The sequence below is a fragment of the Anomaloglossus baeobatrachus genome, chromosome 1 (genome assembly GCF_048569485.1).
Source record: "Anomaloglossus baeobatrachus isolate aAnoBae1 chromosome 1, aAnoBae1.hap1, whole genome shotgun sequence".
Classification (NCBI taxonomy): domain Eukaryota; kingdom Metazoa; phylum Chordata; class Amphibia; order Anura; family Aromobatidae; genus Anomaloglossus; species Anomaloglossus baeobatrachus.
The window spans coordinates 359,570,686-359,714,864 of record NC_134353.1 but is presented as its reverse complement, the minus strand read 5'-3'; the positions used below and the strand labels follow the sequence as shown (position 1 = coordinate 359,714,864).

General features: G+C 46.2%; 2 protein-coding genes across 2 annotated transcripts; one reads left to right on the top strand and one right to left on the bottom strand.

Moving 5' to 3' along the window:
* Positions 1–53,692: 53,692 nt before the first annotated feature.
* On the bottom strand, positions 53,693–111,104 carry APTX (aprataxin). Its single transcript, XM_075352447.1, has 8 exons — positions 110,638–111,104; positions 96,990–97,157; positions 94,571–94,617; positions 87,300–87,602; positions 79,172–79,234; positions 75,806–76,032; positions 65,671–65,774; positions 53,693–59,907 (listed from the first exon to the last, which is right to left on the bottom strand). Exons 2-8 carry the CDS (start codon positions 97,117–97,119, stop codon positions 59,756–59,758), a joined length of 1,026 nt encoding a protein of 341 aa, XP_075208562.1. The 5' UTR covers positions 97,120–97,157; positions 110,638–111,104; the 3' UTR covers positions 53,693–59,755.
* DNAJA1 (DnaJ heat shock protein family (Hsp40) member A1) lies at positions 110,799–133,514 on the top strand. Its single transcript, XM_075352446.1, has 9 exons — positions 110,799–110,907; positions 125,985–126,137; positions 126,752–126,932; positions 127,022–127,126; positions 129,026–129,253; positions 131,545–131,659; positions 131,744–131,859; positions 131,943–132,043; positions 132,476–133,514. Exons 2-9 carry the CDS (start codon positions 126,006–126,008, stop codon positions 132,695–132,697), a joined length of 1,200 nt encoding a protein of 399 aa, XP_075208561.1. The 5' UTR covers positions 110,799–110,907; positions 125,985–126,005; the 3' UTR covers positions 132,698–133,514.
* Positions 133,515–144,179: the final 10,665 nt, after the last annotated feature.

Sequence of the window (144,179 nt, the reverse complement as noted above, 5' to 3'; positions counted from 1 at the left end):
TGGGACAAGATTGAAATCACCCAAGAGTATAAGATCGCCTTGTTTGACCTCCTGGACCAACTCGAATAGTTTATCCAGAAAGCCAATTTGGGCGTGGTTAGGAGCATACACATTAACTATAGTACAGGGATGATTATTTACTAAACAGGTAATGACAATATACCTACCTTCCTTGTCTTTGTTCTCAGTAAGAAGCTTAAAGGACACTGTATCTTTAACCAATATCATTACTCCTGCTCTTTTTCCAACACTTAGTGAGGAGAGAATGTGTGGAAAGTTTTTATTAACGAATTTTGGATGATCATCTCTAGTGAATTTCACCTCTTGTAGGCATGCTATATCTGCTTTAGAGTTTCTTAGTTCTTTCCAGGTCAGATATCGTTTTCTAGGGGAGTTTAGACCATGGACGTTATAAGAAATGAACTTAACAGTCATGTTTAGTGATGGAAGTAAGGAAGAGGAGGGAAAGGAAAGAAAGGAGAGAAAGGAAAAGAGAAGAGAGTAGAGAAGAAAAAAGAAAAAAAAAAAAGAAAAAAAATAATAATATGCACTAAAGGAAACTTACTTCAAAACTACCATTATAATATGTTATTATAAGATCTGTAAATAACTACAGTGCTTCCAATGAACAATATAACTTTCCCTCAACTGGTTAAAATTACTAAGGATGTAAGGAAATAATTTCTAATATATTTTAACTGAACGAAAAAACTTCTAGGTTGGATCAAGAGGGAGTCCAATATGGGTGGCAAGCAAACTTTTAATGACAAATGCAAAAAAGTTCTCCCTGAAGGTATCTCCACTAAACGGGTAAGATAAAACCTTCAAATAGAGGTCAAAGTTTGTGGAAGAGAAAGGAGACTAAATAATACTTGTCTCCTTTCCCCGTCAAGAAAGAAGTGTTGTCTCTATTAATACTGAAGTAAAACGTGGACAGAGAAAAAATTAAAAAAAATAGTTTAATCCGAATAATAACAGCAACGTGTCCTCCTGTAGATTCTCTGAGTTCAATTCTAGGTGGAAAAGCTCCCAGGGAATAGACTATTTCAAAATCTAGATTTAAGAAAAGATGGTGTAATCCAATGGGATGGTCACCCTTTTTCAGTTCTCCTGAAATTATATACATATTAGGTTCTTCATATGAAAAATAGTATTTGAACAGAGAGGTCATTAGCGTTGACTTCTCGGGTCCCCTTCATTATTTAATGAAGATATAAGTTTTAAGCCATCCTCTGGGGTTTTAATGAGGGTTGTTTTACCATTTAACCAGACAAGAAGTTTAGTGGGGAACCCCCACCTGTAAAGAATACCCCATTCTCGCAGTTGTTTGGTGATGTCATTAAATCTTCTTCTTGATTCCATTGTCTCCTTGGAGAAGTCGGCAAAGACCTTGATATGATGATAAGGATCCGGTAGTGTCCTGTTCTCTCGTATAAATTTTAGTAAAATCTCCTTTGTGGTAAAGAAATGGAGACGTAGGATAACATCCCTGGGGATGTCTGAAGGAAGAGATTTGGGTTTTGGCAGACGATGTATCCGGTCAATCATAATCTCTAACTCCGATAATGATGGTATAACAGATTTAAGAAGTCCCTTAGTGTAGGTTGCCAGGTTATTATTTGTTACTGACTCCGGAACGCCTCTAAGTTTGATGTTATTTCTACGACCACGATCCTCCAAGTCAGCCACTTTGCCCTTTAAAAATTGAACCTGAAGTTGTAGTTCACACTGGTCCTTTGAGAGTGTGTCCGCTTTTTCCTCTACTTGGGATATTCTAGCTTCATTAGCATCCAATCTGTTTTTGACTTGTAAAATGTCTTCGCGTAGGATCTTTGTTTGATTTTCGAATGCTAAGACCATATCTTTATTGAATGCTTTAATAAGGTTTACTAAATAGGAGTCAGAGTCATTTTTCACAAGATTTGGATGAGTTTCACTGCTGTTTAGGATCTTTGATTCAGCAGAAAGTAATGAAGGTGAATTGTAATCGAGTCTAGGCCTCTGTTTATCGGGACTTAGCGAGTCAAATTCTTCACTAGCGGATGAAGAAGAGTTGTTAAAGTCTCCTATTAGCGCATCATTGCTTATAGTCTGGCCTTTTCTTTTATTTGAACTGGAAGATGATGTTTCCATGTCTGAGATGTTGGATTGTTCTACCTTATTATGAGAAGCTAGATTGAGTGGTGCTTGAGTGCTTTTCATCCCCTGCTCCACACAATCTCTATGGTTTAATCTTGATTGATGTTTAGTCTCTATACCTCCTCCTACATGTTGGACTGTGGCTGCTGAAGCTTCTATTTTAGGGGTGATGGATTTTAGGTTATAGGCAAGATTATCTTTATCCAGAGTGGTTTTATGTGCCGCCTTCAAGGAGATTTTTTTGGTCATTTTTTATGGTTGGGTTTATCTTCTGCCTTGCTCCTTTATCCATTGCAAAAAAAATTTTTGAAATCAGAGCTATCCCTTTAAATCCGAAATTTGACGTTTTTAATTAAATCAATTTTGCTGGTACTTCTGCTATGCTGCTTTATTGTGACAGTGCAGCCTCCAGGGAAGAGTACAGAGCAATAGGACTTTTCCAGTAAGGTTTATAACCACTATTTAGGGTGATTATAGGTGGCTATAAGGGAATATTATAGCCAGGACTTATAAAATGGCCGCACCTCACTGACTCCAACTGTCACTTTCACTTTGTGGTCAGAAGATGGCCGCTGTTCGGATCCCAACTCGGGATCTAGTTGGTTAATATATGTGTCACAGAAGGGGGATTTTAAGATTTCTGTGGGTTTTTCCACATCTCCCCAAGGTCTACAATAAAATTTAGGAGAGGGGGGGGCGCATAAAATTTTACAGGGAACAGGGTTCAGTGTGATCAGTGTAAATGGTCTGGGGATAGCGCTGATCGCTTGTACTCACTAAAATCTGCCGCAGTTTTTTCCTTATATCTCTGGTGTGCCACCTCCGATTTTCATGGGGGTGGTATCAAAATTTTCTGCACCTTCATCTGAGTCCGGAAATCCTGAATGTGGGATGTGAAAATGCTGTCGCAGTACAGGGTCCACAGAGATTAATTCTTCATAGCCTTATTAATGGCTTTGCGCAGAGCCAACAGAACTGACACCGTCGAAGATTTTTGGCTATATCTTCTAAGAGCCTTCACCGATTTTGATGGATATGGTCTTGAAATTCTCCAGATGACCTACTCTGCCTTCCTTGTTACTTTTTTTCCATAAATCCACCAAGAAGTTTAATAAAAAAAAGTTGCTTTGGAGTAAGACATTGCTGGTGATTTTTCTACATGTCACCTCCTTGACGTCGCCCCGGCAACCCCGATAGAATTCATTTTTATTCCACTCATGGGGTCATTGATACGAAATTAGCTAGCTATTTGAACAAAGTGAATCCAGTTATACCGGTGTTTTACACCTTACCAAAGGTGCATAAAAACTTATGGCAACCACCTGGACGACCGATAGTGGCTTCAATAGATTAAATCTTGTCCCCATTGGCTATTACACTAGATCGTATCTTGACTCCATTAGTATCTAAAGGCCCCGTCACACTAAGCAACATCGCTAGCAACATCGCTGCTAACGAACAACTTTTGTGACGTTGCTAGCGATGTTGCTGTGTGTGACATCCAGCAACAACCTGGCCCCTGCTGTGAGGTTGTTGGTTGTTGCTGAATGTCCTGGGCCATTTTTTAGTTGTTGCTGTCCTGCTGTGAAGCACAGATCGCTGTGTGTGACAGCGAGACAGCAACAACTAAATGTGCAGGCAGCAGGAGCCGGCTTCTGCAGAGGCTGGTAACCAATGTAAACATCGGGTAACCAAGAAGCCCTGTCCTTGGTTACCCGATATTTACCTTTGATACCAGCCTCAGCCGCTCTCACTGTCAGTGCCGGCTCCTGCTCTGTAAACATGTAGCTGCAGGACACATCGGGTTAATTAACCCGATGTGTGCTGTAGCTAGGAGAGCAAGGAGCCAGCGCTAAGCAGTGTGCGCTGCTCCCTGCTCTGTGCACATTTAGCTGCAGCACACATCGGGTAATTAACCCCATGTGTGCTGTAACTAGGAGAGCAGGGAGCCAGCGCTCAGTGTGCGCTGCTCCCTGCTCTCTGCACGTGTGGCTGGACACTGGTTGCTGGTGAGCTCACCAGCAACTCGTGTAGCCACGCTCCAGCGATCCCTGCCAGGTCAGGTTGCTGGTGGGATCGCTGGAGCGTCGCAGTGTGACAGCTCACCAGCAACCTCCTAGCAACTTACCAGCGATCCCTATCGTTGTTGGGATCGCTGGTAAGTTGCTTAGTGTGACTGGACCTTAAGACTCCTTCATATCTAAGAGATACAGATGACTTTCTACAGCAATTGAAATCCTTGGGCCCACTTCCTCCAGATACACTCCTCGCCACTCTTGATGTTAATTCCTTGTATACTAGTATACAACATGATCTTGGTATACAAGCAATGTCGTGGTTTTTGGAACATCACAGTGACTTTTCTCCATTACAAACACAATTTTGTCTTGACTTGCTGGATATTGTTTTACTTAAAAAAATTTTTCTATTTCAAGATCAATTTTATTTTCAAACCAAAGGAACAGCTATGGGTTCAAATGTTGCACCACCTTATGCGAATATTTATATGACGCATTTTGAATCCCAATTTGTATATAATCATCCCATATTTCATAACCATATTTTAATGTACAAAAGGTACATTGACGATATATTTATTGTCTTCTCTGGTTCCCAATTACTCTTTGATGAGTTTTTATGTCATCTAAACTCTAGAGTCGATGGCTTATCCTTCACCAAACACGTTGATTCATCTACTATCAATTTTCTTGATACACGTGTACATTTGAACTCACAGGGTATTATTACATCGGATATTTATGTGAAACCAACAGACCGTAATAGCCTTTTACATTATACCAGTAGTCACCCACGACATCTGAAGAATGCATTACCAATATCTCAGCACAAAAGAGTGGCCAGGAATGTCTCTTCCCAGGATCAACAACTTGAACGACATAAGGAAATGTTCAACAAATTTCTACAACGTGGCTATCCTTTGCCCATAGTAGATTCTGCATATCATTCAAGTTATAGTTCAATCACTAGACCAAAAAGGATAGGACCATTTATAACTTGTGTTAACACTTTTCATACTTTTCATCCTATTATAAAAGGTATCATTCTCCGACATTGGCAGATACTACGTAATTCTTATCCACAGATAACAGAATTCTCCTCTTCTCCTCTTTTTAGCTACAAACGCTCTCCCAATCTTAGAGACATGTTGGTAAGGGCGGACATAGGATCTAAAATTGTTAAATCTAGACAAACTTTCTTAGCTACACCCAAACAGGGTAATTATCCCTGTTTACATTGTCCCCATTGCTCCAATATCATTAAAGGTAATCAATGTACACACCCTCGCACTGGTAAGGTTTTCTATTTGAAGGACTTTTTCACCTGTGACACATCATACGTGGTATATTTGATAAAGTGCCCATGCGGTCTCGGATATGTTGGGGAGACTACCCAGCATGTCCGGGACCGCATTGGGAAACATAAGTCCACTATTCGTTGCAAATTACTCATGTTGCCCATACCATATCATTTTATCCAATATGGACATACAATTTCTCAGATGAGATTTCAGGTTTTGGAGCATATTCCACCTTTGAGACGTGGGGGTGATAGGATTAAGAAATTAAAAGAAAGAGAGTCTTATTGGATTCATACTCTGAATACCCTTTTCCCGTCTGGTCTCAATAGGGAGTATGAGAATTATTGATGAGGGGTCCGTCCTATCTGTTCTCTATTCCCCCCCCTTTTTTGTTAAGGTTCTCTCATAAGTATGAGAAGCTTCTGTAATGTTTATTGTGAATCCTGTTAGATAATTTTTAATATGTGATAAGAGTTATGGGTGCACATATGGGTGTGCGGACGCACATAGCGTTTGCACACTCATATGTGCACATATTATAGCTAGAATTCCTTATAATAATGTCTGTTGGGGTTTTAAAGTTATATCCCCCTATTATTATGTATATTACGTATTTTTATATCACATTATAATGTATGTATGCATATTGGCTATACGTATTCAGTCACATAAGTATATTTCTTATGATTATGCAAATTACTATATAACTATACAAATTGTCTCTCCAGTAAAGGAGACAAACTCTAGCACAGCGCCACCTATTGGAAGTAGCGATCCTAAAAGTCACAAGTGGATTTTCAACAATCCTTTGCAATATGACTCAGGATATATAAGCCAGATCAGAATCCCAATTTGCAGACACGGTGTTTCGGGGTGCTTGCCCCTCGTCAGTGCAAAGTATGGGGGTGTCTGATCTGGCTCATGAGAAAGCTATGTGGGGACCACGGGGGAACACTATTCTCCTTAAGGAGACTTTGCAAGCCAGTCTGGCTGCCAGGTAAGGGGACTTATAGCTGCAATGCCCCTCTGGGAAATATTCAAATTGTCTCTCCAGTAAAGGAGACAAACTCTAGCACAGCGCCACCTATTGGAAGTAGCGATCCTAAAAGTCACAAGTGGATTTTCAACAATCCTTTGCAATATGACTCAGGATATATAAGCCAGATCAGAATCCCAATTTGCAGACACGGTGTTTCGGGGTGCTTGCCCCTCGTCAGTGCAAAGTATGGGGGTGTCTGATCTGGCTCATGAGAAAGCTATGTGGGGACCACGGGGGAACACTATTCTCCTTAAGGAGACTTTGCAAGCCAGTCTGGCTGCCAGGTAAGGGGACTTATAGCTGCAATGCCCCTCTGGGAAATATTCAAATTGTCTCTCCAGTAAAGGAGACAAACTCTAGCACAGCGCCACCTATTGGAAGTAGCGATCCTAAAAGTCACAAGTGGATTTTCAACAATCCTTTGCAATATGACTCAGGATATATAAGCCAGATCAGAATCCCAATTTGCAGACACGGTGTTTCGGGGTGCTTGCCCCTCGTCAGGGCAAAGTATGGGGGTGTCTGATCTGGCTCATGAGAAAGCTATGTGGGGACCACGGGGGAACACTATTCTCCTTAAGGAGACTTTGCAAGCCAGTCTGGCTGCCAGGTAAGGGGACTTATAGCTGCAATGCCCCTCTGGGAAATATTCAAATTGTCTCTCCAGTAAAGGAGACAAACTCTAGCACAGCGCCACCTATTGGAAGTAGCGATCCTAAAAGTCACAAGTGGATTTTCAACAATCCTTTGCAATATGACTCAGGATATATAAGCCAGATCAGAATCCCAATTTGCAGACACGGTGTTTCGGGGTGCTTGCCCCTCGTCAGTGCAAAGTATGGGGGTGTCTGATCTGGCTCATGAGAAAGCTATGTGGGGACCACGGGGGAACACTATTCTCCTTAAGGAGACTTTGCAAGCCAGTCTGGCTGCCAGGTAAGGGGACTTATAGCTACAATGCCCCTCTGGGAAATATTCAAATTGTCTCTCCAGTAAAGGAGACAAACTCTAGCACAGCGCCACCTATTGGAAGTAGCGATCCTAAAAGTCACAAGTGGATTTTCAACAATCCTTTGCAATATGACTCAGGATATATAAGCCAGATCAGAATCCCAATTTGCAGACACGGTGTTTCGGGGTGCTTGCCCCTCGTCAGTGCAAAGTATGGGGGTGTCTGATCTGGCTCATGAGAAAGCTATGTGGGGACCACGGGGGAACACTATTCTCCTTAAGGAGACTTTGCAAGCCAGTCTGGCTGCCAGGTAAGGGGACTTATAGCTGCAATGCCCCTCTGGGAAATATTCAAATTGTCTCTCCAGTAAAGGAGACAAACTCTAGCACAGCGCCACCTATTGGAAGTAGCGATCCTAAAAGTCACAAGTGGATTTTCAACAATCCTTTGCAATATGACTCAGGATATATAAGCCAGATCAGAATCCCAATTTGCAGACACGGTGTTTCGGGGTGCTTGCCCCTCGTCAGTGCAAAGTATGGGGGTGTCTGATCTGGCTCATGAGAAAGCTATGTGGGGACCACGGGGGAACACTATTCTCCTTAAGGAGACTTTGCAAGCCAGTCTGGCTGCCAGGTAAGGGGACTTATAGCTGCAATGCCCCTCTGGGAAATATTCAAATTGTCTCTCCAGTAAAGGAGACAAACTCTAGCACAGCGCCACCTATTGGAAGTAGCGATTCTAAAAGTCACAAGTGGATTTTCAACAATCCTTTGCAATATGACTCAGGATATATAAGCCAGATCAGAATCCCAATTTGCAGACACGGTGTTTCGGGGTGCTTGCCCCTCGTCAGTGCAAAGTATGGGGGTGTCTGATCTGGCTCATGAGAAAGCTATGTGGGGACCACGGGGGAACACTATTCTCCTTAAGGAGACTTTGCAAGCCAGTCTGGCTGCCAGGTAAGGGGACTTATAGCTGCAATGCCCCTCTGGGAAATATTCAAATTGTCTCTCCAGTAAAGGAGACAAACTCTAGCACAGCGCCACCTATTGGAAGTAGCGATCCTAAAAGTCACAAGTGGATTTTCAACAATCCTTTGCAATATGACTCAGGATATATAAGCCAGATCAGAATCCCAATTTGCAGACACAGTGTTTCGGGGTGCTTGCCCCTCGTCAGTGCAAAGTATGGGGGTGTCTGATCTGGCTCATGAGAAAGCTATGTGGGGACCACGGGGGAACACTATTCTCCTTAAGGAGACTTTGCAAGCCAGTCTGGCTGCCAGGTAAGGGGACTTATAGCTGCAATGCCCCTCTGGGAAATATTCAAATTGTCTCTCCAGTAAAGGAGACAAACTCTAGCACAGCGCCACCTATTGGAAGTAGCGATCCTAAAAGTCACAAGTGGATTTTCAACAATCCTTTGCAATATGACTCAGGATATATAAGCCAGATCAGAATCCCAATTTGCAGACACGGTGTTTCGGGGTGCTTGCCCCTCGTCAGTGCAAAGTATGGGGGTGTCTGATCTGGCTCATGAGAAAGCTATGTGGGGACCACGGGGGAACACTATTCTCCTTAAGGAGACTTTGCAAGCCAGTCTGGCTGCCAGGTAAGGGGACTTATAGCTGCAATGCCCCTCTGGGAAATATTCAAATTGTCTCTCCAGTAAAGGAGACAAACTCTAGCACAGCGCCACCTATTGGAAGTAGCGATCCTAAAAGTCACAAGTGGATTTTCAACAATCCTTTGCAATATGACTCAGGATATATAAGCCAGATCAGAATCCCAATTTGCAGACACGGTGTTTCGGGGTGCTTGCCCCTCGTCAGTGCAAAGTATGGGGGTGTCTGATCTGGCTCATGAGAAAGCTATGTGGGGACCACGGGGGAACACTATTCTCCTTAAGGAGACTTTGCAAGCCAGTCTGGCTGCCAGGTAAGGGGACTTATAGCTGCAATGCCCCTCTGGGAAATATTCAAATTGTCTCTCCAGTAAAGGAGACAAACTCTAGCACAGCGCCACCTATTGGAAGTAGCGATCCTAAAAGTCACAAGTGGATTTTCAACAATCCTTTGCAATATGACTCAGGATATATAAGCCAGATCAGAATCCCAATTTGCAGACACGGTGTTTCGGGGTGCTTGCCCCTCGTCAGTGCAAAGTATGGGGGTGTCTGATCTGGCTCATGAGAAAGCTATGTGGGGACCACGGGGGAACACTATTCTCCTTAAGGAGACTTTGCAAGCCAGTCTGGCTGCCAGGTAAGGGGACTTATAGCTGCAATGCCCCTCTGGGAAATATTCAAATTGTCTCTCCAGTAAAGGAGACAAACTCTAGCACAGCGCCACCTATTGGAAGTAGCGATCCTAAAAGTCACAAGTGGATTTTCAACAATCCTTTGCAATATGACTCAGGATATATAAGCCAGATCAGAATCCCAATTTGCAGACACTGTGTTTCGGGGTGCTTGCCCCTCGTCAGTGCAAAGTATGGGGGTGTCTGATCTGGCTCATGAGAAAGCTATGTGGGGACCACGGGGGAACACTATTCTCCTTAAGGAGACTTTGCAAGCCAGTCTGGCTGCCCGGTAAGGGGACTTATAGCTGCAATGCCCCTCTGGGAAATATTCAAATTGTCTCTCCAGTAAAGGAGACAAACTCTAGCACAGCGCCACCTATTGGAAGTAGCGATCCTAAAAGTCACAAGTGGATTTTCAACAATCCTTTGCAATATGACTCAGGATATATAAGCCAGACCAGAATCCCAATTTGCAGACACGGTGTTTCGGGGTGCTTGCCCCTCGTCAGTGCAAAGTATGGGGGTGTCTGATCTGGCTCATGAGAAAGCTATGTGGGGACCACGGGGGAACACTATTCTCCTTAAGGAGACTTTGCAAGCCAGTCTGGCTGCCAGGTAAGGGGACTTATAGCTGCAATGCCCCTCTGGGAAATATTCAAATTGTCTCTCCAGTAAAGGAGACAAACTCTAGCACAGCGCCACCTATTGGAAGTAGCGATCCTAAAAGTCACAAGTGGATTTTCAACAATCCTTTGCAATATGACTCAGGATATATAAGCCAGATCAGAATCCCAATTTGCAGACACGGTGTTTCGGGGTGCTTGCCCCTCGTCAGTGCAAAGTATGGGGGTGTCTGATCTGGCTCATGAGAAAGCTATGTGGGGACCACGGGGGAACACTATTCTCCTTAAGGAGACTTTGCAAGCCAGTCTGGCTGCCAGGTAAGGTGACTTATAGCTGCAATGCCCCTCTGGGAAATATTCAAATTGTCTCTCCAGTAAAGGAGACAAACTCTAGCACAGCGCCACCTATTGGAAGTAGCGATCCTAAAAGTCACAAGTGGATTTTCAACAATCCTTTGCAATATGACTCAGGATATATAAGCCAGATCAGAATCCCAATTTGCAGACACGGTGTTTCGGGGTGCTTGCCCCTCGTCAGTGCAAAGTATGGGGGTGTCTGATCTGGCTCATGAGAAAGCTATGTGGGGACCACGGGGGAACACTATTCTCCTTAAGGAGACTTTGCAAGCCAGTCTGGCTGCCAGGTAAGGGGACTTATAGCTGCAATGCCCCTCTGGGAAATATTCAAATTGTCTCTCCAGTAAAGGAGACAAACTCTAGCACAGCGCCACCTATTGGAAGTAGCGATCCTAAAAGTCACAAGTGGATTTTCAACAATCCTTTGCAATATGACTCAGGATATATAAGCCAGATCAGAATCCCAATTTGCAGACACGGTGTTTCGGGGTGCTTGCCCCTCGTCAGTGCAAAGTATGGGGGTGTCTGATCTGGCTCATGAGAAAGCTATGTGGGGACCACGGGGGAACACTATTCTCCTTAAGGAGACTTTGCAAGCCAGTCTGGCTGCCAGGTAAGGGGACTTATAGCTGCAATGCCCCTCTGGGAAATATTCAAATTGTCTCTCCAGTAAAGGAGACAAACTCTAGCACAGCGCCACCTATTGGAAGTAGCGATCCTAAAAGTCACAAGTGGATTTTCAACAATCCTTTGCAATATGACTCAGGATATATAAGCCAGATCAGAATCCCAATTTGCAGACACGGTGTTTCGGGGTGCTTGCCCCTCGTCAGTGCAAAGTATGGGGGTGTCTGATCTGGCTCATGAGAAAGCTATGTGGGGACCACGGGGGAACACTATTCTCCTTAAGGAGACTTTGCAAGCCAGTCTGGCTGCCAGGTAAGGGGACTTATAGCTGCAATGCCCCTCTGGGAAATATTCAAATTGTCTCTCCAGTAAAGGAGACAAACTCTAGCACAGCGCCACCTATTGGAAGTAGCGATCCTAAAAGTCACAAGTGGATTTTCAACAATCCTTTGCAATATGACTCAGGATATATAAGCCAGATCAGAATCCCAATTTGCAGACACGGTGTTTCGGGGTGCTTGCCCCTCGTCAGTGCAAAGTATGGGGGTGTCTGATCTGGCTCATGAGAAAGCTATGTGGGGACCACGGGGGAACACTATTCTCCTTAAGGAGACTTTGCAAGCCAGTCTGGCTGCCAGGTAAGGGGACTTATAGCTGCAATGCCCCTCTGGGAAATATTCAAATTGTCTCTCCAGTAAAGGAGACAAACTCTAGCACAGCGCCACCTATTGGAAGTAGCGATCCTAAAAGTCACAAGTGGATTTTCAACAATCCTTTGCAATATGACTCAGGATATATAAGTCAGATCAGAATCCCAATTTGCAGACACGGTGTTTCGGGGTGCTTGCCCCTCGTCAGTGCAAAGTATGGGGGTGTCTGATCTGGCTCATGAGAAAGCTATGTGGGGACCACGGGGGAACACTATTCTCCTTAAGGAGACTTTGCAAGCCAGTCTGGCTGCCAGGTAAGGGGACTTATAGCTGCAATGCCCCTCTGGGAAATATTCAAATTGTCTCTCCAGTAAAGGAGACAAACTCTAGCACAGCGCCACCTATTGGAAGTAGCGATCCTAAAAGTCACAAGTGGATTTTCAACAATCCTTTGCAATATGACTCAGGATATATAAGCCAGATCAGAATCCCAATTTGCAGACACGGTGTTTCGGGGTGCTTGCCCCTCGTCAGTGCAAAGTATGGGGGTGTCTGATCTGGCTCATGAGAAAGCTATGTGGGGACCACGGGGGAACACTATTCTCCTTAAGGAGACTTTGCAAGCCAGTCTGGCTGCCAGGTAAGGGGACTTATAGCTGCAATGCCCCTCTGGGAAATATTCAAATTGTCTCTCCAGTAAAGGAGACAAACTCTAGCACAGCGCCACCTATTGGAAGTAGCGATCCTAAAAGTCACAAGTGGATTTTCAACAATCCTTTGCAATATGACTCAGGATATATAAGCCAGATCAGAATCCCAATTTGCAGACACGGTGTTTCGGGGTGCTTGCCCCTCGTCAGTGCAAAGTATGGGGGTGTCTGATCTGGCTCATGAGAAAGCTATGTGGGGACCACGGGGGAACACTATTCTCCTTAAGGAGACTTTGCAAGCCAGTCTGGCTGCCAGGTAAGGGGACTTATAGCTGCAATGCCCCTCTGGGAAATATTCAAATTGTCTCTCCAGTAAAGGAGACAAACTCTAGCACAGCGCCACCTATTGGAAGTAGCGATCCTAAAAGTCACAAGTGGATTTTCAACAATCCTTTGCAATATGACTCAGGATATATAAGCCAGATCAGAATCCCAATTTGCAGACACGGTGTTTCGGGGTGCTTGCCCCTCGTCAGTGCAAAGTATGGGGGTGTCTGATCTGGCTCATGAGAAAGCTATGTGGGGACCACGGGGGAACACTATTCTCCTTAAGGAGACTTTGCAAGCCAGTCTGGCTGCCAGGTAAGGGGACTTATAGCTGCAATGCCCCTCTGGGAAATATTCAAATTGTCTCTCCAGTAAAGGAGACAAACTCTAGCACAGCGCCACCTATTGGAAGTAGCGATCCTAAAAGTCACAAGTGGATTTTCAACAATCCTTTGCAATATGACTCAGGATATATAAGCCAGATCAGAATGCCAATTTGCAGACACGGTGTTTCGGGGTGCTTGCCCCTCGTCAGTGCAAAGTATGGGGGTGTCTGATCTGGCTCATGAGAAAGCTATGTGGGGACCACGGGGGAACACTATTCTCCTTAAGGAGACTTTGCAAGCCAGTCTGGCTGCCAGGTAAGGGGACTTATAGCTGCAATGCCCCTCTGGGAAATATTCAAATTGTCTCTCCAGTAAAGGAGACAAACTCTAGCACAGCGCCACCTATTGGAAGTAGCGATCCTAAAAGTCACAAGTGGATTTTCAACAATCCTTTGCAATATGACTCAGGATATATAAGCCAGATCAGAATCCCAATTTGCAGACACGGTGTTTCGGGGTGCTTGCCCCTCGTCAGTGCAAAGTATGGGGGTGTCTGATCTGGCTCATGAGAAAGCTATGTGGGGACCACGGGGGAACACTATTCTCCTTAAGGAGACTTTGCAAGCCAGTCTGGCTGCCAGGTAAGGGGACTTATAGCTGCAATGCCCCTCTGGGAAATATTCAAATTGTCTCTCCAGTAAAGGAGACAAACTCTAGCACAGCGCCACCTATTGGAAGTAGCGATCCTAAAAGTCACAAGTGGATTTTCAACAATCCTTTGCAATATGACTCAGGATATATAAGCCAGATCAGAATCCCAATTTGCAGACACGGTGTTTCGGGGTGCTTGCCCCTCGTCAGTGCAAAGTATGGGGGTGTCTGATCTGGCTCATGAGAAAGCTATGTGGGGACCACGGGGGAACACTATTCTCCTTAAGGAGACTTTGCAAGCCAGTCTGGCTGCCAGGTAAGGGGACTTATAGCTGCAATGCCCCTCTGGGAAATATTCAAATTGTCTCTCCAGTAAAGGAGACAAACTCTAGCACAGCGCCACCTATTGGAAGTAGCGATCCTAAAAGTCACAAGTGGATTTTCAACAATCCTTTGCAATATGACTCAGGATATATAAGCCAGATCAGAATCCCAATTTGCAGACACGGTGTTTCGGGGTGCTTGCCCCTCGTCAGTGCAAAGTATGGGGGTGTCTGATCTGGCTCATGAGAAAGCTATGTGGGGACCACGGGGGAACACTATTCTCCTTAAGGAGACTTTGCAAGCCAGTCTGGCTGCCAGGTAAGGGGACTTATAGCTGCAATGCCCCTCTGGGAAATATTCAAATTGTCTCTCCAGTAAAGGAGACAAACTCTAGCACAGCGCCACCTATTGGAAGTAGCGATCCTAAAAGTCACAAGTGGATTTTCAACAATCCTTTGCAATATGACTCAGGATATATAAGCCAGATCAGAATCCCAATTTGCAGACACGGTGTTTCGGGGTGCTTGCCCCTCGTCAGTGCAAAGTATGGGGGTGTCTGATCTGGCTCATGAGAAAGCTATGTGGGGACCACGGGGGAACACTATTCTCCTTAAGGAGACTTTGCAAGCCAGTCTGGCTGCCAGGTAAGGGGACTTATAGCTGCAATGCCCCTCTGGGAAATATTCAAATTGTCTCTCCAGTAAAGGAGACAAACTCTAGCACAGCGCCACCTATTGGAAGTAGCGATCCTAAAAGTCACAAGTGGATTTTCAACAATCCTTTGCAATATGACTCAGGATATATAAGCCAGATCAGAATCCCAATTTGCAGACACGGTGTTTCGGGGTGCTTGCCCCTCGTCAGTGCAAAGTATGGGGGTGTCTGATCTGGCTCATGAGAAAGCTATGTGGGGACCACGGGGGAACACTATTCTCCTTAAGGAGACTTTGCAAGCCAGTCTGGCTGCCAGGTAAGGGGACTTATAGCTGCAATGCCCCTCTGGGAAATATTCAAATTGTCTCTCCAGTAAAGGAGACAAACTCTAGCACAGCGCCACCTATTGGAAGTAGCGATCCTAAAAGTCACAAGTGGATTTTCAACAATCCTTTGCAATATGACTCAGGATATATAAGCCAGATCAGAATCCCAATTTGCAGACACGGTGTTTCGGGGTGCTTGCCCCTCGTCAGTGCAAAGTATGGGGGTGTCTGATCTGGCTCATGAGAAAGCTATGTGGGGACCACGGGGGAACACTATTCTCCTTAAGGAGACTTTGCAAGCCAGTCTGGCTGCCAGGTAAGGGGACTTATAGCTGCAATGCCCCTCTGGGAAATATTCAAATTGTCTCTCCAGTAAAGGAGACAAACTCTAGCACAGCGCCACCTATTGGAAGTAGCGATCCTAAAAGTCACAAGTGGATTTTCAACAATCCTTTGCAATATGACTCAGGATATATAAGCCAGATCAGAATCCCAATTTGCAGACACGGTGTTTCGGGGTGCTTGCCCCTCGTCAGTGCAAAGTATGGGGGTGTCTGATCTGGCTCATGAGAAAGCTATGTGGGGACCACGGGGGGAACACTATTCTCCTTAAGGAGACTTTGCAAGCCAGTCTGGCTGCCAGGTAAGGGGACTTATAGCTGCAATGCCCCTCTGGGAAATATTCAAATTGTCTCTCCAGTAAAGGAGACAAACTCTAGCACAGCGCCACCTATTGGAAGTAGCGATCCTAAAAGTCACAAGTGGATTTTCAACAATCCTTTGCAATATGACTCAGGATATATAAGCCAGATCAGAATCCCAATTTGCAGACACGGTGTTTCGGGGTGCTTGCCCCTCGTCAGTGCAAAGTATGGGGGTGTCTGATCTGGCTCATGAGAAAGCTATGTGGGGACCACGGGGGAACACTATTCTCCTTAAGGAGACTTTGCAAGCCAGTCTGGCTGCCAGGTAAGGGGACTTATAGCTGCAATGCCCCTCTGGGAAATATTCAAATTGTCTCTCCAGTAAAGGAGACAAACTCTATATACACAGAGGATTAATTGCGGTTATAAAGAGTCCTATCCTTTATCTCTTCTCTTTTTCAGATGCGTACTTGATAAATTTCGCTTTATAATGAGATTCCGGGAGCCGTGATTCACTTTCATTTGTTTTGCACTTCTGCGCATGCGCGCACTTCCGGGTACACTGCGCACGCGCGGCTTGCGTGCCATTCACTTTCAAGCGTTCCACACACAGGAAATTAATTAATTATGCCCGCCCCTCAGCACATTTAAACCCCAGCGCGGCCACTTCACCTCGCACTTCACCGCTGATCCCCAGCTAAACAGGTATGTCATGTTTACTCTCCTTGTTAACCCTTTGTTGAGCGGCACTCTGTCACTCTGGATCCTATTCTCATAAGATCTGCTGCGGTTTTCTTTGTAATTATTTGATTCTTTTACACTGATAGTATCTTTTTCACTTTACCTCTCCAGCTCCATAGCGGTTCATCATTTCCTCTTTGAGAACTATAAGCATGTATTATTTGTCATAATGAAGGTAATGACGCTTTTTCATCTTTTATTCTGATTATCCATTGGTTCACAAACAATGTTTCTGTGGGGGTTCACGGATTGACATTGGTGATACGCTCTTTGAGATATATAATATATATGAATTTTTCCTAATATATTTATTAGGATATTTCTCTTGATGCTTATGATTCCTAAAATGTGGGCATTATTATTATTTTTCCAGATACAAATGGTTTCATGCGTCTGATGTTCTTCAGATATTATTCAAATACATTAATTAGGTAAAATGATTTTTTGTAATGTTGTATGCTACTTGATTGATATCAATATGAAATGAATGAATATTGGTACAGATTTTTTCCATTATGTCTTGTTATGTAAATTTCAGTTGTGAAGAAGGCAAGAGCCGAAACGTTATTTATAGCTGAATTATCAATTTATGAAAATAAAATACAATTGATACATCATAGTGTGCCGGAGTTTCTTCAATATATACACCCCTATATACACCTGTAATATACTACATCACTATATACTACACCTGTAATAAACTGCACCACTACATCACTATATACTACACTTGTATTATACTACACCCCTATATACACCTGTATTATACTACACCACTACACCTCTATATACACCTGTATTATACTACACCACTACACCACCAAATACACATTGTATTGTATTATATTACACCACTATATACACCTGTATTATACTACACCCCTATATACACCTGTATTATACTACACCCCTATATACACCTGTATTATACTACACCACTACAACCCTATATACACCTGTATTATACTACACCCCTATATACTACACCTGTATTATACTACACCCCTATATACACCTGTATTATACTACACCCCTGAGTGTGTGGGCGGCGTGGCCGAGCGGGCAGAGTGTGGGGGGCGTGGCCGAGCAGGCAGTGGGGGGGCGTAGCCGAGCGGGCAGAGTGTGTGGGAGGCGTGGCCGAGCGGGCAGAGTGTGTGGGGGGCGTGGCCGAGCAGGCAGAGTGTCTGGGGGGCGTGGCCGAGCGGGCAAAGTGTGTGGGGGCGTGGCCAAGCAGGCAACTATGCAAAGCGGTTTCCATAGTTACCCAATGTGTATCATGGTTAACAGTGTACGCCGGCTCCGGGACACATGTGTCGGGAGCCGGGGTAAGCTAGTAAGCATGGTACACATCAGGTAACTATTCAAAGCGACAGTGCTGGTTCACTTTTTGTTTGTTGGTCTCCTGCTGTGCAACCCCAGCAACGCGAAGGTATGTCTCGGCTGGGTTGCCGATGTGGGCTTCCGGGGGTGCAGCACTCACCTGGGAGTCGGGGCTCCGTGTGGGTTCGGGGAATGCGTGCAGGGGGTGGGGCCAGGCCGAGCGTCCAATGCATGAGGGGGCGGGGCCTGGCCAAGCGGCCAATTCTTGCGGGGGGGCGGGGCCAGGCCAAGCCGAGCGGCCAATCCGTGCGGGGGGGCGGGCCAAGGCCGAGCCCAGCGGCCAATGAGACGGTTGGTCATAGCGGTCATAACTAGTGCACACAAAAACACACAACACACTCATTTAGCAACTCGCCCTTAGTCATGGTTGGGGTCTGGTGCCACTAGGCTATCGTATAGCTGTCCTTCTGTGATGGTGCCATCCCCTAGGCCAGCTGGGGGTGGAGTCTAGTTGGTGGGAGGAGTCGGTGGAACATTAGTCATTCGAGAAGTAGCAGTGAAGCAGCTCGGCCCGTGGTCTGGAGCTGGAGCAGCTCGGCCCAGGCACTAGAGAGAAGGGGTCCTAGAGCCACGGTAAGTGCGCCATACACCCGTGGACTCGTTCCACATACGACATATTGGAGTGGAGGTACTTGGCCGCAGACGGCGACCTGGTCCCTACACTAGAAGAGAATAACCAACATGCTCAACTAGTAAAACCAGAGACTGAGGATTCTGCACGTACCAAAGCCAACTCCGCACATGAATCTGCTGGAAGGTGACTATAGAGGGCCAAGGGACAAAGCTTCAAGCCGCCTGACAGGGTCCGCGGACACCGGCTATGGGAACTGTGTGCGTAGGTGCAGGACAGGCAGGGTAGGTCAGCGCAGGACGTCGACCAGGGAAGGAACATAGCGGGGTGCATCGGTCTAGGCCTCTGAACTACCTCGAACCCATCACAGCGAAGGTCTGCATTCCAAAGGTGGTCACGTACTAGTCGTGTTAACCTGTAGCCTGCTACAGTGAGTAAACAACTTTGAGACTGCATCCCTGTGTCACTCCGTTATTTGTCTGTGCCTCCAGCCCTGCACCCAGTCATTGCAGCTCCCCACTATAGACTGCCATCATTCATAAAGACTACTATTCCCAACCGCCTTGGAGCTCAGCTCTACCTGTGGAGAGCTATACCAACTCAGCTGTGTCACCATCTGCCCCAGCGGTCACTTCCTGCAGTGTCAGCTATTTGTGGCCGAATACCACAGGTGGCTTCACAAACTATTATCCCCTGTAAATAAATCCCTACATTATAACGACACCGCAAGGTTCACGGAACCGGGCCTTGCTGCTGTGACATCCTCCCAACAGGACTGGCCCGATAACGAGTGCCCCTCGGCCCTGGTGGGCGCATCACACTGCCATGCTCAGATACTCTGTACTTGTAACAAGTAGTGATGAGCGAGCACAACCATGCTCAGGTACTCTGTATCCATGATGAGTGAGCACTGCCATGCTCAGGTGCTCTGTACTTGTAACGAGTAGTGACGTACAAGCTCTACAATAGTCAGGTGCTTTGTACTCATAATGAGTAGTGATGATGAAGCACTGCCATGCCATGGTATTTGTGACAACTAGTGATGAGCGAGCAATTCCATGCTCTGGTGCTCAGTACTTGTAGCAACTAGACATGATCAAACACGTGGAAGTTCGGTTCAGCAGGTACAGCCAGATTTTACATAAAGTTCAGTTTGAGACTCGAACTTGACCTGAACCCAAATGGAAGTCACTAATTGGGCAGCTTGGTTCTCCACCCACATTCAGCCAGGCATAAAAAGATCGCTTCTGGGGAAGGCAGGGCATGGCAGGGTTTTTACTTTTTTTTTTTTCCTTTTGTTGCATACTACATCTGATCACACTGTTGTTACCCCAGTGCAAGACGTTCACTGGGCTGAGCACCGAGCGTACCCAAGCATAGTGATGCTTGCGCTAGTGGTGTTCATGCACCCCTGAACTCTATTTTTGTAAAGTCTGCTTTTGGTATGGATACCGAACCTTAGGTTCGCTCATTTCTAGTAACAACAGTAATGATGAGGGAGCATTACCATGCTCAGTTGCTCGCTACTCATAACGAGCAGTAATGAACGAGCACTATCATGCTCATGTGCTCTGTACTCGTAACGAGCAGTGATGAGCGAGCACTTTCATGCTCATGTGCTCTGTACTCGTAACGAGCAGTGATGAGCGAGCACTACCATGCTCAGGTGCTTGGTGTCACGCCTCCAGGACCTGCTGCGGTGACGTCTGCCCTGGTCACCAGGCGCCGCTCTACTGTCACGTCTCCACCAGGGCATTCTTCCGTGATGTTCACGTCTGCCTCGGTCACCATCCGCCGCTTTACTGGCCTGTTTTCCGGACATTCCTCCTGCTTGCTGTTTTGTACCTCGCCTGACATCTCTGTTTGACCTCGGCTTCTCGACTATCCCCATCTCTGGACTGCAGCCTACCATAGGCAGTGAACCCCTGGACCCTGCAGTAATTCCAAATCCCTGTATAGGGGTTAAAGGGTTTCGGGGTACCTCAAGGTTCTGCTTAGTGGGTGGCTTGCCATTACATTTGGCACTCGTAACGACTAGTGATGAATGAGCACTACCATGCTTAGGTGCTCGGTACTCATAACGAGCAGTTAATGCTTGGGTGGGTGCTAGTTAAATACCCAAGTATCACTGAAAGCAACTCAAGCAAACTTTTTAGTACTGTTGTACTGGGGTCCTTTGATTTGTTGGCACCAACAGATCTGCTGTTTGCAGAGACTGCGATCTTCAGCAAGCATCAGGCATTGTTACTTTGGCCGCTGGATTGGACTTTTCTAAGAGGTTGCTGAAGGTGTTACAGCATTGTAACACTGATGTGAATAGAATAATGCTGTAACACCTGCAGCAACCTCAATATACTATGTTTCCCCAAAAATAAGACACTCTCATATTTTTATATTTGCCCCAAAAAATGCGTTAAGGGTTATTTTCAGGGTAGGGCTTATTTTCGGGGAAACACAGTTTGAGGTTATCTGCCCCAAAAAATGCGTTAAGGGTTATTTTCAGGGTAGGGCTTATTTTTGGGGAAACACAGTTTGAGGTTATCTTTACCACCAAAAATTAGACTCTTCCCCCAGGAGAATCATACTTACCTGACCCCGGAGAAATGTGTTGCTCCCAGGTGCTCAGCGCATGCTCCCTGCAGGTCTTCTCCACAGCAGTTGTCCCCTGCTTCCAGCCAGCCAGCACTCGGCGGTCTTTCTTCTTTCTTTTGGGGTGTCTGCTTTCTGTAATGAAATGTCCTGCAGTATTCTTTAACTTTTTATCTACATGGAAACTTCATTATTCAACCGCATCTAGGGCTTATTTCCAGGGTAGGGCTTATATTTAAGTCTTACTCCAAAAAGACCAAAAATACCTGCCAGGGCTTATTTTCGGGGAAACACGGAAGTCAGCCAGTAGATGGATCCACTCTGTGATGGTGTGATATGAGGGGTTGTGTATCATTTTGTGTATGTTCATATTTTAGGAGCATTGCTCCATTTTTTTCTGTGTATTCCTTGTCTTGTCTGCAGGTTAATTAACTTAGCTCAGTTAAAGGGAACCAGACATCAGGATTTTCATGTATAAGGTGCAGCCAGTGCAGTACTGGCACTATCATGCACAGTGTTTACATACCATTAGGGTGCAGCTCGGGTGTTTAGTCAGTGAAATCCATCTTTATAAAGTTTGAAAATTCGTGCACAGTTTGATTGACGTGTGCACCTCTCTCCTAATGTCCGGGCGTGTTATGGACGTTTATCCCCGCTCCCCTGCCGCCTGTTCCTCCCTGTCACTGGCCGTATGTAAATTTCTCTCTTCAGAAACATGGTGCCGGAATTGGCACCTGCGCATAGCGCTTATCTCCGGCGCCATGTTTCTGAAGCCCGCTGTACTTAGTATTTTGCAGGAGAGGGCAGCGCATGCGCCCTTGCTGCTATAGATCCCGTTGTGACCGCGGGAGCGTGCGTGGTCACAACAGGACTGCAGAACAGCTGATGAGAGGATGCGATTGCAGCTAATCGCGTCCTCTCATCAGCTGTTCTGCAGTCCTGTTGTGACCACGCGCGCTTGTGGTCTCATGCTCCCCGGGTCCACAGCAAGCCAGTGTGAGCCTGCAGTAAGCTGTGTCCCTGCGTGCAGAGAGCTGGCTGACAGCTGCTGTCTGCACATTCGGCCAGCATTTCTGCTGAAGACAAGGAGGAGGAGCACAGGGACTGATGCTGCAGAAGGTAACGGGGAGACCGGAGCAGGACTGGAGGGTGAAAGCCTGACAGGGGTGACCTGGGAGGACCTTTCTGTCCATCTGTCAGGTCAGATGGCACAGAAATCAAAGAAGAAGGATTAAAGCGGCGGGAACACAACTCGTGCGGCGTTGTCCATTTTAGATAGTGGAAGGGGAACGGGGACCGGGGGAGGGGGTGAGGAGACTTTGGCCACAACGGGAATCGGGGGAGGACTTTTATCTCCCATCTGACATGTTTGATCATGCCAGATTGGAGATAAATCATTCATTTACCAGCGCTGCATTAACTTTCACGTCGTCACTGTTACATGGTTTGTAACGGTGATCACGTGACCGGGAACCGGAACAACTGACCCGCGTTGTGATCTCCAGGGTCACAGCTACCCCCAGTAGCTGAAATCCCACAGATTTTCCGACCCTGGGGGCGCTATACACCTTTTCCTGGGCGTCATGAAAAAGCAGAGCAAAGAAATAAGTACCCTCTTCTGCTGCCATTACAAGGCGTATCGGAGGTCGTTAAGGGGTTAAGTATGATGTATGTTATATTCTTGTGACACGGTGCATTCCTACCATGTTGGTGTCTTATGTTGTAGATATGCTTTTGTCGCGGGCGGAGGAGGGGATGCCGCGCTCTCCCACTGCTCGGGTCCGGCTGCCGCTGCGGCTGCTGCGGCCTGCTGCTGCTGCTGCTCGGTGGCTCGGGCGATGGACCGGATCCCGGGGACTCGAGCGGCGCTCCTCGCCCGTGAGTGAAAGGGGATTGGGTTTTGGGATAGTTTATTGTCCGTGACGCCACCCACGGTTGTGGTGATTAAGTGGACACCACCGCTGCTCTGTCTGGGGAGCCCGGGAGTGATGGTATGGAGCAGCCAGTTGTTGATTTGCCCCTCCGTGGGTAGGGGGTTTGGTGGTCCCGGGGCCCAGTGATGGGGTTGGTATGGTGGACAGGTGGGTATGGGGCCTGTGGAGGAGCAGGGGCGCAGGGGCAGCGCTGTGCCGCACGGCACAGAGGTACTCACTCAGCCAGTAAACACGACACAGTTCTCGGTAAACAAACGGCTGGTTGGACGGGTCCCTCGGACGGTTACGGTGCTGATGTTCCCTGCAGTTAGCGGTGACGGTCTCTTCCCTGCACCTATGTAAAGTCTTTTTGGTAGCGATGGGTTCCCACCGGTTACCCGCTTCCCGACCTGGACATGAGCCGGAGGAGCCCCTCTCTTGCCCGCAGGCGCTGACCCTGGGAAACTGGTGCCTTGGCGGTGTCTCCCCTTAACGGTCGGACTGTTGCCTTCAATCGGGACTTGGTTGTTAGGAGACAGAGGTCCCCTTCACTGACGGATTTGGCAAATTATGGCGACTCCTAGCCTTGCCGGTATCCGAAAGGCCCCTGCCCTGGTGCTGACTGTTCTTCGTAGACCGCTCCGGTACCGCCGGGTCACCACCCGTCCGCGGTCCTTCCGGCAACCTCCAAGCAGTCCCCCTGCAGACTATCACCGCCGTCTGCTGACCTTGCTGTCTCAGTCCGGGGCACACACCCGGACCCACTTCAGGCTTTCTTTACTGTTCCTTTTCTGTCACCACTCTTACTTAGTCTTCCACTTTAACTCCTCTCTCAAGCTCCTCTACCACTTCCTTCTCCTTCACACTCCTAAACTCATCTGCCTGGTTCTTCCCGCCTCCAGGGCTGTGAACTCCTCGGTGGGCGGAGCCAACCGCCTGGCCCACCCCCTGGTGTGGACATCAGCCCCTGGAGGAAGGCAACAAGGATTTTGGTTAGCCTTGGTGTTCCTGCAGGGAATGTGGGGTGTATGTGATGTTGTGACCTGTGACCCCTGGCTTGCCCAGGGCGTCACACTTTTAGCCCCCTCTAGCACTAGGACCTAGTGAGACTGCTACGTATAAGCTATTGCTATGTGTGTCTTTCTTATTATGATATGCTCCTTACATTATATTCCAAAGTTATATATAAAAAGTAACAATCGGACTAAAAGATAGAGAATGGTATTTATTTATTAGAATTATTCTGATAATGGATGGAATATGTAGCAACATCCTGTCTGGAGCTGACGTTCTCATATCACTGCATATGGTGGAATCGGGGTCCTTATTAAACAGATGCGGTATCTGTGCATCATCTGGGAAATCTCCTGAAAAGATGAAGAATAAGTTTATTATACCTCATCTATAGATACATGTTAAAAAGTAAATACAAATACACTGGAAACTGAAAGAAAGCAAATTTCAATACATTCTTACATAAACTGTTGGTCATCCTGATCCCATCCCATTTTAAAGGAATTTAGGATGGTCTCTTCTCTTGTCTGCCCCAGTTATGGGGTCACCAGGTCAGGTGAATTCTTGAACCCATCCGTTCATTTTGAAGACTTATTAGAAGCAATTTTTACGACATAGGGGGCAACTAGGGCTCGAGTGCAGCCAAGTTAAGATGCAGCCCTGGTGGAATCTGTGTTTGCATGGGAGGACTGCAATATTCTCTCCCATCTCGTACTGGGTCATACAAATTACACAAGATTCAGCCTCCTCCTGCGCTGGTGTAAACTTTGCAGGGAAAGTTTCAATTTGTAGTGTTCTGCTGGCCTGGGAATGCAATCTTTCCTCCATAGGTGGATTTTGTGGTGCTGGTGCGGGTGGCTGCCCCTGTGGCATCATCTCTCCCATTTCCTGCAGCGGAATGAGGTTGTTCCATAGACTGTTTTCAGGATGAGGATATGCAGGGAATCTATCATCTGCAATCTCCCTGAATCTCCCTGAATCCCAAATAGCCACAGGGCTAGCTGGGAATAGATCTGGTGGTCGGAATGTAAATTCTGTGGTGGTGGCTACAGATCCACTTCCTTGATAGCCATCATCACTATCATCACTATCATCATCACTATCTTGAACAAGAAACTGAATGGGTCTGTGGCTAGTTATAATGAAATTTGATGGTCGAAAATCAAATACAGTAGTGCCTACAGATCCACTTGATTGATAGTCATCATCCCTACTGGTTTCTCCTGTTGTTATGCTGGGAGATGGCACCCCCATGGTTCTGTAGCTCTGTGGGGTGGGATTTGGGGTCCGAAATGAAAATTCAGGAATGGCCGCTGTAGATCCACTTGCAAGGTGGCCATCATCCCTGCTGCTGTCTTCCGCTGTTCTGGAGGGTTCGACAGGAACAAGCCTTAGTGGAGATCTGCTTCTATCATTGCGTTCTTGTCCCATGTGCCGACTAGGAGCTCTGGCCCGTCTCTCTCTCCTAGCAGTGACAGCATTGGTAGAAGGTCTACTCTGAGCTCTCTGAGAAGAACTCAGTCTATGGGCAATTATTTCTTGGCCTGTAAAGACATAATTTAGTTAAAACAATACTTTTAGGACAGTGGGGTGAACCATGCTGCTAATATGAGCTTTACAGGTTCAGAAACTCTAGCAAACATGGTGTCAATTTTGTCCTCAGTAAAACTGTTCAGTATATCACTTTTCTTTGGACATCACAAGACAGACTTGGAACCATGCAAATGGTAAAACTACCCCCAGCCTTTCTTGTCCCCAATGCTGCAGAGGAGCTTTGGCCCATGTCCCCTTTTCAGCAAAGATAGCATTGCTATCTCCTTGATGTCCAATGCTAGAAAAAGGTCTTCCCTGATATTTTCATGGAAACCTCAGTCTATAGTTTCAAAAAATGTCATATGCTTCACAATAGATATATAGATACAGCCAAGCACTAGTATAAAATTGTGGTAACAATTAAAATATAACCTTTATTGGTTAATGGTTAAAAATATCAAACCACACAACAAATACGGTTGTAAAAGACAACCAAGCAAAATGGAGCACATGTAAAGCTCCTAGTATCACCATGGAAGGACAAGCCTCACACGGGGGGGGGTGGAAAAACTTCCCACCGCGGTGATAAAGAGACAAACAATCCTAACCAGGTTGTCAAATACACAAACTGAGTTATATACACAAGACAGTATAGTCGTATAGACAAAAACTCGAAGGATATACAAAGAAAACTATTAGTTGTCCAATATATAGAGGGGGGGCCAAATATAACAGCCTCACAGTACCCCTCAATTGGCAACCATCTGACCTGATATGCTCTTAGACCTCCCAACGCGTTTCATAATATGCTTATTCCTCAGGGGACTGTGGTCAAAAGAGAGCTGCAATAATAAACAAAAGGGTCAGGTTGCTATTCAAGTACAATTGTAGCAAAAGAGAACGTATATTGCAAAAATATCCACATGTTTTTACCTTCAGTAAAGCAGACCTCCAGCATGTTGTGTCTGGGCCTTGGCATACAGCACCAGACTTTCAAAACTCCCACCCTTAAATATCCTGTGGGTGTGCAGAGGAACGCCCTCCTAATCGCAATAGGGCTAATGATAATTATCCACCACATGTAGGGAGGCGTTCCTATGCTCAGGAAATAAACACCCCAGGAGTGTGTGGGCGGAGATATACTCCTATCGTTACTCCCATTCACAGCTCCCAAATACAAAGAAATAGGGCTTTCCCCGCGATTACGTCACGGGAGCACCGCCCACCTCGGACACACGCCGAAGGGGGCGTGGCCAAGGTTCCATCCCACTTACTATTGCCCCAGCCAGCCACTTGTCACTAAACGGCGTAAATATAAAGCGACCCATATCCGGTCGCACAGTAATTGCCTTACCATGATGCTGGTTTTCCACCCCCCCCGTGTGAGGCTTGTCTTTCCATGGTGATACTAGGAGCTTTACATCTGCTCCATTTTGCTTGGTTGTCTTTTACAACCGTATTTGTTGTGTGGTTTGATATTTTTAACCATTAACCAATAAAGGTTATATTTTAATTGTTACCACAATTTTATACTAGTGCTTGGCTGTATCTATATATCTATTGTGAAGCATATGACATTTTTTGAAACTATCTATTATTATTATTGGAATAGCAGGTTTCCTCACGACTGGCCTTGACACTGGCAGTTGGGCTCAGGAAGCTAAGGAAATATTTTCTGAAAAAAGCTTTTCACAACCTAAATACACTCCCACATATACGGCTGCATTTAAGGAACTCACTAGAGTCTATAAAAACCAGATCACCTCCTGGTGGGAGGTTCAAAGCTTTGAAAGCTATATTAAAGCCGACATTGTTCCCCGCCATCTTCGAATTTCTCTTCTCCCTGGCCTGAGATACAAGAATTCTACCCTCCTCGATAAATGGGAAAGGGAAGCGACCAATAGTTCCATACAGTTTATGAAGCTTCTTTTAGAGGAGGAGAAGATAACTCTGTCTGCTCTTTCAGTACAACTGAGGGAACAAATTGAGATTACCAAGAAGTTCTCAAGCGAACCAGATTTTGCCTCCAAAGAGACTTCTTTACAGGGGCAATTAGAAAGGTTCCAGTACCACCTAAAAGAGCGTAAACACAGATACTTTGTACGAGACCTGCAGGAGTTTAAGGATAGGAGGGCCTACCTATTTTCTACATCTAGGAATACCCCTGCAGGTCCTGAGACAGATTTCTCATCCACAGACACCGAGGCCTCGGACAACGAGAAACGTAATAAGAACTCCAGAGGGAGACAGCGTGGCCGAGGGGGAAGAGGAAGGGGTAGAGGTTTTCATAATGAGAACTCAGGAGTTCGTTTTTTAGATCAAGGGTACTATCTGAGAAGTCAGTCTCGAGCACCCAATCAAACAGACAGCCACAGGTTTTGAATCTTTCTTCACGCACCTTAACCATTGAAGAAATGTGTGTGCTTAGTAAGGGTCTTTCTTTTGTTCCCACCTCAGACTTCCAACTCTTTGACGGCATAAAAGATTTACATCTTTTTGCCAGGAAGCTTAAATGGCATAAACATTTTGTAAAAGAAGAGAAACGTGCCAGCAAGGAGTTGGGGGTTCCTGAAACTTTGTTGGGGGACATACGACTGCTGTATCATCTATCGGACCCTGATTCGAACCTGGGTGGTGAAGGTCCTTTCACCACTTTGAAAAACAAGAGCAGCCGTATGCCTCCTAACTTATTCGACCAGTCGACCATTGATGTCTTCGTTGAGCAGATCTCAAGGGACTTTGAATCTCTGGCTCGAGAAAAGAGACATAAGAGGTTTAATCTGACTAAATCTGAAATGTTGGCCCTCCAGACTCTTGAACACGATCGCTCAATCATCATGAAAAGTTCAGATAAGGGGGGCAATATTGTGGTACAGGACGTGGCACATTATAAGGAGATGTGTCTTTCTATTCTTCAGGATGCAAATAATTATAAGAAACTTCCGAGTAATCCCCTCAAGGATTTTAAATCTGAACTCAAGATAATTTTATCTGAGGGCCTGAGGGACAAACTCATAGATAAAAATGAGTATGAATTTCTGCTTCCTGCACATCCCACCTTGGCCACTTTTTATTGCCTTCCTAAGGTTCACAAAGGCCTCTCCCCCCTTAAAGGCAGACCAATTGTGTCTGGGGTGGGAGGCCTTTGTCAGAACATTGGCACGTACCTCGACCAGATTCTCAAACCTTTTGTGGGGGCCCTTAACTCATTCACCTTGGACTCCACAGATTTTCTGAGGAAAATCGAAGATGTGGAATTGGATGAGTATACCATCCTATGTTCAATAGATGTAGAGGCATTATACTCCTCTATTGTACATAAGGATGGCCTGAGAGCAGTGGAATATTTCTTGAAGGGTCGGGGTTGTCAATTTTTCAAACATAACGATTGGCTTCTCAGGTTGCTTGAGTTTTGTCTCACCAGGAATTTCTTTTTCTTTGACGGGTTTTTCTTCCACCAACTCAGGGGCACCGCCATGGGTTGTCCATGTGCACCATTTTACGCCAATCTGCTCCTGGGTTGGTGGGAAGAAAACCTGATTTTTGGGGAGGGTTCCAGTTATGATTTTAATAATATCGTCCTATGGACCCGCTACATAGACGATGTTTTCGTGCTGTGGCGGGGGACGAAGTAGACTTTTGCGCAGTTTGTCTCAGACATCAATCAGAACCCCCTTGGTCTTCATTTTACGGCAGAGAGCAATGAAAAGGAGCTCTCTTTTCTTGATATCCTGGTTACAAAACAGGCGGATGGCACCCTTGCCACAAGTACTTTTCGCAAGCCCACTTCATCAAATTCGCTCCTGCGCTGGGAAAGTAACCACCCTAGACCCCTTAGGGCAGGCATCCCGAAGGGCCAATACCTGCGGGCACGTAGGAACTGTTCGACCCCCTCGAATTTCTCTCACCAAGCAGAGGATTTACGTAGCCGTTTCAGGGAAAGAGGTTATCCCGATCAGGTCCTTTCCCAGGCTTTTCAGACGGCACTATCAAGAGATAGGACAAGTCTATTAGTTCCTTCATCAAAGAAGGAGGAGACAATGGATGGCAAGTTCCGCTTTATCACCACCTTTAATAACTGCTCCACAGAAGTACGCAGGATCCTCGAGCGACACTGGGCCATCCTGAAAATGGATGTAGATATTGGTGATATAGTAGGAACCCTTCCTAAATGCACCTATCGGCGGGGTCGCTCCATTGGTGATAGGGTCGTACACAGCCACTTTGTGCGTCCTAAGGAAATCAGTTGGTTACATTCGGACCTTAAAGGATGTTACAAATGTAGTGGCTGTGTCGCTTGCCCACATATTCGGACCGGTAAAAGCTTCTCGAGCTCCGTAACGGGAGAGACTTTTCAGATCAGAGCGTTTATAAACTGTCGCTCGAGAGGCGTAATATATAAGGCAAGATGTGGCTGCAGTCTTGAATATGTGGGCAAAACAAGTAGAGAGTTCAGGAGGCGTGTTGGAGAACACCTTAGGGATATAGCCAACAAAAGAGACACCCCGTTGGCCAAACATGTTGAAATGGCACACAATGGGAACATCGCTGGCCTAACATTTATGGGCATTGATCTCATTAATTATCCGGCCCGGGGTGGGGATTGGGACCATAGGATTCTCCAACGGGAATGCAGATGGATCCATACTCTTAGGACACAGACCCCATTAGGCCTTAATGAGATCCTCACTTTTGGATGCTTTTTATAGTTTGGTAGGGTCAGCGAGGGACTTTTAGGGACAGCCACCGTGGAACGGGGGCACCCGGTACCTTAAGGTGTTGTTACACTCCGTCGGTAGGCAGGAGCTTCTTAGGGCTAGTTTAGGGATCACTTCAGGAATCAGGGCTCCTTTTAACAATTGTGTCGTTTTTGTTTTTTGTTTTTGCTTTTTTCCATTCCTTAGTCTTTTTTCCCCGTGCCCTTGGTCACGGTACTTGTGTGGATGCCTGTCCTAATCCAATCTATATGTCTACCTTATATGGTTTTTGTTGGTGGGACTACCTGAGTTTACATATATAGTTTTCCTTCCTTTTGCTTGGGGCTGCATCTTTTCAGCCCTTATAATATTGAGGCTTGCCAGCTAATGTCCTCCCACGTCACAAAACATTCACAAACACCCCCCCCCCTTGGTTCCACCTCGGCCCCTATTTGCCTATACCTTGTATGATCTAGTATGTGGCATCAGTCATTAGTCTGTACTTGTATGACTGAAGGTGACATGTGGTATGTGGCATCAGCCATTAGATTGTACTTGTACGGCTTAAGGTGACCGCATTTTGTGTTCATGGTCACCTAACTAAATGCACGTGATCGGACACCGTGCTGCCCGGCCGTTGGGGGTGTGTCCAGCGTTTCCATGGTCACCGGATCGCATTTTGCGGCCGTGTGACCGGATGTCACGCTGGTTGCACACTTAACTCTGCTCGTTGTACATTCATCTGCATAGCCGCGTGACCGGATGTTGCGCGGTTTGCACACGTGACCTCCGGCCGATGTGCGCCTAGCGCCTCCATGGTTACCGTGTCACGTGCGCGGCCGCGTGACCGGATATGACGCGGGCCGTGCATGTGACTGCCCAGCATCATGGTGAGGCAATTACTGTGCGACCGGATATGGGTCGCTTTATATTTACGCCGTTTAGTGACAAGTGGCTGGCTGGGGCAATAGTAAGTGGGATGGAACCTTGGCCACGCCCCCTTCGGCGTGTGTCCGAGGTGGGCGGTGCTCCCGTGACGTAATCGCGGGGAAAGCCCTATTTCTTTGTATTTGGGAGCTGTGAATGGGAGTAACGATAGGAGTATATCTCCGCCCACACACTCCTGGGGTGTTTATTTCCTGAGCATAGGAACGCCTCCCTACATGTGGTGGATAATTATCATTAGCCCTATTGCGATTAGGAGGGCGTTCCTCTGCACACCCACAGGATATTTAAGGGTGGGAGTTTTGAAAGTCTGGTGCTGTATGCCAAGGCCCAGACACAACATGCTGGAGGTCTGCTTTACTGAAGGTAAAAACATGTGGATATTTTTGCAATATACGTTCTCTTTTGCTACAATTGTACTTGAATAGCAACCTGACCCTTTTGTTTATTATTGCATCTCTCTTTTGACCACAGTCCCCTGAGGAATAAGCATATTATGAAACGCGTTGGAAGGTCTAAGAGCATATCAGGTCAGATGGTTGCCAATTGAGGGGTACTGTGAGGCTGTTATATTTGGCCCCCCCCCTCTATATATTGGACAACTAATAGTTTTCTTTGTATATCCTTCGAGTTTTTGTCTATACGACTATACTGTCTTGTGTATATAACTCAGTTTGTGTATTTGACAACCTGGTTAGGGTTGTTTGTGTCTTTATCACCGCGGTGGGAGGTTTTTCCACCCCCCCCCGTGTGAGGCTTGTCCTTCCATGGTGATACTAGGAGCTTTACATCTGCTCCATTTTGCTTGGTCTTTTACAACCGTATTTGTTGTGTGGTTTGATATTTTTAACCATTAACCAATAAAGGTTATATTTTAATTGTTACCACAATTTTATACTAGTGCTTGGCTGTATCTATAAACCTCAGTCTATGGATAATTTTTGCCTGAGTTATAAACAAAATTCAAAAACATCTTTTTAAACATTGAGGTGAATCCTGCTGTTACTACAGGGTTTACAGTGAGGGGAACGCTAGCAGTGATTCAATGATTACAGTAAATTTGATCAGTGCATCCTGTTGACATCACAAGGCAGGGTTGGGACCAGACAGATGATATAACTACCCCCCAAGAAATAGAGATAGAAAGTGGAGAATGAACTGAACAATTACCCAGCAAGCCCCTGCCAGTAAGGCACAGATACTATGGGAATATTACTTTTTCTTCCCCAAATATGTCACTTACCTTGATTCACTGGTCTGGCCTGCCATGCCTCATTATCAGCCATAAGCTGCCGCAACTCACGGCGACTCATTGCTTTGTTTCTGGAGCCTGGGATGATGGTTTGTAGGAGAACTATGTTCTCTAGTGGCACCAGTGTTATTATGCCGATAAATCAAAAGGAATCAATACAGGAGTGCAAAAGCAAAATGGAGATTGAACTCCAAAGAGCAGTTACACTAAAGCCCACAAGGGGGCACACACACCAGTGAAAGGGTAGTCAGCAAGCCTAAGTCTAAACCAGGAAGTCACGTCTGAACAGGGGAGTGAGCAAGCCGTAAACAGGTGGAAGCACGAGGGTCAGGAGCCAAGAGGTCACGTCAAAAGCCAAAAAGAGGAAGCAGAGCCGTGGTCAGGAAACGTTACCGTAGTCAAAAGCCGGGAGAGCAAGTAAGTACAAAGGAGGGGGAGGGGACCAAGACACAGACCGGGGTTAGGAAGACAGGGAAGACAAACAGTACAAGGGAAATGGAGGTCAGGGAGGGGTAAGCTGGGTAGCGGGACGGATCAGGGCTAACTCACAATGGAAGTTAAATGCTAGATATAAAAAAAAAACTAGTTTGCGCTTCCAGAGCCAAAATCAAGTATCAGTGTAGACATCAACTCACAAAATGGCGCTGATTTCACTGTGCTCAGTGATTATATATCCTTACGACATTCTAAAATGCCATTATGACATCAATTGTGAGTGTGAGCCACACTCTCGTAATAAGTGATCCCCCCAGCCATGATCGTTGCTTTGTGACATCATGACAGTTAGGTTTCCATGCTGCTTGCTGGCAACTGTATCTGAAAAGGGAGGAGATGTCTTCTTAACTGCACCATGTTTAGTATGTACTACATAAACTACTACAACATATACATCACATGACGATCTCCCTTAGAACATCACATAGGTGGTAGTTTTATGCAGATCTTGTTATTTCTTAGGTGTCTAATTTTGATTGCTCCTTGACCACAGCACCTTCTACTACTCTACCACCCATGCAATATGCACTTTATAAGTGGTGTTCTTTTTGGGGGCTCCTCTCATATGTCTTTGTTCTATTTGGGTGTATAGATCACTTACTGTACATCTGGTTCTTGAAGGCCTTGTCTCCTAAAAATTACTTAACTATGACCATTGTGTCAATTATGCTGAGCAGTGAACAAGGACTGAAGTCTGAAACATGTTTGCCGTGTTGTGAGAATAATAATAATAAGTTTTATTTCTATAGCGCCAACGTATTCCGCAGCGCTTGAATACATGTGCTCTGACTCTTAATCATTTTTGGAAGGATTGCTACTCTGCGATTTTTATTTTGTTTTTAGATGATCTGAATAAAAAAATTGTTTTAAGAAGTTTGATGCTGGATTTCTCCATTTTTCTAGTTATTGAAATGTTCTGTTGTTGTTCATTGTCACCTCCGGCCCTATTCACGGCATAGCTTTTACTACAGAACTTTTATTACTTGGGGTTCTTTGTACCCCACATAGAAACTGGCGGCATGTGACAGAATTAACTGAAGCCCATGGTACCCAATGTAAAATCTATAACTTGGCCCCATCACATGGGGTCTTTTTATAGTGAAATGGTGCTTTCAGGCTTTCCTCAAGAAGCAGGATCCTTATACATCTGCTACCTCTAGACTCTTATAGGAGGAACGCTGGAACCTAAATTTGTTCATATACATATACGGAAAAGAAAGCATGGAATACTATTTCCATTGTTTCCTTGTTATTCATCAATCTTAGCTGTTGCTGGTTTTTGCCAAATTAACAGCCATAACCGCAGCGCCGCATGCTGAGCTGTCTAGATGTGTGCTTCATGTAGAGACAATTTGCCATTGATCCAGAGGCGTACATAGAAATTATGGGGGCCCCATAGCAGAATTTTTAATTGCCCCCCAAAAAAGTAAAAAATAATATTCGGCTGGGTCACAGAAGAGCAGCCCTTACCAAGTAATTTTTCTCCTATTGAAGCCCCTAGATTCCCCTTTTATTGCACCCATAAAATATGATGGCAACAAAAGTGCCCCACAAACACTGTATGATACCCCACAGTAAATTCTTCCACAGTACTCTCCACACGCACAGTATGATGACCCTACTCTATCCCCCCTTCAACTACCCCAGCAATGAATGGTGACCCCCGAAACAGTAAGCTCCACAACTGTGACCCCTCACACAGCCCTCCATGCAGTATATATATCAGATATCCCGCAGCTGTTCATTAATTTGTCACAAACACGGCTACTCTCTAGCGTCCCTCTTGTCGGCAGGCCACTTTTTGTACTGCAGGACAATGAACAGAATGAGGCTGCTGAGCTAATAATGCCAAATATTGGCGGTCTCACAGCAAGGGTAAATGTATATATCAGCGATTCCCGCTAATGGAATATATATATATATATATACACCTCGGTACCCTTAATGATAGCACCCCAATAATTCTATGCAATGATAATTATGCTGCCACCACCAGACGTTTCACAGGCAGTCCGGGCACCCGTTACAGATAGCATAAGGCCCTTCTGGTTCTTGGATTAGTATATAAAGCATGAGGAAGGAAACTATTAAATTTTATATATTTAATCCAAAATAGAAGGCAGTGTTTATAAAAATATACAAGAATTTACAAAAGGGAACAATACAAATACAGTATAGACCAGGGGTGGGCAATTAATTTTCCCATGGGGCCGCATGAGAAGTTGGGATGGTTTTAGAGGGCCGGACTAATATAATTAACTCAGTTCTACAATATATATATAATATATATATATATATTATACATACATATCTACACACACGCACATATACTGTGTGTGTATATAATATATATATACACATACACACAATATATACATACATACACACACAATCCCCATATACTACATCACTACACCCGCCACATACTACACCTGTAATATACATCCCTATACACTACACCTGTAATAAACTACACCCATATATACTATACCACTATATACTACATCACTACACCCCTATATACACCTGTAATATACTACATCACTATATACTACACCTGTAATAAACTGCACCACTACTACACTATATACTACACTTGTATTATACTACACCCCTATATACACCTGTATTATACTACACCTCTATATACACCTGTATTATACTACACCACTACACCACCAAATACACATGTATTATATTACACCACTATATACACCTGTATTATACTACACCCCTATATACACCTGTATTATACTACACCACTATACCCCTATATACACCTGTATTATACTACACCCCTATATACACCTGTATTATACTACACCACTATATACACCTGTATTATACTACACCACTACACCCCTATATACACCTGTATTATATTACACCACTATATACACCTGTATTATACTACACCCCTATATACTACACCTGTATTATACTACACCCCTATATACACCTGTATTATACTACACCCCTATATACACCTGTATTATACTACACCACTATATACACCTGTATTATACTACACCACTACACCCCTATATACACCTGTATTATATTACACCACTATATACACCTGTATTATACTACACCCCTATATACACCTGTATTATACTACACCCCTATATACACCTGTATTATACTACACCACTACACCCCTATATACACCTGTATTATACTCCACCACTACACCCTTATATACACCTGTATTATATTACACCACTATATACACCTGTATTATACTACACCCCTATATACACCTTTGCAATTGCCTCTATACAAGTCACTAGTAATTTAGGGTAACTAGGACAGGTTATCAGACCCTTTCTCATTCTGCTTGTTAAAACAAAGGCCTAAAGGCCGCTTCACACGCAGCGACATCGCTAAAGCGATGTTGTTGGGGTCACGGAATTCGTGATGCACATCTGGCCGCGTTAGCGATGTCGTTGCGTGTGACACCTACGTGCGATCGGAAAAGGTCGCAAAATCGCAAATCGTTGACATGCTCCCTTATTCCCAATTATCATTGTTTGTCGTTCCTGCGGCAGCACACATCGCTATGTGTGACACCACAGGAACGAGGAACCTCACCTTACCTGCGTCCCGCCGGCAATGAGGAAGGAAGGAGGTGGGCGGGATGTTCGTCCCGCTCATCTCTGCCCCTCCGCTTTGATTGGGCGGCCGCTTACTGACGTCGCTGTGATGCCGAACGAACCGCCCCCTTAGAAAGGAGGCGGTTTGCCGGTGACAGCGACGTCACTATGCAGGTAAGTATGTGTGACGGGTCCGCGCGATGTTGTGCGCCACGGGCAGCGATTTGCCTGTGACGCACAACCGATGGGGGCGGGTACGCACGCTAGCGATCTCGCTAGCGAGATCGCAGCGTGTAAAGCGGCCTTAAGGCTAGGTTCACATTTTTGTTTTAAATCCGTCAGCGACGGATCAGTCGTTTTTTAGATGTCATCTGATTCAACGGATGTGTTTTTCACAGGATTCCTTTCACAGGAATCCTGTGAAAAAACTGATCCATCGCGTCCGTTACATCCACTGTGTGTCCGTTTTTTGACGGAGCAGTCATGATCCGTTTGTGTTTGGGACAGCCCAATGGGTGTGCCAAACATGCTGGGCATGCTTAGTAGAGCGTGATGGAATCCAGCGCTTTATTCCATCGTAAAACGGATTACGACGGAATCCAGCAGCATAGACAAACATTACAGCTTGACGGATTGCGACGGATTCCTGCGCGGTACGTTAATTTTGACGGCCCGAAAAACGTTACATCCGCCACTAATACAAGTCTATGGGAAACAACAGAATCCGCCAAACGGATTCCGTTGTTTACCAGAGCCGCGGATTGTGACTGATACAATTTAACGGAAATGTGAACCTAGTCTAAGGCGGGCTTTGCACGCTGCGACATCAGTAACAATGTGTTTCCGATGCTGCAGCGATAGTCCCGCCCCCGTCGCACGGTCGTTATCTAGTGAAAGCTGCCGTAGCGATTATTATCGCTACGGCAGCTTTACACGCACATACCTGCCGTGCGACGTCCCTCTGGCCGGCGACCCGCCTCCTTCCTTAGGGGGCGGGTCGTGCGGCGTCACAGTGACGTCACACGGCAGGCGGCCAATTGAAGCGGAGGGGCGGAGATGAGCAGGATGTAAACATCCCGCCCACCTCCGTCCTTCTCATTGCAGCCGGCGGCAGGTAAGGTGAAGTTCCTCGCTCCGGCGGCTTCATAGACAGCGATGTGTGCTGCCGCAGGAGCGAGGAACAACATCGCACCTGTCGCTGCACCGGCATTATGGAAATGTCGGAGGCTGCAGCGATGATACGATAACGACGCTTTTGCGCTCGTTCATCGTATCAAAAAGGATTTGCACGTTGCGATATCGACTGCGACGCCGGATGTGCGTCACTTTCGATTTGACCCCACCGACATCGCACGTCCAATGTCGCAACGTGCAAAGCCCGCCTAAAAGGTGATCCCACTACAAAGTTTAAATGCATGACCTTTTTAAACCTAATCTGCAACGGTAACAATGAGGACATCCTATAAATCTAGAGGAAAGAAGGATTCTTCCAATTACTGATGGGAACAAGCTTGGAGGCACAAGTCCAAAGACATAAAGCATGAGCTTGAAGACACTAGTCTCAAGCTTGGAGTCACAAATCTAGAGGTATAAATGAAGGTGCTGTGAGGCACGAGGTGCGGACCATGAAGCACGAGCTGTAAGGCTAGAGGCACGAAGACGAAGCTGTGAAATGCGAAGACGGAGCCGTGAGGCCCACAGCCAGACTCGGACGTACACTTGGAATAATCCATCTCTTTGAGTGGTACATCTCAATTTTCAGACTAGCATCACCTGTAGCAGCCAATAATTCACCCTGAGGTGTAGCTGGAGGACAGTTTTCATATATGAGATGAAGTGCTACATTTACATAATATGCCCTCCTACAGATGGAGTAGTCAGACTGAACCTGTCTGGCAAGACAATAGTGAAAACATCTGAGTGTCATAAATAATAAAAAAAAAAGGTAATTGCATAAATTTAAAGGGAACCTGACACCAAATTTGTCCCACCAGTAAGCTGATACATATCATTCTAGAGTGTTGTATATAAGTGCCCAGGCTGCTCTGTATAACATCCCCCCCCCCAGCTTTTATTATACTGACCTGCAGGCCGATGACCGTCGCTAGTCTCGGTCCGACGCCTCCTCTATCCTTCCTTCACCGTCCTTCGTCCCAGCACTGTGTGGATGATGTATCCTACTCCTACGTCATCCATACAGAGGCCTCCATTGCGCTCCTGTGCACTTTTCTCTGCCCTACTAAGGGCAGATGAAAGTATTGTAGTGCACATGTCTTTGACCTTTCCCCGCACCTATGCATTAAAGTACTTTGCTCTGCCCTCAGCAGGGCAGAGAGAAGTACGCGTGCACAGGAGCACAATGGAGGCCTCTGTGTGGATGACGTAAGACACGTCATCCACACGGAACTGAGAAGGAGGACGGTGATGGAAAGAAGAGAGGAGGTGTTGGACTGACACAAGGGATGCCCATTGGACCATATCGCCCTGCAGGTGGGTATAAAAAATTTTTTTATGTTATACAGCGCGGCCTGGGCTCTTATATACAGTATTCTAGAATGCTGTATATAAGGGCTTACTGATGATGGCCACAGTTTATAAGGGACAAATCTGGTGACAGGTTCTCTTTAATCTCTGAAGCCCAATCATGAGGTTTTGTGCAGGCAAAACATGAAAAAAATCAAAGAGCAACACCTATAACATAAGGCAGCAAACTCAAGAGTGCAGCCTAATTTATCTCAAAGGTCCACGGCATCGCTTCCATACCTGAAGCCATGGGGCCCAGAGCTCAGTTTCTGAATAAAGGCATGTGTGAAGCCCCACAGGTGTTGTGACGGTGCATTACCTTCAGGGACTCCATGTGGAGGAACAGTCTGGTCACAGGTAGGGAACCTTCTATTTAGGATTTTCGTGACGCGACTCTCGGTATTGCAGTCAGGGTGACTGCCACTGCAGATTAAGGGGTGCCTGGGGCTGATGGTGGGTGCAGTCAGTTGTAGTGGCCTCCCGAGAGTGAGGCAAGCCCCAGGGCCCTGTGTAGGTGTGTGGAACCACAGGTCACAGAATGACTCAGGCATAGTCCAGACAGTCTTTCAGGGTTTTTACTCACAGTTGATGGCAGGTGAGTAACCCGGGCGTAGCTGGGATGAACCAGGCATCCTTCTGGCTGGCTGATGAGGGTGACTACCAACTCGCCTTACTTAGCCCTGTGTGTTTTTGTGGTGACCCCGACTTGAAGTCCCTACGGGGGTCACCCAGGGAAGTTGCTGCTGCCTGTTCTCACCTCGTTTTGGCCCGTTTGCTTGTAGCCTGGACCAGGTCACTCCGGCTGCTTGCCTCCTGTGAACTATGGGCCCTCTCTTTGCTACGTGGCTGCGGACTCTGTGGTGGTATGGTGTGGGTCTGAAGTGCCCCCACCGGCAGGTTTGGCAGGAGAAAATTGGATAAATCTCTGCACTGCGACATGTTACCCTTGAGGGCCTGGTACCTCCCTGGCAGTCCCCTTACTCTGCCACCTCTTTGCTCTCTCTAGCCTTGGGTGGATTTCGGGTGGCACTACCAGGTGACCGATCTCCCCTGTTGGTAGTCATGGTGCGTACGTTGTCAGATTGTGAAAGACTCCAGGGTCTGCTGCATGCGACTGCTCTCTCTGAGCTGCACTCACTAACTGGCTTACTACTCCCTTCCCTCTGTGCCTGCCTACGCCACCTAGCAACCAGACTCTCTTACACACCCCTTGTGTGGACATGGAGGCCACGCACCCCTCCTGGATTCCCCAGGGGTCCCTAACAAAGGTAAAATGTGGGAGACCTGATTACTATGTGCCTGTGATCACACCTCAGTCAGCCTTCTGGATTACCTGTATTGTACTGCTCCCAGCATGGGTGCAGTACTCAGTGGTGCCTGACCAGGTCAGGGGCGCCACAATCCCCCTTAGTTATCACCAGCACGTCCTCGGGCTGCAAGACAACATTTAAAATGCATGAAACAGTAAAAGCATATAAAACATTATAAAAACACTGTAAAACCACCAGGTACCATACATCACCACCCTCCACCCACAAGTCCGTTAACCCACCCAAAACCCTCTCAGGAGGCAGGTCACCGGTCCTTTTAGCAACCAGGTCTGGGCCATCTGTTTCCCCAGACCTTTCCTTCAATCTTCCTCTCCCGTTGAGCCGCGCCTTCAGCCACTTCTGGCAGGATGTAGAGGCGCCTTTCTTGGTCTGGTGGTTTCAGGGTATACCTGGCCTGGTGGAGCCGCGCCTTCAGCTTCTTCTGGCAGGATGTAGAGGCGGCCTCCACAGTTGGTGCTGACCAGGTACCCTCTTTGTGGTGGAGAGCCAGGCTCCATAAACAGGCGTGGTCCCTGGTCACAGGCGAGCCAGGCCCCTAAACAGGCTGACTCTAGTGGTTGTACCTCTGGGGTAACTATGTACACTGTGAGAGTTTGTGGCTATAGCCAATTCATAGCCTATGGTCCTTAGATAAAGTGCACTAAACCTGGTGCAAAGTGTGCTTAGAAAGGGTTCTCACATAAGTTCATGTGGGCACATGCTTGAACTTAAAGGTTGCAGAACTTTACTTTTAGCTTGCTGTACTTGACTTAATTTCTTCACTCCTCGGTATCAGGGCTTTGGCCTGTAAGGCTATGGCACCTGTCATTCTCTACATTTCTGTCGTCATCATCATCATCTGTAGTGGTGTCATCAATTGGTTCCTTGTCTTTGTTGGTGTCTATTTCCAGTTCTTTATCTTCTTCTGTTTCTGTTTCTTTTTCTCTGTCTTGTTCTATTGCTTTATCTGTTGTTACTGTATATTTTGGGGTAGGCTGGGTGGAGACTGCTGGGCTACAGTATGGATTTCTGGGGCATGGTGTTACATCTAGCGCATACCAGCCGCGCTCACCTTGGTGCTTTGTGAACTCAACCAGATCTCGCATCTGTAAGTTTCTTCCTGGATGTCCTCTTGGCAAGTGGGCTCTCACATCTCTCCGGTTGACAAAGATTCCTTCTCTGACACCAGATGCGACTATGAAGCCGTATCCACTTTTCAAGCTGAACTCCACAACTCCACGGCAAAGAGGACCTCTGACCTGGGATTTAGCTCTCCTTAAAGACTGCTTCTCCTCCAAGTCTCTGGCTGTTACTTCATACCGGTCTGGGGACTGCTGTGTGATGGTTGATCTTGCGCGGGCGTGGCACTGGGCTCGGGTTGTGGGGCTCCTCTGCACTGCAGGCTCCCAGGTTACATGCATGCTTGGTATCGTGACGGCCAGAGGGTCATCTTCTGAGGGTGTCGGGCTCTCCTCATCCCAGCGGGAGTATGGCAGCATCTCTGTCTCCGGGCCTCTCCCCCCCTTAGTACTGTTGAGCACTCCTCTTGTTGTAGCGCTGGGGATGGGTCCTCATCAACAGGCCAGGGCGGTGGGCTTTTTATCATGGATGTTACTGGAGCTTTCTTGTGGGAATGCGGAGGGAGCAGATACTGGTCCACCATCTCCTTTGGGAAATGAGCTTCCAGATCAGCCTTTAGCCTCAGGTATTCGGGGTCCTCACCCGGTGGGGACGAGAGGTCCAATTCCTTGGGCTGGGGAGCGGCGTCTGCTCTGGCCGTACAGGCCGGGGTAGATGGCCTTGCGGCCTTGTCTTGGCGGGCCGCGCCCTGCGTGGCGGTGACCTGGTCTTGGCGGGCCAGGCCTAGCATGGTGGCGGCCTGGTCTTGGCGGGCCGGGCCTAGCATGGCGGCGACCTGGGTCAGCGTCACTCCTGCGGCATGGATGAACGTCGCCGCTGCGGCGGGATCTTGGCGAGCCGGGCCTGGCATGGCGGCAGCCTGGGCGTGGCGGGTCACACTTGCGGCGCGGATGGGCGTCGCTGCGGCTGCAGGACCTTTGCGGGCCTGGCATGGTGGCGGCCTGGACTTGGCGGGCCGCACCCGGCATGGCTGCGGGGACCGCAGGCGTTGCAGCGAGGATCGGGGCACCCGCGCTTGCAGGGGCATCAGCTGACTCACCCCTCGGCGTCATCTCCGGTGTCTGGACAGTCGCTGCTCCGCGTGTCGCTTTTCTCTCCCTCAACTTCTTGTGAACCCAGGTGACTCCAGCCATCTCTCTGAGCTCTGCTCTTCCTTCCCGGATCTGCTGCATCACCTTCGCCTCCAGTCTTTCGCACCACTGGTCCAGCTCCCAGTCCCACCAGGCAGTGGAGCCCAGCTCTGGATCGCTGCATGTGAACGCCATCCTCTCTGTACGATCTTCTCTCAGCAGCAGGCTTGTGGCTTCCTCTTGCAGCTTTTCTTTTAATAGCTGACTTTCGCTTTCTCCTTCTTCTTCCAACAGCCTTGTACTTCTCCTCCGGGTAAGGTCAGAGCTCCTTCCATCACACCCGAGGTCAGTACGCGGCAGGGGATCTCTGTCTGGAGCTAGCCACACCTCTTTGTGAGCGGTAACTTCTATTTTCGCACGCTGCTGCCGATTCTTGGCGCGCTTTTCATGGTGGCAATATGGCGGCGCTTCCAATTTTTCAAGCGGACCGCCCAGGCACATGGTCACCTGTCTTAACAGGTCTAGTCCTTATCCTGTTCGTGATGCCAGATGTGAAGCCCCACAGGTCTTGTGTTGGTGCATTACCTTCAGGGACGCCACATGGAGGAACAGTCTGGTCACAGGTAGGGAACCTTCTCTTTAGGATTTTCGTGATGCCACTCTCAGTATTGCGGTCAGGGTGACGCCACTGCAGATTAAAGGGTGCCTGGGGCTGATGGTGGGTGCAGTCAGTTGTAGTGGCCTCCCGAGAGTTAGGCAAGCCCCAGGGCCCTGTGTAGGTGTGTGGAACCACAGGTCGCAGAATGACTCAGGCACAGTCCAGACAGTCTTTCAGGGTTTTTACTCACAGTTGATGGCAGGTGAGTAACCTGGGCATACCTGGGATGAACCAGGCTGGAACCAGGTATCCTTCTGGCTGGCTAATGAGGGTGACTACCAACTCGCCTTCCTTAGCCCTGTGTTTTTGTGGTTACCCCGACTTGAAGTCCCTACGGGGGTCACCCAGGGAAGTTGCTGCTGCCTGTTCTCCCCTAGTTTGGGCCCGTTTGCTTGTAGCCTGGACCAGGTCACTCCGGGTGCTTGCCTCCTGTGAACTATGGGCCCTCTCTTTGCTACGTGGCTGCGGACTCTGTGGTGGTATGGTGTGGGTCTGAAGTGCCCCCACCGGCAGGTTTGGCTGGAGAAAATTGGATAAATCTCTGCACTGGGACCTGTTACCCTTGAGGGCCTGGTACCTCCCTGGCAGTCCCCCTTACTCTGCCACCTCTTTGTTCTCTCTAGCCTTGGGTGGATTTCGGGTGGCACTACCAGGTGACCGATCTCCCCCGTCGGTAGTCATTGCGCGTACGTTGTCAGATTGTGACAGACTCCAGGGTCTGCTGCATGCGATTGCTCTCCCTGAGCTGCACTCACTAACTGGCTCACTACTCACTCCCCTCTGTGCCTGCCTACGCCACCTAGCAACCAGACTCTCTTACACACCCCTTGTGTGGACATGGAGGCCACGACCCCCTCCTGGATTCCACAGGGGTCCCTAACAAAGGTAAATGTGGGAGACCTGATTACTATGCGCCTGTGATCACACCTCAGTCAGCCTTCTGGATTACCTGTATTGTACTGCTCCCAGCATGAGTGCAGTACTCAGTGGTGCCTGACCAGGTCTGGGGCGCCACACATGGGGCTAGTATTCACTCAGAGGCTTACCACATCATAACATCATTTTCACAGTGCATTTATCTGTGCTGCTTCCACACCGTCCAGTAGCTTCACCCCTTCCTTCAACCTCATAAGGGTAAGTTCACACAGTGCGTTTTTCGGGTGCGTTTTTGCTCAGAAAACTGCATGACTTTGCTTCCCCAGCAAAGTCTATGAGTTTTCATTTTTGCTGTCTGCACACAGCGTTTATTTTTAGCTGCGTTTTTGTGGTGCCTACAAAAACGCAGCATGTCAATTATTTTTGCGTTTTTCACTACGTTTTCCACCCATTGAGTTAAATGAGATGTTCAAAAACGCCCTATAAACAGCAAATTGCAAATATAGCTGCGTTTTAGTGCGTTTCTATGACTAAAAACGCAGCTATAAACGCAAGGGGTGGGCAGTAAAGTGACATGTACAGGAAGAGGATTCCTTCTGTCAGTAAACACAGAAGCGTGAATCCTCCCGGTACCGTCACCGCTGCGTCCACCTCCCGTCCTGTGCATGTCAGCTCCCGTGCAGCGCCATGGCCGGGCGGGAGGTGGAGGCAGCTGCGAAAACAAAAGTGAACAGTAGAAAAAAAAAAATGTCATACTCACGTGTCTGCAGACTCCCGGTGCCATGTCCACTCCCAGCTCCTCTCCCAGTACCGCAGCTCCGGCTGTGTGCAGACGGCCGGGACACCTCCGATAGCTGCAGGACCTGGCGATGGATGACCTGATGCAGTCACCTGACGCATCAGCTGATCGTAAGTCTCGCGGTGACGCCGGCGCCCAGCCGGCTTAACCTGTCAGCGGATGCCGTCAGGAGGCTTCATCCCTGATTACCGGCAGCTCCTGGAGTGATCGGACGGGATCAAACTCCGCTCCAGGAGCTGCCGGTAATCAGCACATAAGTGAGTATTTTTTTTTTTTTGCACTGATGCATCATCGGATTGTATAAACGGCTTTTATACAATCAGCTGATGTGTGATGTGATTCACATCTCCTGACACATCATCTGATCGCTTTGCCTTCCAGCAAACCGATCAGATGATATTGAATCCGGATTGGACGGCGCAGGACCCTTGACCCAGGATTACTGCAGAGGGGGGTTCTTTATTTCAATAAAGATGGAGTCACTAATTGTGTTGTGTTTTATTTCTAATAAAAATATTTTTCTGTGTTGTGTTTTGTTTTTTTTTTTTTCTTTACTAGAAATTCATGGTGGCCATGTCTAATATTGGCGTGACACCATGAATTTCGGGCTTAGGGACAGCTGATAATATACAGCTAGCCCTAACCCCATTATTACCCAGCGAGCCACCCGTCACCAGGGCAGCTGGAAGAGTTGGATACAGCGCCAGAAGATTGCGCTTCTATGAAAAAGCCATTTTCTGGGGTGGCTGCGGACTGCAATTCGCAGCGGGGGTGTCCAGAAAGCATGGGCACCCTGCACTGTGGATTCCAATCCCCAGCTGCCTAGTTGTACCTGGCTGGACTCAAAAATTGGGCGAAGCCAACGTCATTTTTTTTTAATTATTTCATGAAATTCATGAAATAAAAAAAAAAATAGGGCTTCCCTATATTTTTGGTTCCCAGCCGGGTACAAATAGGCAGCTGGGGGTTGGGGGCAGCCTGTACCTGCCTGCTGTACCTGGCTAGCATACAATAATATGGCGAAGCCCACATCATTTTTTTGTTTGGGGGGGGCAAAGAAATTCTGCATACAGTCCTGGAAGGAGAATCCTGCATACACTATTGGATGGAGGATGCTGAGCCTTGTAGTTCTGCAGCTGCTGTCTGCTCTCCTGCATCCACTAGTGGATGGAGTATGCTGAGCCTTGTAGTTCTGCTCCCCCTGCCTCTCCCTCCAGCATACAGTCCTGGATGGAGCATGCTGAGCCTTGTAGTTCTACAGCTGTCTGCTCTCCTGCATACACTAGTGGAGAATGAAGAACATATGGAAGGAAATGACATCAGACTTTTTTTTTCCTTCAACAATCTTTAATGGCAATGTTCACTGATAAAAAAAAACGCAGAAAAACGCAGCGAGCAAAAACGCAGCAAAACGCAGCCAAAAATGCACCAAAACCCGGTAAAAATGCTTGCGTTTTTAAAGACACTGCGTTTCAGTGCATTTTTAGTGCTAAAAAACGCACAAAAACGCAGCGTCAAAAAAATGCAGTGTGTGCACATAGCCTAACTCTTGCCTTCGGATGCACTTTAGAGGAACAAGGAGAGTTTGTAATGCAGAGAGCCCTCCATGGAGGGAAGTGGCCCCAGAAACAGGAATACTGCATCATTGCAGATGGTGCATGGGCTGCCTGATGGCTGAAGGACCTCTCCCTAGAGAGGTTTTGGCCCCGGACAACTTTACAGGGAGAAGGCCCAGGATCCCCCAGAGTCGGAACAATGAAATTCCAAAGGATAAAATCTCTCCACTCTAGGAGCACCTCTCATGCAACTGTCTCCTCTAGGCACAGGAAAACACTGGGAAAGTGGAGGTGGTGAGGTGCCTTTTAATCTCTTTGATCCTCTCCCTACATAGGTCAAGAAAGGCTACTTTATGGTTTGCTGTCTGGAAAAATGTACAGGAAAATAAACTTTTCTACTTTACTGGAAAAATATATGTAGAACCAATAGCAGACATGACACAATGAATACATCTTCTGCATAGATCAGGAGTATAAGCTTCATGGTTACATGTGGTGCCATATTTCTGACTGTTATTTCACTGGATGAGCAGGTTATTATAACTGAATATTTATTAGCTTTTCAACATAAAGTTTTAAAGTAGAAATACAAAACAAGGTAAGAACACAATGTGTAACAATATAGCCATGGATACTACCATCAACAATAGGGGAAATCACAAGTGTCGGGAGCAGGTTATTATGAGGGCCTCCATCTTCCCTTCTTGTGAGGACTTCACAGGTATTGGGGGGTCGCTTCAGCCCCTCACAACTATTCTCAACTTCCAATTAGGATGGGCTACCCGCATCTGGGTGTGTCGCTGCAGCTTCGTACCTGTGTACACTTGCTGTAACTCCTTAGGGGATAATTTGTCCCAGCCATGCCAGTCTTCTTTTTGACCCTCAAGTCTGGCTACATTTGAACTTTATCTAGTTAAGGTAGGCCCCCATGTCAGGTAAATTTTCTGTCTGAGTTTGCAGCAAGGTTTATTGCTTGTATATATAAGAGACAGTCACTGTTCACCTCTACTAGATGGCAGGAGGGTCTGACTCTGAGTTATAGCTGTTTTTATAACAATCAATAATCATTTCAATGATGCCACTTCACACTAGTTACATTCCACATAAATCTGTGACTAAACATCAAAACTGCTATAGTCCTTCACAGTAAGCTATTCCGAGAGAAATGAAGCTGAGCTATGCCTGAATCATCCAGACATTGGGTCATCTTCTTCTTGGCGCTAAATGCTGGGTGTCCTCTGATCTAGTGTCATTATAAGGCTAGGTTCACATTTCCGTTGTTTTGCATCAGTCACATGCGTTGCTTGACGCTTGTGACTGATGCGTTGTACAACGGGTGACAAGAATTGGAATTCATTGTCATCATAAAGCGGATTTCGTTGTAAAACGTGAGAGAGAGACCGATCAGCTGACCGTTCACAATAGCCGGCCGCCGGGTTTTTAGAGCGATCAGATGATCTACCGGCGGCCGGCTAATGAGCGCGATCAGCTGATTGGTCACAATAGCCGGCAGCCAGCTTTTGAGCGCGATCAGCTGATCATTCACAATAGCCGGCCGCTGGCTTTTGAGAGCGATCAGTTCATCTCCCGGCGGCTGGCTATTGAGAGCGATCAGCTGATCGCTCTCATTAGCCAGCCGCCGGGAGATCAACTGATCGCTCACAGAAGCCGGCCGCTGGGTGATCAGCTGATCGCTCACAGAAAACGGTTGCCGGGCGATCAGCTGATCTTTCGGCTGCCGAGAGAGAGCATGCGCAGCTAAATCCAAAAGGATTCCGCTGCTCAAAAAACGTTACATGCTGCGTTCCTGACGCCCGACAGTCAGTTGTTCCACGACTGATCAGTAGGGCGGCGGATGCAACGTAAGGGCATCAATCACAATCCGCCGCTCATACAAGTCTATGGGAAACAACGTAATCCGCCAAACGGATTGCGTTGTTTATCAGAGCGGCGGCTTGAGACTGATCATAAACAACGGAAATGTGGACCTAGCCTAAAGGTCTTCAGCGGGCCTACTGCTTGAGACATTATTTTCATAATGGTGTTATCAATCAGATTTTGCATAATGAGGGCGTCACACGGGACGATAAATCGCGCGATCGCACCCGCCCCCGTCATTTGTGCGTCATGGGCAATTAGTTGCCTGTGGCGCACAAAGTCGTTAACCCCCTGTCACATGCACTTACCTCACGGGCGACGTCGCTGTGAGCGGCAAACATCCTCTTCCTGAAGGGGGAGGGACGTTCAGCGTCACAGCGACGTCACACGGCAGCCGGCCAATAGAAGCGGAGGGGCGGAGCTGAGCACGATGTAACATCCCGCCCACCTCCTTCCTTCCGCATTGCCGGCGGGACGCAGGTAAGCTGTGTTTGTCGTTTCCGAGGTGTCACACTAAGCGACGTGTGCTGCCTCGAGAACGATGAACAACCGGTACGCAGAAGGAGGAACGAGTTTTTGAAACTGAGCGACGTGTCAACGATGAACGAGAAGGTATTTCTTCTCGTTCACTGTCGCACGTAGCTGTCACACGCTACGATATATCAGACAATGCCAGATGTGCGTCATTATCTACATGACCCCGACGACATATCGCCCGATATATCGTACCGTGTGACGCCCGCATTAGTCCTCTTATACAGGGTATACAACAACAATCACAGGTGGCAAAAATAGCAATCATTACATCCATAAACATTAGTAGTGAGGTAACTAACCCAGTTCATTTTCCAAACTAGTTTTCTAACCAACAGAAAATGAATCATTTAACCCTGTATTTTCGGTCAGTTTTTCAGACAAAGATGTCAATCCTTTGAGGGCCTTGGTTATACTACCATCAGGGGAAGTGTTATTGGGGAAGAAAATACAGCAAAAAATAACAAAGATCTTACATGCTCCACCTTTCTCTGCCAGCAATAAGTCCAAAGCCAAATGATTCTGCCATAGAATTAAAGGGAACCTGTCACTAGATTTTTCCCTATTAAACCAAAAATATCACCTTGTGCAACTCCTGGGCTGCATTCTATGAAGGTGCAGCTTGTTGCTGGCCCCCTTTTCAGACCTCCAAACTTTATAAAATATTACCTTTTCATATGCAAAGTAGTTTGGTTGGCCAGATGGGCGGGCTCTATTTAGTCTTCTGTCCCCCCTCCTGTTGCTGTTCGCCGTCCCCCAGTCTTGATTTGCATGGATGACGACGACCCAGTCATCCTCCACGCTGATGCCGAAGTCTCGCGCAGGCGCAGTTAGCAGAGGCCACTATCGCGGGCCTGAGCAGAAGCTATCCCTCTCGCGCGCCGGTGTATTTGCGCAGGCTCGAGATTATGGGTGGCGCTGTGCATGACCTAACCAGCGTCATCCTAGTACCCGCCCATAATCTCGAGCCTGCGCAAATACATCACCGGCACGCGAGAGGGATAGTTTCTGCTCAGGCCCGCGATAGTGGCCTCTGCTGCGCCTGCGCGAGACTTTGCGGTGGCTGCGGGTAACCTGAGTGACGTCATCTCTGATCGCGCAGCTCACTTCAGTTGCTGCGTGGAGCTGACAGAGAGCGGTCGTGGTCTGTGGCCGCTCGCTGTCAGCTTCATGTAGCAGAGCTGAAAGTGTCATGGGACCTCATGTGGATTACGTCGGACCTGGAGGGATATTTAGGGATTAATAAAGTGGTGAAAGAGGGTGTTTTTTTTTGTCTTTTGTCTTTGCAAGGCCAAAACGCTGGTCTTATCCAAGATTGGGTGCTCTGTTACTATAATAAAGATTGTTACATGAATATTTGACTCTTAAGGCCCTGTCACACACACAGATAAATCTTTGGCAGATCTGTGGTTGCAGTGAAATCATGGACATATTGTTCCATTTGTACACAGCCACAAACCTGGCACTGATTGTCCACAATTTCACTGCAACCACAGATCTGCCACAGATTTATCTGTGTGTGTGACAGGGCCTTTATTTGAGAATAGTCACATCCTTTTTGGAGTAAGGATTTTGGAACTACAGCTGTAATGTTTAGTCGCCTATTTTTCAACGAATCAAAAGTAATTGGACAATTATTTCTAAGGCACTTTAATGGGAAGCAAGGGCTATTCCCTCATTAATCCATCATCAATAAAGCAGGCAAAAGTTTTGGTATTTTTGGTGATGTGGAACTTGCATTTGGAGGCTGTTGCTGTGAACCCACAACATACGGTCAAAGAAGCTCTCAATGGAGGAAAAACAGACCATCGTCAGAGAGATAACAGAAATATTAGGAGTGTCCAAATCCACAGTTTGGTACATTCTGCAAAAAAGAAAAAAAAAAAAAAGCTTGGTGAGCTTGGGAACTCAAAAAGGCCTGAATATTCAGAGTAGATAACAGTGGTGGATTATTGCAGAATCCTTTCCATGGTAAAGAAAACCTATTCACAACATTCACCCAAGTGAAGAACGCTCTCCAGGAATAAGGTGTTTCAGTATCTATGTCTGCCAAAAAGAGAAGACTTCATGAAAGCAAATACAATGGGTTCACCACAAGGTGCAAACCATAAATCTCGAGTTTTAGACTGTGCAAAATAAACATCTAAAGAAGGCAGCCCAGTTCTGGAAAAGCATTCTTCAGACAGATGAAACTAAGATCATTCTGTACCAGAATGATGGGCAGAAAAAAGTATGAAGAGGAGTTGGAACGGCTCATGATCTAAAGCACGCTACATTCTCCGTAAAACATGGTGGAGGCAGTGTGATGGCCAGGCATGCATGGCTTCCAATGACATTGGATCATTATGGTTTATTGATTATGTGACTGAAGACAGAAGCAGCCGGATGAATTCTGAATTGAAAGGGGCGATACTTTCTGCTCAGGTTTCACCTAATGCAGCAAGGTTGATTGTCTATCTAGACTGTGAAGCCCTATCCAATGACCCAAAACATACTACAAAAGCAACCCAGGAGCTTTTTAAGACAAAGAAGTATAATATTCTGCAATGACCGAGTCAGTCACCAGATCTCAATCACATCAAGCATGTAGTTCCCATGCTCAAGACAAAACAAAGCACCATTCCAGCGGGGTTTTATTCAGCGCTGGAGTGGCACTTTAAATGTAAGTCCCCTGCCCCAGTACTATACTCAGCTGCCACCGCGGTTATCCTTTTTCGGCTCCAATCTTGTTCCACTAACTTCTCACTGGCCGGAAGTCAGATATTACATCATGAGCGCTCAGTGTAACCAGCCAGAATGAGGCTCTCAGAGTTACATTGATTTGTGACATCTGCTGTGCTACATGAAACACTGAAGCTGCCGGCAGGTCACAAATTGCTGGAAACTGGCTGGAGTGCAGCAGAAAAAAGATGAAGACGACAGCAGGTGAGTATAACACCGGAAGAAGAGGACTTAAATTTAAAGCTCCACTTCAGCAGTGAAATTAAAAAAAACAAAAAAAAACAAAAAAAACTGAAGTGGTGCTTTAAGGCCTCTTTCACACATCAGTTTTTTGCCATCGGGCACAGTCTGGCGAATTGGGAAAAAAAACGGATCCGGATTGCGACGCACGGCATCACGTTTCATTCGTTGTACGACTGATCTGGCAAAAATTGTCTGTGCGGCCACCAGAAGCAACATCCAAAGGAACTTTTTTTTGGGACCGGCGAGAAAACTGATGGCGACGGATCTGGCGCCGTCCAACTTTTTTTTTTTTTTTTTTTTACAATGGAAGCCTATGTGCGCCGGATCCGTCAAATGACGGAATCAGGCGACGGATCCGTTTTTTTTGTTTCTGGGCATGCCCAGACGTTGGGTAAGTTCACTTCTAGTCACAAAAAAAGTACTCTCTCTCTCCTCCATAGCAAATAACCTTTTGCCTGAAGGGAAATAATGAGACGGTTCCGTTTTTTTTTTTACCAGATCCGTCGCATCAGTTTTGCCACAATCTGCGACTGATCCGTCGCATCAGGCACAAACCGGATTGTGCCTGATGGCAAAAAAACTGATGTGTGAGAGAGGTCTAAGGGGCACTTTGCACACTACGACATCGCAGGTGCGATGTCGGTGGGGTCAAATTGAAAGTGACCAACATCCGGCATCGCATGCGACATCGTAGTGTGTAAAGCCTAGATGATACGATTAACGAGCGCAAAAGCGTCGTAATGGTATCATCGGTGTAGCGTCGGTGTAATCCATAATTACGCTGACTCGACGGTCCGATGTTGTTCCTCGCTCCTGCGGCAGCTCACATCACTGTGTGTGAAGTCGCAGGAGCGAGGAACATCTCCTACCGGCGTCACCGCGGCTTCCGTAGGATATGCGGAAGGAGGTGGGCGTGGATGTTTACATCCCGCTCATCTCCGCCCCTCCGCTCCTATTGGCCGCCTGCCATGTGACGTCGCAGTGACGCCGCACGACCCGCCCCCTTAATAAGGAGGCGGGTCGCCGGCCAGAGCGACGTCGCAGGGCGGGTAAGTCCATGTGAAGCTGCCGTAGCGATAATGTTCGCTACGGCAGCTATCACAAGGATATCGCGCTCGGCATCGCAGCATCGGCTTGCGATGTCGCAGCGTGCAAAGTACCCCTAAGGCTATGTGTGCACTTTGCTTTTTACCTGCTTTTTCAACTGCAGTGTTTAATGCCAAAATGGATGTGTTCTGCTTTTCAAGCAAAGTCTATGGGAATTTGGGTTTCTTGTCCGCACTTTGCAGTTCAAACTGCAGCCTTTTTGTTGCAGAACTTTGGTCAAAAACTCAGCTTTGCAGTGCAAAACCCAAATGGCAAAAACAATTGTCATGTTTTTGTTTTTGCCATTTGGGTTTTGCCCTGCAAAGCTGAGTTTTTTACCAAAGTTCTGCAACAAAAAGGCTGCAGTTTGAACTGCAAAGTGCGGACAAGAAAACCAAATTCCCATAGACTTTGCTTGAAAAGCAGAACACAACCATTTTGGCATTAAACCCTGCAGTTGAAAAAGCAGGTAAAAAGCAAAGTGCGCACATAGCCTAAGACAGAAAGACCCACAAACAAGCAGCAACTGAACTCAGCTGAAGTAAATGCTGGGTAAGCATCACTAAGGAGGAAACCCAACGTCTGGTGATGTCCATGGCTTCCAGACTTCAGCAGTCATTGCCTGCAAAGGAATCTCTACAAAGTATTAAAAATTAATACTTTATTTATGGTAAAGTTACTTTGTCCAATTAGTTTTGAGCCCCTGAAATGAGGTTTACAGGATATTTCTAGTCAACCCCTTTAATTAAACCTGAAAGTCTATGCTTCAATTACATCTCAGTTCTTACATTTTAAATAAAAAAACAGCGGCATGCAGAGCTGAAATCATGAAGCGTCGGTCACTGTCCAAATATTTCTGCACCCAACTGTATGAATCATAGTTGAAATTACATTTTTTTTTTTTTAAATGTGGGCTTTATGTCTTTACTTGGTAACTTCTAATGGAGTTTCTTTACACACCTCTTGTAAAATTTAGGGAGTTTCATGTTTGTTTAGTATTTGTGAATGTCGGTAAACAGTGATACTAAATGTGTCAATACAGAAAGGTAACTAAATTACATTAAATGCATATGAATGTCTGTTTTTCAGAAAACAAAATGGAGGTGTAAATATTGTGGAAGATGTATAATGTGATTTGTTATGGTTTCTTCGGCACTTATAGCATAGTGATGATCCACCTGTGATGATCCATTTTACAGATATAAATATTCATAATATGCACATTATACTTACCCTATAAGCTCCATACCATAATTAATGATCATAGAAGAATTTTGCTTTCCTGGTATGGCTCAGAACAGCTGTCTATAGGTGGTGGAAGGTTTGTGTTCATCATGTGTTCTCCAATACAGCCAAAGTAGTTAGCGTATAGAGATGTCAAAGCAGAGTCACTCCTCAAAGCAAACTGAGCTGTGTTTCTACCCTATCATATGTGGTACAGTACGCAGTTATGTATCTAATCATATCTAATCATATCGTGTGATATAATCCTCAGGACCATATATCTAAATCCTATCATCTATGATAGTCAGCAGAGCAGTGTATCTAATCCTATGAGTTCTGATAGCTCTGCAGAGCTATGTACCTAATCCTATGAGTTGCGATACAGTCTGCAGAGCTGTGTAATCCTATGTGTGAGAGTCAGCAGAGCGGTGTATCTAATCCTATGCGTTCTGATACAGTCTGCAGAGCTGTGTATCTAATCCTATCATGTGTGATATACAGGACCCCTCACCAGTTTTAGAGTGCTGAATGAAATGTTTTTATTCTTGAGGTCTCTTCTTTGTGGTGATATTAACATGAAAAGTAACCCAGGTGGTGTTATTAGAGATTTCTTTCTGTGGAAGTTACCTTTTCCTCTGCATGAAAGTGACCAATCATAAGGAGAAAACGTCCTGCGGGATTGGGGGGGGGGCTGGACCCACACCCCACAGAAATCAGACCTGGCTTTCTTAGTTTGATATGACAAGACTGATGTGCCTACTCAGGTCACATAGATCTACTGTGCAGTGGGAAAGCAGGGCTTCATGACATTACAATCCTCTCATAGAACTGTCAACTCTACTTCCCCATGCCCCACTCACTCCCAAGAGGTGTTTATAATGACAACTCTTGCTCTTCTTCCTTACTGATGTCATTGCTATCACGTACTATTAGAAGCGGGAGAGGAGGACTGAAAAGAACTGTGTGACAATACAAACAAGTCTGCAGCTTTCTGTTCACTAGTCAGTGTGAGTGGAGTAGAGCAAAGCTGTCAGCATTATGAGAGGAGAACTGCAAGAAGTGTTTGTAATGATCCACAGCGCAGGGTTGTGCATCATTACGGCTTTCCAAATCACACAAAGAAAGCTGATTCCAAGCTTCTTTGGGGCATTCTCTTTTTCTCCTGCATGGAACCTTCTGCTTATGATTGGTCAAAGTCATACAGGATAAAAAGTAAACGACCCCCAGTGAAGAATCTTTGCTAACAATCCCGTGGCCTTGGAGAAAATTAGCATATAAACTTTACAACTTAATATCTCTGTAATGGAAAGGAGAAAAAAATAATGCATTCTACTCAGCTCTGCAGAAACTAAACCATGATTTGTCCAGTTTAGCATGCAAAAACTGGTGAAAATTTCTCTTTAGAGACCTTATATTCATTAGACTAACATCAGTCAAACCCAATCGGCCAAAAGTCTAATTTGTATGCCTCTTCAATGACAGATGACAGTGGGGGAGAGACGGATCCAGTGTGTACAATTTTGCACTACCAATTCTTTTGTTCTCTCTGAGAGGAGTACATCTCAGTGGGATGACATTACAATGATAGCAAACTTTGTTTATCTAAACATTAATTTTATTAGTAAGTTTTATTTTTTTTTTTCACAGTCGGTCACTCATACAGGCACTTGATTTTTATGTATGATTAAACTGCTTGGACTGTTCCAGATACGATCTTCATATCATTTGACGGTGGAAAAATGAAAAATGGGAGGGGAGTCAGCTGAGACTGAGCTGCTTTAAAATAAAAAGGAATCCAGAGTCCAAAATTATTTTCCAAAACCTTAATTATAAAAACATAACACAATTCACCACTCTGCATTGTCACATGAAACTCTCCTGCGCGTGTAAGCAGAAGAAGGCAACAACTAAAAAAAAGGCTTGTTTAAAGGAACATCTGGCATTACAAAACAACAACTGATCAGTAACATATATACCAATCGGCGGTTGTTTAAAGCCAAGTTATAAAGAAAGATGATGCGCAATGAATGATCTGTAATAGATCAGTGCACATAGGGTGCCATTGTTTTTGGCAGCTCAAGTACTGTTTACTCAGCAGGCTGCATTGTGGAGAGCGATCAGCTTTTTTTTTTTTTAACCCTTCTGAAAGCAGCATGATATAGGGGCAAAGACCCTGATTCCAGTGATGTATCACTTATTTTACTGGGTGATACATCGCTGATTGAAAATGCATTTATCCGCTACAGATCTAGCAGTTCCCCGAATGCTGAGCTCTGTATGTTAGGGTGAACTCTTAACCAGAGATCACTAGCTGCCTACTGCCTGGCCGAATTGATATGGGCCAAGTGCATGCATAAAAGAATTCACACCAGACACAGTCGGATATGAAGTCTCTTCTTGGTCACAGTAAAGATGGCAGCCAAAACAGACTGAGGAGACTCATGCGTCCTCTGATATAGGCTAAAGGCGTACACAAGTTCAGATATGCCCATTTAGTGGGACAGTTCATGGGCTAGCGAATGGGGAGATCCGTGTTGCTGTTGATGGGTGGGTCTGACCAGTGGATGAAACCATGATGATGGGAGGGACGTCATTTAGTGGATCCATGCTGATGGTTTGGTCTGTGATGTCTTCTAGCTTGACCAGGGGTCTTCCCTTATATGGTGGTCTTCTTTCATCTGGACATTCCTTGCATTCCAAGCAAGGTGTGGATAACAAGAAATGGCGGCCATCTTTATATCTGTGTCATGTATATGATCTGAAACCTGAATTATGTAAGGCAAATCGACATATTTCCCGCAATCCCTTGTCAAGAGGTTAATTAAGTATTTGATAAAAAGGTCCTCCTCAACAGTCCCCCCTAAATACTTTATTAACCTTCTGACCCTACTCCTAACCCATCAGTCTCCAATACCTGGCTGCAACTCTTTTCTTTTTGCTGCCCGCTATACGAGCAATGCTAAGCCTTTGCCCCCATTGGTACAGACTTCGATTGGAGCCTGATGTACTCGCCCTACTCTGACTGTCTAGCTGGGGACTGTGAAAGACTGAAGGGGACCTAGCTGCTCTATATCCACAGAATAGCTGACCTCCTGATCTAGGAAAGTGGGGACTGACGTTTCAACTCCTTTCTCGATCATCTTCCTTATACAGGGAAAAACACAACAAACAACAATAGCTACAACAATTAAGACAACAAGGATCACTATGCCTATCTGAGCTAGCCATCTCTGCCATCCCTTCATCCATGAAAAGTATTGGTCCCAGGGATCCTCTACACCTGAATTCCTTTTTAATTCTTTTGTAGAGAAGCTAGCTTTTTTATGGCTACCGTAACCTTCCCGGTGGGACCTGTATTATCTGGAATGTAGGTACAACACACGGACTTCACCATTTTACAAACACCTCCTTTCTCCGCCAGTATCATGTCAAGGGCCATCCTGTTTTGAAACACCATTATTGATGTAGGGCCTAGCTGATCTGCCAAACCTTGAAGAGCTTCTCTAGTGTAATTGACAAATCTTTGTTGGTTATAATAGATGTAATTGATCCAGTCTACATTTTTATTTATGGTCACTAGAGGTAGTATGAATGACTCAAAACCTGCTTTGACTTGATCCCTGGCTTTAAATTCTTCTGGTACCCCCCTTGGGACTCCTATAGCATCAATATAAACATGGGGGTCAAAACTGCCTTTGGGTTCGGGATTTGTCTCTCTTTGTTCAGTGTAGCTCTTCTGACGTTAGGGCTTCCTCTCCTTCTGCTGCTATGGAGAAGGGCATTATGGCTTTGGCTAGTGTGCATTCCCCCCATCCATTCACCTTCTAAATGAGTTCTGATCTTCATGTCCCCACATATCCAGAAGACATCAGAAATGGACTGGGTCTGGTTGACCAGGTCCTCTCTGGTGGCATTACTATATCTGCTGCAATATCCCTCTGTGAAATTACCCACAAATGTGTTCCCCTCAGTGCTAGTATAACAGATGTATTTCCCTGGATATATGGTGATGCCTTGACCTGGGTTAGGTGTGTGTCTGTGACTATGGGGTACTTCTTTTTCCAGTTTTCACAATTTAATTCACTAAGGGATTTGTTAGTGAACCGACTCAGGAAACATTTTTCCACATCTGGGGGAAGATCTAGAGGGACAGATCCTAGATGGGGTCTCGCCCCTGCACAGACAAAGCAATTAGACTTATTATATTGATTGGCGGTATATTTCATCCACTTCAACCATAAGTTGGTCTCAGTGTACCCTGTTTCAACGGCAAGGATATCTTCAAATGTGGGGTTTGCAATGGCCATCATTTTATTAAGTTTTTGAATACGGAACATTAGGGAGTTTGAGTGTGTGTTTCTATCTTTTGTCGACATTTCTCTTATGTCTGCTAATCTGAACACCCCTAGATGAGCTCCTCAACATGTATATCCCCACCCATACCACTGATAGGCAGCTGTCTATGTACTCTGTGCATAGTGTAAGTGGACAATCAGTGATGAGGGCATGGTTGGACTATATGGCATCAGGTTTTGCAGTCCCCTAGTGATAATCTACAGCTGATAACCGTGATTTTATGAAAACTATAGTAAGCAGCCCAGTAAGTAATACATCACTGGAATAAGGATCTCTGCACGTCTTTACAATATGCTTTTCTCAGATTTGGTGACAAAAACTAAGTGACAGATTCTTATTAAGCAAGGTCAAAATCATTTCACCATAATCTATTATTATTTATTATGCCATTATTATTCTTCCCTGATAATCTATTATTGGGGTAAATATAGATGCAGAATGTCCAATTTCAGACTGCGGATTGCAGTGTCCACGAGAGATAAGCCACCGTTTGGTGATAGCTTCTCATAATGAGCGTTTCCGAGTATGGAAGAGCAGGCGACATGGAGAACCATTGTTTGCCTGACAGCTATCTAATGTGTATGATGGACTTTATTACCATAAGGATGTAGGATTACATCCAAGTTCTCTATTATAAACGTGGAGGCAAATAACACATGACAATAGGGACTGTGAACAGTACATGCCCACAATACTCTGCCATCAATACCTATTTTTCCATCTTGACCAGTTTTGGTGTACTTATTAGTGCCTACCCCATTGGCTGAGCAAAAAGACAAAGATTTACCACCACCTCTGGATGTACCTGTTGGCTCTTTTGTGGCTTCAGCACAGATAGGCGTGGATATAAGCATTCAGCTCCTATAGGCTTTGTTCTAGTGTTTTATATTGTAAGACGGGTTAAAGAAAGTGTAACCGAAACTGCACAACAGTCAATATAAACTTCAACTATTAATGGTCCATCCCAGTGCAAAGCAACTAAAATACATGTCTAATAACCTGCAATGCTTACATTGGGCATAGTAAGTAAATGCTGACATACACTAAACAGAAGTCTGTATCCAGGGAGGACACAACATGCATTTACTGATCTTATTCTCCCAAATTCTAGATCTTAACACTAATTGCTAATATTTAATCATCATTACGTCCAGTGCTTCCTTAAATGCTCCTTTAACTGAGGCATGGTGGCTTGCTGTATTTTGCACACATTACACTGCAGAGAAGACTTCAAAAGCTCAGAGGCTCCATCTCTTACAGTCACTTTCCCCTGTAACTTTATCATGTCCATCACCTCTGAAAGAAAAATGGAAGAAAACAAAAAGATAAGTACAAAGAAGTAGTTTATGGGTGAAACATACCGATCAGAACATCTTCAGGGTATGCCATGAGAATTCGGTTCAGATGGCAACCCATTTCATAGACTCTTCTCATTAAAAGGGCTTTTACAGGGTAAACATACATTTCAACAGAAACTATATGCGACTACAAATTGCCAAATTCTCAAAGTGTGCAATGCGCACAATGTCAGAATTCTGCTCTATTTTCTGCTCAGTCAGAACGACACGATGCGATTAAGAAACACTACCTCTGATAAAACTGCATTGTAGCTGTGCGGTTTCTCTTGTGGCCCTTCTTTTATTCCCCTACCAAAACCATGTTCCCCAAACTGACTCCTGGTGATACTGTTGCTAGATATTGTGAATGTTTGTACAATCTTATCTCTATTGTGATTTACTTTTAAGGTGTATAATGCATATTTCTTTCTCACCCTCTCTCATCAGTTTATTTCTAATATACTGTAAATTCTCAGCATTCATTTCTCCTACAGAAAATGGTTATATTTCTTTTTACTGTGGGCACCTTTGTCCTGTGGATACGTTAGTGGATGACTATTTTGGTGAGAGACCATAGTATTCAGATCAAACTATACAGTTGAAACCAGAAGTTTACATACACTAGCTAAAAAGACACATCTGCATGTTTTTATCACTAGCTGACATGAAATCAGAATAAACCTTTCCCGTTTTATGGCAATTAGGAACCAAAATTATTTATATTTGCCAAATGCCAGAATAATGAGAGAGAGGATGTTTTAAGGCATTTTTATTATTTTCTGCAAAGTCAAAAGTTTACATACATTTCATGAGTATTTGGTACCATTGCCCTTAAATTGTATGACTTGGCTCAAACATTTTGGATATCCTTGCACAAGCTTCTCATAATAGTTGGTAGGAATTTGGGCCCATTCCTCCTGACAGAATTGGGGTAACTGAGCCATGTTTGTAGGTCGCCTTGCTCACACCTGCCTCTTCAGCTTTGCCCATAAATTTTCAATAGGATTGAGAGCAGGGCTTTGTGATGGCCACTCCAAAACATTGACTTTGTTATCCTTCAGCCACGTTGTAACCAGTTTGGCAGTATGCTTCAGGTCATTGTCCATTTAGAAGATCCATTTCCATCCAAGTTTTAAGTTCCTGGCTGATGTCTTGAGATGTTGATTTAGTCTTCTTTTCTCATGATGCCATCTATTTTCTGAAGTGCCCGTACACAGTGTTTCACAGTTGGGATGATGTTCTTAAGGCCGCTTTAGACGCAACGACATCACTAACGAGATGTCGTTGGGGTCACGGAATTCATGACGCACATCCGGCCTTGTTAGCGATGTCGTTGCGTGTGAAACGCAGTAACGACCGTTAACGATCAAAATTACTTACCTTATGACGCATCGTTCTATTCTCAATTATTGTTGCTGTTGCAGGACGCAGCTTGTTCGTCATTCCTGCGGCAGCACACATCGCTACGTGTGACATCACAGGAACGAGGAACAACAGCTTACCTGCATCCAGCCAGCAATGAAGTGGGCGTGTCTTTCCTTCGGCTGCTCTCCGCCCCTCCGCTTCTATTGGCCGCCTGCCGTGTGACGTCGCTGTGACGCCGGCCACAGCGACGTCGCAGGGAAGGTAAGTACGTGTGACGGAGCCTAACGATATTGTGCACCACGGGCAGCGATTTGCCCGTGACGCACAAACGACGGGGGTGGGTACGGTCGCTGGCGATCCCGCTAGCGAGAACGGAGTGTGTAAAGTGGCCTTTAGGCTCAAAGCTTCTTCCTTTTTCCTTCAAACTTAACGATGGTCATTATAGCCAAACAATTCAATTTTAGTTTTGTCAGATCACAGGACATGTCTCCAAATATTAAGGTCTTTGTTCCTCTGTGTATTTGCAAACATTAATCTGTATTTTTTATGTTTTTTTTGGATTAATGGCTTCTTCCTGACAGAGTGGCCTTTCATCCCATGTTGATACAGTACTCATTTCACGGGGGATCATGACACACTCTTACCAGCTTCCGCCAGCATCTTCACAAGGTAGTTTGCTTTTGTTCTTGGGTTGATATGCTCATGTCTGACCAAAGCACATTCATCTCTTGTACACAGAACATGTCTCCTTCCTGAGTGGTATGATGGCTAGACATTCCCATCTTCTTTGTACTTGTGTATAATTGTTTGTACAGATGAACGAGGCACCTTCAGGCATCTGGAAATTGCACCCAAGGATAAACACATCCAGTTGTGGAATTTATTCCAAGTTCTACTGATTAAAATCAACTTTGTTCATGGGAAAACCCTTGAAAGGGTGGTTCACCCATATTTTTTATTGTCTAGTTCGATATTATATTGAGAAACAATGTTTCTCTCAAATACCTTGTGTTGGTAATAGTGCCTGTGAGAGGCGCTATTACAGACCGCTGTTCCCCGCTCCGGTGACGTCACATCAAGTTCCGCACACGTCACATCCCTGCGGCCGGCTGCAATCTTTCTCACTCACTGTGCTGTGGGCGGTGTTTCACCGCTTGTCACAGCACAGCGCGTCTCCTGCTTGCAGCGTTCTGCTGTGAGGGAGGAGGGAGCACATGGGCTGTGACGAGCGGTGAAACACCACTCACAGCTCAGTGAGTCAGGAAGACTGCAGCCGGCCGCAGGGATGTGACGTGTGCGGAACTTGACGTGACGTCACCGGAGCGGGGAACAGTGGTCTGCAACAGCGCCTCTCACAGGCACTATTACCAACACAAGGTATTTGAGAGAAACATTGTTTCTCAATATAATATCGAACTAGACAATAAAAAATATGGGTGAACCACCCCTTTAAAGATGACAGAATAATGACATTGGCCCTTTCTTTCCTGACTTAAACTCTATTGAGAACTTGTGGACCTTCTTAAACAAGAGGTTTACGGAGAAGAAAAACATTACATCGCTCTGACGCTGTGGTTGGTGCTGTCCAAAATGTTGTTCATCAATAGATGAAAAAACTGACAGACTCGATGGATGGCTTATGGCCGTTAGGTCTCCTTTACATGTTCGTGTTTTCACCACGTGTGTCATCAGTTTTTTTTCACAGACATCACTTGTATCTATTATAACCTATGGTGCTCTTGACATGCCCATGTTTTTACATGAACTGTCTGTCCATGCAAAACACACAGAGACATATCCATTTTTTTAGGGAAGCACAGATGACAAGGGCCAATGTAAGTCTTTTGCTCTATCAAAAACATATATAGCACATAGATGACATCCGTGTTTAACACAGCAAAGTATAGGAGCTTTTTAATTTATTTAGTTAAAGGGTTATTCCCATTTGCAAGATCCTATCCCAATATGTAGTAGGTGTAAAAATAATAATATTAGCAAATACCTCTAATTAGAAATGTAGTATGGGTCTCCTGATTAGCTAAGTCATTTACCTCATAGGCAGGACATTGCAGCTTAGGTATCCATGGTTACATCCACAAGCAAGTAAATGTCACTATATGAGTGCTTGTAACCATGGATACTAAGCTGCAATACCCTGCACATGAGGTAAGAGACATGGCTATATCAGGAGAACTATACTACATTTCTAATTGGAGGTATTTGCTAATATTATTACACCTACTACATATTGGGATAGGATCTTGGAGATGGGAATACCCCTTTCCTGATCTATTTGTGAAAAACACTAATGACCCACTAATGGTAAAAACGGACACACTGATGTCACAATGATTCAAAACACTGACACTGGTACCATTTTTTCATATATATATGTTTAAACATGGACGTGTGAAGAAGGCTTTATTGAAAAGAAGGGTGGCTGTATTGGTCACCGAGTTGTTTTTTTTTAAATATCAAAAAAGTTTTTTGTACATTTTTAGATGTTTAGTTATTATTCTCACTAGGACAAATGAAAATAAACTTAAGATGGAAACATTACATTTTTCATTTAGCTGCATAATAGTTCTGAACACTAATAGATGGTCAATAATTTTGCACACAGATATTTTTCTAAGAAAGACAAAACTTCACTTTTACTTTCTTAAATATTAAGGTTTGGTAACCTTTTTTGATTGTACTACAGCGCTTTAGTTGTTCAATTATAAAATTAAATGATCAAAAATACAAATTGCCTAATAATTGTGAACACAATGTAGGTCTTTTTTCAACCTATATAACTGCTTGAGCAAGATGGCAATGGAGCAGAATCTTGACAGTATGCATGTTGCACATGGGCAGCATTCTCCAATCTGCAGTAAAAAAAAACTGAATGTAGAAATGTATGCAAATATCCACTTTAAGGGAAGTGGGCCCTAAACTGTGTAAAACACCTAAAATAAACTCAGCATGTACCCTCCCTCGGTCAGGGGACGTCAACCACTTATAGTCAGTCACTCAGCTCAGCAGCAAGTGATATCATGCGCTGTAGAGGTGACGTCACCATTATAGCCGAAACACCAGGACTCAAGCAGTGGCAGGGATTCAGTGCTGGCCCCAGTGAGTACTTGCTGCATTTGTTATTTTAGCGCACAATTTGGGGCCACTTTCTCGAAAGTGAGCATCCCCTTTACACCTTTATTACCAGAATTAGCATACAATACTCTACTAAAATCATATAAAATACATAGCAATGGCATTCTAACAATTTTTCATGCAACAATGACAAAGAATGATATACGGAGCAACTGGTTAAAAATATATCAGTCCATGCTGCATTTTTATACTAGGGTATAGAAACGGAGTCTGGTATAAACGACATATACAGCACAATCACGGAGAACCATATGGCAATAGAGTATATGTTTTATTAGGGTGGATTCACACACAACAGATTCATTGTAAACATTTCTGGAACTGAAAATACCGTATTTTTTGGTTTATAAGATGCACTTTTGCTCCCAAAAAGTTAGGAGACAAATGAGGAGTGCGTCTTAAAATCCGAATATAGCTTACTGGGGGTGGTGAAGAGGGGTCAATGGAGGCAGGGGCAATGCTATGTGGTGTGCTGCCAGCGCTGCTCTGTGCGGTGCTGTTGTGTGCGTCGGGAGGCGCGGCTCTGTGCGGCGGGGCTTGGCTCTATGTGTGGCTGCGCTGTGTGGCGGGTGGTGAGGCACCGACCATTATGAAGATGTCGATTGCGAGGGCTTCAAATAATGGTGGCTAAAGTCGGCACGAGCACACATGGAGCTCTCAGTTCAAGCTCTCAACTGCGCACATGCCGACTCCGGCCGCCATTATTTGAAGCTTTCACCGTCGACACCTTCATAATGGCCGATGCCTCACTGTCCCCTGCAGAGCCGCGCCACACAGAGCAGAGCAGCCCCGCACAGAGCCTCGTCGCGTCCACAGCCCTGCCACAGAGCAGCACCCGCAGTGAATATCTGAGCCCCCTCTATTTTACTTACAGCATCGCCGTACTCCAGTATCGCCCCTGCCTCCTGTGACCCCCAGTCCGCTGATGCCCCCCCTCCCTGGTAAAACACCACCGGATTATAAATCGGACCCCATTTTTTTTTTTTACCTTTTTTAACTCCAAATTTAGGGTGCGTCTTATAATACGAAAAATACGGTAAGTTACATTTATCTACAGCAGGTGAAAAGGTGAAATAAGTATTTAACACGTCACCAATTTTCTAAGTAAATATATTTCTAAAGGTGACATTGACATGAATTTATCAGCTATCCAATCAACACAGGAAAAAAGGTCAAACCATAGCTGTCCATTAATTAAGCTTACCTTCAGATTCCACAAAATAATCAGTAGTGAATGAGTTCCAGTGTTTCTTGTTTTTAAGGCAAGGGGAATCAAAATCTTGACTGATGACGTGCAAATGAATATGGCTGTAAAACATATTAGTGTAGTCAGGAAAAAGACAGCTTGAAGTTATATAGTCTATCACAGTTTTTCTTCTAATATCAGCTGAAGAGTAACTAGTAGGGATTTTTTTTTTTGCAAATGCATTCTGAACTAGTCTTCCAACATATATAATTCGGCCTTATTTACTGTAGCTGTGGTGAACCCCCTGGTGATTATGTATACTTGTGTATATAATATATATATATATATATATATATATATATATATATATACACACACATATATACACAAATATATATACACACACACACACACACACACACCGTATTTTTCGCTTTATAAGACGCACCTGATTATAAGACGCACCCCCAAATTTGGTGAAGGAACAGAGAATTTTTTAATAAATGGGGTCCATCTTATAATGCCAGTGTCCGTCTAACAAATAATATAGGGTATATGTCCCTCATAGCCCCCTCATCCTAAAATTAGCCACCTTAATCTGGATATGGCCACCTTATATTGAACACGTCCCCCAGTAAGGCCCACAGGCCCACTGTGGCCAGGCCCACAGGCCCACTGTGGCCAGGCCCACAGGCCCACTGTTTGCAGGCCCACAGGCCCACTGTTTGCCTGCCAACAGTGGGCCTGTGGGCCTGCCAACAGTGGGCCTGTGTGCCTGCCAACAGTGGGCCTGTGTGCCTGCCAACAGTGAGCCTGTGTGCCTGCGAACAGTGGGCCTGCCAACAGTGGGCTTGTGTGCCTGCCAACAGGCCCACTGTTGGCAGGCCCACAGGCCCACTGTTGGCAGGCCCACAGGCCCACTGTTGGCAGGCCCACAGGCCCACTGTTGGCAGGCCCACAGGCCCACTGTTGGCAGGCCCACAGGCCCACTGTTGGCAGGCCCACAGGCCCACTGTTGGCAGGCCCACAGGCCCACTGTTGGCAGGCCCACAGGCCCACTGTTGGCAGGCCCACAGGCCCACTGTTGGCAGGCCCACAGGCCCACTGTTGGCAGGCACACAGGCCCACTGTTGGCAGGCACACAGGCCCACTGTTGGCAGGCACACAGGCCCACTGTTGGCAGGCACACAGGCCCACTGTTGGCAGGCACACAGGCCCACTGTTGGCAGGCACACAGGCCCACTGTTGGCAGGCACACAGGCCCACTGTTGGCAGGCACACAGGCCCACTGTTGGCAGGCACACAGGCCCACTGTTGGCAGGCACACAGGCCCACTGTTGGCAGGCACACAGGCCCACTGTTGGCAGGCACACAGGCCCACTGTTGGCAGGCACACAGGCCCACTGTTGGCAGGCACACAGGCTGGAGGCTGGGAGGAGAGACGCTGATCCTGGGGAAGGCTGGGAGAGGGAGGCTGATGCTGGAGGAGGCTAGAAGGAGAGAGGCTGATGCTGGCGGAGGCTGATGCTGGGGGAGGCTGGAAGGAGAGAGGCTGATGCTGGTGGAGGCTGATGCTTAGGGAGGCTGGGAGAGGGAAGCTGATGCTGAGGGAGGCTGGGAGGAGGGAGGCTGGGAGAGGTAGGCTGAGAGAAGAGAGGCTGATGCACACACACACACACGCGCGCGCACTGCACAACACACCACACACACACACACACACACACACACAATGGGAACCACAAACAACTGCCCTACACAGACACCCACACACACAGACAACGCTGCACACACACAACACCCAACACACAAACACCGCGGCACACACAAATATACGCCCATACCGCACAACACACACATTGCACAACACATACCTCCCCCCAAAACACACCACACACACAACGCTACAGACACACAGCGCTCCACAAACAACACACATACAACACCGCTCTCACCCCCCGTCACACCCAGACAACACCCAGAACATGTACAGCGCCCTACACAAACACTTGGTAACTACACACAACATCTATATATATCTATATATATATATATATATATACATATATATATATATATATATAACAAAAATCATACATGAACTACACAATACGTAAATTCTAGAATACCCGATGCGTAGAATCGGGCCACCTTCTAGTATATATATATATATATATATATATATATATATATATATATATATATATATATATATATATATGTGTGTGTGTGTGTGTGTGTAAAAAGAGGGTCACCTTCTGAAATTGAATCGACTGTACCGCTGAAGTTTTCCATAGGGGTTGATAGCTACTATCACAATAAATTATGATGATTGCACAGCTCCTCTCACACAGTTGATGACAACTCTGCCTCAGTGACTATAGACTTGTAAGTAATTAGAATATAGAGGGGGGGGATAATCACACTATTACCACAGCAGGCCAATATTCAACATGGTAGTAGCTCCCAGCTGCCCATGCAATGCTGTGCTGATGCATCATGTGATTTATAGAAAGCATAGAGAAATTAATCAAGATGGGGTTTAAGGTTCCTCCTACGGAAGAGTTGGTAAAGGAGGTTAGGGTTTAGATATTGGTAAAGTTTTTTATGTTATGCCAATTTTTTCTTCTTTGACCCTGGCCGGAGAGGACGGTGGCGGAGATAAAGGCTTTTGCCCATGGCTTCATGCCTCTCCGGTAACATTTGTGACATGTAAATGTTATGCTCTATATGTTATGTGTTTTGTCATTGTCTTTTCCCATTCCTTATGTGTCTACCCTAATTGTGGTGAGGGAATCCTCTGTACCCCATTGAGAGCCATCCAGTGTGGGCCTTTAGGCAGTTGTGAGATGGGCAATACCCGGTTAGCCTTCGTATGTAATGCTAATTTTGCATTATACTACTACTCTAAGATGTACAATAGCAGTACAGCGCAGTAATGTGGGACTGAAAGGATTCCTGAAACTATCTGAGAAGGTAGTTAGCTGGTAAACCACTAGGGGGTGAAAAAGTGGAGGAAACGTATGAGCAGGGAATTCCCTAGCAGAGGTAATACTAGTCAAGCCCACCAGATGGCAGTAGAATCGTCAGAAAGCCGTGTCACAACATGAGGTCTTGTAAGTACACAAGGGCAAAGTCTAAACGTAGTCAGAGGGAAGCAAATAGTCAGTAGCCGGGAAATCAGAGCCTAGAAGCGAGGGGGAGTGGGAAGACAAGACAGAATTAAGGTAAACAGGTAAGGAACGAACAGGGAGACAGTGGGAGAGACACTGATGGAAACAGACAGAGGAGGTTAACAGGTCAGGTGAACACGGAGGTCAGGAGGGGGCAGGGCAGACAACAGGTCACTCAAGAGCAGAACACAGCAGAGCCAGAAGTATCACTGGCGAAGTCCAAGAGAAACAGTGCCCTAATAAAGCAGCCTGACCTCCAGAACGAGGCAGGAAGGATTAACCCCTAACGTGACCTGCATCAGAAGTGAAACTAAAAAAAAGGCTCAGCTCCAGCTGAGCCAGGAGTCAATCATGACAAAAATATGGTTAAAATTTTAACGTTAAATGTTAAGGGTTTAAACTCAAACATTAAGAGGCGTATGGCGCTTGGAGAGTTGCGGACCCAGCGAGCTGATGTGGTTTTCTTGCAAGAAACGCACTTGAACCTCAATGGAAACTGCAATTTCGCTAAACATCTGTACCCCACGATTTTTTTAGCTTCCCAGGAAAGGAAAAAAGCCGGTGTGGCGATTTTGATATCAAGGACCTGTCCCATTTAAGTTACGACCTGCTTGGCAGACCCACAGGGTAGGTACCTTATCCTACAAGGGACATATAAGGATCTTCCGATCATTTTGTGTAATATTTACGCCCCTAAAACCTCCCAGATCCTCTTTTTGAACCGGGTATTCCTCAAACTCACACACCTTCCCTCCTCAGCGTGGATTGTGGGTGGAGATTTTAACACTATTTTCTCTGACTCTTTAGACAGGTTGACCATTAACAATCAATTGTCGAGCCCGTCTCAGCGTAAATTGACAGCTGCCTTTCGAAGACTGATCCGCAGGTTTGCCTTATTTGATTTGTGGCGAGTTAAACATCCCTCAGAAAAAACCTTTACCTTCTACTCTCCCCCTCATGGTACACACACCAGGATCGACTTCTTCTTTGGCAACATTCAAGCCCTTAGATTGACGAGCAATGTGGATAATGGTGCAATAACGTGGTCAGACCACGCGCCAATGACTCTCACTCTAGATCAGACAACGCCACGCACAAGAGTCTGCCACTGGAGGCTCAATGAGTCCCTCCTCAAGAGAACTCCCTACAGAGACAAACTGGAAGCAGGACTGATAGAATACTTCAAGAACAACGAGGGGTCAGTGCCTAATTTTTCTACGGTTTGGGAAGCCCATAAGGCCGTCTTTAGAGGGCAATGCATAGCATTAAGCTCCCGTATCAAAAAAGATAGACTTTATCAGAGAGATCAGCTCCTCAGAAGTCTCAGAGACAAAGAAAATAGGATGACCCTTAACCCATCAATATATGTACCCTTAGAGGTATAGTAAAGACTCGTGCCCAACTGAAGGACCTAGAGGTCAATATAACAGAAAAATTAGTATTTATGCCTGCTATAAAGTAGTATGACAAAGGAAAAAAATCTCACTCCCTTTTGGCTCGCCAACTTAGAGAGGATAGGGGGAACTCATCCGTTTATGCCTTGAGAGATTCGGGGGGAAATATTTTCTATGACCCCACTAAAGTTGCAAAGATTTTTCAGGATTAATTTGTCAAGATTGTATTCTTTGCCCAGCACTCTTCCTACAGACCCAGGAAAGCAGAGGGAGCTAATCCACTCCTTTCTTGAGCAGTGTAAGTTGCCTACTCTTACTCAGAGTGCTGCAAATACCGTATTTTTCGGACCATAAGACGCACTTTTTTCCCCCCAAATGTTGGGGGAAAGTGGGGGGTGCGTCTTATGGTCTGACTATAAGGCTGCGGGGAATGAGGGTGCCGCGGTGCAGCGGGTCATCGGCGGCACGAGCAGGCTGTAACAGCCTGCCGTGACCACGTGGGCCCGCTCATTACATATGCACGCCCATCCTCCCGCCCATCATCTCTCAGCGAAACCGGCGCTGACAGATGGGCGGGGTGATGGGCGGGGGGGGGGGGGTGCGTGCATAATTAGCAGCCGGCCGTGATCACCCCTGGCAACTACAGCCTGGAGTGATCATGTGCGGCTGTATTCACTGCCCCCCGTGCATCATTATCAGCGCGGGGTGCAGTGAATCAGTGTACTCACCCGTCACCGTGTGTGGAGCCGCCCCCCTGCAGCATCGCGTCTTCCTGTCTGTGCCGGCGGTCAGCTGATCTGGACACTAGCGGCGCGCACCGCGATGACGTCATCGCTGTGCGCGCCGCTAGTATCCACCAGAATCGATCAGCTTACCGCCGGCACAGACAGGAAGACGCGATGCTGCAGACAACGGTGACGGCTCCACACAGCGGCGCTGCAGCTGAGACAGAGATCGGTGCTTCAGGGAGAGAGGAAGGGTAAGTATAAACGTTTATTTTTTTTTTCTCGTGCCACAGGATACACGCCATTTACCAGGATGGGGGCATTTCATGAGCAGGATGGATGGGGGCATTTCATGAGCAGGATGGATGGGGGCATATCTTGAGCAGGATGGATGGGGGCATTTCTTGAGCAGGATGGATGGGGGCATTTCATGAGCAGGATGGATGGGGGCATTTCATGAGCAGGATGGATGGGGGCATTTCATGAGCAGGATGGATGGGGGCATTTCATGAGCAGGATGGATGGGGGCATTTCATGAGCAGGATGGATGGGGGCATTTCATGAGCAGGATGGATGGGGGCATTTCATGAGCAGGATGGATGGGGGCATTTCATGAGCAGGATGGATGGGGGCATTTCATGAGCAGGATGGATGGGGGCATTTCATGAGCAGGATGGATGGGGGCATTTCATGAGCAGGATGGATGGGGGCATTTCATGAGCAGGATGGATGGGGGCATTTCATGAGCAGGATGGATGGGGGCATTTCATGAGCAGGATGGATGGGGGCATTTCATGAGCAGGATGGATGGGGGCATTTCATGAGCAGGATGGATGGGGGCATTTCATGAGCAGGATGGATGGGGGCATTTCATGAGCAGGATGGATGGGGGCATTTCATGAGCAGGATGGATGGGGGCATTTCATGAGCAGGATGGATGGGGGCATTTCATGAGCAGGATGGATGGGGGCATTTCATGAGCAGGATGGATGGGGGCATTTCATGAGCAGGATGGATGGGGCATTTCATGAGCAGGATGGATGGGGGCATATCATGAGCAGGATGGATGGGGGCATATCATGAGCAGGATGGATGGGGGCATATCATGAGCAGGATGGATGGGAGCATATCATGAGCAGGATGGATGGGGGCATATCATGAGCAGGATGGATGGGGGCATATCATGAGCAGGATGGATGGGGGTATATCATGAGCAGGATGGATGGGGGTATATCATGAGCAGGATGGATGGGGGGTATATTATTAGCAGGATGGGGGGTATATGAGCAGGATCATATACAAGGCAGGAGGATCCTTATCAGAATGGGGTACCTTAGTAGAGAATTTGGGGACATTACCCCCATAACAGTGTCAGCAGCAGATCCTCGCCCCATAACAGTGTGTCATGACCATATTTTTTGGTTAAAATTTTATTTTCCTATTTTCCTCCTCTAAAACCAGGGTGCGTCTTATGGTCAGGTGCGTCTTATAGTCCGAAAAATACGGTACACTGAATAAAGAAATCACGTGTGAAGAAGTAGAAGAGGTGCTTAAATTACTTCCTAATGGAAAATCACCGGGTCCAGATGGTCTGACATATTTTTACTACAAGGCATTTGCGGATCGACTCACCCCCTATTTAGTTAAATTATTTAATAGCTTCCTCACGGGCTCCCCTATACCTACAAGTATGTTACATTCTTATATTACGCTCATACCCAAACCGGGGAAGGATGCTATGGAATGTGCCAATTATAGGCCCATAGCACTCTTTAATGCTGATTTGAAAATCTTTACTAAACTACTGGCTCTACGTCTTTCGGTCCTGCTCCCTCACCTAATACACAAAGACCAGGTGGGTTTTGTCCCATGTAGGCAAGGGTGGGTGGGGGACAACACCAGGAAGATTATTGACTTATTAGAAGTTGTTAATAAGACAGAGAGTGAAGCACTCCTTCTTAGTTTGGATGCGGAGAAGGCGTTTGACCGTCTGGGGTGGCCATTCATGTTCGAAACATTGCGTCATTTTGGAATCTCGGGTGCATTTGTTACAGCCCTGAAACGTTTATATTCATGCCCCTCAGCATCGGTCAAACTTCCTTATACCGCATCTCAACCCTTTCAGATACACAATGGCACTCGTCAGGGATGCCCTTTGTCCCCCCTGCTCTTTGTTATGTGCATTGAGCCATTGGCTGCTGCTATTCGCATTGACCCTAATATACGTGGAGTAATGGTGAGAGACAAGGAGTTTAAGCTATCCTTATATGCGGATGATGTCCTATTGATTTTGTCCCAACCACATATCACCCTCCCGAATTTGCATTCCCTATTGCTACAATTTGGAAGGCTGTCAGGGTATAGGGTCAACCAGAGCAAAACGGAAGCCCTGCCTATTAATATTCCACAGGGGCGAGTTTCCTCCTTACAGGAAAACTACAATTATAAATGGAAAAATATATCCTTGACATACCTGGGGATACAACTAACATCTAAGTATAAGCTATTATACCAGCAGAACTATCCTAGTTTATTTACTGAGATAAAAAGGCTCCTGCTCAATTGGAACAAGCTCCCACTGTCTCTGTTTGGAAGAATCTCTGCAGTCAAAATGTCTGTCCTGCCGAAGCTACTTTACCTTATTTGAGACCCTTCCGGTGTGTGTGCCATACAAAGAGTTGCGCAGCATTCAGTCTAGTATACTTCAATTTGTTTGGGCCCACAAGAGACATAGAATTAAGAAAACTACTTTGTTTGACAGTAAACTGAGAGGAGGCCTAGGGGTCCCTGATATTACTAGGTACTATTGAGCAGTAACACTTACGTCACATCCCTGCGTGGTCCAATCGCTGTGCCTTCTCTAGATGGATGGAAATAGAGAAGTTATGGCTCGCCCCAATACACCCCAATTCCTACCTCTGGGGCACCTCATCAAACAAGCCTGACCCACATACTCTGGGCCCTATAGCCTTCACGAAGAGGATATGGGACTGTTGTGTCAAAAAGTTTCCACTTAAATCTGAACACTCTCCATTGACTTCTTTTCTTTTTAATCCCAGAATGCCAGATGATATGCATGGTATAACGACAAAAACATGGTTTGACAGGAAACTCTTTTGCTTTGCTGACATAGTAGACGCACGTTCCAGAGTCCTTCTCCCCTATGCCACCATAGCTGATAAATTTAATCTCCCTGGCAATTCCCAATATCGGTATTTACAAATTAGACACCTGCTGCACTCCCTTTTTACCTCCTTAGAAGTCTCTATCCCTACACTTTTTGAGAGATTATGCAGAGCTGGGGTCTCTACTAAAGGCCTCATCTCAGATATATACCGTATTTTAATTACCCCCTGCCCAGAAGACAAGCCAGATCATACATATATGAGGAAATGGGAAGATTTCCTTGGTGAGACCATTCCCCTGTGTATGTGGAAACGGATCTGGGATACTGCCTCTAAGACATCCTCATGCTATGTCTATAAGGAAAATCAGTATAAATTACTCATGTATTGGTACCACACACCATCACTACTACATAGACTAAACCCAGCTATACCTGACAATTGTTGGAGGTGTGGAGCTACAGGAGGAGACATACCGCACATATTCTGGGTATGCCCCATTATCCAGTGCTTCTGGAGGTTAGTGCAATCCCTTATATATAAAGTAACTGGCCTTCGGGTTCCCCTGGATCCTAAATTCTATATATTAAATATACCACTTGTTCAGCTGGGGAAAAGAGTGAAGCGGTTATTGTTACATATAACTACAGCAGCTAGATGTCTAATTGCCCGTAACTGGAGGTTGGCCCATCCACCCTCACTTACAGATCTCCATTCTCGGATCCAAGATGTGAGAAGGATGGAGTATTTATCTGCCCTGTCAAATAACACGGTAGATCATGTTGAGAGCGTTTGGTCACTTTGGGACACCTATTGGGCCAATAAAGAATAATAGTAAGGTATGGTTTTGATGGAGGCCTGATATATCCACCCTCACCACTTCATCCCCCCCCCCCCTCCTTATATCTCCTTGTCTAGTATTGTTTTGTTTGTCTTGTCACATTCCCTGTTTTTATTGCATTAGTGGATAGTATGATATGTACACTGATTCTCGGTTTACAGTTATTGCTCATATGCTTGTGAGACATATCTATGCATTCATGTACTTTTTCCGTGTCTGTTTTTAAAAAATTTAATAAAACATTCAATTATAAAAAAAAAAAAAAGATGGAGTTTAAGGCTATGTTATTTTTCCTGTTGTTTAGTTGCGTTTTAAACTGCACTGTGTCAATGATAAAATGCATGCGTTTTGCTTCCCCAGCAAAATCTATGAGAAATCAGTAATTTCCATCCGCACATTGCTTTTTTTTTTAGGCAGTGTTTTGTTTGACAAATATTAGACAAAATTGTTGTCTTAAAAAAAGCAGCATGTCACTTCTTCATTGCGTTTTGGTTGTATTTTCCACCCATTGACTTCTCAATCTCAAAAGGCGCTGTTTAACACGCGGCAAAAAAGCATAGAAAATGCCTGCGTTTTTACCGCTTTTTTTTGTCAAACGCAGTGTTTGCAATTGTCAAAACACTGTAGTTTAGTTGCCAAGCCAGAATGCAAACGTGCGGACATAGCCTTAAGAGAAGCAAGTAAGTTGCTGAAATGCGGAGAAATAACTATGCCACTATAGAGAGAGCAAGTTAGGGGTATATGTTCCTGATGTGACTTAGGAGCTGCATTTTGTCACAGATTTCACAGCTAATTATAGCTAAGTATAAAGAGGGAGAGGAGGGCACAGGCTATGATAAGCAGGTATGGAAACTAAAACATATTAACCAACCAACAGCATAGTGCAACTCATTCTTACCTCATACTTGGAATAGCATGGTAGCCTAGCCGAAATTGTGTTTTGCTGTGGGCTGAATGCTGCTGTGCAATCTTCTCCCCAACGGCATGCATGTGCTGTAGTAGCTCCAGGTGTTCAGAACGCAGCATCTTCAGGCTAGAAATAGCTTGCCATGGTAAAACCAGCCAATGGTAACGTGCCTTGGGGCATTTGTCCTTAATTACTACAACTTTGTCATCTTTGAACACCTATGTTATATAACAATAAAAATGTCAAGGTGAATACAACCAAGCATATAGTCCAAGCCAACACATTTATTATTACAGTCTATTAGACTGAGTGCCTTGGGATGATGGGAGTGCCATCATTGGATCTCAAAGTACAAACACAATATTGACCAAAATCAGTTGCTCCTGTCAGGAGAGTGTGTGGCCATGCCGGGTGATGCGATGTGAGACTTGCACGAGTCTCTCGCAAGTGTGACTCTGGCCTAACATTCAACCTCTTTACTGCTGCTCCTCTTTTTCTTGGGTGTCAGACGCCTCTCTGTCTGGAACTCTGTATTTAGTAGGACCATTCCTGTTTTTATTGTTTGCTTTATTTTTTTCTTCACCTATATTGTCTTTGTTCTTTTCCATACAACTGTGTGAATTTATTAGATTGCATTTTGCGGATACTACTTGACATACCCATTGTCGTTATATTTATTCTGATATCCCCATCTAGCAGTTTGCTTTTATGTCCCTCTGGGGCCATCTTGTGTTCTCATATATATCAGATTGCTATTTTGCACACAATTAGATTTTTTTTGTCCATTTATCCACTTTGATCCTTTTGTATTTTTCCTCATCTGTATTTTTATTTTCTGCTATTCTAATATTCATCTTTTGCCAGACTGCATTTTGCAGAGACATTATTTGACACAGTTATTCTGGAACGCTCTACCTCAGCACATCAGACTCTCACCTACCGTGGAAAGCTTCAAGAGGAACCTCAAGACGCACCTATTCCAACAAGCCTACAACCTACAATAGCCCTCAGTCCAGTACAGCACTGCGCAACCAGCTCTGTCCTCACCTATTGAACCATCACCCATTCCCTATAGACTGTGAGCCCTCACGGGCAGGGTCCTCTCTCCTCCTATACCAGTCTGTTTTGTACTTTTAATGATTGTTGTATGTATACCCTCTTTCACTTGTAAAGCGCCATGGAATAAATGGCGCTAGAATAATAAATAATAATATGTATTTATTCTTTTATATTCTGCTGTTTTTTCTATTGTCCTATGAGACCACCTTTTGGACTGGAATTTAATTCATGTTGTCTACCTCACTAATATCTTATTATTATGGGATGATCCTCCCATTCCTTGGGGTTTTTTTCGTTACTATCCTCATATTTTATTTTGTTTTTTATTACATTTTGAATAAAGATATATTTTTTTCTTATAATAATAATATGTATTCTTTTATATTCTGCTGTTTTTTCTATTGTCCTATGAGACCACCTTTTGGACTGGAATTTAATTCATGTTGTCTATCTCACTAATATCTTATTATTATGGGATGATCCTCCCATTCCTTGGTTTTTTTTTCGTGGCTATCCTCATATTTTATTCTGTTTTTTATTACATTTTGAATAAAGATATATTTTTTTCTTACAATATTGGCTGATTACTCACCTATTCATATAGGTATTCTATTTTAGGAAGTAGCTTGTTGGGGGTTTCGAGTTCTGTGAAAGGTGTATAAGCACCCTCTTCAAATACTTTATTAGGCCTCCTTTACACGTCTGTGCAAAACTCTAACGTTTTGCACGGTCCGTGGTGAGGGCACATATGTGTGTATTTGTGGTTTTTACGTGTGCTGTCCCTGTGTTATCCGTGTGACATCCGGATAGCACACGGACAGCATGAACTTATATACTTAACTATCCCCAGCGCTGCTGTCTCCCACGCTGCGGTTACTTCCAGGTTCGTGGTCCGTGCAGTGAATATGCATGAGATTAATGAGCAGGCTCGGAAGCAAGTGCAGAGGCAGAGACAGCAGAGCGAGAAACAGTAAAGTATAAAAATTCTTTATTTTTATGTGACCTGTGTGTTCTCAGGTACATGTCACACTTAAGTCACACGGATCACATCAGTGTGCGGTCCGTGTGATACCCATGCAGCCGGCAAAAAACGGACAAATCATTGTGTGGAGTACACAGCCATGCGTGTGCTCCACACGGACACATAGTCCATGTCAAAACACAGACGTGTGCGCAAACCCATTGATTTTAGTAGCTCCGTTACATGTGAAAATGGAAGTCACACGTACTAGAGACATGGAAGTGTGAAGGAGGCCTTATAGAGCTAAAGAGTAATGGATTCATTGTCACACAAATATTTTTAATAAATAGTCGTAACCGGCATCTAGGCATAAAATAAAAGGCGACGATTCATCGAAGTGATTACGTTTTGGCAAGCTGTGCAGTACCGTACGCCAGTAAGCTTACATAAAATTTGTGACGTGTCACATGGAGGCTCATGCCACTTTTTAGACGTGTCTCATTCATTAAGAGGCGTGCACCTCTTAATGAAACAGGCCCCTCTAACACCAATACGCCCCAGCATCAAGACAAATGTTAACAACGCTGATCTTGGTTAATTGAGGAGATAATTTTCAAGCAGCCGAAGGCATATGTTCATTATTTTTTGCTGTTTCTTTATTGCTTAGGCTACTTTCACACATCAGTTTTTTTCCATCAGGCACAATTCGGAAAAAAACGGATAAAACGGATCTGGCGCCAGATCCGTTTTATCCCCATTGATTTGAATTAGCACCGGATTGTGCCTGATGGCCTTGCGTTGCATCCGGCTTTTGCCGGATCCATCATAATTGCCTAAAGCGGTGGCCGGAGGCAACGTATCTTGTAACTTTTTTTGTCCGGCAAAAAAACCGGACCCGGCGCGATACGGCGTGTTTTACAATGGAAGCCTATGGACGCCGGCGTAATGCGGCGAAAAACGGATGCGGCTGCCGGATCCGTTTTTTGTAAACTGAGTATGCTCCAATGTTTTGAAAAAACGGATCCAGCAAAAAAAAAAAAAAATCGGACAAAACGGATGCAAAAAAGGATGCAAAACTGATCCAACGGATCCGTTTTTTTACGCATCTGACATAACGGATCCGTTAAAAAACGGATCCAGTGAATACGGTTTTTACATTTTTTGCCGGGTCCATTGGATCAGGACAAAAAAGGATTGTGCCTGAATGCAGGAAACTGATGTGTGAAAGTAGCCTTATTCAGGTGGGTTCCTGATTGCCTGAAAAAGACATTGTGATTGTGTGCACATGCCTAAGGACGTACCGTATGTCACAGTATTACAATATACACGAGTCTCACCTGCATACTTGGATCCTGCATAGAAACCTTTAACCCTTGACTCCAGTGTCCTTGCCCTTTAACCTATTATGATAACAACAAGTACAAGTTAGCATAAACTACATGAAAAGTATGAAAGCAAAAGCGTAATAAAGCATTTATGTCTGCAGATACGGTAGTAATGAATTATATTACTAGGCAGTGGTGGAAAAAAACCCCAAGTTTTATTGCATTTAACAAAATGATCTGTGTGTATTGAAATCCATAGAATTAGAGCAATTAAGGGTTAGAATAACAAAGAAAAATCAGCTCTAGAGCCCAGAACGCCAAAGGGTATGTGCGCACTAGGCGTTTTTTTCACGCTGCGTTTTCATGTGCGTTTTTGTCTAAAAAAACGCACCCGCGGCTAAAAAACGCGGCAAAAACGCATGCGTTTTTGCCGCGATTTGGTGCGTTTTTTGCTGCGTTTTTACTCACTGCGTTTTTAATCAGTGCACAATGCCATTAAAGATTGTTGATGAAAAAAAAAAAAAAAAAAAAAGGTCTGATGTCATTTCCTTCTTCAAAATGTTCATTGTATGCAGGAGAGCAGACAGCTGCAGAACTAGTTTATGCAGGAGAGCAGACAGCAGCTGCAGAACTACAAGTCTCAGCATCCTCCATTCACTAGTGTATGCAGGAGAGCAGACAGCAGCTGCAGAACTACAAGTCTCAGCATCCTCCATTCACTAGTGTATGCAGGAGAGCAGACAGCAGCTGCAGAACTACAAGTCTCAGCATCCTCCATCCAGGACTGTATGCAGTTTTTTTCCCAAAAAGAAAAAAAAAATGACATGGGCTTCGCCATATTTTTGTATGCTAGCCGGGTACAGCAGGCAGGTACGGGCTGCCCCCAACCCCCAGCTGCCTATTTGTACCCGGCTGGGAACCAAAAATATAGAGAAGCCCTTTTTTTTAATTATTTCATGAAATAATTAAAAAAAAAAATGACGTGGGCTTCGCCTAATTTTTGAGTCCTTCCGGGTACAACTAGGCAGCTGGGGATTGGAATCCACAGTGCAGGGTGCCCATGCTTTCTGGGCACCCCCACTGCGAATTGCAGTCCGCAGCCACCCCAGAAAATGGCGCTTTCATAGAAGCGCCATCTTCTGGCGCTGTATCCAACTCTTCTAGCTGCCCTGGTGACGGGTGGCTAGCTAGGTAATAATGGAGTTAGGGCTAGCTGTATATTATCAGCTAGCCCTAAGCCCGAAATTCATGGTGTCACGCCAATATTAGACATGGCCACCATGAATTTCTAGTAATGAGAAAAAAAAAACACAACACACAGAAAAATATTTTTATTAGAAATAAAAACACAACACAATTAGTGACTCCATCTTTATTGAAATAAACCCCCCTCCGCAGTAATCCTGGGTCAGGGTCCCGCGCCGTCCAATCCGGATCCAATATCATCTGATCGGTTTGCTGGAAGGCAAAGCGATTAGATGATGTGTCAGGATTTTTATTAGAAATAAAAACACAACACAATTAGTGACTCCATCTTTATTGAAATAAACCCCCCTCCGCAGTAATCCTGGGTCAGGGTCCCGCGCCGTCCAATCCGGATCCAATATCATCTGATCGGTTTGGTGGAAGGCAAAGCGATTAGATGATGTGTCAGGATCAAGTGCCTGAATCCCATCACACATCAGCTGATTGTATAATCGGCTTTTATACTATCAGCTGATGCATCGGTGCCAAAAAAAAAAAAAAAATACATACTCACTTATGTGCTGTGGTGATTACCGGCAGCTCCTGGAGCGATCGATTGGACAGGAGTCTGATCCCGTCCGATCGCTGCAGCAGCTGCCGGTAATCAGCTGATGAAGTCCCCTGACGGCAGGATCAGCTGATAGCCGGCCGAAAAAGCCGGCGAGACTACGATCAGCTGATGCGTCAGGTGACTGCATCAGGTGATCCACGGCCAGGTCCTGCAAGCAAGGTCCTGCACCGGGGAGACTGCACACAGCCAGAGCGGCGCTACCGGGAGGAGATGGGAGCGGGCATGGCACCGGGAGTCTGCGGACAGGTGAGTATATATGACATTTTTTTTTTTCTACTGTTCACTTTGGTTTTCGCCGCTGCCTCCACCTCCCGCCCAGACATGGCGCCGCACGGAGCTGACATGCACAGGACGGGAGGTGGAGGCAGCGGTGACGGTACCGGGAGGATTCATGCTTCTGTGTTTACCAACAGAAGGAATCCTCTTCCTGTACACGTCACTATACTGCCCACCCATTGCGTTTATAGCTGCGTTTTTAGTCATAGAAACGCGGCTATATGCGTTTTTCATTGCGTTTTTAACATCTCATTGAATTCAATGAGTGAAAAACGCAGTGGAAAACGCAGAAATAATTGACATGCTGCGTTTTTGTGGTCACCACAAAAACGCAGCTAAAAAAAAACGCTGTGTGAGGACAGCACTTCTGAAAACCCATAGACATTGCTGGGGAAGCAATGTCACTGCGTTTTCAGCACAAAAACGCAATAAAAAACGCCGCTAAAAACGCGGCAAAAACGCCTAGTGCGCACAAGGCCTTACTGTCATCCATCAGCCTGGAACATAACAGTGCATCATGCTCTTTTTTTTTTTTTTTTATTTATTTATTAAACATCACATTTTTAGATACTGATTTTAGAGCTAAAGCTCCCAGAAGTGGATTCAAGAGGAAACAGGCAAACATGGAAAGTCCACAAAGCACCCACTGGACAGTCCCTCACCCCTGCTCATCAGAGCAGCACTGGGTAATCTATGGATGAAAATACCCACTCTCCAGCTGGGAAGAACGTCAGCTTTATTCATCAGACTATAAACCATATCATATACTGTAAGTAATTTTCTTCTCACCTACAACATCAGGCCTACCTCGGCACTTTTCGGAAAGACATAATAGTGGATACTAGTATGTGTAGGATTCAGGGGATAGAAAGGTTAAATTACCTGCACGGGGTGATGACCTTGGAAGGATTCTATTGAATCGTGAACCGTGGTGGATATACCGCTTGCAGACTAGAACACCGCAAGGAATGAATAAAAGACATGATATTATACAGTCATATGAAAAAGTTTGGGCACCCCTATTAATGTTAACCTTTTTTCTTTATAACAATTTGGGTTTTTGCAACAGCTATTTCAGTTTCATATATCTAATAACTGATGGACTGAGTAATATTTCTGGATTGAAATGAGTTTTATTGTACCAACAGAAAATGTGCAATCCGCATTTAAACTAAATTTGACCGGTGCAAAAGTATGGGCACCCTTATCAATTTCTTGATTTGAACACTTCTAACTACTTTTTACTGACTTAATAAAGAACTAAATTGGTTTTGTAACCTCATTGAGCTTTGAACTTCATAGGCAGGTGTATCCAGTCATGAGAAAAGGTATTTAACCCCTTAACGACCCATGACGTACTAGATACGTCATGGATCGTGTGCCGGTAAGCCCCGCCCCCTGCCGCCGGCAGGCGGCGGCGAGACGCGCACATATCAGCTGTTATCAACAACTGATATGTGTGCCTGCTACCAGCGGGTGGAATCGCTTCCACCCGCGGCCATTAACCCCTTACATTTCGCTGCCAAAGTCTTGGCAGCGATATGTATATGGGCGCCGCCATGACAGTGACTTACCCCGGCCCCACCGAAAGTCACGTGACATGATCACGTGACTTTCGGCGGTTGCCATGGTAGCACAGGGTCATGTGATGACGCCTGTAGCTAACATGAGTCACTTCCTCTCAATGCCGGAATACAGCCGGCATTGAAAGTGAAGCAGCAAATCTGCAGTTCTCAGCTCTGTAGCTGAGATCTGCAGATAGTGCAGAGCGATCGGATAGCTGATCGCAATAGCCCCCTAGGGGGACTAGTAAAATAAAAAAAAAAGTAAAAAAAAGTTTTAAAAAATTAAAAAAAAATAAAAAAACCTAAAAGTTCAAATCACCCCCCTTTCACCCCATTGAAAATTAAAGGGTTAAAAAAATAAAAAATACACACATATTTGGTATCGCCGCGTTCAGAAATGCCCGATCTATCAAAATATAAAATCAATTAATCTGATCAGTAAACGGCGTAGCGGCAAAAAAATTCCAAACGCCAAAATTACGTTTTTTGGTCGCTGCAAATTTTGCGCAAAATGCAATAACAGGCGATCAAAACGTAGCATCTGCGCAAAAATGGTACCGTTAAGAACGTCAGGTCGAGACGCAAAAAATAAGCCATCCCTGAGCCTCAGATCCTGAAAAATGAGAATGCTACGGGTTTTGGAAAATGGCGCAAAACGTGCGCCACGTTTTTTGGACAAGCTTGTGAATTTTTTTTAACCCCTTAGATACAAGTAAACCTATACATGTTTGGTGTCTACAAACTCGCACCGACCTGAGGCATCATACCCACACATCAGTTTTACCATATAGTGAACACGGTGAATAAAATATCCCAAAAACTATTGTACAATACCACTTTTTTTGCAATTTTTCCGCACTTGGAATTTTTTTGCCGTTTTCCAGTACACTATATGGTAAAACTTATGGTTTCATTTAAAAGTACAACTCGTTCCGCAAAAAACAAGCCCTCATATGGCAAGATTGATGGAAAAATAAAAAAGTTACGCCTCTCGGAAGAAGGGGAGCAAAAAACAAAAACACAAAAACGGAAAGTGCCCGGGGGCTGAAGGGGTTAAGGTGGCCACTTGCAAGTTGTTCTCCTATTTGAATCTCATATGAAGAGTTGCATCATGGGCTCCTTAAAACAACTCTCAAATGATCTGAAAACAAAGATTATTCAACATAGTTGTTCAGGGGGAAGAATACAAAAAGTTGTGTCAGAGATTTAAACTGTCAGTTTCCACTGTGAGGAACATAGTAAGGAAATGGAAGAACACAGGTACAGTTCTTGTTAAGCCCAGAAGTGGCAGGCCAAGAAAAATATCAGAAAGGCAGAGAAGAAGAATGGACAATCCACAGACCACCTCCAAAGACCTGCAGCATCATCTTGCTTCAGATGGTGTCAATGTGCATCGGTCAACAATACAGCGCACTTTGCACAAGGAGAAGCTGTATGGGAGAGTGATGCGAAAGAAGCAGTTTCTGCAAGCACGCCACAAACAGGTATGCAAACAGGTAAACAGGTAGGCCTGAGGTATGCAAAAGCACATTTGAACAAGCCAGTTACATTTTGGAAGAAGCTCCTGTGGACTGATGAAACAAAGATTGAGTTGTTTGGTCATACAAAAAGACGTTATGCATGGAGGCAAAAAAACACGGCATTCCAAGAAAAGCACTTGCTACCCACAACAAAATTTGGTGGAGGTTCCATCATGCTTTGGGGCTGTGTGGCCAATGCCGGTTCCGGGAATCTTGTTAAAGTTGAGGGTCGCATGGATTCAACTCAGTATCAGCAGATTCTTGACAATAATGTGCAAGAATCAGTGACGAAGTTGAAGTTACGCAGGGGATGGATATTTCAGCAAGACAATGATCCAAAACACCGCTCCAAATCTACTCAGGCATTCATGCAGAGGAACAATTACAATGTTCTGGAATGGCCATCCCAGTCCCCAGACCTGAATATCATTGAACATCTGTGGGATGATTTGAAGCGTGCTGTCCATGCTCGGCGACCATCAAACTTAACTGAACTGCAGTTGTTTTGTAAACAGGAATGGTCAAATATACCTTCATCAAGGATCCAGAAACTCATTAAAAGCTACAGGAAGCGACTAGAGGCTGTTATTTTTGCAAAAGGAGGATCTACAAAATATTAATGTCACTTTTATGTTGAGGTGCCCATACTTTTGCACCGGTCAAATTTTGTTTAAATGCGGATTGCACATTTTCTATTAGTACAATAAATCTCATTTCAATCCAGAAATATTACTCAGTCCATCAGTTATTAGATATATGAAACTGAAATAGCTGTTGCAAAAACCCAAATTGTTATAAAGAAAAAAGGTTAACATTAATAGGGGTGCCCAAACTTTTTCATATGACTGTATATCATTATGATTGATTTGATTATATAGGGAGAATAACTGACTTGTTCGATAAATATTAACGTAATGTTTTTTTAGGGCATTCAAATTTCTATGATGGTGGCAATTTAAGGACCTGTGAATCGAATTTCTATGATTGGTTACTGACTGGTTATGTGACTGATAGGATATGACGTAAAACACTGAGGATACATGGTTTTGCTTATTCAATGAATAAGGACAAGACCGAAACGCGTTTGTAAGAACTAGGATATTCCTGACCATTGTGCTTTTTTCATACTATGGATTGAAAGATTTTAAAGAAATTTTCAATAAAATTACCCTTTTATGGAACTTGGATGCCAGATTATTCCATCAGTATTTGGAGGTGCGTTCAGATAACCCTCACTGTGTCTACCACTTATACTACCACTACAAACTCAGCCCTCATGACACTAACTAACCTCTATTCCCCTTATAGGCGCACAAGCATACCTTATGCACATTTCACACTCCTGCATTGGCTAACCACAGGGTATGTTATTATGTTTTCATACTCTCAGTATTGTATGCTTCCTCTATATTTTATGCTCCCTGTGTAACTCTCTGGCCCAGGAATGGTTTCCTGTAACATTATTATAGTATCATATATGATCATGATTGTGCAACATATGTCCATATTTTCCTACTAGCCCTTTATATACCAGCAGACCCTTTTTTCTGCTTAACCAGTAGCTCTCATGTCATCACCTCTCTTAGAAGCTAATATTGCCATTGTCATAGATCTCCATGACAATCTGCTCCAGAGATTATTTTAAATGAAAGGGGCATTACCAATGTGAGTCATGTAATGACTGACTGCTCCCCTGAACTCACAGTAGAGCTATGTGTGTATATGTGATTTGATTTTAACATAGTACAACAGAGCTGAGCTTTGTCTCATTACAAATACATTTCCAGTTGTCCTCTCACAGTACTGTCAGTTCTGCTGTGTGAGATGAAAGCTGAAACACTGTAAGGCTACTTTCACACATCCGGTTTGAGCACTGCGGCTCAATCCGGCTGTGAAACCTATGCAACGGATGCGGCGAAAACACCGCATCCTTTGCATAAGTTTTTACATGCGGCCGGTCCGTTTTTTTCCGGTTGCAGCACGCTACTGAGCATGCACAGTGGAAGAAACCGCATGCGGCGGCTGGATGCGGTTTTTGCCGCATCGTGCCGCATCCGGCGTCCATAGGCATGCATTGAAAAATGCGCCGCAGCGGCCAGATGCGGCGCGTTGCGTTTTTTTTGCCGGAGCAAAAAACGTGCCAGGGAACATTCCATCCGGCCGCCGCATTGGCTAAATCTGCCGCATGCGGCAAAAACCGGACGGAACGTAAGCCCATGCGGCACAATGCGGCGCCAATGCAAGTCAATGCTGGAAAAAACGAAACCGGCGGCAAAAAAAAACGTTTTTTCAGCAGGGCGCCGGATTGTGCCGCACTGCTACAGCCGGATGTGTAAAGTAGCCTAAGAGGGCAACTGTAGCTGCAGAAGTGTTTGTAACGAGATAAAGTTTACTTTTGCTGTATTGTGCTAGTTCTGATCTCTCTGCAGAGCTGTGATCTCGAGCCTGCGCAAATACATCACCGGCGCGCGAGGGGGATAGTTTCTGGTTAGGCCCGCGATAGTGGCCTCTGCTAACTGCGCCTGCGCGAGACTTCGGCATCAGCGTGGAGAATGACGGGGCCGTCGTCATCCATGCAAATCAAGACTGGGGGACAGCGAACAGCGACCGGAGGGGGGACAGAAGGCGAAATAGAACCCGTCCATCTGGCCAACCAAACTAATTTGTATATGAAAAGGTAATATTTTAGAAATTTGTTTTGGAGGTCTGAAAAGGGGGCCAGCAACAAGGTGCACCTTCATAGAATGCAGCCCAGGAGCTGCAGAAGGTGATATTTTTGGTTTAATAGGGAAAAATCTGGTGACAGGTCCCCTTTAACAAGTGATTTGGGCTTTCAGAAAAGGCAAGCGCTTCATTTTTATCAGTCCATATTATTATATGTATGATGAACTTAATACCTGATTGAAACATTTATTTTAGTAGAAAAATATCATGATCTCTGAAATGTCTTACAGAACACGTACCTCTGACATTTGCTGCGGCGCCTCTTTACTCTTGCTGGTGCTCAGCTCATTGTCAGGTTCTGATTTCTGGCATTTTCTTGACATTTCCAAGTGATTATTTTGTGAGCCCTCAAGGGACCTTTTGCTTACACTTTTTGTGGTCTCTGAGCCATCTTTTGCAGTGGAGGTTCCTGCTTCTTTTATAAACTCTACTGTGTAAGGATGCAATCCATTTACTATATATAATATGTGGCCAGGCTTTAACTTGACGTCTTGATTTTTACCAATGTCCACCAAGTCAACACTGCTGGGGTTTGTTCCCATCTAAACAAAACAAGTTAAAGTGTAAAATTCATGTGATAAGAAATCTAGGGACTAACTTTTTTTGTAATCATTGGACACCAATAAATATAGAGGACAGAATTAAAAATGGCAATTAAAGATGAGCAGTGACACTTGTAGTACACTGGGCTTGCGCCTATGTCAATACTCCTTGGTAAGCTTCCTCGGCTGACGATCGTACAACAGCATCCTAGGTGCCCCTGGGGATTACATGGCCACCATCATGTCAGGACATCGCAGGGGTCTCGTAACTGCTACAGGTTCCCAGGATGCTGGTCAATAAAGTTTGTACTGCCTTGATCTGGCTGCCATGGAGGCCCAAATTGGACACCGGATCAGGATACTCTGAATCTTTTCATAAGATCTTTACATAATAAAGTCTATTCACAAATTCAGGATTGTACAAAGATGCAGCATTAAAATATGTGGACATTCCCCATCACATACATGTGAAAAGAAAAGTATATATTATAACACTCTGTACAAGCTACTTAAAGGGAACTTGTCAAGTTTTTGCCTCCTAATCTTATTGCAGCATAATGTAAAGACCCTGATTCTACCGATGTGTCACTTACTGGGCTGCTGATAGTTTTGATAAAACAACATCAACAGGAGATTATCACTTGAAGACTAGTAAACCTGCTGCTATGTAGTTCTCTATTTTCATGTGCTCTGTATAACCCCATACCCACCACTAATTGACAGCTTTTTGCCTATGCACAGTGTACGCAAACATCTATAAATAATTGAGGGTGGCAGGGTTATGCAGCGCTCAGAGAACTGGTAGATCAGCAGCAGCTAAAACGGTTACATTAAAACTACAGCAAGCAGCCCAGTAAGTTATACAGTACTTTGTACCTACATCATGCTGTTTTCAGGTGGCATAGCAAAAACCTGGTGACTGATTCCCTTTAACCTCATAACGACGGCCGTACGACTTAAAGCGGCGGCAAAACAGGGTACTTATTCTGTTCCGCCGCTTTAAAGCGGCGGCCCGAAAAAGCCCTGTAGCGCCCCCCAGCGACCGAAAATCTCGGGGGTTTCAGCTACCGGGGGTAGCTGAGACCCCCCAGATTATGAATCGGGGTGTTTTTTTTGGACCCCGACCATGTGATCGCCGGTATACACCGTATACCGACGAACACATGAAAAAAAAAGAAATGGCCGGTAAAACTGATTTCTTTTTCATCTGACATGATCAAACATGTCAGATGAGAAAGAAATCTAAACCCCTAGTGCCCCCAAAGCCCCCGGTACCGGAGAGTCCCCCCACCCCCACCCCTACCCCCACCGGACATCCAAAATGGCGCCGAAGCGCACAGAAAACTGCAGCCGCCGCCGGCTCTGCAGTCATTTCCCTCCGATCTGAAATGATCAAACATTTCAGATCGGAGGGAAATGTCCTCCCCCTGACCCCTCCTTCGGTACACCGGAGATCTCTGGTCCCCGGAGCCCCCTCCGGTCTCCAGAGCCGCCTCCCCCCTCCGGAGCGTGGAAGATGGCGGCGCCGCGCGGCCGCATTCATTCTGCTCTTTCTGCCGCATGTGACACGTCACATGCGACAGAAAGGTGCCCCCAAGTCCCCAGGTCCCGCTAGGTCACCCCCCGTCACCCCCCCCCAGCCCCAGCCCCCGGTCATACGTTACCTGTCTGGTGATCCGTCCCGCGATCACGCCGCCTCCTTCAATGCTGGCGGCGCATGCGCAGACAGCGGCTGTCAGCTGGATCCCTGGGACGCTGACGTCGCTGCTGCACAGGCTCTCCACTGTGGACCGGGGGAGAGTGAGTGCAGTAATCAGCAGTCTCTCCATGTGAGGAGTGTGGTCCTCACATGGAGAGACTGCTGTTCCAGAAAATGGGGGGTACGTTCTGTGAGCGTGCCCCTCATATTCTGGAATGAGGTTACTGCAGGTCACTCTGCCCTAAGTTGGACCGGGGCAGTGTGAGTGCAGTAATTCTCAGATTACTGCACCCACACTGCTCATGGAGAGCTTGCTCTTCCAGAAAATGGGGGATACGTTCCCTGAACGTGCCCCCCATATTCTAGAAGATCCAGAGTCGGCGTGGGACGTCCAAAATGGATTACAGCGACCGGAATTTCTTTATTTTCAATAAATTGGTAAAAGAGGAATGTTTCGGGGAGTGTTTTTTCAAATAAATTTTTTTTTTGTCTTTATTTTTTTCTATTACTTACTGGGTTAGTGATGTCGGGTATCTGTTCAGATGCCGTGACATCACTAACCCCAGGGCTTGATGCCAGGTGACATTACAGCTGGTATCAACCCCATATATTACCCCGTCTGCCACCGCACCAGGGCGCGGGATGAGCTGGGGCGAAGCGCCAGGATTGGCGCATCTAATGGATGCGCCACTTCTGGGGCGGCTGCGGCCTGCTATTTTTAGGCTGGGAAGAGTCCAATAACCATGGCTCTTCCCCCCCTGAGAATACCAGACCCCAGCTGTCCGCTTCACCTTGGCTGGTGATCAAATTTGGGGGGGACCCCACGGTTTTTTTTTTTTTTAAAAAAACGCCTGGGGAGCCCTCCAAATTGATCACCAGACAAGGTGAAGCTGTCAGCTGTGGTTTGCAGGCTACAGCTGTCTGCTTTACCCTAGCTGGCTATCAAAAATAGGGGGGACCCCACGTCGTTTATTTTAATTATTAATTTTTTTGGGGGCTAAATACAAGGCTAGGCACCCTTTAGTGCCACATGAAAGGCACTAAAGGGCGCCAGCTTAGAATATGCAGGGGGTGGGACGTTATATATGTTTGACATGTATCCATTCATCCATTGTAGCATTTTAGGCTGTGCGCCCATAATCGGGATTTGAAGCGTTTTGGGCGCAGAGTGTGTCCATAGTGTGTCCCTGTGTCCATAGCGCTGCATTGTGCAGTAGAAGCACAGTGGAAGGATTTTTAGAAATCCCATGCCCAATGTGCTTGCCCAATGTGCTTCTTTTCTCCGCAGCATAAACCGACCTGTGGCGCAGCTTCCCGAGCCTCAGCATGTCAATTTATGCTGCGGCGACAAGAGTGTTCTCTGCAGGTAGCATAGAGCTCCACAGCGGCCTGAACCCAAATCGTGGGCATGGGCAGCTGCGTTCTCCCGTGGACAACACTCACATCTCTGCAGGAGGCTGACACTGTGTACTAGACGCCGTGTCGCTGGATCATGGCCACAGAGCCTAAAAGTGAGACATTTGTTGCTACAGCAACATTTTTGTGAAGTACCTGTGGATTCAAAATGCTTACTATACTCCTGAATAAAATCCAGTTTCCAAAATGGGGTCACTTGTGGGGGGTTTCTAATGTATAGGTACCCAAGGGGCCCTGCAAATGTGACATGGTGCCCGCAATTTATTTCAACTTTTCCAGAATTCAAATGGTGCTCCTTCCATTCCAAGCCCTCCCATTTATCCAAACAGAGGTTTTTGGCCACATGTGGGGTATCCCTGTGCTCATAAGACAATGGATAACAACCTGTGGGGTCCACGTTTTGTTGTTGCCTCTTGAAAAAGTGAGAAATTTGATGCTGAAGCAACATTTTTGTGAAAAAAATGAAAATTTTCAATATGGCAACCTAAGCTTATCAAATTCTGTGAATTATTCGTGGATTCAAACTGCTCACTATACACCTAGATAAAAGCCTTGAGGTGTCTTGTTTCCAGAATGGAGTCACTTGTGGGGGACCGCCACTGTTTAGGCACCTCAGGGGCTCTCCAAATGCAACCTGGCGTCCGCTATTGATTCCAGCCAATTTTGCAGTCAAATGGCACTCCTTCCCTTCCGAGCCCTGCTGTGCGCCCAAACAGTTGATTTCCACCACATATAAGGTATTGCCAAACTCAGGAGAAATTGCACAATAAATGTTATGCTGAATTTTTTCCTTTTACTCTTGTAAAAAAAAAGCTACCTGGTTGAAATAACAATTTTGTGGTAAAATTTTATTTTTTTTTTTCATGGCTCAACGTTATAAAATTCTGTGAAGCACCTGGGGGTTCAGGGTACTCACCAAACATCTAGATAAATTCCTTGAGGGGCCTAGTTTCCAAAATGGGGTCACTTGTGCGGGGTTTCTGCTGTTTAGGTACCTTAGGGGTCCTCCAAATGTGACATGGTGCCCGCAATCTTTTTCAGCCAAATTTCCTTTCCAAAATTCAAATATTGCTCCTTTCGTTCCAAGCCCTCCCATTTGTCCAAACAAAGGTTTCAGACCACATGTGAGGTATCACCGCGCTCATAAAAAAGTGGTTAACAAACTTTGAGGTCAAATTTTTGGAATTACCTCTTGAAAAAGTGAGAAAATTGATGCTAAAGCAACATTTGAGAAAATTATTAAAATTTTCAATATGACAACGTAACGTTAACAAAATCTGTGAAGTACCTGTGGATCCAAAATGCTCACTATACCCCTAGATAGAAGCCTTGAGGGGTCTAGTTTCTAAAATGGTGTCACTTGTGAGGGGTTTCTTCTGTTTAGGTACCTTAGCGGACCTGTAAATGCAACATGGTGCCCGCAATCTATTTCAGCCAAATTTGCTTTCCAAAATTCAAATATTGCTCCTTCTGTTCCGAGCCCTCCCATTTGTCCAAACAGAGGTTTCTGACCACATATGGGGTATCGGCGCACTCATAATAAAGTGGGGAACAAGTTTTGGGGTCCATTTTGTTGTGCTATTTCTTCTAAAAGTGAATAAATTTGGGTTAGAGCAACATTTTTAGGTAAAATTTAATTTTTGCTTTTTTTCATTCCACATTGCTTTTGTTCATGTGAAGCACCTGAAGGGTTAATAAACTTCTTGAATGTGGTTTTGAGTACTTTGGGGGGTGCAGTTTTTAGAATGGTGTCACTTTTGGGTATTTTCTGTCATCTAGGCCTATTGAAGTCACTTCAAATGTGATGTGGTCCCTAAAAAAATGGTTTTGTAAATTTTGATGTAAAAATGAGAAATCGCTGATAAACTTTGAACCCCTCTAACTTCCTAACAAAAAAAAATTTTGTTTCCAAAATTGTGCTGATGTAAAGTAGACATGTGGGAAATGTTATTTATTAACTATTTTGTGTCACAGAAATCTCTGGTTTAACGATATAAAAATTCAAAAGTTGAAAATTGCTAAATTTTCAAAATTTTTGCCAATATTCATTTTTTTTCATAAATAAACGCAAAAATTATTGTCCTAAATTTGGTACTAACATGAAGTCCAATATGTGACGAAAAAACAATCTCAGAATCACCGGGATCCGTTGAAGCGTTCCAGAGTTATAACCTCATGAAGTGACACTGGTCAGAATTGCAAAATTTGGTCTAGTCATTAAGGTGAAAATTAGCTCCGTCACTAAAGGGTTAAAGTTATTACATAATAAAAGGCAGCATGCTAACAATTAAAACAAATTCCAAATGGGAAAGCAGGCAGATACCCACACTAAAATTGTTTAGGGGCGAATTGTGCGTATCAGCACCCTGCAATCCACACACCCGCCACAGAAATCCCAGTGTCAGCCTCAGTTTTCTGCCATGGACCCTGTAATTATAATATACCTAAAAGTAAAAAGGTGCAAGACCTTGATACTAGTAAGTAACAAAAAATAAGACCGTTATCAAAAAGCATTGACAAAATCATATGAATGATCTATTGTGCAGTGTAGAAACCAGAACTGAGCTGGAGATCCACCCTGAGAGATGAACTGGATGAAATAACCAGGGAAGCCGTCACCTAGCCTCAGATGAGCGCTCCTTTACTAGCTCCACCATCTGGATTTCTGCAAGCACTATTCTGGTGAATCAAGCCCTAGAAATGTATGCAACACCTCTGCCGGGTGTAAACATACGTTCAAAGAGCTCACATTGTTTACATCTATTTAATAATGGGGTAAGATCCCTTTGACATTACAAAGGTATTACAATGTGCACTGTTCCATTATGAAGGTAACACCAACATTTTTCACTTGTGAGAAGATGGTACAGAGGAATCTTGGTTGACGAGAACAATCCGTTCTGGGAGTGTGCTTGTAAACCAAGTTACTCGTCTAGCAAAGCAAAATTTCCCATAGGAAATAATGGAAGCTCAGACAATTCGTTCCACAACTTGTTCAATGTCCCGTCCTGGTCCCCTATTGTGCCATTCCACACAAGGTCAAACACACACACACACACACACACACACACACACACATATATTATACTCACCTTACCCTCCGTTCCCTCGCCGGCCTCTTGGTTTTTCTAGTCTGCAGGTACAGTTAGTGTATTGGGTAACCATCACGACCGATGCCGGAGCTTCCACTGTCAGCGCTTCAGCAGCAGCTGCTTGCCTCTGATTGGCCAGTGCGCTGACACAAAGGCATGAGCCGCTTGCTTCTGATTGGGCAGCTTTGAGAAGCGGCTGACAGCGGACGTTCCTCCATCGTCGCGATGGTTACGGGATACACATACTGTACCTGTAGACTACAAGAACCAGTAGGCCGGCGACGGACAGAAGGTAAGGTGAGCATAATATGTGTGTGTGTTTGTGTGGACTGCAAGAGCGGGTCAGAGCCCGGTGAAAGCACGGAACCGGAAGTGTGTGCGGTGAGTATTTGCTCGTACAGCAAAGATTGCTGGTAAACTGAGTAACAAATTTACAGCAAGCTTTGCTCGTATAGAGAAATATGTACACCAAGTTACTCGTAAACTGAGATTCCACTGTAAAAGTTTGAAACTGCAAATAATTAGCATGATACATTGTGTCTTTCGCTATATATTACTACGTGTCAGTATATGATTAAGAGTCTTAGTAACAACTCTACATCATATTTCTAGCAAGTATGTACCATTTCCTTTCATGACAGAAATAACACTTAGCGTGTATACGAGATGAACAACCAGTTTTGTAATCCAGAAGATTCTCAAAAATTAATTTGGCATATGCATATTTTCTTTTACATCCATAAAAAGATAGAAAAACATACCTGTCTGACCTTCACATAACCTTTGTTGCAATCAGACATCAATTGCACTGCAAAAATAAAAAGCTGAGTTCATGGAAGGGTTGGATGATGAATAAAATAGTGAAAATAATGCGATAAACAATATGGTTACTTAATCTGATTTATAAAAAAAAAAAAACATTACTACAAAAGTTTTAGTAATTTTGTTATGTGGTAGATGAAGCTTCACTATTTACATGAGGTGACGTCACAGCTGACTATTATCTTCATAATGACCTCTGCACATGCTCATTAGAGGCTTCAATACAAAGATAGGGTCTTAGGCTATTGCTGCTAATATACATGTGTTTTCCCTTAAAAAGCAGTATGTTATAATCTACCAAAGGTAAATTTCCTCTGCTAACAAATACATAACTGAGGTATCTACAGCACAGTCACTCATTGGTTAGCACTAGTGATGAGCAAGCACTACTCATAACAAGCAGATAATGTTCGGATGGGCGCAACTCAAGTGCTGAGTATAATGGAAGGCAATGGGTGACTCAAACATTTTTCTGAAAACTCTGCTTGAGTTCCCCATTGACGTCCATTATGCTCGGGAACTTGAGTCGCGTCCATCTGAGCTTTAACTACTTGTTACGAGTACCGATCATCTGAGCATGAGAGTGCTCGCTCATCACTAGTCAGCACTATAATCTGGCAGCACTGGGGTCCTTGATTCAAATCCCTCCAAGGACATCTGCAAGGAGTTTGTATGTTCTCTCCATGTTTGCATGGGTTTGCTTTGAATACTCCAGTTTCCTCCTGCAACTCAAAAACAAACTGATAGGGATCTTCGATTGTGAGCTCCAATGGGGCCAGTGATGTCTGTAAAAAGCTGTGGAATTAATGGTGCTATACAACTGAGTACAATTACTACAAAATAAACGGACTCATGGTTTGGCCCCACTACTTTCCTGTATATTCTGTGCATCATATGACAGGGCCTGTATTTTGCAAGGGACAGGTTGTTGTTTTTTATAGTTAAAATTACAAAAAAGCGGCAGCAAATCACACCACAGTAACCAATGGGACAATTCTAAAATCATGTAGCTTCTTCCAAAATCTAGGCTACATTAGTGGCTATTCTAGAGCGGTGTTGTTAGGCTGAGAGTGAATAACTAGGAATTGCTCTTATCCCAAGTGCTCTGCTCTAGCAGCGATTTGTTCAAGCTGCTGCAGAGCAATTCTGGGAAAATTAGTACACTACTGATTTGTTATTTATGCCAATTGCTGAACATAATGATGTAAGGGTTCTAAATGTTGCATACTAGGGATAGCACGGGACCCTGCATTTGTACGATCCTGCACATGGGCACCAAAGCTTGCATTACTCGAGGAGGTTGGGGTAAGTTACAACACCCTGCCATCCCTTTATGCACTCAGCAATATTGTGAGCTGCTCCGAGAACCGAGACACTGGACCTAAGGCCCCCCTGGGAATCTATCACTGCGGGCTCTGTCCTCCTACCCCATGTATAAAGATGCACAAGTACTCCAGTTCCCTAATATAATTGTGGGTGCAGTTACCATTTGGCCCTCTTATTTCCTTCACAGCAGATATCTTCCTAAAGTGTCACAATGGGAAGATGTCACCAGACGTTTTCTAGCCCACTGTGAAATAGCATCTATTGCTTAGGCTGCTTTCACACATCCGGTTTTTGCAGTGCTTCTCAATCCGGCTCAAAAACCTATGCAACGGATGCGGCGAAAAAAACGGATCCGTTGCATATTTTTCCATGCGGCCCATCCGTTTTTTGACGGATGCGGCTTCATACTGAGCATGCGCAGCGCAATAAACCGCATCCGGCTGCCGGATGCGGTTTTTGCCGCAGGATGCCACATCCGGCGTCCATAGGCTTGCATTGTAAATCACGCCGGATCCAGCGCGATGCGTTTTTTTCGCCGCACAAAAAAACGTGCCAGGCAACGTTCCATCCGGCCGCCGCATGGGCTAAATATGCCACATCTGGCAAAAAACGGATGCAACGCAAGGCCATGCGGCACCATACGACGCTAATGCAAGTCTATGCGGATAAAACGCAACCGGCGGCAAAAAAAAAAGTTACGTTTTTTTCGGCAAAGCGCCGTATTGTGCCGCTCAGCAAAAACCGGATGTCTGAAAGCAGCCTTACCGATCCCCTTCTCCAATGTACATCTGAGGAGGATCTTATAGCAGGTGCCTGGTGTGTGGTGTGTCTGCTGTACGTGACATTGTTTTATATATTTGTTAAAGCTACACAGCAGCATCAACAAGGCTGGAAATTTTTAATCCGGAAGATTCTTGGTCTTACTAATGTCAATTTGTGTATATATGTATATATGTAAGGTAGTCAATAAATGCAAGCATGTAAAACAATTTGTCTGTTTTCTAATATAAAATACATTATTATTGCCATTACCTTGCTGCCGGGAACATTTCTTGTCCACTATTTTGGTCTCTGGCCCGCGCCCAAGTAATACTGTCTCCGCATGTGGCAGTTTGATTCTGCAGTATGCATTTTCCTTGCTCACTAGCCAGCAATCAAGCATTGTAATTTGGAAAACGAAAAATTCTTTAGGAAAAATTGCTGCAAAAAAAAAAAAATAAAAAAAAAAGATTACACGAACGATCAATTGAGCATCTGCAAATGAAAACAAGCTGAAGCCTCAAAATCTTAGCAACAAGAATAAATTTGCCAATATATATATCTATTTGCAGCATAAGACGCATCCACACATTGTGTCAGTGCTCAGTAAGGGTAATATGCCCTGGGACTTCTCTCCTCTGGATGCCATGAACACATTCACTTTACTTGAGAGGCCCATTCTTTAGGCCTTTTTCACATGTCCGTGAAAAACCACACACGTTTTGCACGGACGTGTAAAAGCTGCGTATGGTCCTCCGTATGCCGAGCTTTTGGCACGGTGGCTCAGTGGTTAGCACTGCAGTCTTGCAGAGCTGAGGTCCTGGGTTCAATTCCCACCAAGGACACCATCTGCAAGAGGTTTGTATGTTCTCCCCGTGTTTTTGTGGGTTTCCTCCGGGTACTATGGTTTCCTCCCACACTCCAAAGACATACAGATAGGGACTCTAGATTGTGAGCCCCAATGGGGACAGTGTTCCCAATGTATGTAAAGCGCTGTGGAATTAATAGCGCTATATAAATGAATAAAATTATTATTATTATTAAATTATTATGAGTGTTCTCCATGTGCTATCCGTGATAATACATAAAGAACAGGAACTTTCTGCTCACCTGTCCCTGGCGCTGCTGTCTGTGGTGCTGATGTCTTCCGCTCTGCGATATCAGGCCCTGCTGACTCCCCGCTGCTGCTGCTTCCGGTCCTCGGTGCAGTGAATATGTGATGAGCACAATGAGAGGGGGTCGGAAGCAAGTAACAGCAGCAGCAGAGACAACAGCGCTGAAGAAGGTGAGTGTAGAAATTCATTTTATTTCACAGAAAAAGAGAATTTTGTTACTTACCGTAAATTCTTTTTCTTGTAGTTCCGTATTGGGAGACCCAGACATTGGGTGTTTAGCTTCTGCCTCTGGAGGACACACAAAGTACTACACTCAAAAGTGTAGCTCCTCCCTCTGAGCTTATACACCCCCTGGAGAACCAGAACTAGCCAGTTTAGTGCAAAAGCTGAAGGAGAATAGCCACCCACAAGTAAAAACAGAGCAAGAACCGGAACAACCGGAGCCTCTGTCTACGACAACAGCCGGTGATAACACGCGGAACAAGAAACTGCCAACAGGCAACAGGGAGGGAGCTGGGTCTCCCAATACGGAACTACAAGAAAAAGAATTTACGGTAAGTAAACAAAATTCTCTTTTTCTTTATCGTTCCTATGGGAGACCCAGACATTGGGACGTCTCAAAGCAAAGCAGTCCATGGGTGGGAATAAACAGAAAAACTAAGAAGTAGGCGGAGCCTAATTTCACAAATGGGCGACAGCCGCCTGAAGGATGCGTCTGCCCAAGCTCGCATCTGCCGAAGCATGAGCATGCACTTGGTAGTGCTTTGAAAAGGTATGCAGGCTAGTCCAAGTAGCAGCCTGACAGACTTGCTGAGCCGTAGGCTGGTGCCTGAAAGCCCAAGAGGCACCGACAGCTCTGGTCGAGTGTGCCTTGATCCCCGGCGGGGGAGGCACCTGAGAACACTGGTAGGCATCCGAAATGGTCGACCTAATCCAACGGGCTAAGGTCGGCTTAGAAGCAGAAAGGCCCTTACGCCGACCTGTGGTTAGCACAAAAAGAGAGGTGCACCGCCTAAGAGCAGCGGTGCGAGATACATAGATCCGGAGAGCCCGCACCAGATCCAGAGTATGCAACGCTTTTTCAAAGCGATGAACAGGAGCCGGACAAAAGGAAGGTAGGGTAATGTCCTGGTTAAGGTGGAAAGGAGAAACCACCTTAGGAAGAAAGTCCGGAGTCGGACGGAGAACCACCTTGTCTTGATGAAAAACCAAAAAAGGTGAATCCGAAGAGAGCGCAGCCAAATCAGAGACTCTCCTGAGGGAAGTTATGGCCACTAGAAAGAACACTTTCTGTGAAAGACGAAACAAAGAAACCTCCCTAAGAGGCTCAAAGGGGGGTTTCTGCAGAACCATGAGAACCAAATTGAGGTCCCAGGGATCCAAGGGCCGCCGGTAAGGCGGAATGATGTGAGACGCACCTTGCATGAAGGTGCGGACCTGAGCCAGCCGGGCGATACGCCGCTGGAACAGCACTGACAGAGCCGAGACTTGTCCCTTGAGAGAGTTGAGGGACAGTCCCAGCTGCAGACCGGACTGTAGAAAAGACAAAAGGGTCGGCAAGGAAAAAGGCCAAGGAGGATGGCCGGAAGAGCGACACCAGGACAGGAAAATTTTCCAAGTCCTGTGATAGATCTTGGCAGAGGAAGACTTACGGGCATGAGTCATAGTGGAGATGACTTCAGGGGGGATACCAGAAGCCGTCAAGATCCAGGACTCAAGAGCCACGCCGTCAATCTGAGAGCCACAGAATTCTGACGGAAAAACGGACCTTGTGAGAGAAGGTCTGGACGGTCCGGAAGATGCCACGGCACCTCTACGGACAGATGGAGCAGGTCTGGATACCAAGCTCGCCTGGGCCAGTCCGGAGCAATGAGGATGACTCGATGGCCCTCCATTCTGATCTTGCGCAGAACTCTGGGCAAGAGAGCTAGAGTGGGAAACACGTAGGACAGACGAAACTGAGACCAGTCTTGAACCAGAGCGTCCGCGGCGAATGCCTGAGGATCGTGGGAGCGAGCCACTTAACCGGAACCTTGTTGTTGTGACGGGATGCCATTAGGTCCACGTCCGGAGTGCCCCACTTGCGGCAGATTGACTGAAACACTGCCGGATGCAGGGACCACTCGCCATTGTCCACGGTTTGACGGCTGAGATAATCTGCCTCCCAGTTTTCCACGCCTGGGATGTGGACTGCGGATATGGTGGACTTGGAGTCCTCCGTCCATTGAAGGATGCGTTGTACCTCCAACATTGCCAGGCGGCTGCGTGTCCCGCCTTGGTGATTGATGTAGGCAACCGCTGTCGCGTTGTCTGACTGGACTCGGATGTGCTTGCCCGCCAATAGGTGGTGATAAGCTAGGAGAGCCAGAAACACGGCTCTGGTTTCCAGCACATTGATCGAGAGGGCTGACTCGGACGGAGTCCAAGTGCCCTGTGCTCGGCGGTGGAGACATACCGCTCCCCAGCCGGATAGACTGGCATCCGTGGTGAGAATCACCCAGGACGGGGCCAGGAAGGAGCGTCCCTGAGACAGAGAGAGGGGCCGAAGCCACCACTGAAGAGAGCTCCTGGTCTGTGGCGACAGAGCCACTAACCTGTGCAAGGAGGAAGGCCGCTTGTCCCAACAGCGGAGAATGTCCAGCTGCAGTGGACGCAGATGGAACTGGGCAAAGGAAACAGACTCCATTGACGCCACCATCTGACCCAGCACCTGCATCAGGTGCCTGATGGAATAACGGCGGGGCCTCAGCAGAGAGCGCACCGCCAGTTGGAGGGACTGCTGATTGATTAAGGGCAACTTCACAAGTGCCGGCAGAGTCTCGAACTGCATCCCTAGGTACGTGAGCCTCTGGGTCGGAGTCAGAGGGGATTTGGGCAGATTGACAAGCCACCCGAATTGGGCTAGAGTGGCGAGAGTGAGCGAGACACTCCGCTGACAGTCTGCGCTGGATGAGGCCTTGACTAGAAGGTCGTCCAGGTAAGGAATCACTGCCAACCCCTGGAGGTGCAGAACCGCAACAACTGCTGCCATGACCTTGGTGAATACCCGAGGGGCCGTGGCTAACCCGAGGGGGAGAGCCACGAATTGGAAATGTTCCTCTCCGATTGCAAAACGTAGCCAACGCTGGTGTGAAACTGCAATTGGCACATGCAGATAGGCATCTCTGATGTCGATGGATGCCAGGAAATCCCCTTGGGTCATTGAGGCAATGACTGACCGCAGAGACTCCATGCGCAAATGCCGCACCTGAACATGCTTGTTGAGAAGCTTGAGATCCAGGATGGGCCGGAAGGAACCGTCCTTTTTGGGGACTAGGAAGAGATTTGAGTAGAAACCTCTGAACCGTTCCCGGGCGGGAACCGGTACAATTACTCCGTTGGCCTGCAAGGATGCCACGGCCTGAGAGAAGGCGGCGGCCTTGGAGCAGGGGGGAGTTGACAGAAAAAATCTGTTTGGCGGGCTGGAAGAGAATTCTATCCTGTAGCCGTGGGAGATGATATCCCGCACCCACTGATCGGAGACGTGTTGAAACCACACGTCGCCAAAGTGGGAGAGCCTGCCACCGACTAAGGACGTTGCTGGTGCGGACAGATAGTCAAGAGGAGGCTGCCTTAGTGGCAGCAGCTCCTGCGGTCTTGTGTGGACGCGCTTTTGTGCGCCAGTTGGATTTTTGGTCCTTGGCTGAGTTAGTGGACGAGGCCGGGGGCTTAGAGGACAAACCAGTTGGAGGAACGAAAGGAACGAAACCTCGACTGATTCCTACCCTGGACAGGTTTCCTGGTTTTGGTTTGTGGCATGGAAGTACTCTTCCCGCCAGTAGCTTCCTTAATAATTTCATCCAGCTGTTCACCGAACAGCCTGGACCCAGCAAAAGGGAGTCCAGCAAGGTACTTCTTTGAAGAAGCATCTGCCTTCCACTCTCGAAGCCACAAAATCCTGCGGATAGCGAGGGAATTAGCCGAAGCCACCGCAGTGCGGTGAGAAGCCTCCAGCATGGCAGACATGGCATAGGATGAAAAAGCTGAAGCTTGGGAAGTTAAGGTAACCATTTCGGGCATAGATTCCCTGGCGAGGGAATGCATCTCCTCTAGAGAAGCAGAGATGGCTTTGAGAGCCCACACTGCTGCAAAAGTTGGGGAGAACGAGGCCCCTGCCGCCTCATATACAGATTTGGCCAGAAGGTCAACCTGGCGGTCAGTGGAATCCTTAAGAGAGGTGCCATCAGCCACTGATACAACGGTCCGGGCTGAGAGTCTAGACACCGGGGGGTCTACCGTGGGTGAATGAGCCCACTCCTTGACCACCTCAGGTGGAAATGGAAACCGGTCATCAGAACCACGCTTTGGGAAGCGTTTGTCAGGACAGGCCCTAGGCTTGGTCACAGCGGCCTGAAAACTGGAGTGGTTAAAGAACACACTCTTTGTCCTCTTAGGCGAGGTAAACTGGTGCTTTTCTGCCAGAGAGGGTTGCTCCTCTGATACTGGCGGATTGAGGTCCAGTACGGAATTAATGGACGAAATCAAATCACTAACATCTGAGTCACTTTCGGACAGATCAATGGGGCACATGGAGTTAGCCTCCGAGCCCCCTGTAAAGGCATCCTCCTCGTCCCGCGAGTCAGCTTCTGAAACAGAGCCGCGGGACGAGGAAGGAGAGGGAGCCCTGCGTCTCCTCTTAGGAGGACGGGGTCTGGGACCAGATGATGAATCCTCTGTGAGCTCCGCTGAGAGAGCCCTAGCAGCAGAGGCACCCTGTGAAGGGGGCTGATGCATGTTCAGCAAAGTCCTGGACAGCTGTCCCATGGAGTCGGCAAAAGACTGGGAGATAGACCTAGATAAGGATTCTACCCAAGCCGGGGGTTCAGCCACAGGAGCCAGAGCAGCCGGAGAGACCACTGGGGGTGCGATTCCAGGCTGAGGCATCGTCAGGTTAGAGCAGGCAACACAATGTGGATAGGTGCTCGGTTCAGGCAGTAGGAGCTTACATGCAGTGCATACTGAATACAGCTTTGGAGCCTTGCTCCTCGTGTGAGACATGCTGCTGGAGTGGGGGCTCTGCCAGAATGACCCCCAGAGAGTATATACAGAGGTCCACAACCAGAGGTTGTGGCTTACCAGACCGCTGGAGCGGTGTTGTGTGCTCTCCAGATCCCGAAGCCCGGACCTCCAAGCACCTCAGCAGGGATGCTGCAGCCAGTGCTGATCGCAGAGAAAACGCTGAGAAAATGGCGCCGGAGCGAAGAGAGGGGGCGGGACATACTCTGAGAGCGTGATCTGAAGGGCCAAAGAGACTTACAGGGGAGGAGACATGTACCCAGTGAGGAGTGTCCCTCCCCTGTGCAGAACGGCCGCTGGGCGGAGCTGCACTGTCCCTCTGCATAAATGACATGCGAGGGCAGTGAAACCGAAAGTAGGCCTCCGGCGAAGCCGGGGCCTAAATTTGAGCGGTGCGGCCGGCGCGCAGGCACCATCGGCGCGGTTCTCAGGCGACAGCCAGAGAACCCGCCGGAAATGTCAGAAAAATCACTCAGCACACTCTCCCACAACAATAAAGTACATGGACCCCCAATATATAAACTTCTCAGGTACTTAGCTTGCTGAGACGCAGGATTCCAAGTCCCTGGGGATGAGCGCTCCGGTCCAGCAGGATCCTGAAGGGCTGCGGACGGAGACCGGTCTCCTGCCAAGCATGGAGAACCGTGCTGGCTCCCACTTCAAGCCAGAGCCCAGGAGGGATGGTGAAGGAGCACGGCATGTAAGGCTCCAGCCTTGGAATCAACCTTAACAGCACCGCCGACACAGTGGGGTGAGAAGGGACATGCCGGGGGTCCAGAGGACCCGCTTTTCTTCAAACTCTTTCCAAAAATCAAAAATCAGATGAGAATGCATGTGTGGATGTATGCCTCCTGAACACAAAGCGATAAACTGGCTAGATCTGGTTCTCCAGGGGGTGTATAAGCTCAGAAGGAGGAGCTACACTTTTGAGTGTAGTACTTTGTGTGTCCTCCGGAGGCAGAAGCTATACACCCAATGTCTGGGTCTCCCATAGGAACGATAAAGAAATGTGGTTTTCTCCGGTGCTTGTCACACTGATGTCACACAGAACATATCCATGCGGCCTGTGTGACACCCATGCTGCCGGAGAAAAATGGACACACGCGTACGCTCCACACGGACACACGCGTACGCTCCACACAGACACACGCGTACGCTCCACACAGACACACGCGTACGCTCCACACAGACACACGCGTACGCTCCACACAGACACACGCGTACGCTCCACACAGACACACGCGTACGCTCCACACAGACACACGCGTACGCTCCACACAGACACACGCGTACGCTCCACACAGACACACGCGTACGCTCCACACAGACACACGCGTACGCTCCACACAGACACACGCGTACGCTCCACACAGACACACGCGTACGCTCCACACAGACACACGCGTACGCTCCACACAGACACACGCGTACGCTCCACACAGACACACGCGTACGCTCCACACAGACACACGCGTACGCTCCACACAGACACACGCGTACGCTCCACACAGACACACGCGTACGCTCCACACAGACACACGCGTACGCTCCACACAGACACACGCGTACGCTCCACACAGACACACGCGTACGCTCCACACAGACACACGCGTACGCTCCACACAGACACACGGTCCATGTGAACACATGCACGTGTGAGCAGACCTATTGATTTTAATGGGTCTATGTGTGTCAGTGTCTCCGGTACGTGTGAAAACGGACATTGCATGTACCAGAGCCATGGACGTGTGAAAGAGGCCTTATACACAGTCCCTATGGCAAATTCATCAGACAAGTGGAATTAACTCAATGGATGCACAGGTATTGGTTGTCCCTGTTCTCTAGGCATTTTTACTATTGAGTCACCAGTAATTTACCTATGGTCAGGCAATTCTCTTGCCAGTTAATCCAGGTTATCACTCTGTAATCTGAGAGCAGCATTAGGCTACTTTCACACTTGCGTTGAACGGCATCCGTTGCATATAATGGCACAACGGATCGTACAAAACAACTGCTGCTTTCACACATCCGGTTTTAGCAGTGCGGCTAAATCCGGCTCTAAAACCTATGCAACGGATGCGGAAAAAAAACCGCATCCTTTGCATAAATTTTTACATGCGGCCCGTCCGGTTTTTGCCGCTTGCGGCACGCTACTGAGCATGTGCAGTGCAAAAAACCGCATGCGGCGGCCGGATGCGTTTTTTGCCACATCCAGCATCTATAAGTACGCATTGGAAAAAGTGCCGCATCGGCCGGATGCGGAGCGATGCGGTTTATTTTGCCGGACAAAAAAAGGCTGCTTTCACACATCCGGTTTTTCCTGTGCGGCACAATCCGGCGCTTTGCAGAAAAACCGCAACCCTTTTTTTTTGCCACCGGTTGCGTTTTTTTTGCATAGACTTACATTAGTGCCGTATTGTGCCGCATGGCCTTGCGTTCGGTCCGTTTTTTGCCGCATGCGGCAGATTTAGCTGATGCGGCGGCTGGATAGAACATTGCCTGGCACTTTTTTTGTCGATTTGGAATGCATGCCTATGGCCGCCGCATGCGTTTTTTTTCCACTGCGCATGCTCAGTAGCCTGCCGCAAGCGGCAAAAAACGGACGGGCAGCATGTCAAAAACTTATGCAAAGGATGCGGTATTGTCGCCGCATCCGTTTCATAGGTTTTAGAGCCAGATTGGCTGGCTCTGCTAAAACCGGAGGTGTGAAAGCAGCCAAACGTGCCAGGCAACGTTTCATCCGTTTCATAGTGCCGCATGGGCTTGCGGTCCGTCCGTTTTTTGCCGCTGGCGGCAGATTTAGCCGCTTGTGGCAGGCTACTGAGCATGCACAGTGGAAAAAAACGCATGAGGCGGCCGGATGCGGTGTTTGCCGCAGGACGCAGCATGCGGCGCCCATAGGCATGTATTGCAAATCGCGCCGCATCGGGTGGATGCGGTTTTTTTTTGCCGGACAAAAAACGTGCCAGGCAACGTTCCATCCGGCCGCCGCATAAGCTAAATCTGCCGCATGCGGCAAAAAACGGACGGACCGCAAGCCCATGCGGCACTAATGTAAGTCTATGCAAAAAAAACGCAACCGGCGGAAAAAAAAAACGGTTGCGGTTTTTCTGCAAAGGGCCGGATTGTGCCGCACAGGAAAAACCAGATGTGACTGATGCGCTGTACAACGGATGACAAAGAACAGAATTCTTTGTTGGACTCCGTTGTGTGCGGGGAGCGGAGCGCGAGGGGGCAGAGTTTGGGGTTGGTGGAGCCCAGCGGGGCTGTGGCGCTGAGGACGTCAGTGCCGCGGGGACTGCAAGATAGGTGTCTGTGTGTACATGCTTAGTGCGGGAGGGGTTGGAGCCGAGCGGTGAAGTGTCAGGCTCTGTGCACAGCCAAAGTAAATATCGGGTATAAGCAAAGCTCTTTTTGCTTGGTTACCCGATATTTATCTTGGTTACCAGCATACACCGCTTAGCGCTGGCTCCCTACACCTGTAACCAGTGTAAATATCGGGTAACTAACCAAAGCGCATTGCTTGGTTACCCGATGTTTATCCTGGTTACGGGTGCAGGGAGCCAAAGAGAGCATGCGCAGCAAAATCCTACGGATTGCGCTGCTCAAAAAACGTTACAGGCTGCGTTGCTCCCGCCCGGTGGTCAGTTAAAAAAAGACTGACCGCGACGCAGCGGATGCAACGCAGCATCATCAGTCGCAATCCGTCACTAATAGAAGTCTATGGGGAAAAACAGGATTCCTGCAAAATATTTTGCAGGATACCATAATTCCTCAAGGCGACGGATTGTAACTGATGCAAAACAACGTAAATGTGAACTTAGCCTAAGGCCATGTGCCCACGGGAGCTTGCTTCTGCGGATTTTTCCGCGGAAAACCTGCGGCTTTATCTGGATTTTCCAGATAAATCCGCAGGTTTTAGCATGTACAGACACTCCCCATGTTATCCTAGGGGATATGTGGAGTGTCTGTGTCCACGTTGCGGAATGTGCGACTGCGGAATATGTTGCGGATATCCCGCAGCCGCACATAACTGCATGTCAATTATTCCTGCGGATTTACCTGCGGATGGTTCCATACTTACCTGCCTTGAATGCAGACACCCGGTCACTTTCCCTCGGTACACAGGAGGCTGGAGCGCGGTGGATCCATGAACAGGCAGGAGGAGGTGGGCGGGGCCTGCACGAGCTGCGGTCATGTGACAGCCAGAGCTAGTTCAGGCCCGCCCACCTTCTCCTGCACAGTGCAGAGATGCTGACAGACGCCGGAGAGAAGTGCTGTGTGATGGAGGTAAGTATGAACTCCCGATCACTGCAGCACTTGTTCTGCATTGAGGATGCAGTGCCGAAGCCATGGTACTGTATCCTCAATGCAGAACGCCCGCACCATATCCGCAGGACATTCCGCAAATAAACCGCAGCATTGAAACAGACAAGTTGTGCTGCGGATTTCTGGGAGCTCCTGCGGATATAACCGCAGGACACTTTCCCCCGTGGGCACATGGCCTAAGGCTAATTTCACACATCAGTTTTTTTCCATCAGGCACATTCCGTAAAAAAACGGGTAAAACGGATCCGGCGCCGGATCCGTTTTATCCCCATTGAATTGTATTAGCGCCGGATTGTGCCTGATGACCTTGCGTTGCATCCGGCTTTTGCCGGATCCGGCATAATTGCCTAAACCGGCGGCTGGATCGAACGTATCTTGTAACGTTTTTTTGTCCGGCAAAAAAAAAACGCATCGCGCCGGATACGGCGTGTTTTACATTGGAAGCCTATGGACGCCGGATCCGGCGTAATGCGGTAAAAAACGGATGCGGCCGCCGGATCCGTTTTTGTAAACTGAGCATGCTCCAATGTATTGAAAAAAACGGATCCATCAAAAAAAAAAAACGGACGAAAAGGATACAAAAAAGGATGCGCCGGATCCGTTTTTTGACGGATCAGGTATATTGGAACCGTCAAAAAAAAAGGATCAGGCACATCAGTTTTTGCATATTCTGCGCCGGATCCATTGCATCAGGCACACGCCGGATTGTGCCTGATGCCAAAAACTGATGTGTGAAAGTAGCCTTAAGGCCCAGTCACACTAAACAACTTACCAGCGATCCCAACAACGATCCAACCTGATAGGGATCGCTGGTAAGTTGCTAGGAGGTTGCTGGTGAGATGTCACACTGCGACGCTCCAGCAATCCCACCAGCAACCTGACCTGGCAGGGATCGCTGGAGCGTGGCTACACGAGTTGCTGGTGAGCTGACCAGCAACCAGTGACCAGCCCCCAGCGCCGCGTGGAAGCGATGCTGCGCTTGGTAACTAAGGTAAATATCGGGTAACCAACCCGATATTTACCTTGGTTACAAGCGCACACCGCTTAGCGCTGGCTCTCTGCTTTCCTTGGTACAGTACACATGGGGTTAATTACTCAATGTGTACTGCAGCTACATGTGCAGAGAGAAGGGAGCCGCGTACACTGCTTAGCGCTGGCTCCCTGCTCTCCTAGCTACAGTACACATGGGGTTAATTACCCGATGTGTACTGCAGCTACATGTGCAGAGAGAAGGGAGCCGCGTACACTGCTTAGCGCTGGCTCCCTGCTCTCCTAGCTACAGTACACATGGGGTTAATTACCCGATGTGTGCTGCAGCTACATGTGCACAGAGCAGGAGCCGCGCACAATGCTTAGCGCTGGCTCCCTGCTCTCCTAGCTACAGTACACATGGGGTTAATTACCCGATGTGTGCTGCAGCTACATGTGCACAGAGCAGGAGCCGCGCACAATGCTTAGCGCTGGCTCCCTGCTCTCCTAGATACAGTACACATGGGGTTAATTACCCGATGTGTGCTGCAGCTACATATGCAGAGAGCAGGAGCCGGCACTGACAGCGTGAGAGCGGCGGAGGCTGGTAACGAAGGTAAATATCGGGTAACCAAGGGAAGGGCTTCTTGGTTACCCATTGTTAACTGTGGCTCCTGCTGCCTGCACATTTAGTTGTTGCTCTGTCGCTGTCACACACAGCGATCTGTGCTTCACAGCGGGAGAGCAACAAGTAAAAAATGGCCCAGGACATTCAGCAACAACCAACGACCTCACAGCAGGGGCCAGGTTGTTGCTGGATGTCACACACAGCGACATCGCTAGCAACATCGCTGCTACGTCACAAAAGTTGTTCGTTAGCAGCGATGTTGCTAGCGATGTTGTTTAGTGTGACTGGACCTTTAGGCTACTTTCACACATCCAGTTTTAGCACTGCGGCTCAATCCGGCTGTGAGACTTATGCAACGGATGCGGTGAAAACACCGCATCCTTTGCATAAGTTTTTACATGCGGCCCGTCCGTTTTTTTTCCGGTTGTGACACACTACTGAGCATGCGCAGTGAAAGAAACCGCATGCGGCGGCCGGATGCGTTTTTTGCAGCATCGCGCCGTCCATAGGCATGCACTGAAAAATGCGCTGCAGCGGCCGGATGCGTTTTTTTTTTGCCGGAGCAAAAAACGTGCCAGGGAACGTTGAATCCGGCCGCCGCATCGGCTAAATCTGCCACATGTGACAAAAAAACGGACGGAACGCAAGTCCATGCGGCACAATGCATCCGGCCGCTGCGGCGCATTTTTCAATGCATGCCTATTGACGCCGGATGCGGCGTGATGCGGAAAAAAACGCATCCGGCCGCCGCATGCGGTTTCTTCCACTGCGCATGCTCCGTAGCGTGCCGCAACCGGAATAAAACGGACGGGCCGCATGTAAAAACTTATGCAAAGGATGCGGTGTTTTCGCCGCATCCGTTGCATAGGTTTCACAGCCGGATTGAGCCGCAGTGCTCAAACCGGATGTGTGAAAGTAGCCTAAGGCTAGTTTCACACTTGCGTTGGACGGGATCCGTAGCACTGCGTTGTGTGACGCATGCAACGGATCGTACAAAATAACGCAATCCGTTATAGGTTTTTTTCCCTTGACTTTACACATCTGGGCATGTGCAGTTGTGTAAAGACGGATGCGTTAACGGAATCCGTCAAATGACGCATTCTAACGGAATCCTCCACCATAGGCGTCCATTATAAAAACAACAGACGCCAAATGGATTCCTGCAGGTTACGTTTTTTTGACACTCTGCCAAGCGCAGAAAAACGCTACATGCAGCGTTCCATCCGCCCGATGCAGCGTCAAAATGACGACGCTGCGTCGTTCAGCGGATGCAACGCAGACACTTGCGTTACAGTGCGTCGTCCATATAAGTCTATGGAGAATAGCGCAGTGCGTTAACGGACTGCGCTATTCTCCATAGTGACGGAATGCGCTGAACGCAAGTGTGAAACTAGCCTAAGTAGCAGGCGGTCGGCCCTGTACAGAGGTTGGGAGGGCGGCCCTGAGGGGCAATTGCCCCCCCGGGCCAGCCCGCCCCTGACTGTGGATGATGAGCTATTGGACTGTATAGGGCCAGATACTGCTCCTGCACTGGGGCCCTGTCTGTCTGTGTCCACCAGCGGCGGGTCTGGAAGGTTAGCAGCTGTTCTCTTTTGCAGCCCATATTTTACTGTAACGTGTAGTGGACAAGCCCTTTAAGGGAAGCAGTTGTGAGGTAAAAATGGAGCATCTCATCCCCTGAGCACAAAGTGCCTGATACTATTGTCACCAATGCCTTATTTACAACCTGCTAATACACATCTACATAACATAGCAGTCACGTCTCCACCATTACTAATCCCCAGCAGGCGGCGCACAAGCCGCCATGTTTGTGCTTCCACGTTACCTCACGTTCTGCAGTGCTGACACGCAGGCTCCCCGCGCGTCCCGTCACTCTGTGTGTGTTATTTCCCAGCCGCCATTACTCAGTCTGTGATTGGTCCGCGCTCAGCAGTTGTGGGCGGGCCATGGTGCAAGAGCCGGTTCCGGATTGGTGACGTCACGCCTCTACCTCTCCGCCTCTCGTTCGCAGAAGGACCCGGATGCGGCTCTCTTGTTCGATCTTTCCAGAAGCTGCTGGTGAAGGAGAAAGGACGGAGGAGTGTTACGGCGCCTGGTGAGTGCGGCTGCGGCTCCTGGTGGGCCTTGTGTGCCGGTAATCGTGCGTCTGGTGTACGGTGCCGGGCCCCTGAGCATCCTCCATAGCTTTCTGGCCGGAGCGGTGTTCTAGAGCCGGACCCTATTGTATATATGGACCACTACTGTATATTTCGTCACCCTCCTAGCGCAGTGCTGCTGCCGCCCTCCTCCAGCGCCATGTAGCACATTTTCCGGGCTGCTGTAGCGCTTGTTGCCGGGAGGGGGAGGGGAGACATGGTGAAGCAGGCTCTGCCCCAGATAATGGCCGCTATCTTCTAGGTGGGTTCCTCCCATGTTATTAATGTGATCTCTCCTGACCCCAGTCGTGGCTGATCATGTATGGGGGGCTTGTGCCAGTTTGTCGTTAGGTTCTGAGACCAGGGGTGGTCTGCATCCAGCGTTATCACATCGTACATGATCTATAGGAAGGAGAGGAGCAGAATGGTAGCACAATATTCAGTATGACATGTATCTTCTACACTGGTCTTGTATCTGTATTCTTCAGTCCACTAGTGGGCCTACACAGTGATTGGCAGCTATCTCTGCATATAGTCGTCCAGGGAAGACTATCAATTGCTGAATAGGACCGCCAACCGGACTCGTATACATAAACACTTTCCCATCATTTAGTATATAACTTGTATACTTCCGGGTGCACTCTAACAAGACAAATCACATACTTGTGAGCACGCTCCTAGCATTGGAGAGTCCGTACAGTGTGTACATAGTGACTGCAGACTTGTACCCTAAGGCCTGACATAGCACAGTATTAGAGAAACATGGCTGCTTTCTTCCAAAAAGTATCAACTGTCTATGGTAACACAAAAGGCCCTGTCACACAGAGATAAATCTGCGGCAGATCTGTGGTTGCAGTGAAATTGTGGACAATCAGTGCCAGGTTTGTGGCTGTGTACAAATGGAACAATATGTCCATGATTTCACTGCAACCACAGATCTGCCAAAGATTTATCTCTGTGTGTGACAGGGCCTTAAGGCTATGTGCCCATGGGAGATTAAACCTGCGGATTTATCTGTGGAAAATCCGCAGATTTTCTGGATTTTCCAGATATATTCGCAGGTTTCAGCATGTACAGACACTCCCCATGTTACCCTATAGGACGTGCTGTGTCCATGCTGCGGATACGTGCGGCTGCGGATGTCCCGCAGCCGCACGTAATTGCATGTCAATTCTTTCTGCGGAAATCCCGGCCCTCCACTATGGAGATAGGGCCGGAGCTTCCGCAGGTAATCCGCATGAATGTTCGCAGGTTTACCGCAGCTATTTCGCTGTACTACCGCAGCTATGACTAGGTGCGGATTCCGGGGAGCAGCTGCGGGACACCTGCAGCCGTACCTGCGGATATATCAGCAGGTACAAACTCCCGTGGGCACTTAGCCTAAGTGTTATTGCTGCTTAGTGTTACCTACTTACATGGAGCAGAGCTGTGATAGCGGGCACAAACCTCTTCATGATTTGTAGACTTTTACAATGGGGCTTTCTATTAGAAACTGTGAAGCTGTTATCACTAATGTTATAACCGCTAAAGGCTCCGTACACATCAGACTAAAGGTACCGTCACACATAACGAGATCGCAGCTGAGACACGGTTTCTGTGATGCAGTAGCGATCCCGTTAGCGATCTTATGTGTGACACCTACCAGCGATCAGGCCTCTGCTGTAGATCTCTAGTCGTTGCAGAATGGTCCAGGACATTTTCTTCAAAGGCGATGTCCTGCTGGGCAGCACACATCGCTGTGTTTGACGCTGTGTAACAGGGTCCCAATGACCGCTGAGACCGTTATACAGGTCACTACTGCGACCTGTATCGTTACTGTGTCGTTGGTAAGGTCTGACTGTGTGACATTTCACCAGCGACTTACCTGTGATCCCTATCAGGTCGCATCGTTTTCGGGATCGCTGGTAAGTCGTTGTGTGTGACTGGGCCTTAAGTGTGCTAATGTCTGTGGGATCGGGCAACAGGCTAATGTTTCAGGAGGGCTTTCTACTCCTCAGCAGGGGGAGAAGAAATTCGTCATTGGAGTTTCGGCAGCAGATCAGTTTGTTCGGCCGTGAGATAACCTGATGCCACTGCACAACCAGCTCTACCCTCACCTACTGTATCCTCACCCATCCCCTGTAGACTGAGCCCTCCTGGGAAGGGTCCTCTCTCCTAAACCGATCTGTGTCTTGTATTGTTCATGATTATTGTACTTGTTTGTATATTTCTTTTCATATGTAGAGCACGATGGAAAAAATGGTGCCATAATATTAGTAGTCTGGTAGTGGCTCTCGCAGAAGACAGGAACACTCACTTGAGGTAGTGATATTCCCATTTCAAAGGTCCTATCCCAATATGTAGTAGGTATTATTATAATAATAATAATGTTAGCATATACCTCCAATTAGAAATGTAGTATAGTTCTCCTGATATAGCCATGTCTCTTACCTCATTAGATTATCACCAAATCTACAAGGAAAAAAAACATATGCATGGGATTCAGGATTATCATTCACTTTGTTGGCATCAGGAAATTGTGACAAATCTGCACAGAAAAAAAACACATCTTCAATGTCTGTACAGGCTCTTCAATGCCCATTGCCTAGCATCATCAGCAGTGACACGCGTACATGTCTCCGTTGTCACTGCATCAGATGCCAGACTTAAGTGTGCATGATCAAAAGTCACCGCACTTCCGGTCATGCGCACTATGAAGCTGGAAGTGCCAAGACTTCTGATCATGCGCACTTGCCTTGTGGGCATGCTAAGTGGGCAGAATGAGCTCAAGAACCAATGCCCTTGTGACTAGCCCCTGCGCTCATTACAATATTATAAAGAATTTTTAGAAATGCCTTATTTTTCAGATAAGACGCACTTTTCCTCACAAAAATTTGGGAGTTAAGAGAGGGGTGCATTTTATAATCTGAACATAGCTTACTGGGGTGAATGGAGATTGGTCGCAACGGGCCTGGGGAAGCTATGATGGCTGGACTAGCCATGCGGGGCGGGCGGTGAGGATTTCAAATAATGCTGCACAGATTCGGCTGAAGCTCTCATCTGCGCACATGACGCCTCCGGCCCATTGATCTCCCAGCAGTGGATTTAAGGAAAATGGCGCCCGAAGGTGGCGCTTGCGCAGATGAGATCTCTACTTGTCATTGAGCCAAGAGCTCAATATGCGCTGACTTTCAAGCCCGAGCACAGCTGCCCCAGCCTCCGCTACAGCCCCAGCAGAGTCGACAGTTTCTGGGACACCCACCGCCCCTGTGACTCCGGTGCATCGCTACTGCATTACAAGACGGACCCCATTTTTTTTTTTCTTTCTTTGAATTAGGGCTGCGCCTTATGTAGCAAAATATATTGTACTTTTCCCATGCTGGGAGTGCTAGGCAGGGATTCTAGATATGCACCCAAATTGGCTTCTGGGTGCATATTGCACCTCACAGGTTCCCTTTAACCCCTTAACGACCGCATGCAGGAAAATTACATCCTAGCACTCAGTGTTAATCCCACCCGACTGCTGCGGACAGCCAGGGGGAATCCGCACACGTCAGCTGATTTGTACAGCAGAGAGCTGTGAGAGACAGGAGATCAGCATATCTGGTGTTCACAGCTGTGTAGCTGTTATTAGCAGATATGGAAGAGCGATCAGACAACTGATCTTTATAGCCCCCTAGTAAAATAAAAAGTTTTGAAAAATTAAAAAAAACCCTAAAAGTTCAATCATCGCCCTTTTGCCCCATTGAAAATTAAAGGGTTAAAAAATATATACATATACACATTTTGGTATTTTGAGCAAAATGCAATAACAGGCGATCAAAACGTAGTATCTCTGCAAAAATGGTACCTTTTTAAAAATGTCAGCTCGAGACACAAAATTAAGCAGTCACTGAGCCATAGATCCCGAAAAATGAGAATGCTATGGATTGTGGAAAATGGCGCACAACGAGTGCCACTTTTTTGGACAAACTTCTGATATTTTTTTAACCACTGAGATAAATAAAAGTAAACCTATACATGTTTGGTGTCTACAAACTCGCACCAACCTGAGGCATCACATAACACATTAATTTTACCATATAGTGAACACAGTGAATAAAATATCCCAAAAACAATCGTGCTTTTTTTTTTTTTTTTCAATATTTCCGCTCTTGAAATTTTTTTTGCCGTTTTCCAGTACATTGTATGGTAAATCTACTAGTTTCATTTAACCCCTTCAGCGCCCGGGCACTTCCCATTTTTGCGTTTTTGTTTCCCTTCTTCTGAGAGCCGTAACTTTTTTTTTTAATTTTTCCGTCAATCTTGCCATATGAGGGCTTGTTTTTTGCGGTACGAGTTGTGCTTTTAAATGAAACCATAAGTTTTACCATATGGTGTATTGGAAAACGGCAAAAAAATTCCAAGTGTGGAAAAACTGCAAAAAAAAAGTGTGACTGCACAATAGTTTTTGGGATGTTGCATTCACCGTGTTCATGGTAAAACTGATGTGTCACTGTGATGCCTGATGTCGGTGCGAGTTTGTAGACACCAAACATGAATAGGTTTACCTTTTATCTAAGGGGTTAAAAAAAATCACAAGCTTGTCCAATAAAAGTGGCGTACGTATTGCGCCATTTTCCGAAACCCGTAGCGTTATCATTTTTTGGGATCTCTGGCTCAGTGACGACTTATTTTTTTTTTTTGTCTCGAGCTGACATTTTTAACGGTACCATTTTTGCGCAGATGCTATGTTTTGATCGCCTGGTATTGCATTTTGTGTAAAACTTGCGGCGACCAAAAAACGTAATTTTGGCGTTGGCAATTTTTTTTTTTGCCACTACGCCGTTTACCAATCAGATTAATTGATTTTATATTTTGATTGGGCATTTCTGAACGCGGCGATACCAAATATGTGTATATTTAGTTTTTTTAACACTTTAATTTTCAATGGGGTGAAAGGGGGGTGATTTGAACTTTTAGGTTTTTGTTTTTTTTTTTAATTTTTTAAATTTACTAATCTCCCTAGGGTGCTATAGTGATCAGTAATCCGATCGTTCTGCCCGATCTGCTGATCACAGCTATACAGCTGTAAACAGCAGATATGCTCACTTCCTGATTCATTCGGCTCCGGGCCGAGTGAAACTGAAAGTGACTCGTCATAGCTACAGACGTCATCACATGACCCTGTGCTACCATGGCAACCACCGAAAATCACGTGATCACGCACGTGACTTCCGGTGGGGCGGCGGTAAGTGAAAATCATGGCCGCGGGCATATACATCTCGCTGCCAGACTTTGGCAGCGAGATGTAAGGGGTTAAATGTTGCGAGTGGAAAGTATTCCACTCGTAACATGCAGGCGTACATGTCAGCTGTTGAAAACAGCTGATATGTGCGCGGATCGCTGCAACCTGCAGGGGGCGGGGCTTAACGTCACACGCTCCATGACGGATAGATCCGTCAAGGGTCGTGAAGGGGTTAAGAGTACAACTCGTTGCAAAAAAAAAAAAACAAGCCCTTATATGGCTATTTTGATTGAAAAATAAAAAGTTACGTCTCGGACGAGTGGCGGAAAAAAAAAATGGAAAGCGCAAAATCAGCCAGTTGTGAAGGAGTTAATGGGATGTTCTTACACTTACTACGTGTTTTACTGTAGCAGAAGTCACTTGGCGTTTTGGATGCAGATAGCTGCTTGGTATCTGAGGTAATCAGGCATCCTCACTAAAGTCTCCTTTACATGTATGTGGCATGCATGTCAGCTTACCCCAAGTCTGCTAAGATCTCTGGTAACTGGAAATCAGCAGGATTCCTAACTTTACTGTACCCCCCAATGCAGAAGAAAACCCCATGACTTACCTGCGGTGCAAAGATCTTCAGTAATTCCTCATAGCGGAGTATGGTTTGTAAAAACAATGTACTTTCCAATGGAACTTGTAGGCGCTGCTTTTGATCATATGTGGCTCGCATTCTCTACCTTTACTTCCTTTGAGCTTACTTGATGCTGTCTAGGCATAGCGTCCTCATACAGAGGTGTCATATGCATTGATGCGAGAGGTCCCAATTGAATTGTTACTGTCCCTCCAGTAAGCACAGCTAAATAGCTATCATGAGAAACCCTATTAATTACTATAAAATGGCGAGGAAGTGTAGTTCCCTTAACACCTCTGCAAGGAGAACTTTATTTTTTATTTTTTTTGTGCCTGACTAGCAGTATTTTTTTTAGTTTATTATCATTTTAGAATAGAAACCAAACTTTTTTTTTTTTCTATATACTTTGTTTTTGACAACCACCAAAACTCAAAAATACACGTATTTTTTATTTTTTTTTTATTTTTCCTCTTTGTTTACTAATAAGGCTAATTTTATTTTGATAGGACGATTTAAAAAAATAAAATTATAAATGTGTTTTATGAACTATGAAAAATAATGTAGTTTTGATATTTTCCACTTTGACACAGTAGGGCGAGCAGCTGCTAACATTTGCCATGAAAACCTAGTGTACTGCTAAGGCTGCTTTCACACTACGTTTTTTTAACATGCGTCATGAACGTTTTTTTGCTGCAAAAGCGGATCCTTCTTTTACAGCAAAAAAACGCATGCAAACGCAAGTGTTTATTTTGTAGGATCCTGTCACTTTAAGTTTATGGGCGGGCATTGGAGTCATGTGATCGGGAGTCAGTGGAACTGAACATGATAGACTGGGAGCCGGCGTGTAACCAAGGTAAACGTCGGGTAACTTGCTTGGATACCCGATATTTATCTTTGTTACGAGCGTCCGTAGCTGCTAGGAGCCGGGCTGCCTGCTGCCTGCACACTTAACCGACGTAAACATCGGGTAACTAAGAGAAGCGCTTTCCTTGGTTACCTGATATTTATCTTGGTTACGAGTGTCTGCAGCTCTCAGGCGGGGGAGAGAGAGAGAGAGGGGAGGGGGGGACTGATCACCCGAGGCTGGGTTTCTGGGCATGCTCAGTAGAGCAAGCAGGATCCTGCCTATCAGCATGCCAGCGTTCACATACGTTTGCGTGCAGTATAGTCAGGATCCAGCAATTTGCAGTATTTGGACGCAGCTCAAAAATGCTACAAGTAGCGTTTTTGAAAAATGTTAAACTGCAAGTTGCTGGATCCTCACTATAACGCACGCAAACGCAGGTGAACGCATGTTAATGTGAGTCCATTGCAAATGCATTGAAATGAAAACGCATTTGCACTGGATCCGCTTTTGCGTTAAAAAAACGTTCATGACGGATGTTAAAAAAACGTAGTGTGAAAGCAGCCTAACTTGCATTACAGCTGTAGTAAATATGGGTGGGCTATGCTCAACTGTGGTTTTTCTCTGGGTGTTTGATAAAGGATAAGGGAGGATGAAGTTTAGGCTGGGGCCACACGGGGATTACTGCGATCCTCACATGACACTCGGCTCACGCTGGCAGTATAGCAGAGCAGTGTGTCATGCTAGTGTCCCTGCGGACCTCAGCTGCGGGGGTGGGCCATCACTGAAGAGGCTATTGCCATTCTTGCACTGCACTCATTTTTTTTTTTTTTTTTTTATCGCACTCCACTTGCACCGATTTTCATGTCGTGTGGCTAAGGCTGCTTTCACACATCCGGTTTTAGCACTGCGGCTCAATCCGGCTCCAAAACCTATGCAACGGATGCGGCAAAAAAACCCGCATCCTTTGCATAAGTTTTTACATGCGGACCATCCGGTTTTTGCCGGTTGCGGCTGGCTACTGAGCATGCGCAGTACTACAACTTATCCTTAGACAGGATTATATGATGCCAAACTTGTTTAAAAATACTTTATTTATTTTGAAAAGAATAAAAAACACATAAACAAACACCAAAGGCATGCATGCGCAGTGCAAAAAAAATGCATCCGGCGTCCATAGGCATGCATTGGAAATCGCGCCGCATCAGCCGGATGTGGCGCGATGCGTTTTTTTTTTGCCACACAACAAAACGTGCCAGGCAACGTTCCATTTGGCCGCCGCATGGGCTAAATATGCATCATCCAGCAAAAAACGGACGCAACGCAAGGCCATGCGGCACAATACGGCGCTACTGTAAATCTATGCAAGAAAAATCGCAACCGGCGTAAAAAAAAAATTTGCATTTTTCCTGCAGAGCGCTGTATTGTGCCGCACGGCAAAAAACGGATGTGTGAAAACAGCCTTAGGGTCAGTATGGTGACAATTGTGTTGGTGACTGCGAAGTCACGCTGATATGTGGACAGTCAAGACACCCACTGGCAACACAGATTCTGTTAGGCCTAAGCCACACGGCGAGAAAATCGGTGCGAGTGGAGTGCGATAAAACATTGCATTCCACTCGGACCAATTCTAGCCTGTGTCAGCGCACATGAGCGATTTTCTCACCCCTAATTGGATCGAGAAAACAATCGCAGCATGCTGCGATTATAATGCGAGACTCTTTTTTTCTCTCGCACCCGTTCAAGTGAATGGGGCGAGAGAAAAATCGCGGTACACCGGTATACCGCACATGCAAAGCGAGAATCACAATAGCCAGCTACGGAGGAGAGGGGGAGAGAAATCCCTCCCGCCCCTCCTCCATGCCAGCCCTCCCCTCGCAGCTGAGGTCCGCTCGCACAGTCGGACCTCACTAGCAGGGACGCTCGCATGACACTCAGCTCCTGCTGTGCTGCCAGCGCGAGCCGAGTGTCGTGCGAGCATCGCGCTAGTGCCCTGTGTGGCCCCGGTCTTATGTGCATGAGCAGTGCCTATAGCTCGGTCAGTGTTAGAATCTTAGCAGCATGATGGTTATACTGCTGAGTTCAGGACACTGCTATTGGTGAGCACAGCTTGGCACACTGACATTGTAAACTCAACCGGTCTGCTCTGAGGTGAGAGCACAGCTGTGACAGTAACTTTTTCCATTGGTGAGGACAGGTCAGTTGCCTGGTATTAGTAGCACAATATCGGACTGTCCAACCTGTTCCCACCATTGCCATAAGGGTATGTGCGCACGTTGCTTTTTACCTGCTTTTTACCTGCTTTTTTGCTGCTTTTTCTTCTGCGCTGTTTAATGCCAAAATGGATGTGTTCTTCTATTCAAGCAAAGTCTATGGGAATTTGGGTTTCTTGTTCACACTATGTTGTTCAAAATGCTGCCTTTTTGTGGCAGAACTTTGGTCAAAAACTCAGCTTTGCAGTGCAAAACCCAAATGGCAAAAACAATTGACATGTTGCTTCTTTGAAAAGCTGAGTTTTTGACCAAAGTTCTGCCTCAAAAAGGCAGCATTTTGAACAACATAGTGTGAACAAGAAACCCAAATTCCCATAGACTTTGCTTGAATAGAAGAACACATCCATTTTGGCATTAAATAGCGCAGAAGAAAAAGCAGCAAAAAAGCAGGTAAAAAGCAGGTAAAAAGCAACGTGCGCACATACCCTAAGGCTCGGATTTCCATGCAGTTACTGGGAAACTGTAGCTCACAGCACAGTTCTCATTGGCACCTGGTTCCCTCACAGACTGTCCTGAACAGTCCATGAGTGTGCCAAGGGAGCTGCTGTATTTACCGCATGTTAGGCTAGTGTCACACTTGCGAGTATCATCGCACGGTCTGCCGCACTCTGGACAGGAGTGGGTTGGCTGCATGTATTTCTGTGCCGCTGCATGCTCCTGTCCGGGGAGCAGCAGGCCGTGCCAGGTGATGCGACTTGATACACTCAAGTGTGACACCGGCCTAAGGGGTACTTTGCACACAGAGATAAATCTGCGGCAGATCTGTGGTTGCAGTGAAATTGTGGACAATCAGTGCCAGGTTTGTGGCTGTGCACAAATGGAACAATATGTCCATGATTTCACTGCAACCACAGATCTGCCAAAGATTTATCTCTGTGTGCAAAGTACCCCTAAGTGTCATGCTCAGACACTTACACAAACAAATGGAAAATAGTAGCCCCCAGAAAAAAAAGGATAAATACGAAGTGCTGCTAAGTCTTTGCCTTTGAGATCTTTTTTGTGTTTCTATGGTAACGAATATTGGATCACACGAAAGCCTTATGTATCTAATGTTTTCAAAATTTCGTGTTTTGTTGCTTATGGCAAGAGTGTTCTATGCACACGGGAAAACAAAATGGCTGAGTCTAATGCGATATTCACAGCAACTGAGAACAGAGGAGTGATAACATTTTTGTTTCTGCAAGGAAAGTCCATGTAGGATATTCATGGTAATATGTCGCAGACATTGGGGGATCAATGCCCTTCATATTCCACAGTTAAGAACTGGGTTTCCAAATTTAAAATGGGCGACTTCAGCATCAGTGATGAGGAACGCTCTGGATGACAGAGAATGGTTGTTGTTCCGGAGATCGTTGATGCTGTGCACAACCTCATATTGGAGAATCAACGAAGTTCAGCTAAAGCAAAAGCGGACAACATGGGGATTTCCTGTGAACATGTTTGTGTCATTATCCATGAACATTTGGACATGAGGAAGTGATCTGCAAAGTGTGTCCCCAAATGTTTGACAACAGATCAGAGAAGTATGTGAGTGAAAACTTCCCGGTCTATTTTTCGAGACTGACAAGAACTTCGTGGATCAACTGGTCACTATAGATGAGACCTGGATTTATTTGTATGACCCTGAAAACAAGGAGCAGTCAAGAGTGGAGGGACAGTGGTTCTCCTCATCCAAAGAAGTTCAGGGAGCAAAAATCAGCCACTAAGGTGATGGCGTCTGTGTTCTGGGATAAAGAGGGCATGCTGCTAGTGGACTCACACTGCACAAGTGACCACGGCAAAACTGGCAGAGCTGGGCTTCCATCTGGTTGACCACCCCACTTATTCACCAGATCTAGCTCCCTCTGACTATCATCTGTTTCCATACCTGAAGAAACACCTCAAGGGTACCAAATTTCACACCATTTCTGATGCCATGTCTGATACTGATGCCTGGTTTGAGACACAACTGAAATCCTTCTTTTTGCTAGGCTTAAAGAACTTGGAATAATGATTTAAGAAGTGTGTTGACATCACTGGAGAGTATGTGGAATAAATATAAAGTTTCATCATCCTATCTCATTTCTTTCAGAGCAAAGACTTAGGCTGGGGCCACACGGGGATTACTGCGATCCCCTAGCATGACACTTGGCTCACACTGGCAGTATAGCAGAGCCGAGTGTCATGCTAGTGTCCCTGCGACTGAGGTCCGACCGTGTGAGTAGACCTCAGCTTCTGGGGGCGGGCCGTTGCTGCAGAGGGGAGGGATTTATATCCCTCTCTCTTCCGTAGCCGGCTACTGCCATTCTCGCACTGCACCCGCGGCACATGGGTGTACTGCGAGTGCAGTGCGTATTTTTTTTTTTCCCTCTCTTGCCCCATTCACTTGAATGGGTGCGAGAGAAAGAGTCTCTCATTACAGTTGACGCATGCTGCGATTATTTTCTCGGTCCGATTAGGGTGAGAAAATAATCGCTCATGTGTGCTGACACAGGCTAGAATTGGTCTGAGTGGAATGCGATGTTATATCACACTCCACTCGCACTATTTTTTTCTTATTAGCAGCCCCTCGTATTAAAATTTATATCTTTAATCTAAATGATTACGATAAAATTGCAACAAATTCCTTTTAGTAAGTTAACTTGCTGCGGTTTGAGACTCTCCTTGTTCCTGGGATGAGTATTAGGGCAAGGTCACTTGAGTGTAAGGTACTGTAGATGCGAGATGCTAATATCATTTGGCTCAGAGTCTGCTGCGAGCGTGAGCAGAGTGTCCTCTGTGCTCCGATTCTGATATTCATATTTTTTTTTTCTCCTTTCTCATGCTGTTTTTGTCTCGTTGGTATGTCAGGCTTTAAAGAGAACCTGTCACCAGGTTTTTCCCATATAAAGTGTGGCCAACACCAATAGGCTCTTATATGCAGCATTCTAGTATACTGTATATAAGAGCCCAGGCTGTTTTGTGTATAACGTAAAAAACACCTTTATAATACTCACCTAGGGGGCATCTGGTCTGCTGGGTGTCTCTGCTCTTGTTCTTCCGGCGCCTCCTCTATTTTGTGCGATTGCAGTCCTCCTGCCCAGCTCCGTGTGCATGACATATTCTGCGTCATTCACAGAGGCTTACATTATGTTCCTGCGCGTTCGCACTTTGATCCAAGTACTATAGTGGGCATGTGCGGGCGGTCTCTGATCTTTCCTTGCGCATTACAGTACTTTGCGCTGCCCTCAGCAGGGCAGAGCAAGGTGCGTATCAGCGCAATGGTGGCCTCTGTGTGAATGAAGCAGGACAAATCATGCACACGTGGCCGGGCAGGAAGGACGGTGATCGCGTGATGATGGAGGAGGCGCCGTACGTACCAAGACCAGCGTTGCCTCACTGGACCCGACCGCCCCCTAGGTGAGTATTATAAAAGTGTTTTTTAGTTATACAGAGTGGCCTGGGCTCTTATATACAGCATTTTGGTGGTGGCCGCAGCTAATAAGGAAAAAACCTGGTGACCAGTTTCCTTTTAAATAAACCTGCTTTTTTTTTTTTTTTTTTTTTTTTTTTTTGTTTCCGGGTATTTAGCTTTGACAAAACCTTTGATAGTCATGTTTGGATGTGGTTTTAGTGTTTCCGCTGCAGAAATTCATTAGGGTGCGTGCCCGCTATGTGTTTGCAGCGCTTTGGATGCAGCATGCTTCAGCTGTGTCCAAAATGCTGCGCCGTGCAGTACAAGCACAGTGGATTGATTGCTGGAAACCCCGTGCTCACTGTGCTTGTTTCTTCCACAGCAAACACTGACCTGCGGTGCATCTATCCAAGCCGCCGTATGTCATTTGTTTTCTGCGGATTCGCGAGAGACCACAGTGTACTGAACCCTGATCGTGGGTAGAAGCAGCTGGAGACTCGCGGCCCCGAAGGTCAGGACTCGCCGCGTCCAGGACGCAGTGAGTCCTGATCGTGGGCGCATAGCCTCAAAAACATATTTGGGTTCTAACCTGCGCATCTAGTACAAGTGTATGGGGATAATCCACAGGTAAAATTCAAAGTGTTTGTGTGTGTTTGTGTGTGTTTGTGTGTGTTTGTGTGTGTTTGTGTGTGTTTGTGTGTGTTTGTGTGTGTTTGTGTGTGTTTGTGTGTAATTTTGGAAGCCATTCATTAACTTAAGGCTGGGGCCACACGGGGCACAAGTGCAATGCTCGCGCTGGCAGTACAGCAGAGCCGAATGTCATGCGAGTGTCCCTGCTACTGAGCTCCGACTATGCAAGAGGACCTCCGCTGCGGGGGGCGGGTCGATGCTGCGGAGGGGAGGGATTTCTCCCCCTCTCCTCCGTAGCCGGCCATTGCGATTCTCTCTCTGTACGCGCGGTACACCGGTGTACCGCGAGTGCAGTGCGATTTTTCTCTTGCCCCATTCACTTGAATGGGTGCGAGTGAAATGAGTCTTAACAGCATTGAGCATTACAGTCACAGCATGCTGCTATTGTTTTCTCGGTCCGATTTAGGGCTGAGAAAATAATCGCTCATGTACGCTGACACACAGGCTAGAATTGGTCCGAGTGGAATGCGATGTTTTATCGCACTCCACTCGCACCGATTTTCTCGCTGTGTGGCTTTACCCCTACTGTCATAATCCACTGGGAATGGAGCCGCTCATCTCCTGACCTTGCTTAAAAGGGGAACCAACGCTTGATGTAATAGTACCGTATGTTACATGTCGAAGGGGGTAAACAAATGCATAACTGGTCTTAGGCTATGTGCGCACGTTGCTTTTTTTTTTTTTTTTTTGATGCTGCATTTTTGTGCATTTTTTGCCGCTAAAAACGCATGTGTTTTTTGCTGCGTTTTTGATCACTGCATTTTTCCAATGCTTTGCATGGGTGAAAAACGCAGAAAAGAATTGACATGACCCCTTTTTTTTTTTTTTTTTTTTTTTACTTTTATAACAAAAACAAAAAAGGTGAATAAACACCTCAAATACGCAGCTAAAAAAACAAACAAACCTGCGGACGGAGAGCAAAAATGAAAACTCATAGACTTTGCAGGGGAAGCAAAGTCGTGCAGTTTTGAGCCCAAAAACGCACTGTGCACATAGCCTTACTATATAGGTAAGGATGGTTGACCTCGGGGAGATCAACATCTAACACGGTGGAGACATAATCACGTGTTTCTCAACGCAGTGACACTAGAACAAGGCCCCCTGGGAAAATATGCAAAACAAGAATGCCGCGGAGACACCATCACATGTTTCTCAACGCTGGCAGGAAACTAGCCAGGTCTTTCACCGGGAAGGAACAACCACGGGAAGGGCAATCTCCAATCAAGGAAACCACCTATACCAAAACATGGTATCTATCCACAGACAGCCGTTTCGGGGTATTTGCCTCTCATCAGTGTGGAGTAGGAAACTGGCTAGTGGGAAACACGTGATGGTGTCTCCGCAGTGTTGGATGTTGATCTCCCCGAGGTCAACCATCCTTACCTATGTAGTCTTCTATTAGTCGTTGCTCCCACTAGCTAGTTTCCTACTCCAAACTGATGAGGGGCAAATACCCCGAAACAGCTGTCTGTGGATGGATACCATGTTTTGGTATAGGCGGTTTCCTTGACTTGAGACTGCCCTTCCCGTGGTTGTTCCTTCCCGGTGAAAGACCTGGCTAGTTTCCTGCCAGCGTTGAGAAACGTGATGGTGTCTCCACGGCATTCTTCTTTTGCATAGCCTTACTATGTCCTTTTGCTGTCTATGGTATCCATTCAGGTGCCTTCTTATTTACTAGCAGCGGTTGCTATGGTAATGCAAACAATACAATTCCAGGTTTGTTTTGTTTTCTGAGAAGTAAAGGAAACCACTGCTTGCTATGGGCAATGTTGTTGTTCTCTTTGGAAACTGGCATTATGCATAATGTCCATTGTGTGGATCTACATGAGCACTTACAGGATCTCCATTCATGGGAGACTCAGTGCTGTATCTCTGAAGGGATTCTCTATATAGTTGATATGGAAGACACCTGGCTTTCACTTCAATAAACCTAGAAAACTCCTAGATCAGAGATGGGATATACATTAAATATCTGACTCCCTCATACTGTGGTGTGTAATATAGAAAAATGCTTCTTTTTACTGTATAGATTGAAGATACCTGAAGAAAAATGGTGGTTGAAACAGGGTACTACGACGTACTAGGGGTAAAGCCTAACGCCACCCAGGATGAACTCAAAAAGGCGTACAGAAAACTAGCACTAAAGTACCATCCAGACAAGAATCCCAATGAAGGGGAAAAGGTTGGTATTGTTATGCTTGATTTACTTGTTTGTTCACATTTGGCTTTTCTAGCAGAATGAGTATAGAATTTTTTTTTTTTTTTTTTTTTTGGGCAGTTTAATTATTTCAGACTTTTTGCAGCATTTTTCACCCATTCATATGAATATCTAAAAACTTGTGCAGCCCTTTCAGGATCAGTAACTTTTATTGCTCTACCTTGCTGTTCTCTTGCTGTGAGCCCCGATGTCGTGTGCTGGCTAGTAAAGCATATGTAAATCTAAACTGATCCTGTGCTGGCATTAGTGGTAGGAAAAATCTTCTGTCCTTTGCCATCACTAATGCCTGTACAGGAGAGATGGGCATGGGGAGCAGTACATAATCAATTTGGATTTACGTATGCTTTACTTGCCGGCAGAAGACACTGAATTCTTCGGGGTTTACAGCAAGAGAAAGTAGAGCAATAAGTCACTGATCCTGAAAGGGCTGCCCAAGCCCTTTTTCATAATATCATTAGTTTTGTTTCAGAAAATAACTTGACAGATTCCCTTTTAAATTTATCTTCTGATGGGAATGCCCCTTTTAAAGTATTAGGGCTTGTGTTAATAATATGTAGTAACTTCAATGCATTTTACAGTTTAAACAGATTTCCCAAGCCTATGAAGTGCTTTCTGATGCAAAGAAGCGAGACTTGTATGACAAGGGTGGTGAGCAGGCCATCAAAGAGGGAGGAATGGGAGGTGGCGGATTTGGATCACCAATGGACATCTTTGATATGTTTTTCGGTGGAGGAGGAAGAATGCAGAGGGAGCGACGAGGTATTGTGCTTGTTCAAATAAAATGGTCTTCTGCAAGTTCTTGATTTTGTGAAGTCTGTTGTGCTGATCCAGAGTATTATCGCTTGTAGGTAAAAATGTAGTCCATCAGCTGTCTGTGTCATTGGAGGATCTATATAATGGTGCAACACGAAAACTGGCATTACAGAAGAACACAATCTGTGACAAATGTGAAGGTAAATGTGATGTACCTTACTTGCAAGCACTAGAATTGTACTTGATGTACTTCATAGTAACCTCATTCCAAGGCCTATGCTATTTGCTATTTAATGCATGTTTATAGCCATTGCTAGATTGTTAGTCAATGGAATAGAATATGATTGCTCTCAAGTCAGAAAAACTGGTGTTACTGTCATGTCACTAGAAATGTTTTGGGAAACCAATTGTTTTGTTCTCATAATTACTCATTCTTAAAAATCCCAAAATATTGAGCTCAAGATTTAAATCATTAAACCTGTGAGCAGGTTTTTGCTATTTAACCTGAGAGCAGCATAATATAGAGCCAGATTCCAGTGATGTCACTTATTATGCTGTAAATTTAATACAATTAGTGTTTTATCAGCAGGAGATTCACTAGAGGACTAGGTATCTTGCCGCCATAACTAATTTGCAGCTTCCTTTGTACTCAAAGTTGTCAGCAAACTGTCAATCAGCGATGGGTGTGTTTACATAGCTCAATATTCTGATGTCTGGGAGCAATAGTCAGACTTCTCCCAGTCTAATATTGATGACCTATGGAAAGATTGCATAAACAGTATTAAGCCTGCTTTACATGTTACGATTTCGCATATGATATCGTATGCGTTCGTAACCGCCCCCATCGTATGTGCGGCACATTCAATTCTGTTGAATGTGCCGCACAGACTATTAACCTCCGTCACACGTACTTACCCGTCCATACGACCTCGATGTGGGCGGCGAACGTCCACTTCCTGGAGTGGGAGAGACGTTCAGAGTCACATCGACGTAACGCGGCAGCCGGCCAATAGAAGCGGAGGGGCGGAGATGAGCGGGACATAAACATCCCGCCCACCTCCTTCCTTCCGCATTGCTGGCCGGGAGACGCAGGACGCAGGTAAGATCTGTTCATCGTTCCCGGGGTGTCACACACTGCAATGTGTGGTACCCCAGGTATGATGAACAACCTGACGTTCAATTCATGAGGAATGAACGACGTGCGTGCGATGAACGTTTTGCCGTTCAATCGCACGTAACTGTTACATGTTACAATGTAACTTACAATGCCGGATGTGCGTCACTTACGACGTGACCCCGCCGACACATCGTAAGATAAATTGTAGCATGTAAAGTGGGCTTTAGGCATGGAAATCTCACTTTAAGGCCGGGGCCACACGGGGATCTACTCCTATTCCCTCGCATGACACTCTGCTCACGCTGGCAGCACAGCGGGAGCCAAGTGTCATGCGAGTGTTATTGCGACTGTGGTCCAATCATGCAATTGGGCCACAGCTGTGGGGGGGCGGGCCAGTGCTGAGGAGGGGCGGGCTGGCGCTACGGAGGAGAGGGAGGGATTTATCTGACGGCTGATGCGAGAATCGCACTGCTATCACATTACACCGGTGTAACGCAAGTCAGTGCAATGTTTCTCTCGCCCCATAGACTTGCAGGGGTGCGAGTGGAACAGAATCGCATTGCACCCGCAGCATGCTGCGACTGTTTCTCGGTCTGATTAGGGCTGAGAAAATAATTGCTCATGGGTGCTGGCACATAGGCTAATATTTGTCCGAGTGGAATGCGATGTTTTATTGCATTACACGCGCTTCGATTTTCATGCCGTGTCTTAGGCCTAACACGCAGGAGGAATAGTATACTTCAGAGTTCCGGGAAAATTATGCTATAAAGTTTTTATTAGGTCCATGTAGCAAATTGTATTTTACATATCGGGAGATCCTACAGATTCTCTCTAATGGCTTGTAATCTGAATGCTCACATTGTATGTGGCCTCCAGGATGGTATGTAGTCTTCAATTCTGCATTGGAATGTATTTTGTAGGATTGACTTGATTTAAATAGTGTACTGCTAGGGTCCTGAAAAAATTGCGCTTTTAATTTCAGGTCGTGGTGGTAGAAAAGGAGCTGTGGAGTGTTGTACGAATTGCAGGGGTTCTGGAGTGCAAATAAGGATCCATCAGATAGGACCAGGAATGGTCCAACAGATCCAATCTGTATGTCCAGAGTGTCAAGGACAAGGGGAAAGAATCAGTCCAAAAGACCGATGCAAGAATTGCAATGGCAGGAAAATTGTCAGAGAAAAGAAGATTCTTGAAGTTCACATTGACAAAGGTTTGTGTGCAGACTGTTAAATTCAAGGGAACCTCATCATGGAAAACAGTTATTTTTCAGTTAATTCAGAAAACTATGCTGTGTGCAGATACTTAAAATTTAGTATGTTTTAATCAAAATATGACTGTCCACATACGGGGCACTTTTTTAATCCCAGTTGCCAAAGCTGGTTGTGACCTTGTGAACAGATACCAATTTTTCAAAGTGTACATTTCTTCTAGTAAGAAATGCTTCTACATATCCCAGTGATTCTGAGATTTATTTATATTTTTTTTATAGAGTAATAATGAAAAAATATATAGTCCAAAATTGTGCCAAAAAAATTTCAACCCATCCTAAAAGAAAAGCCAAGTCCTTTCTTCTTTAATAATAATTTGTCTTATGTCTCGATTCTTGCCTATGGCTTGATTTTCGCAGGCTTTGTCTGGGTTGTATGTTTGGTTGTTTCTTCCTCCTAAGGGCTGTTTCGCACGTCAGTGTAAAACACATATGTGAATCACAGCACACGTGGGTTGTCCATGTGCAATAAGTGATTTGTCATCCGTGATTGCACATGGAGGTATACTCGCCTGTCCCAGTTCCTGCTGTCCGTGGTGCTGAACTCTTCGGCTCTGTTGTGTTTACGCCCCCGCTGCAGCTACTTCCGGGTCGGCTGTGCCATGCATAAATGAATATGTATGCTAGTAATTAGTCAGCTTTGAAGCAGCAGCCAGCGAAGGCTGGAGACAAGCAGCGCTGGAGAAGGGGAGTTAAAAAATGCTTTTTATTTTCAATGTCCGTGTTTTTCTGGTACGTGTTTCACAGATCACACCACAGTGTGGTCCGTGGGACATCAGTGATGCCAGAAAAAAAACGGACATGTCTCTGTGGAGCACATGGCCACGCGTGTACACCGCACAGAGACACGGTCAATGAAAAATCACTGTGTGCGCACAGACACATTGATTTTAATGGGTCTGTGCATGTCCGTGATTCTGGTACGTATAAAAACTAGCACACATGTCCCAGAATCACTGACGTGTGAAACAGGCCTTATGTGGAGACTACATTTTGTAGATGCCAAAGCCTCATCACAGTGCTTTCTCATATCTGATGGTTGGTAGTGATTAGCCGCATAGAGCGGTTTTACCGGGTGTATGCAGAGGAGTCTGCTGTATACACATCACAAAGAATACTCTTAGGGGCACTTTGCACACTACAACATCGCAGGTGCGATGTCGGTGGGGTCAAATTGAAAGTGACGCACATCCGGTGTCGCAGGCGATATCTTAGTGTGTAAAGGCTTTTTGATACGATTAACGAGCGCAAAATCATCGTAATCTTATCTGTGTAGCGTTGGTCATTTCCAGAATTTGGAAATGACCGATGTTACGATGTTGTTCCTCGTTCCAGCGGCAGCGCACACCGCTGTGTCTGAAGCCGCAGGAGCGAGGAACATCTACCTGCGTCCTGCAGCTCATGCCAGCTATGCGGAAGGAATGAGGTGGGCGGGATGTTTACGTCCTGCTAATCTCCGCCCCTCCGCTTCTATTGGCTGCCTGCCGTGTGACGCCGCTATGACGCCGCACGACCTGCCCCCTTAAGGAGGCGGGTCGCAGGGCAGGTGAGTGCATGTGAAGCTGGCGTAGCAATAATGTTCGCTATGCCAGGAATCACAAGATATCGCTGCTGCGACGGGGGCTGGGAATATCTCGCTCGGAATCGCAAGCATCGGCTTGCGATGTCGTAGTGTGCAAAGTGCCCCTTAGTCTCAGGATACACTGAGACTGTCTCTGAAACCACTCTCACCTATTGTATATCACTGCTTATGTAAAGTAGGAATGATATAGGCATATTATGAAACTGTTTGCTGCCCATAACGACTAGTCATAACACAACATTCATTTTTCAAGGGTAGCTTACAAGCTGAAAACAAAAAAAAATCTGATGGGAACAAGTCTATACTGTGTTTAGCTGCATGGGAATACAGGGGGACAGTGAGCTGGGTGGGAGCTGTCAGCCGTCCAAGGGGATTTTCTGTGATGTCATCCTGTAGTTTGCAGGAAGTTGAAGACTGACTTCCTGTCTACACATGAGCAGCACATGAGCTGGACAGATTCAGACTGGAGATCACATGACCCAACTTCCCACAATGGAGGGGGAGAATGTATAGAAGTAGGTGAGGTGGCACGAAATAAATGCCTACTCACAATAAATATTTTGTGCCTAAAGTAGTAGTAAAAAATGCAGGTATTTTTGTTTTAAATTGTTCCTCCTCCACAAGTAGCACTTCTCTCTCTATTGATATCCAGGAATGAAGGATGGCCAGAAGATCACATTCTCAGGAGAGGGTGACCAAGAACCAGGCCTTGAACCTGGAGATATCATCATTGTACTGGACCTAAAGGATCATTCTGTATTTACTAGGTATAAAGAGACACGTTCTGTTTCAATATTCCTATTTTAACATTCTAAATAGGACTGCTAACTTTTTTGTGCAATGTATTGTAGGAGGGGAGAAGATCTTCTGATGCACATGGAGATAGAGCTGGTGGAGGCACTGTGTGGTTTTCAGAAACCCATAATGACGCTTGATTCGAGGACCATAATTATTACTTCTCATCCTGGTTTGTAGATTCACTGACTTGAAATTGGTTCATACCAAGTAGATTTGCTAAAGACCAGTAACACCCGGTGTGTTGTCTTCTAGGTCAGATTGTCAAACATGGAGATATTAAATGTGTGCTAAATGAAGGTATGCCCATCTATCGAAGGCCATATGAAAAGGGACGCCTTATTATTGAATTCCAGGTTAGTAATCTCTTCTGCACAACTTTAGGGTTGACCTTACCATGAATTAGTCCATACTCCTCTAATTTGAATATCGTACCCAACATGTCCACTAGATGGTAGTTACCCAGCTGAAAGACTACTATGAGTGTCATTGTCTGGTACCACAGCTTAGCCCTTTTAACCCCTTCCAGACGTAACATACCTTTATAATGTGTAGTGAGCCCTTCTTTGTGTTATTTTGCCATCATCCTCTTATTGGATTGCCGTATGAGAATAGCTTGCTGTGGGGGGGGTTCTGCTGAAGCCCACCTAACTACCATTACATAGTTCTTATGAAGAACAGCTTGTAGGCTGGCGTTCTTCTGGTTTCAACTGTAATGAAACCCTAAAAAAATTCCGGACGCGTCCGATTAAAGCAATTGTAAATGATGAATTTTTACTTTATTGTAGGTTAACTTTCCCTCCAGTGGCTTCATTTCAGCAGACAAACTTCCTTTGTTAGAAAAGCTTCTTCCTTCAAGAAAAGTGATTGAGGAGAATGAAGACATGGAGCAAGTGGAGCTCATGGAATTTGATCCTGCTCAGCAAAGGCGTTCACATTTCAATGGAGAAGCTTATCATGATGACGACGAAGATCACCCAAGAGGCGGCGTTCAGTGCCAAACCTCTTAGATTTAAAGCGATGAAATTTTAGATTTCCGGTATAACTTTTTACAACCCAGTGGGGAAAAGAAGATGTAAATGCAGTGCATTTTGGGGGGGCTTGAGAGCCACTTCGTGCTGGCATTCACTTCTTGTCCTGAAGATGCATAGAAGATGTCCAGCAGTGGATTTAGGGTTTCTTCAGTACTGAAACTTGATAAACTTGTATTTGTACATGGAGACTCTAATCCCAGTGCATACTTGATGTGTTTAACGTATGAAACTACAGGGAATGTTAAAGGGGTTATGTGATTTTTCAAGAGTACTCGCCTGTCCTGCAGCAATGAATTAAGGTCAACCATTCAAGTAACCGCCGTAGCCAATCTCTGTCCCTTCGCAGTCAGTGTGACAGCCAATACCTGGCACTAGTGATCACATGAATGACTGATGTCCCTTCTGCAGTACAACCAAATGTCCACCCCACAGTTTAACTAGTAGTGTGTAAATGTCTTGTGAGCTCAGGTAAACGGCATGTTAACCTCTTATGCGCTCTTCAGATATCTTCTGTCTACATAGGTTATTTAATAATAATCAAAGGATGTCACAGATCAAGGCTGATTAGATTTTCAGTTTGCACATGTGAATTCAACCTGGTTTTACATGGTCTTAATTTATATACATATTTAACTTTTTTTTTGTGCATCCTGACAAAACATCCCTGAAGTTCCTGGATCCACTAACTGGTTGTTATGTCATACCGGATAATTTCAATGCTTCAGATGATTGACACTAGTGCTTATATTGTGTCAAAGTGACATCCTATTAAATTCTAATTAATAAAATGGAACTATAGCCTCTGATTTCACTAGTAATCCTTGCATGCCACATGTTTAAGTAGTACAGATTTATTAAAAAAAAAAACTACAGCAATGCTGTAAAAAAATGTTAACCCCTTCACGACCAACCAAATTTTCACTTGGAATTTTTTTTTTTAATTTTTTCCACCATTCTTCCGAGAGACGTAACTTTTTTTTATTTTTCAGTCAATATGGTCATGTGAGGGCTCATTTTTTGCGAACGAGCTGTACTTTTAAATTGAAGCCACAAGTTTTACCTTATAGTGTACTGGAAAAAGGCAAATTCCAAATGCGGAAAAAATGCAAAAAGTGCGATAGCGCGATTGTTTTTGAGATTTTACTCAGTGTTCACTATATGGTAAAACTGATGTGTCAGGGTGATGCCTCAGGTCGGTCAGAGTTCGTAGACACCAAACATGTATAGGTTTACATTTATCTAAGGGGTTAAACAAAAATCAGAAGTTTGTCCGAAAAAAGGCGCATGTTTTACGCCATATTCCATGACCCGTAGCGTTCTCATTTTTCGGGATCTATGGCTCAGTGACTGCTTATTTTTTGCATCTCAGGCCGACTTTTTTAACGGTACCATTTTTTTTGCACTGATGCTGCGTTTTGATCGCCTGTTATTGCATTTAGTGCAAAATTTGTGGCAACCATAAAACGTAATTTTGGCATTTGGTAAACAGCGTAGTGGCAAAAAAATCCAATCAGATTAATGGATTTTGTTTTGATAGGCGATACCAAATGTGTATTTTTTATTTTTTTTAACGCTTTTTAAATTTTCAATGGGGCAAAAGGGGGTGATTTGAACTTCTAGGGTTTTTTTTCATTTTTTTAAAACTTACCTTACCTTTAAAAAAAAAAGTTATCGCGTGGTTTTTTATTTTTGTATTAAAAATAGTGATTAAGAAATCAAGTGTTTTTAATACAAAATGAAAATCGCTGCTTATTTAGTTTTTTACTTAATTCTAATTTTACTGGAGGCACTGGGGGCTGCCATGGATTTGCTGTGTGTGTAACGACAGTTACTCACTCCTTTATGGGCAGCCCCTGTGCATAGAGAACAGTGGTCGTGATCCGACCCCATCAGTAACGTTACAGTGGGCGTCTGCTGTGACCTGGACGCGCCCCCTGCGCTGTCCAGATCACAGCAGAGGAAGGAGATCAGCGCCATCATTGTGGCGCTCACAGCGTATGCTGTATGCTGCACTTTCCCCTGTCAACCGCCGGGATGTGTGAGTACGGGCCACCTCCACTCCCCCGTTACTGTCTCCAACACACCCCCTCCCTCCCCCCGCCGTTACGGTCTCTAATGACACCCCCTCCCTCCGCTGTCCCCAGCCCCCGCTACTGCTGCAGCCCCTCCCCTCACCGTTACCGTCTCTAATGACACCCCCTCCCTCCGCTCTACCCAGCCCCCGCTCTGCCTGCCTGCCTGCGTGTGTGTGTGTGTGTGTGTGTGTGTGTGTGTGTGTGTGTGTGTGTGTGTGTGTGTGTGTGTGTGTGTGTGTGTGTGTGTGTGTGTGTGTGTCTGCTGAGCTGTGTATCTAATCCTGTCCTGTGTGATACTGTCTGCAGGGCTGTGTATCTAATCGTCCTGTGTGATACTGTCTGCTGAGCTGTGTATCTAATCCTATTCTGTGTGATACTGTCTGCAGGGCTGTGTATCTAATCCTCCTGTGTGATACTGTCTTCTGAGCCGTGTATCTAATCCTATCCTGTGTGATACTTGCTGAGCCGTGTATCTAATCCTATTCTGTGTGATACTGTCTGCAGGGCTGTGTATCTAATCCTCCTGTGTGATACTGTCTGCAGGGCTGTGTATCTAATCCTGTGTGATACTGTCTGCACAGCTGTGTATCTAATCCTATCCTGTGTGATGCTCCTCCTGTCCTTGGTGACACTTTAGACATTTCTGGTCACCAACAAAATGGCTCTGCACTGTGTTCCTACATGTCATTCTCTCATCTGTTGTAAACACTCAGATTAGGAGGGGGGAGGCGTGCCATCACATAGGAGAGCAGACTCCGCTCACTTTACTGCAGCTGTAATGTGAGCTTTTTCTGCAGTGGGATTTCTGTAGGATTTCAGTAGCTGCTCCCCCCTAGTGTTTTAACAGTGGAAAATATCAAACTTTTTAATTTTATTTTTTTTTTTATATTTTGCTCAATTAAAAACAAATATTTAAACAAAACATTAAAACATTATTACTTTACATTTTTTCAGTTATTGAATTTTTTTTTTTTTTTTTGACTGCCTTCCCTTTTAAATTTTACTAGTCCCCCCCCTAGGGGGCTATATGGATTAGCAATGTGATGGCTCTACCATATCTGCTGATCACAGCTGTAAACAGCAGATATACTCCTTTCATGTTTCACTGAGCTCCGAGCCAGTTGAAACCGAAAGTAAATCATGTGAGCTACAGGAGTCATCACATGGCCCTGTGCTACCATGACAACCACCGGAAGTCACATGATACTTCCGGTATCGGCCGGTGAGTAAATGTTTACTGCCGATGCCGTTATAATGGCGCTGTCACATATTGACAGCGCTATTTAAGGGGTTATACAGCACGGGCAGATAATGATTCTGCTCGTGTCTGGGAGGCACACATCTCAGCTGTAAAAATCAGCTGAGATGTGATCCAGTCACCCGCTGCCGGCAGACCGCGGCCAGTAACATTATGACCGCTGGATGTAATATTACTGCTCGTGGTTAAGGGGTTAAATGTACTGTTTTATTGATGTGTAATGGACTATTCATATATTAACAATACATTTTATTACAATATGGGTGCTTCAGATAAAGTAAAAAAAAAAAAATAATACCCTAAAAGTTCAAATTATTCCCCATTCGTCCAATTGAAAATTAAAGGGTAAAAAAATATATACACACACATTTGGTATCGCCGCGTTCACAAATGCTCAATCTATCAAAATATAAAATCAGTTAACCTGATTAGTAAACGGTGTAGCGGCAAAAGAAATCTGAACAACAAAATTTACGTTTTGGGCACATATTTAGCGCAAGATGCAATAACAGGCGATCAAATCGTAGGATTTGCACAAAAATGATACAATTAAAAACGTCAGATTGAGACACACAAAGTAAGCAGTCACTGAGCTTATTGCAGAAAATGGCTCAAAGTGCGCTTTTCTCTAGTCCCTTCCACGACAGCATAGGAGGTTGTCTCTCCACGCCCTAATTGGGACAGGAAGTTCAAGAGGTTTAAAAGGACCCTCCCACCTCCCACAGCCAGTGTCTTTCCTGTCCCCATGGGGCATGGAGAGGTTTTGTTTTTCTCCTATGCTGTGGTGGCCGGCGACCTGCAGTATATTTTTTTTTTTCTTTTTTTTCCCCCTATTACCTTCAGCCGGACAGCATCGGTCGGGCCTTCGCCGCTCCTCCCTTGCTGTTCCCTCACGCTGTGGGGGACCGCTGCTCCAGCCTTCCGGATCCTCCTGAGGGGTGATGCAGGCTGTTGAGCTCCCCGGCCGGCGTCCTCCCTGAGCCGCCGGCCGCTTCCCGCATGCACGCTGCCGGAGCGATCCGGAAGTGCTCCCGGAGGCGGGACTTCCGGTCTTGCGGACTTCCGGTCGAGCGCTTCCGGTTTGCGGAGGCAGCGTGGAGGCACGCCGACAGTGACTCGGCCTGCCCAGGACCGGATGCGGGAGGCAGGGAAAACGTGCACCGTCACTGGGGTGGCAGGCCCTTTTCCATAAGGGCTGCCACGAAGACATCAGATCATGGTAAGACCGTGCTCCCTGTCATGTCTTCCGCTGCAGCTACCTCTGCAGAACCCAGTGTGCCCCCTGCTACTGTGAGTATGGAGGGGAATGGTCCCTCGGACATAGGTCTCATCAGTTGATTATGGCTCTCTGCTCTGTGTTTCTAGGAGGACAAGGCCACCAAGAAAACGGACAGAAATGAGAAATCAGAGAAGCCTGAGAAGTCAGAAAAAACTGACAAGTCCGATAAGCCTGATAGACCTGACAGAGTGGACAAAATTAAAAAATGTCCCATCTGTGTAAAGAAGCTCCCTGCAGTATGGGATAAAAAGCTTTGCCAGCAATGTACGGACCAGATTATTAGGGCCGAACAACCATCTCTGATAGATGAGTTGCGGTCCATGATGAAACAGGAGATTAGGGCCTCACTGGCTTCTCTCCCTGTTCCTGGCCCTGTTCCTGGCCCTGTTCCTGGCCCTGCTACTGGACCCTCTCCTCCAAAAAAGAGGAGACTCCAGTCGACCCCTTCTGATCAGGAGGACGCTGATTCCACCTCTGAGGGTCCTGATGACGGAATTCCATCTGGGGGGTCTGACCAGTCCTTTCTCTTTCACTCAGAAGAGTTGGGGGATCTTATTGAGGCAGTTCGGAGCACGATGGGTTTAGAGGAAGTGCAGTCTCTTCCTTCAATCCAGGACGAAATGTTTGCTGGCCTGAAGTCAGTCAAACGATTGGGATTCCCAGTTCATGCCAATATATTGGATATTGTCTCTCAGGAATGGGAATGTCCTGAGAGGCGGGTACGGAGTGACCTTAGACGCCGGTTTCCTCTGGAACCTTCGGGACTACATTGGGAGATCCCAAGGGTGGACGTTCAGGTGGCTAGGGTAGCTAAGCAAACGGCTCTTCCTTTTGAGGATACTTCCCAACTGAAGGATCAAATGGATAGGAAGGTAGAGGGCTTGATGAAGCGGTCCTGGGAGGCATCGTCTTCCTCTATTCAAGCCAACATTGCCTCCACCTGCGTATCCAGGTCCCTAATTAGGTGGTTAGACCAGTTGGAGGCTCATATTTCACAAGGGACCCCTAGGGAGGAATTACTAGAATCCCTTCCCTTGCTTAGGAAGGCTACCTGTTTTCTGGCAGATACCTCGGTGGAATCTGTCCGCCTGGCAGCCAGGACCTCGGTGCTTTCTAACTCTGCCCGACGTGCCCTCTGGCTTAAGGCCTGGAGTGGAGACTCCACCTCTAAAATGAGGCTTTGTTCCCTTCCGTTTAAAGGGGATTTAGTGTTTGGGCCTGCCCTGGATGATATCCTGGACAAGGCGACTGATCGTAAGGCCTTGCCCGATCCTAGACCTAACAGGAAGCGGTCCTTTCGTCCCTCGATGCCTCAGGCCTCCCAGCCCAGAGGGAAAGGGAAGGCAGGCAGGTGGAGCTATCCCAAAGGTAGAGGGAGAAACATCCTCATCCCTCCACATCAGCAACGTCCTCAGCAGGACAAACAGTGACTCGGCCCGGGTGGGGGGAAGACTCTCAGCGTTTCTTACCCAGTGGCAGTCCATAACCTCTTGCCAATGGGTTCTGAAGATCATCTCGGAGGGTCTTCTCATAGAATTCCTTTCCCCCCCTCTTCCGGGTCTCCGAGTCACTGCGCTGGCGTCACCGGGTTCACAGACTCTGTTGTACACAAAGATTATAGAGCTAGTACACTCGGGGGTCGTTTCCCCAGTCCCGAGTCAGGAAGAAGGGGTAGGACACTACTCCCGTCTCTTCCTGGTCAAGAAGCCATCCGGCGACGTCCGTATTATTATCAATTTAAAAAGTCTAAACCGTCAGGTACCGGCGGTTCAAGATGGAGTCAGTGAAATCAGCCATTCCCCTGATAGGTCTACACCATCAGATGGCCTCTATCGATCTGAAAGATGCCTACTTCCATGTACCCGTCCATCCGGGACACAGACAATACCTCAGGTTTGCGGTACTTCACGGGGAGGAAGTACTTCATTTCCAATTCAATGTACTTCCCTTCGGGATCTCCTCAGCTCCAAGAATCTTTTCCAAGATCATGGCAGAGGTGGTCGCCTTCATAAGATTGCAGGGTATCTGTCTGGTTCCGTATCTGGACGACTTTCTTCTCATGGCTCCGTCTGCTCCAACCCTCCGGAACCAGGTGGAGAGGTCTTTGGGAATCCTTCGGTCTCTGGGATGGATTCCCAATCTCAAAAAATCACAGTTAACCCCCTCCTCCACTCGGCAGTTTCTCGGAGTGCTGCTGGACTCCGACAGACAGGCATCCTTTCTCCCAGAGGGCCACAGGATAGCTCTGTTATCAAAAATTTCAAAACTCCGCAGGCAGGCTCGCCCGACGCTTCGAGTGGCTATGTCGGCCCTGGGTTCCATGACATCCTGCATTCCCTCGGTCAGGTGGGCTCAGGCCCATTCTCGGTGTCTCCAGGATCATATCCTGGCACATTGGGACAGACTCCCGTCATCCCTAAACAGAAGGTTTCGCCTCTCGGGGTCCGTCTCCTCATCCCTTCTCTGGTGGCTGAGTCCCGCCAACCTGCAGGTGGGGGTTGCCTGGACTCAGAGTCCCCTGGTTACACTGACCACAGATGCCAGCCTACGAGGATGGGGGGCAATGGTGGCAAATTCCCCATTTCAAGGGGTCTGGAGTCCTTACGTCAGTTCCCAATCCTCCAACTACCGGGAGCTCAGGGCAGTCAGGGAAGCCCTCCTTGCGGCTCAGGACCTCGTCCGGGACTCTCACGTCCTGGTATATTCAGACAATGTCACTACGGTGGCACATCTCCGCCATCAGGGCAGTACACGCTCGGGCGCCCTGAAATCAGTGTCCTCCCGAATCTTTCAATGGGCAGAACAATCTCTGCTCTCCCTTTCTGCGGTCCATCTGAAGGGCTCCCTCAATCTTCAGGCGGATTTCCTGAGTCGTCGGGATGTTCATCCGGGGGAATGGAGCCTGGATCAGGCGGTGTTCTGCTCTCTAGTGGCGAGGTGGGGTACACCAGAGGTGGACCTCTTTGCCTCGGCAGGGAATCGCAAGGTCGCAACATATTTCTCCCTGAACCCAAGGGACGAGGCGTTAGGGGTAGACGCTTTCTGCCACAGTTGGTCCTTTCGCCTCGCTTACGCGTTCCCCCCTCTTCCTCTTCTCGCACGGGTCCTGAGGAAGATCAGAGACGAGGGGGTCCCAACTATATTGGTGGCCCCTCTGTGGCCCCGGAGGAGTTGGTACAGCCTGATCCTGACGCTAGGAATCGACGGCCCAATCCTCTTAGGTTCGGACCCAAGCTTACTGTCGCAGGGTCCGATTTTCCATCCGGCTCCTCAGAAACTCAACCTGGCTGCCTGGCTTCTGAGGCCCGGGCACTGAAGGCCCAAGGGCTTTCTGACAAAGTTGTGGCTACGCTGCAGAAGAACCGTAAACCTGTGACTAATAGTATATACAACAAAATCTGGAAGAGATTTTCCTCCTGGTGTGGTTCTCGGCCTCCTGACCCTCTTCGGCCTAATATTGCGCAGATTCTGGACTTTCTCCAAAGTGGTTTAGACTTAGGTCTTAAGCCTAGCACCCTGAAAGTTCAGGTGTCAGCACTCAGTGCAGTCTTTGACACGGCTCTGGCAGATCATCGTTGGATCCGTCGGTTCTTTGTGTCCGCTAGTAGACTCTGTCCACGTCAGAGGGTCCTGACGCCTCGCTGGGATCTCAATGTGGTCCTTACAGGACTATCTCGGTCTCCGTTTGAACCTCTGTGCTCTTGTAACATTCGTTCCCTTTCTCACAAGACTGCTTTTCTTGTGGCTATTACATCTGCTCGCAGAGTCGGCGAACTTCAGGCTTTGTCCGTTAGGGAACCTTACCTGACCATCAGAGATGACAGCATTGTTTTTCAGCTGGACCCTTCCTTCCTTCCCAAGGTGGTTTCGGATTTTCACCGTTCGCAGTCCATCGTCCTGCCTTCCTTCTGTCAGAATCCTCGGACTCCGGGTGAGGAAGTGTTTCATTCTTTGGATGTCCGTCGGATAGTGTTGCACTACCTAGAGGTTACTGCTTCTTGGCGCCTTGATTCTAACCTGTTCATCCAGCCCTTTGGCCGCAATAAGGGCAAGAAGGTGGCGAAGAGTACAGTCGCCAACTGGATTGTGCGAGCAATTAGAGATGCCTACCTCGCTCAGCATATCTCTCCGCCTACTGGATTCACGGCGCACTCCACCAGGGCTACCTCTGCCTCCTGGGCCGAACGGGCAGGGGCCTCCCCTGAGCAGATCTGCAAGGCGGCTACGTGGTCTTCGCTCCATACTTTCACGAAGCATTATCGTCTGGATCTGGATTCCAACAGGGATTTGGCCTTTGGCAGGAAAGTCCTGCAGGCTGTGGTCCCCCCCTAGGTATCAATTCTTTGGTATTCCTCCTATGCTGTCGTGGAAGGGACTAGAGAAATAAGAATTATTCTTACCGATAATTCGGTTTCTAGGACCTTCCACGACAGCAGGTAATTCCCTCCCCTATGTATTCATGTATTCCTGAATGTGTAGTACTTCTCATATGCTATGGATTCTTTGTAAGACACTGGCTGTGGGAGGTGGGAGGGTCCTTTTAAACCTCTTGAACTTCCTGTCCCAATTAGGGCGTGGAGAGACAACCTCCTATGCTGTCGTGGAAGGTCCTAGAAACCGAATTATCGGTAAGAATAATTCTTATTTTTTTTTTTTTTTTTTGCAACTTGTTAATTTTTTTTTAACCTCCTTAAATAAAGATAAACCTATAGATGTTTGGTGTCTCTTAACTTGTACCGACCTGTGGCATCACACCAACACATCAGTTTTACCATATAGTGTACACAGTGAATAAAATATGCCAAAAACAATTGGGCAGTCGCACTTTTTTTTTTCGCACTTGGAATTTTTTTTGCCATTTTCCAGTATAATATATGGTAAAACTAATGGTTTCATTCAAAAGTACAGCTCGTTACGAAAAAAAATAAGCCGTCATATGTCAAGATTGATGGAAAAATAGAAAAGTTATGGTTCTCGGAAGAAGGGGAGTAAAAAACCAAACTGCAAATAAAAACTAAACGTCAGAGACTAATTTAGTCCTTCAGGGTATGCTCAGTGCATTTGGTTCCAGAAGATCTATTGTAAATTAAAAGGGCAGCATTGTGAATAAATTCTGAAAAGGAAATGCACAACATAAATGGACATTACGTGGAGACTTGCTGGAACCTTCTCCAGCTGCTTTCTTGGCATACCTTAGTGCTAGACCAAATTACTTCTCTTGCTTGCTGCCATTGCTGGTACCTAAGTAGACCTTGATGTCATGTGGACCAGATATGTAGGTGCAAAAAAAGTTCTGGAGATCATTTTGTTGAATTTTAACTTTGCAGATTTCAAATCAACTATTAACTTATACTGTGATTATTGCGAAGGGTCTGTTGTCGTATAGTCCAACAAAATCTGCTTGCTTTTTGCTGTTGCAGAACATAGTTGGAACATAAACAAGTAGAAAAAGAAAAAAAGCTCACTAGTTCAGATTGTCTGCTGCTGCATATGTAAGGAATCCAGCAAGGCCATCCAGATGCATTATTTGGGAGAGGGGAAATAATTGAAACTAAAGGGTACTTATCACGCTGCGATATCGGTACCGATATCGCTAGCGAGCGTATCCGCCCCTGTCGGTTGTGGGTGACGGGCAAATTGCTGCCCGTGGCGCACAACATCGCTAATACCCGTCACACGGACTTATCTTCCCTGCGACGTCGCTCTGGCCGGCAATCCGCCTCCTTTCTAAGCCGTCCAATACCAGAGGAGGGGCGGAGATGAGCGGTCAGAACATGCCGCCTACCTCCTTCCTCATTGCTGGTGGACGCAGGTAAGGAGATGTTCGTCATTCCTGCGGTGTCACACATAGCGATGTGTGGTGCTGCAGGAACGACGAACCATATCGTACCTGCAGCAGCAACGGTATTTGGAAAAGGAGCGACGTGTCAACGAGCAACTATTTCTCACGTTTTTTGCGCTCGTTGATCGTCGCTCCTTGGTGTCACACGCTGCGATGTCGCTAATGGAGCCGGATGTGCGTCACTAACGACGTGACCCCGACGATATATATCGTTAGCGATGTCGCAGCCTGTAAAGCACCCTTTACTCTTAGCCCACAGTCAGATGATGTAATAATGATGATCTTTGTTTTATATAGCGCTAACATATGCCACAGCACTGTACATACATCAGTAACACTGTGACCAATGGGGCTCACAATCTAAATTCCCTATCACTGTATCTTTGGAGTGTGGGAGGAAACTGGAGAACCTTGAGTAAACCCACGTAATCACTGGGAGAACATACAAACGCCTTGCAGATGGTGTCCTTGGTGGGATTGGTACCCAGAACCCCAGCGCTACAAGATTACAGTGCTAACCACTGAGCTGCCATGTGACTAGCTGTATGTATCAAACACTCCATACCCATTGAAATACTGTAAAAAGGGTGGCTTTTCTCTCTCGCATCAGTTTTGGGTTCCTGTCCTGTTCATTTCCAAGATGGGAGACCCAGAAAAGCTGTGGTGCTGCCACAAGGAAGGACTGCATATCCCAGGGATGGGGCAACAGCCTTTGCTCTGGAAGCATCCCGGGGAAGGGATGAGACACGGGTGGAGGTTTTCTTCATTCTCCTGTACATCTGCCTACCTGCTCGGCGTCCGGTGACTGGCTCTGCAGTGTATGTGGCAGGATGGAACCAGCGGCGTTCCTGTCTTGGCCCCCGGTGGCTGTCCCTGCAGGAATCGCCATTCCAGCCTCCAACTGTGCCCCTATTCGGTGGCTGGCCCTGCAGGCTGAGCATGGCAGCACATGGATCCCACTGCGATCAGGTTCCGGGTCCGGCAGTGACGTCAGCGTTAGACCG

Coding starts and splice junctions, on each gene's coding strand:
- DNAJA1 (XM_075352446.1), top strand. CDS start 126,006: ATGGTGGTTGAAACAGGGTACTACGACGTACTAGGGGTAAAGCCTAAC. Junction 127,127..129,025: donor AATCTGTGACAAATGTGAAG/GTAAATGTGATG, acceptor TTTTAATTTCAG/GTCGTGGTGGTAGAAAAGGA. Junction 131,860..131,942: donor AATTATTACTTCTCATCCTG/GTTTGTAGATTC, acceptor GTTGTCTTCTAG/GTCAGATTGTCAAACATGGA.
- APTX (XM_075352447.1), bottom strand. CDS start 97,119: ATGCTTGATTGCTGGCTAGTGAGCAAGGAAAATGCATACTGCAGAATC. Junction 87,603..94,570: donor GTTATGTGAAGGTCAGACAG/GTATGTTTTTCT, acceptor TGTTTTGTTTAG/ATGGGAACAAACCCCAGCAG. Junction 79,235..87,299: donor CGCCGCAGCAAATGTCAGAG/GTACGTGTTCTG, acceptor TTATCATAATAG/GTTAAAGGGCAAGGACACTG.